We start from the raw sequence: 141,437 nt of genomic DNA, 5'->3' as shown, positions 1-141,437 counted from the left end.
CAAAACACACCCTGTTTGTTGGGGGACAACGCCACGTTCTCCAAGAACAATGGCTGGGTGCTTGGTCTATATTTAGAGACTAGCAGGGGTCCAAAACCTTTGAAGCCCACGTCAAAGATGAACCCACTTTTCAACATCCAAAATTCTCACGCTGCCACCTCCTCCAAGTGACAATTCTCCTGGTACACTAAAAGCCAACTCTGATAGGCTCCCACCCCTATGAAAAGCACCCCCGACATAGTGTCCAGCATAGAGTGGGCACATATAAAGTTCCCCTTCCTGCCCTTCCTTCTGCCTCTTCAGTTTTCTGCAATGTAACCCTACCGATGTCCTCTCTTCTACATGGAACGTGCAGGCCCATGGAACTTAATAGAGAAGGTAGCTCTTCAAATAGCTGGAAGAGGAGCTCCATGAAGGTTCTATTATAGACATTCCTTGATGAGGTTAGGTTGTCCTTCTGTGTATTCTCTCTACAGACATGATGGCTTAAGCAAGTGAATGTGGGGTGCTGGATGCCAAGGTCAGAGTTAAAGGGAAGATGTCCATGGGGCTCCTCCCTGCTCCTCAACTCTCAGTGCCCGGCCAGCAACAAAGCTGCATCCTTCAGACCAAGTAGTTGGATGACTAGCCCTGGATGTCTTCTCTGAAAATGGAAAGACTGTGTGGCCCCCAAAGCCCCTTGATTGATTCTGATCATGTGGTTGCCATGTTCTAGAGAAGACCGCCCATCTTAAGGTCATCAATGCTGTCAGTAGTGAGGACCAGATGGTGCCTAGGACCTTCTTGCCATGTAGACAACAGATTAGCCTTATATCACATCATCAGCATGGGGCTTGGTATCAAAAGACTCCTAGCTCCTGGACCCACCACTTACCAGCTGCAGGACTGCAGGCAAGTTCCTTAAACTTGCTGAACCTGAGAAGCGGGGGAGGGCAGTTGTTTGTTTATCTGTCTATAAATGGAAGTGTTAGTACTCCACCAAGGTTATTAAGAGAATATAATGAAGTAACATTCATGGCAGGATCCACTCATGAAAGCTACATAGCACACGTAAAGCATCTGATTCTCTAGGACTCGGGGATTGACTCCACCTTCTACCTCATTGTTGGACACTTCTCCCCCACCTCACGCACCCATATGCCAATGCTAATAAATATGCCAATAAAGCCTGATGTCCAAAGATCACCAGGACCACCTCTTCATCATCAAACACAGATAGGTTTATTAACTTGTGTCAGCACAGGAGAGCACACACCGTGGGGAACCGTGGGGTGCCTCAGTGAGAGGTCATCCCAGGGTTTGGGCCTCACTTTGTGTGATTTTAGAGAGGGCCGAGGGAGCAAGTGTTTGTCCTGGATGGCATGCGGTCTGGGAGCAGAAGCATGTTTTGGGCTGGATACCTTAATCATTTTTATCTAGGAGGCAAGAGGAATAAAGCGAGGCTAGAATTGTCATTGATGAAGAAAGAAGAATCCCTTACATCAGCTGGTAGAAAAAAGGATGTTCCTGCATTTTGGGGGGATTTCCTAATAGACTTGTGCTTATCATGTTCCATTATGGTCACAGAGAGACCTTGTCTGATGCTGATATGGTGTCAAATTATTTCTGTTCAACAAGAGCCACGGGGCCTAGCTAGCTAATAGTTGCCATGCTGGCTGTCTGGACTGTTTTTCTTTCTCTCTCTCAGTATACAACCAGAAGTACTGACTACTAGAGAACTCACTGCCCCCTGACTCAAGGGTGATTTGTTTGCATATCCTACACAGTGTCTACTCCCAGCTTTTTCCAGGGAATCTTACCTCCAGTCTTACCCAAGGAGCATAACAGGCCAGAGACGGAGGCCTCTTCATCATGGGTGAGGAGACAGGGCCTTGGGCCGGGAAGAGCTGGGGCTCAGGTGTCTGCATGGACAGAGGGCTCTGCAAGGCTTGTGTCTGGACAGGAGGAGGCTGGCCTCGGTCCCTGCCCTCCACGGCTGTGCTTGTCAGACCCAGACACTGGAGAACTGTCCCCTGCTGGATGACCTCACCTGCAGGAAGATGCCTTGCATCTCGCTGAGCCAGGAGAACCAGTATGAATGACCTGGGAAGGAGCATCAACTGGGGAAACAGGAAAAGTGAATCTGACACCTAAGTGCTGTGTGACCTTGAGCAAGTTCCTTCCTCTCTGGACCTCAGTGTCCTTGAAATGGTAAGAAGCAGGCTAGTCCCTAAGTTCCCTTTGTCTGGCATCCTGGGGGCACAGGAGGTGAACACATGATAAAGCAGGCACCTCCCCTATTGAGAATTTGGGCTGGTGCCAGAAAGCCAGAACCAAGAGAGCTGAACCAGGAAATATTGTCCAACTCACCATTGAAATTAACATCAGGCTCTTGGGTGTTGATGATAATGTTCCCTGGGCATGTGATAATAGGTGACATCTACCCAGTGTCCATGATGTGCTAGGCACAGCTCCAAGGGTTCTGCATGTTTAACCATGTAATTCTCACAACAAGCCTATCGGGTAGGCAATACCATTATTCCCATTTTATAGATGGAGGAAACGAGGGGTGGAGCTATCAAGTCACTTGCCCCAACCAGTAATTGGCCCAGATAGGGCTGGAACACAGGCAGTCTGGCTCCCAAGCCCAGGCTCATCCATCTCCAATACGCCCCTTTGAAGTGCAGATAGCCTCGGTCATCGTCATCTCCTTGGATTTGGAAGCCTAGAGCAGGTATCAGCAAGGTATGGCCTGAGAGCCCCAAAGACAAATCCAGCCAGCCAACTGTTTTTGTAAATAAAGTTGCACTGGCACACAGCCACACACATTTATTTATTGTCCGTCTTTCAGACAACACCGGCGGAGTTGAGTAGATGCAGCAGAGATCACGTGGCCTGCAAAGCATAAAGCATCAACTGTCGGTCCCTTTGCAGATCTAGGTTGCCAGCTCCCAGCCTAGGGTGTGCACTGCCTGGGTCCCAAGGCAGCTCTGTCGCCTGCTATGTGACCCCAGATAAGTTGCTTTTCAGAATCTCAGTTTCCTCATCTGCACAACGGGCTTGTGTGGGGAATTTGGGGAGCTCGTGCATGCATATGCAAAATGCCTGACCCAAAGCAGGTGCTTGACTGGAGGTAGCTGCTATCTTTGCTAACAGGGTGATGAACATGATGACTGATTCCTGTAACACCACAGAGGACAGGGCAGGGACTTTTATCCCCAACTCATGCATGGGGAAACCCAGGCACAGGGAGAAGAAACGGTCTGCACAAAGTTTCGTGAAGAGCAGGAGGCAGATCCCAAGTCTTCCCAGTTGAGGTCTCACCCTCTGTCACCGCCCCCCCCTTTCCCCGGCCCCTCCAATCTATAGTGCTGGTCCTCATTTGTGTTTGCTGGCATATGGAGCGGCCCGTCTGTGTTTGTGAGTTTTCAATGTCTGTAACTATCCACAGCCGTGCAGAGCTCACTGGCATAGACATTTGTCAAAAATGACACGCCAGTCATCCATGCCACGGAGACAGTGACAGATGCGCTCTCCAGCGCCGCTGTCCAAGCAGCCGAGGATGGATGGGTCCCTGGCTCCTGCTTGGCCCGGCCCTGCGCAAGGAGCCACAGACCAGGCAAGAGACAAATTGCAGCCTGGTCAGTGGGCATGGTGGCTCAGAGCACACGGAGTGCAGAGGAAACCAGGAGACCATGCTCCAGTGAGTCCCACCTCCGTGCACCCCCCCCAAAGCCCTTCCTGCACTCCTTGCTCCTTCCCACTGGGCCAAGCATGCCCAAACCTGATGTCCACTTAGGACTTCTGTGTGGTCACAGACAAGGAGGTGGGTGCTTTGGGGATTTGAGGTTTTTTCATAATTATAATAATAGCTGACACTTATGTATGCTACGCTGTCCTAAATCTGAGCACTTCTCCTTAGCCATCCCCTGGTGGAAATATAGGAAACTGAGGCCAGAGAGGTTAGAGGACTTTTCTGAGGTCACACAGCAAGCGGTAGAGAAAGGATTTGAATCCAGATGGTCTGTTTCCACCGCCCCTTGGGACTACTATTTGAGGGTGTTGAGTAGTGGGGATACCACTGTAGGTCCAGGACAGACAACAGGAAGAAGAAACCAAGGATGCAGCTTCCTGAGCAGAAACAGGTCTCCCTGTCTATTTCTCTACCTGCAAAAGGAGCAGCCACAGCCAGTCCACGGCCCGGGGGGGTCCCAGTGAGCTCCGGGGCTGGTCCATCTCTGCTCTTCCAGGAGCCCTCAGCATTTGCGCCTCTGCCTTCACGCATTCGCTGCCTCCACCCAGTGATCCCAGCCCAGATCCTCACCCCCCAGTACCATCTCATAGCTCATTAATCTGTCACCTCTGTGTCCCTGAGGCAAGCTTGCAGTCCTCAGAGATGGTGTAGGGATGTTTATGGATAGTGACAGCAAAGGGAACAGCCTGCATAAAACAAGAAGAAGAGACAGAACCAAGCTCTAAAAGTTTCCAAAGTCTTGCTCAAAAGCTCCCTATGGGGAATTCACACACACACACACACACACACACACACACACACACAGAGCTTACAGGATAAGCTGCTCCCTGCCTCTGGGATGGGGAGTAGGGGTCAGAAAATCTGGGGTCTTGTTCAGTCAATCACTCGCTGTGGGCTCCTGCAGAAGCAGCTTCCTTTCTCTGAGCCTTAGTTTCCTCATCTGTAAAATGGTGACAATGACAGCACCTATGCCACAAAATTATTGTGAAGATTAAAACACACACACACACACACACACACACACACACACACAAAAACCACTTAAAACAATGCCTGACACATGGGCAGAGCTTGGTAGATGCCCACTGTTGTTATTCTCTGGGTTTCAGTTTACTCGATGGGGAAAAGGAAGTGGGTTCCATGCTGTTATAGTCTGGGCTTCTGGCTTGAACCCTGTGTAATGTGGTGACACTCCTGTGGTGCGTCCTTATCTCCTCCCACTCCCCTTTCTTCCTTGTACTTTGAGCCCCGGCCAGCTGCTGTATTCACACGTGTGGGGAGGCGAGGCTGGAAACAGGAGGCATTACCACTTTTTTTCACAAGAACAAATTATTACAACTGCAACTTGCCCAATGAATGGATCCACCTGGGTTAATCCATGCAGCTGGGGAATCTGAGCTCTGGTGGCCAGGTCCCCATGGACCCCAGCCTCCAATGGTAGCCCTCGGACCTGTCCCAAAGCTTCAGTAGGAAGTGGTCCACACCATCCCACCTGCATAGACCCAGCCACATCACCCAATGTTGGTTGGAATAAATAATTACAGCTTCCCTGGGATTCAGGCAGAGGACACCCACGCTGGGAGAGAATTTCTCTTGCTGTTCAAGCTCTGTAAACATTTGAAAAGTCATTTTATTTTTCAATCTGTGGGCAGGATGCCACCAAACCAGGAAGCATCATTTAATAGAACTTGAGGGATTTTGTTTTTCAGCTTTTGGAGGGGGGACGGATATGGTGGGGCTTGGGGCTGGCATTTTTTCCCTACTGATGCTTTTTGGATAAACACATAAATCAGCATCATCTATATTCATTAGATAACGTGCCTTGTTCAATACAAAATTACCCCTGTTTTGCATGATTTTCCCCCCTTGTGATTAATATAAATGACTTCAGTTAATTATGTTTCTCTTCATGGAAAAATGTATTTGTCAAAATGCTGAAACATCAATAAAAAATAAACGCTGTCGTTTGAAGAAGGGCAGGATTGCAAACGAGCAGTCAGGGCACAGGGAAGGGAGCAGACTCACCCGTCTGGGGGTGGCATTCTGATTGAGTAGGCACGCTTTCTATTTACTAACAGAGACAAAAGCATTTTTCTTAGTTAAGCACTTGCGGGTCCTGATGAGGTAGATTGATGTCATCATTATTAACAATAATGACACCTCAAGCAGAGAGAAAACGGTCTTCTCCAGGATCCCAAAGAATGCTGCATGGATTAAGCCTCACCTATCTTTACCAGGGACAACTAAAGCTGGGTATTTTACCAGCCAGCCCCCCCCCCCTCAAAAACTGGACCTTGAGAGAGAGATAGGAAAATGCAGATGATTGGAACCAGCGTGAGAGGGAAAGAAAGAAAGAAAGAAAGAAAGAAAGAAAGAAAGAAAGAAAGAAAGAAAAGAAAAGAAGAAGAAGAAGAAGAAGAAGAAGAAGAAGAAGAAGAAGAAAAAGAAAGAAAGAAAGAAAGAAAGAAAGAAAGAAAGAAAGAAAGAAAGAAAGAAAAGCAAAACAGGAGGCTGTCATGGAGCCCCAGATCAAGAAGAAAGCTTAGAGGTTAGGCAGTCTATCCACATCATGGGGCAAGGTTCAAGACTGAAGTCCAGAGAGGGAAAGGGACTTGCTCAAGGGCACACAGCATGTTAGTGGCAAACTCTTGCTGCCTGGACCCTTGTCTTTTCCCTACATTGTGCTACTTCCTTGCCACCAGGAATCAAGAGCTCCCTTCTCTCTTGAGCAAGTGGGCAGTGGTGCCTGCAGGAGGTTTGATGGAGGTCCCTCAATTGCTGGGAAGTCAAAGCCACAGAAAAATCTGGGTTACTGACTTTTTCTACTATATCTGAAATGCCTCTACCCAACCCCTATCTTGGTTTGACTTTCCTGAAAGCAGACTCTGAGGCAAGATTTTTGGTGCTGGTGGTTTATTCCAGGACAACCAAGTTAGGTGGATGGGAAGTGAGACAGGAAAGGGGGAAAGCAAATGGGGGGGATGCTAATGAAGGGGTTACTGCTTACTCCCACCAGGAGAGGGGACCGTAGAACACATGGCTCCACGTTGTCCCAATGCTGAACAGAGAAGCAGTATTTATTCACTTACTCCCAGGGGATTTCATGTCTAGCGCCTCTGGGTCAGCCTGCACCCAAGCTGAGCAAGCTCCTGTGTTACCAGAAACAAAAAAAACCCAGAGAACTACGGACCTGAGCTCATGAGTATGCATGGTTACTATCATAGATGAAGGTGAATCAGGAAGAAAGTCAAGAAGATATGGGTGGGGCAGCCATAGTGTGGGCTACACCACCCTTGTCTAAATGCCCCCAGCCTTCCAAGATGCCCTCCCTCCAAGCAAACACTATCATCCTGTCTGCTGATCATCAGAAATGATTTATCTGGTTTTTACCATAGGCCACCTTTTATTCCTTTTATTTTAATGTCCTTAGATATCTTTTCTGTCTCCCCAGATATACTGTATATTGGTCAAGGGCAAAATTAAGGCCACAGTTATCCAGTCATTCAACAAATATTTCTTGAGCACATAATGTGTGCCAGACCCTCTTTAAGGTACTAGGAATATAGCACCAAAGATAGAGAAAATTGTTGCCCTTGGGGATCTTGCATTTTAGGGGTGGAGATAGAAGATAAGCAAGTAAATCTTACAATTTCAAGTGATAAGTGAGTGGCCCAAAGAAAAACAAAGCAGGAAAATGGAATAACTACAATGGGAGGTAGGGGTATTATTGGGGACATTTGAACAAAAGCCTGAATGAAATAAAATAATAAATCTTGCAAGAATCTGGTAGAAGAGTACTTAGAGAGAAGCAGGCCAAGCTTGACTTGTTTAAGGAATAACGAGACAGCTGCTATAATACTCAGCAGAGTAAAGGAGAAGGTGGTAGGAGATGAGACAAGGAAGAGCCAGATTGTGTAGAATCTTGTCTTTAAACAATGCCTAGTACAAAAACAGTACTCAAAGCTAGTTGGCTGGATGGATAGATGGGTTGGTGGATGGATGGATGGATGGATGGATGGATGGATGGATGATGGAGGGATGGGTGAATGGGTGAATGGGTGGATGGGCAAATATATGGATAATAATGATACACCAAAAGAGGTGCCTGGGTGGCTCAGTCAGTTAAGCATCATCCAATTCTTGATTTTGGCTCAGGTCATGATCTCAGGGTCATGGGATCAAGCTCCCTGTTGAGCTCCACACTGAGTCTGGAGGCTACTTAAGATTCTCTCTCTCTCCCCTCTCCCTCTATCCTCCTCCCCAACTCTCTGTCTGTCTGTCTGTCTCTCTCTCTCTCTTTCTCTCTCAAATAAAATAAATATTATACATCAATGGATAAAGAAAGAAGAAAATAGAACAAGTACAATGGGAAGAATCATTTGGTGCCAATTGTGCATTTAAAGCCAGACTTTGCAGAAAAAGTAAATTCTGGACCAAAAGTACCTAGTGAGGAAGCCATTAGGCCTCCTTTCTCTTTAAGGAGAAATAGCCCTCTTTGGGCCTCAGCCATTGAGAATCCTGGAAGGTTGAATGTTGTTATCTTTTTTTATATTTCCTGCAGGGAGCTGGCCTTCCCCCATGGTGGGTATCCAGTGGCACTAAATGGTATTACAGGAATGGTATTTATGGTATTACCCATTAAACTTTGGGGGCTGGAAGGTAGTAAATTATCCCCTCCATTATATATTACCATGGTTGCTCATCAGGGCTCCATTTTTAATCCCAATCTCTTAATTGAATCGTGTCACCACAGTCCATCAGTAAGGAATATGGAGGAGGAGAAGTGCACATGGGTGTGGGTATAATTTAATCCAATAGTTCTTTATTGAGCACATACTATGTACTCAGCAAGATGGCAAGAGGAGAAAGTGGTAGTGAAGGTCTTGAGGAAATTACACCATGAAACAAAGCTCATAATCACATAAACACCTAGGAACGATAACACATTACCAGTCACTCTCCAACTAATCAGAATACTTCATTAGTAACTTTGCCCACCAGGTTTTATTTGGGAAAACCAGGCCAATCGTAAGAAAATCTTTGGCACTTTTTAAAATCAGAATATACAAGATATGCTGTGGCCTAGATCGCAGTTCAGCTGGGTATCTTTGGGAAAGCCTCCTAAGCCTTCTGAACCTCATTATCAATCTCCTTGTGGATGAAAGGAGAGGTTGCTCTTATCCAAGCGGTCTCAAGATTCCAGCAGTAATGTTTTCTCATATGTGATCCTCCACATCCCTGGCCCCAGACCATAGGAATGGGCTTCCAGAACGATGGCTCAGTGTCACACTGAGATTCTTATTCACCAGAGGAAAATACCATTATGTTCCCGACCGTTTGTCAGGAGTCTTCAAAGGGGACTAACAAGATCTCCTTGCAAGCACACATAATTATAATGTAAAACACTATATCCATGCTGAGGCAAGGCAGAACAAACCAAACACTGCCAAAATTGAGAGAAAGGTGGGCTATATTCATGGGATAACTGAGTGGGAGGCATTTGATCTGGACCTCAAAGACTGGGCAATCTTTTGAGAGTAGGAGAAAGGGGGAAGGAAAGCTCTCTGAGGAAAAATCCTTCTCCCTTCCTACATGCTCAAGATGCTACCTTACAGGCATGTGATATAGTAGCCATATTGAGGCCATGAGGCATCACAAACACAAGCAGATTGGCAGAGCAGGAAAATGGAATAAACCACAAGCCTGGATGAACTGGATAGGAATGATGTGCTATGATGGCCTTCCTCCAGCCTTCTTGTTAAATTAAGCTTCTGGTTTATTCCACTCTTAGTTATTTGTAGCTGAAAGCATCCTGTTTCTTACCTACCCACTGTGGCACATCCCCATCACCGCACTCTCTTCTAGGCATATGTGATTGATCTGTGTCCTCTGTTCTTTCTCTCCTATGCTGAAGCCCCTTTATCTCTGTATCCCAGACTGTCCCACCTGAGCCTTTTCCTTCTAACTCATCTAGAACTTTTCCTTCCCCACATATAGGTGCTTAGATCATGACAGATCACAGAGTCAAAGAAAGGCCACCTAGAAATCTTGCCTAATGCCAATAAAAACCATCGCCCCTCAGGAACTGCTTTGCAAATACATTTTGTCGTTAAGCCAAATAACTCTGGCAGTGACCTAAAAACAAACATTTGAAACAGGCACAAGAGACTTCCAAAAATTTAAACACTTTGCACCGAGGAGGAAAAATGTATTTAACCGAAACAGCACCTGCAGGAGTTATTAACATTTTCAAATTAAGGGCACTTCGCGCTTTCAAGCATTCACACATAGCACACACCACTTAGACATCAGAAGGTTCAAAGTGAGCTTTTAAAAACTTGTTTGTTTTAAATAGATGAGCTGTGCAGGCACACGTGCACACACACACACGCACACACACACACATATACACACGAGAGCACTAGGCTTTCACACTGTCATCTGCTCCAGTGCCGACTCCTTGGCCACCAACAATCCTTCCTGGTGCTGGAAAGCCTCGGATGCTGTTGCTGGGGCAACACAGAAATCTTGGGTGCATTCTGCACTGCTAGCCTCACCCAGTGTCTCCTCATGATGAACCCCAGCTGGCAGAATATGCCTTTCCACATCCTTCCTTACTCACTGGATTCCAACGGCCTCTTCACTTTCTGGCTTACGTTCCTTACAGCCTGCCTTCAGCCGTTTTCCAAATATGAGAACTTACTCCTTGGGTGAACTCATTTCACGTGGGTCAAATCCTGCCTGTGTGATGACAGGCCCCACGTTTCCATCCTCACTAGTGCCTCTCTGCTGAGTTTTGTAATCACAGGGCCAGCCACCTGTTTGGTTCACCACGCACACCTTTCAAGACATCTCAGGCCTAATAATGCCCAAATGAGGCTCTGAACCCTCTGTGCTCTGCTGCATGCTTCAGATGTTAGCTAAGACATCACTTCCTCAGAATTGTGTATCCATTCTTTTTTTTTTTGATGTTTATTTACTTATTTTGAGAGAGACTGTGTGAGCAGGAAGGGGCAGAGAAAGAGAGAGAGAATCCCAAGCAGGCTCTGAGCTGTCAGCACAGAGCCCAGTGTGGGGCTCAAACCCATGAACCATGAGACCATGACCTGAGCTGAAATCAAGAGTTGGACGCTTAGCTGACTGAGCCACCCAGGCGCCCACGTATAGGCATTCTAAATACTATCTTTTATATGTATAAAGGAGGGATCCTTTTATGTATGTATCAAGGAGGGGCAGGAATTCTTTTGTCTCTGTGGATATTCCATGCCTGGCATCATGCCTAGTACATAGTAGGCCCTTAGCAAATACTTGCTAAGGGAAGGCATGGGTCCCCGACCCCTCCCCGTGTGCGACATCTGTCTCTGCATACCATTAACACATAACATGCTGCTCAATAGGCTACAAGATGATGAAAGCTTGAGCACTTTTCTTCATGGCAGGTTCTGACTTCAGCTCTCTTCTCACACGACCTCATATATTTCTTGCGACAATCCTGAGAGGTAGGTTTTATTGCTGTTCCCATTTTAGAAAGAGAAAAGTCACTTGTCTGAGAACATGCACGCATCCTGTAGGGGGGCAGAGCTGTAGCCGGCCCCTCATCTGCAAGCAACACCAGTGTGCTGATCGGGAGGGATTGGTGTCCAGAGCCCTGGGTTTGAGTCTCAGCTTTGGGCCTTCAACCAGCCTCTTGGTTTCCCTGAGCTTTGGTTCCCTCACCCTTGCCATTCTACCTCCATGAGCAAGTATGAGGCACGGCATGCAAAAGTCCTTTATACCATGTGACACCCACTTGACAAATGGGGAGATGCCTGCTTGGGCTAACAGAGGAGTTTTCTGGCCAAAGTTATAGCATGAGTCTACACTACTGAGAGTCACTGCCTCCTCCTTCTCAACTGACCTATTTCTTCAAGACCCTGCCCAATGGCACTGCCTGGTTCCCAAGACCCTGGAAGGGGTTAACAGGAGACATCAGACCAACGAACCGGACTCAAAATGTCCTGTATCCCTCAGTTTCTGAGCTACCTGATAATCCCGAGAGAAACCAGGGTTGACAACTAGTAATAGATAATAATTCTGCCACCCTCCTGAGTTGCACTTACTAGTTTGCAAAATACTCTTGGGGCACCTGATGTCATGATCTTGCAGTTCGGGGGTTTGAGCCCCACATCAGACTCTCTGCTATCAGCCCAGAACCCCTGCTTCGGATCCTCTGTCCCCTTCTTTCTCTGCCCCTCCCCTGCTAGCTCTCTCTCTCTCTCTCTCTCTCTCTCTCAAAAATAAACATTTAAAGAAAAACACTCTCATTCATTCAACATTTAGTCCACAAATATATGTGAGGCTCTATTACAAACCAGGCACTGTGGCCAGCACCATAGGCATGGTGTAACACCAGGTAGTCAAGACCCCTGCCCTCAGGAAGCTTCCAGGCTGGCAAGGAAACATGTTTGGAGCCAATATTCTATAGTCCTTTACCACAAACCAGTTGCTTTACATAGAGTAACTCATTTTCTCTTCACAGCAATTCTATAAGTACCACTATTATCTCTATTTCACAGGCGAAGAAACCTAGTCTACAGTGGTTAAGTGTCTTGTTCAAAGTTAGTGGTGGAGCCAGCTGTCTGACTCACAGCAGCATGTTGCTAGCAGGAGCCTTTTGTGACCATCGATTGGGAAGTTGAGATCCTCACCAGCAGAGATTCCCAAGACCAAGACCCCAGGGCCGCAACTTCCCACTATATGGAGCCCTTCTTTTCCACTCCAAAAATCAAAGACACCTCTTTATATGAGAAGAAACCAACATACTGGCTGCTCTGGTCTGAGAATGCCAAAGGTAACTTGCATCTCCTGTCGGAAATTTTCCTCATCAAAGCATTGGAAATCAATACGGTGAATACAGTTATAATGAACCACCCTGTTCACGATCCCTGCCTCTTCCTAAGGAAAAGGAATCATGAGAGACACATATTGGTTTCAGCTCCATCACATCCTTCCCCTGCACATGGTCCTCCCACGGGGAATCCTCCTTCCTCTTGTCAACAGCATTGGAGATGTTCAGGGGTTTTATTGGATGCTCTTTATCACTGTGACTGTGAGGATTCAGTGCAGCTAAGATTTAAGAGCCCAAAGTAGTTTAACTTCTTCCAAGCATCAGCCATGGCTGCTGTGCCTTCTATAGGACTGTTCATGGACTTTCAGGCCCGAAGGGAGCTAGTGAATACCAGGTGACCATCTCATTTCACAAATGTGGAAACTGAGGTGCAGAGAGGCAGAGGCCACGCAGCATAGGACCAGCATCAATGCATCCCACTTAGATACACAAGAATCTCTTCCACAGAAACGTGTTGAGTCCTGAGAAGCAGTGCTGCCCTGCCCGTAGCATTGGCATCAGACTGCCTGAGATTGAATATCTGGCCCTGTGTAAGACCTTGAGAAAGTTGATTGAACCTCTTAGTGACTCAGCTTTCCCAGGTATACAATGGGAATAATCATAAAAGTATCTGCTCCTTTGAGTTATCAGAAGCTTTAATAACACAGAAAAAAAACTAGAGGCACCTGGGTGGCTCAGTCAATTGGGCGTCCGACTCTTGATTTTGGCTCACATCATGATCTCGTGGTTCATGAAATCAAGCCCCTCGTTGGGACTGTGCTGACAGCACGGAGCCTTCTTGAGATTTTCTCCCTCTCTCTGCCTCTCCCAATCTGTCTCTCTCTCATTTCATCTCTCTAAATAAATAAATGAATATTAAGAAAAAAGAAAAAAAAACTATTAAAATTATACAAATAGTAAGTGCTCAATAAACGTTAGTGATGGGCATTATCTCAAGAAACAGTGTCCCTGGGGCTAAGAGTTGCTACTAGAAGAGCTGAGCTTCCCTGGCCTACAACTCTGATGCAGGATATGAGCTCATACTGCCCTGAGAACCAGCGTGTGTAAGACAGGAATGGCCTCTTTTTTTCCACCCAGCTGGCAGCCGTGTTTCCTAGACAGATGATAAGATTAAAAGTTCCTGAAGGCAGGAGACAGCCTTAGACATCTTTGTGTTGCCTGACACAGTGCTGAGCACAAATGGTGGCCTTGTTCCTGGGTCTTCCAGCCAGGCTCAACCACTTACACCCTGTGTCTGCCAGCTCATGAAATCCCGCAGTTGTCCAGGTGGGATTCTTTTTATTTATTTATTTTTTTGTTTTAAAAATTTTTTAACATTTATTTATTTTTGAGACAGAGAGAGACAGAGCATGAACAGGGGAGGGTCAGAAAGAGGGAGACACAGAATCTGAAACAGGCTCCGGGCTCTGAGCTGTCAGCACAGAGCCTGACGCGGGGCTCGAACTCACAGACTGCGAGATCATGACCTGAGCCGAAGTCGGCCACTTAACCGACTGAGCCACCCAGGCACCCCTTTATTTATTTAAAAATAATTTTTTTGAATGTTTATTTTTGAGACAGAGAGAGACAGAGCATGAGCAGGGGAGGAGTACAGAGAGAGGGAGACACAGAATCTGAAGCAGGCTCCAGGCTCTGAGCTGTCAGCACAGAGCCTGACTCAGAGCTCAAACTCATGATCCATGAGATCGTGACCTGAGCCGAAGTCGGACACTCAACTGACTGAGCCACCCAGGCGCCCCCCACCAGGTGGGATTCTAAGGAACTTCTCAAGCTGAGTCTCACCAGCTTTTGCTCAAATTTTAGTCCTGACTCTATTCTACCACTTCAATCCCTGCCCATGGACTTCCCAGATTTGGTGTTCTTTCTGAGTGTTCTTGCATGCCTTCTCACTTTGTACAACCTCTTCCCCATATATTTCCAGGCCTTTCCATCCCAAATGTGTATCATTGACTCAAGGGAGATCTGCTGGTTCCAGTTCTCAACCCCAGGGAATCTCTCCTATCCTGCCCTCCAACACACACACACACACACACACACCCCAACCCCTTCAACTCCTGCCAAGACTTCAACTCCTGCCATTTTCCCCTTGCCATCTTTGATTAATTTCTAAGAGTTAGGAATGCTTATATTCACTTGCCCAACCTTTCTGTGGTTAGGGGTAACTGTGTGAACCGATCTTGATCACATAGGGTGGAAGGCTGACCTCTTGGAAGATTTCCTCCTTAATAGAACAGAGGAATCTTCAAAAGAATACCATTCCTTCCTGCCTTGGGTACAATTATATGAGGCCCTGATGCTTAGACATGCAGCCACCCACTTGTATGACAAAAAGAACAGGAGAACTGCAGAAATACTGACCACAGGCTATCAACACTGAGCTACTAGGTGAACCAACTCTAGAGCCACCAGCCTCTGGATTCCTTATTATAAGAAACAAGGAATCATTCATATTTCTTAAGTCACCTTGAGTCAGAAGTTCTGATACTTGTAGACAAAGGCATTTCAAAGCTTTATCAGGTAAGCATCAGTCTCCCCACTGTGAACTCCATCAAAATGAGGTGGATTAAATGTTGTAGATAGATTGAAGAGCAAATTTTCTAACATTATCTGGTAGGAGTCTGTGCAGAAAATTCAAAAATCCTAGAATGTGGGAGGAAATTTAAATGTCACCCATGTCTGACATCTAGACCAATGGAATCAAATTGTGGGTTCAGAAATAAACCCTCATATGTCAATTGATTTTCAACAAGGGTTCTGAGAAAATTCAATGGGGAAATAATAGTCTTTTTACCAAACGATGCTGGGATAACTGTTTATACTCATGCGAAGTATGAATCTGGAATCCTGCGTCACACCATATGCAAAAATTAGCTCAAATGTAAGAGCTAAAATTACTAAACTCTTAGACAAAAACACAATCATGAATCTTCATGACATTGAACTAGGCAATGGTTTCTTAGGGATGGCACCAAAAGAAACAAAGAAAAAAATATGTAAATTGGACATCATCAAAAATAAACCTTTTTGTATTTCAAAGAAATTAAAATTAAAAGATAGCTCACAGAATGGGAGTAAATTTTTGCAAATCACACATCTGATGAGATTTATATCCAAGATATATATGAAGAACACTTATAATGCAACAATAAAAAAGCAAATGACTCAATTAAAAATGGGGCAAAGAATCTTAGTAGACATTTCTTCAAAAAAAAAGACATAGGGGTAGCTGGGTGGCTCAGTCAGTTAAGTGTCCAACTCTTAATCTTGACTCAGGTTATTATCTCATGATTCGTGAGATCAAGCCCCATGTCAGGTTCTGTGCTGACAGTGCAGAGACTGCTTAGGATTCTCACTCTCTCTTTGCTCCTCTCTCATTTGTACATGCTCTCTCTCTCTCTCTTTCTCTCAAAATACATAAACAAACTTAAAAAATAGATATACAAATGACCAATAAGATCATGAAAGGATGCTCAACGTCACTAGTCATCATGGAAATGCAAATCAAAACCACAATGAGATACTACTTTATGCCTACTAGGATAGCTATAATCAAAAAGACAATAAGAAGTGTTGGAGAGGATATGTAGAAAATGGAATGCTCACAAAATGCTGATGGAAATGTTAAATGATACAGCAACTTAGGATAACAGGCTGCTAGCTCTCCCCAAGGTTAAACACAGGATTATCTGCCCAGGAGAAATGAAAACATATTCCTGTACAAAAACTTGTAAGGAATGTTCATAACAGCATTATCTTTAAAAGCCAAAAAGTATAAACAACCCAAATGTCCACCACCCACTGATGAACAGATAAATAAAATGTGGTATATCCATACTGTGGAATATTATTCAGTCATAATAAGGATATATGCTACAACACGGCATGGATAAACCTTGAGCATTATGCCAGGTGAAAGAAGCTAGTCACAAGTACATATTGTATAATCCCATTTATATGAAACACCCCAAATAGACAAATCTATAGAAACAGAAAACAGATTTGTGTTCCTGGGGCTAGGGAGGGGGATGGTTTGAGAAGGGAGGGGTGACTGCTGATGGGTAAATGGCTTCTTTTTGGAGTGACAGAAATGTTATAAAATTGATTATGGTGAATATATTTTGACACCATTGAATTGTATGGTTTAAATAATGAGTTTTATGATATGACAGTTATATCTCAATAAAGCTGTTTTGTTTTAAAAAGAAATCCACAAATTTAAGAAATAAAACAGATGGACATAGGGAAAGAGAAGGAAAAATAAGATAAAAATAGAGAGGGAGCTGGGGCACCTGGGTGGCTCATTCAGTTAAGCGGCCAACTCTTGTCATGCTCAGGTCATGAACTCACGGTCTTGAGTTTGAGCTCCACATTGGGCTCCATGCTCAGCATGGAGGCTGCTTGGGATTCTCTCTTTCTCTCTCTCTCTCTCTCTCTCTCTCTGACCCTCCCCTGCTTGTGCTCTCTCTCTCTCTCTCTCTCTCAAAATAAATAAATAAACATTAAAAAAAGAGAGAGGGAGGCAAACCATAAGAGATTCTTTCTTTTAAATTTTTTAAAGTTTATTTATTTTTGAGGGAGACAGAGAGACAGAGCACACGCAGGGGAAGGGAAGAGAGAGACACACAGAATCTTGAAGCAGGCTCCAGGCTCTGAGCTGTCAGCACAGAGTCCAATGCGGGGCTCAAGCTCATGAACTGCCAGATTATGACCTGAGCCGAAGTCAGACACTTAACCAGAGCCGAAGTCGGACATTTAACCAAATGAGCCACCCAGGCACCCCAAGAGATTCTTAAATACTGAGAACAAACTGAGTGTTGCTGGAGGGAAGGTGGGTAGGGGGATGGCCCAAATGGGTGATGGGCATTAAGGAGGACACTTGCTGGGATGAGCACTGGGTGTTATATGGAAGTGATGAATCACTGGGTCCTACTCCTGAAACCAATACTACACTGTATGTTAATTAACTTGAATTTAGATAAATAAATTTTTTAAAAGAAGGAAAAAAAAAAGGAATCCATGTCCAAAACCCAATCCTGTGCAAGTTCTTCCCAGATGGGGCTCCCAGGAACTAGAGCTGGTCAGGAACCGAGAAAACAAGAGTGATTTTCAACTACCAAATATAACAGGTGAGGGAAGAATAAGAACTTGATTCATGATGGGAAATCTACAGGAACATCAAGATGAATGGGAGCAGGAGACAGGGGTGGATCGATTCCCTAAGACAAGGATGATGCAGACACTGACCTGCTCTGTTCCAGCACCTGTGGAAGTCATGATACTGCTCGTCACAGTATCCTGCCCTGCCGAACCCAGAGACAGCAGTATAATACTATTCAACTAGCCCTCTGGGCAGCCGCTACCAGCCCATAGGGACTGGCACATGGAAAGAAATGTGTGTGCCTTTTCTGACTTAGGACAATGATACCAAGAGAAAATTTTGGGTAATGTCTGAAGCCACATTCATGGGCAGACAGGAAACCTCTAGGGCAATGGAATAACCTATGACAGTTCCTGAGATGACAAAGTCCCTCTAAGACCAGGATGTCCCTACCTGGACATCTCACCACTGCTCGTTGTAGCTCATCCCATCTTTGAGCAACTGAGTCAATTAGAAAGACTATCTTGACTTGAAAACCACCTCACCAGAGTTTCTCCCTTCCATCCTAATCCTAATATGATTTCATCCCTGGGAACCACTTGAATGGACTCACTCCACAAGTATCTAAAGCATATCTGTACCTATTTGTATCTGTATATGATATATGTCAGGCAGGAGGCCATAGGAGGGCTGATGGGAAAAGGAGAGCCAAGACATCGCATGCATTCCAGTATGAATTGATCCAGTTCATAGTTCTTCCTCCACTAGTGGGCTGGAATCCCCCTTCTCAGCATGGTTTGCATGGTGGGGGAAGACTGCATGAACGCATGGGGTGTCTGGGGAGCATCAGGAATTAGGGGGGCATTTAACTGACATAAAGTCTTAAAAATATCAATAACGAAATTGGAAGTGCCATAGACTCCCTAACAAAGAGCACAAGAACAACAGGATTGGAAGAAATACAAACGGACAAGAAACAAAGGGGGAGAGCGCTGTCTTGTAAGCTATCAAAGAAATGTGAAACAAAACAACAGAACTTGGTTTTTCATCCATAAAATTATCAGTTAGTTTAAACTATAATATTCAATGCTGGCAATGGTGTGGTAAGACAGGCACAAATACATGCTTTTTGTTGGAAAAAAAAGCTGGTACATCTGTGGAGTGTGATTGAATGATAGGCCCTTTCACACAGCCACCCTTATGCTTCGAACACAGAAGTTCAGATATGCACGTATGGTAGAAAAGATGTTCACCAAAAATATTTTTGTGCAAGCCAAAAAATGGAAACAACTCCAGGTCCTGCAAGAGAAGAGTTACATAGATTACTATAATATCCCCACGTTAGAATCAATTTTGAAATAGTCGAATGGCATGGGGAAATGCACACAATATAATGTTACCCTCAAAAGTCAGGCTCAAACATCAAGATGTAGTTAGTTTTTAAATATACGAGGTCTTCACCAATCCATAGAAATAGGACCGGAAAGAAATACCACAAAGCGCTGACAGTAGCAGTTCCTGGAAAGTGGAGTGGCCAATAATGTGTATTTCCACCTTTATTTTTTCTTGATTTTTCAAATTTCTTCAAATGATCGTGTATTGCCTTTTTTTCTTTTTTTAAAGGAAAGACAGGAGTGATATGATTTAGGAAGGAAGGAAAAGAAAGAAAGAGAGGGGGGAGGGAGAAGGAGGCAGGGAGGGAGGAAGGAAGGAAAAGAAAGAGAGGGGAGGGAAGGAGGGAGGAAGAGAGGAAGGAAGGAAGGAAGGAAGGAAGCCAAGGATCTTAGTCACTCAGGCTCCTTCTACTACCGAGTCTTCAGCGGCCTTATTAAGAAAATAAGGGGGCGCCTGGGTGGCTCAGTCAGTTAAGCGGCCGACTTTGGCTCAGGTCACGATCTCACAGTCCGTGAGTTTGAGCCCCACGTCGGGCTCTGTGCTGACAGCTCAGAGCCTGGAGCCTGTTTCGGATTCTGTGTCTCCCTCTCTCTCTGCCCCTCCCCTGTTCATGCTCTGTCTCTCTCTGTCTCAAAAATAAATAAATGTTAAAAAAAAAAAAGAAAAGAAAAGAAGGACAATTGTACCCAAACTGTCTCACAGAATTGAAAATATATGTGACAATAAGAAAATGTATGTGACATGCTTTGTAAATTGTAAAGCACTCTACATATATTAGCCACTGTTAACATTATAACACAAAATTAACTCCAACAATCGGAGAGAAAAGGAAAGAAATCATAATAACATACCTCAGACTTTGACCAGGAACTAGGAAAATACATGATTGAGCTGAGAATAGAAAGAAGGAAAAAGGTCACAGGAATCCTGAAGAGTGTTCGCTAACATCTCTCAGGAAATCCAGGGAAAATGTTTAAGAAGCAAAAACAAACAAACAAGAAACCTTACAAGGCAACCAAATGTTAACAGCCCTGCTGCTTGGCCATATAAGATGTTCTGCCTTTGTTTAAGAAAATCTGCAAACTGAGAAATATTCATTCAAATCAGAGGGAAGAGGAAATTCACTCATTGTGACAGGCAGATGAAAATCAGAATTAACTAAGGTTAAAATGTATTGGAAAAGTGTCTTGCAGGATCTGACTTGGCTCCAAAAGTAAAAATAAGCACCCCAAGGGAGAAGACTGGTGAGTGGGAAAAGGTTCTTAATTATCATGAGGCCAGGACTAGAATTAGAAATGACAAGGACCCAGCAAAAGCACTCGAATTCTTTACCTTGCAAGGGAAGATGCTTGTGGCCTGCTACTGTGGCCCATTCCCTCCCATTTGAAACTCTCTCCTGTTCTAGTTTCCCAGAGCCTCACGTGTCCTGCTTGCCTGCAACTATTTCTCCAACTTCCCTCCTCCTTCCCGATCTCCCAGGGCCCTTTGTGTTTCCCTGCTCTTTCCTAATCCCACTTTCTCGTTGTTCCCAGCTAACCGCTACAAATTTGCATTTGTAGAACCCCACCAGGGTTCTTTTCTCAACTCCCACACCATCTTTCCAACTGCCTTCTGGACACAGCCCTTAGAAGCCCTGCTGCCTCCACACTAAGCTTGCCTAAAGGCAAATGCATCTTCTTTTTTTTTTTTTTTTTAATGTTTATTTATTTATTTTGAGAGAGAGAGTATGAGCAGAGGAGGGGCAGAAAGAGAGAGGGAGAGAGAATGCCAAGCAAGAGGAGCTGGACGTGGGGCTTGATCCCACGAACTGACTGAGAGATCATGACCTGAGCGGAAATCAAGAGTCAGACGCTCAAGTGACTGAGCCACCCAGGCACCCCTCAAATGCATCTTCTTAAAAACCAACCAAATAAACCAGAACTGGCTGAATGGATCCTCATCTGCTGTTTCTGATAATAGCTCCCATTAGAAACACTGGCTTCCTTTTGTGCTTCTTCCTCTCTTCCCAAACCAAAATCATCATGTCCCAAATCCTATTGACACATACACATCCTTTGGTATTTTTCTTATATCAGGGATGTCCCCTGCCCCTTCCCAGTCCAGATCTTTATAGGCAACTGAAGCAGCCTCCTGATGGGTCTGCTCATCGCTGGATCTTCTCTCCCAAGTCTCTTCTAAATGCCACTGTCTAGAAAGCTTCCTAAGACATCTTTTCCTGACTTGGATTCTCCCAACTAAGGCTTTCAATGACTGCCTTGTGCCTATTGGATAAGGAACAAATACTTGCCTGGCATTCAGAGCTGTCGAGCCCTAGCTAAGATCTGGATGAATGGCTTGATCAAGTCCAATTGTTGGGTTGGATCAAAGATGGTGGCCAAGATTAGATTTAAAGCATGAAGCCTGGGGTTACCAGCTGTCAAGAGCTGAATGAGTGTGAGCAGGATTGTTAATTGTCAAAAAAAAGTCAAGTGTGGTGAGGGAATATAATTGCCAACACGTGAGCACAAAGGACAACATCCCAAGGTGGATCAAGGCAATGGAATCATCCAGAGGTGCAAAGGAGTACCAAGATAAGAAGCAGAAGGGTGGGCCTCAGAAATAAGAACCTGCTGGACTTCCAGCTACTGCTGGAGTGAGGGTCAAAGAAGCTTTTTAGCATGAGCAGGTCAGAAGCATGCTTACTCAGAGCCCATGAGGCTGGTATCGGTAAACACAGCGTATCTGAAGCCAGCTTTGCTGGGAACCTGCTGCCCACAGAGAATTTACTCTTCTCCAAGCATGTAAGGCAAGCTACAGCTTCCGACAGAGGCAAGAGTGCAGCTTATGGAAAATTAACCAAAATCAGTCCTTGGGTGCATTTCTCCTCTGCATGAGCCCACATTCCATGCTCACTACCCTTCCAGACAGCCACCTGTCCCCTTCTCTAGTCCTTTCAATCATTTCCCTGGCCTACATTGTCCTTGACCTAATGATACCTAATTCTCATCCAGCCTTCCTGGCACAGCTCAAGTTCTATGGCTACTCCAGTTCGTAAGCGATTGTCTTCCTTCTGAATGCCCTGTGAAAAAAGAAGCCACAGAATAGACTGATTTTCTGGGTCTGAATCTGTGTTACTGCTTTGGCATTGAAACTGTCCTAGGCTGTCAGTGACATTTGCATGTTTAGGGCTTCCCCTCTAAGGCAGATGCTGTTGGCTAGCTAAACCAACACCCATTCCCAAACTTGTCTACCTCCACCAGAGTCTGGAAAGCCTAAACGCTCCTGTTACCAGCCTGTTTTACTGCTTGGGTGGCCACGTGACACAGTTGTAACCAATGATAAATGAACTCGAGTCTTGTGTGGTTGGTTGGGAGGAGTGGCTAGGGTGGGTTGGGTGGTGTTTCTAAAAAGAATTTTTCCCAATGAAAGAGACAGAAACAGTTGGTGTCCTACATTTCCTCTTTGTTCCTGCAAAGAACATCATGGGCATGATGCTTGGGGCTGCAGCAACTATTTTGTGACCATGAGGCAATTAGCACAAAGATGAGAAACTAGTTACTACAAATGGACCTATGGGGCCTAGCCCCTAAGGACAAACATCCATCTGCCTCCAGACTGCTTGTTATAAAAAAATAAATAAATAAAACACACTTATTTATTTAACCCACTTTTAGCTAATTTTTCTGTTACTTGTAGCTAAAAGAATTTCTAACTTAATCATCTTCCTTTCCCAGACTGTGAGCAATTTGATGGCAGGGACTGTATCTTTTACATCTTTGCTTCTTCTAGCATCGAATATAGGGCTACCCTGTAACCAACCTTGATAACCATCTGCTAGCAGATGGGAAAGCTCAGGAGAGAATTTTCTACCCCTCAAAGTGTCTACCGAAGCAGGCAAGACACGGGCATTAGATGAAATAGTGGTAAACAAATGAGATGCTCTAGACCTATTGAAAAATTAGATGTAAATAAATCCTGCTGACCAGATGGCATCCACCCAAGAGCTCTGAGGGATGAAATTGCAGAAACGTTGGCCAACATGTATGACTTATTATAAAAGGTGTTGGGGGGCAGGGTGGGGAACTGCAGAGGAGCTTAAGAACCAAAGGGCAATGGATGTGCCTTTTATTCCAAACATGTTGAGAGAATCTGTAAGAGAGATCACAGGACACCTGAAGATCATAAACTTGGTGGAAATCTGGCATGGCTCTTCCTAAAGGAGACTCGGAAAAAGCTGATTTCCAAATTCTCTTTCAAAGGGGAGCAAGTGGAGAGGCATGATGGGAAGGAGAGGGAGGAGACCAGTAGACAGCACATATTTAGAATTTCAAAAACTCCGTGGTGTGGCTTGAAAGCAAAAGCTCATAAACATTCATCTGCTCTGGGATTGGTGAGGCTGCGGCCTCGGATCCAGAAACAGAGAAATAGGACTAAATAAGTACATGTTTTAATAGAGACTTCTAATGGCAGACTCCCCCCCAGGAATCGTTATAAGACAGATAAGAAGTGAACAGTTTGTGAACTATCTGGAAGAGAGGGTGTTCACAACAGCAACTCTTCATCTACATGTGACCCGAACACAAAGCTCAAAAAACAGGTAGAGGGTTAAAGGTAAAATACAGAACTACCAGTTATATTTCAATTTGAAAGAGACAACAAAAAACTGTAGCACAAGTACATCCCAAACATAAGTATGTCCCTGGGACATACTTATACTACAAAATTATTCGCTGGTTTTCTTTTTATTTTTTTAATTTTTTTTTAACATTTATTTATTTTTGAGACAGAGAGAGACAGAGCATGAACTGGGGAGGGTCAGAGAAAGAGGGAGACATAGAATCTGAAACGGGCTCCAGGCTCTGAGCTGTCAGCACAGAGCCCGACGTGGGGCTCACGCGTCGCTTGAACTCACGGACCGCGAGATCATGACCTGAGCTGAAGTCGGCCGCTTAACCAACTGAGCCACCCAGGTGCCCCTCGCTGGTTTTCTAAAACACAATTGTAGCTAGGCATACGGAGCTTGGAGTCTCGTGGTTCTTCTTTGCTTGCTTTTTTGGTTGTGTGTGTGTGTGTGTGTGTGTGTGTTGTTTTGGTTTTTGCTAAATCTGGTGACCTTAGACGTGGAGAAATGGAGGGAATCAGAAGAGCTATGTCAGTAGACAGACCTAAGGTCTGTAGAATGGCGGCAGAGAGAGATGTTGGCCAAAACACTGGAGGAGGAGTAATCTCGGCCAAACCTAGGCAACAACGGGCTCTGGGTCCTTGGGACCTTGGACAACGGTGATTAAGAGACACAAACAAGGGGCGCCTGGGTGGCTCAGTCAGTTAAGCATCTGCCTTCAGCCCAGGTCATGATCTCACAGTTTGTGAGTTCCAGCCCCACATCAGGCTCTCTGCTGTCAGCAAGGATCCCACTTTGGATTCTCTGTCTCCCTCTCTCTCTGCATCTCTCTCTCTCTCTCTCTCTAAGTTAAATAAATAAACAAACAAACAAATTAATAAATAAACAAAAAAACTTAAAAAAAGAGAGAAAGAGCGACACAAACAATATAGTCCTAGTGGTTAAAAGTACACGCTCTGAAACCAGACTGTCTACATTGTAACCCTTGCTCTGGCATTCACCAGGTGGGGTTTTTTTTTGTGTTTTTTTTTTGTTTGTTTTGCAGCAGTTGTTTAATCATTCTGTGCCTCAGTTTTCTCCCCTGCAAACTAGCATTATAAGGGTACCCATTGCTTACTGAGGATTAAATGGATCAACACATGGAAAGTGCCTAGAATAGCGCCTGACACACGTGAATGTCAGTTATCATCATGTGCAGAGGTGAGCCAGCATGGGTCTGCAATCAGCACCAACCTCTATCTCGTGGCTTCCCAGGCCAGTGGGAATGACTAAGTTTGCCTCTTCTTTGCCAGTAAGTGCCTTGTTGGATAGCCGCACAGCACACCTGAAGACTGATTGGCTAAGGGTTGCAGGAATGCAGTGTGGGCCCTCTTGGGGGCCACCATCTTCCCCAAGAGTCACACTTCCTAGTCCCCAGCACCCCAGCTCCCCATCTCTGCCTCTTCCAGGAGCAGTAAGAGTCTTCCTTCCCAACATCTGCAATCACCTCTGCATCCTCAATGCAGCTCACAGCTTGGTGTTAGATCAAGCGGGGCTCCAGAGCCTCTATGATGCCCTCTGCTGGACGTGCACTGTGAACACTGGCCTGCATGCCTTCTCCCAGCATGGACCATGGTTTGATCTTCCTCTTTTTTCGCTCCAGGGCTCCTGGCTTGCTGCTAACCACAGGGAAATAATCACAAATGATTATAGCCCCTCCAGATACCATCAGGCCTCCAAATCTTCTTGGCTTAACCTTGGACAATTACAAGGTCCTTGACCTTCTGCTTGCCTGTCCCTGTCCTTGGCTCCCTAGTTTCCCTCTCCTGCCCACTGGACTCACCTAGAGCAGGCTCTGTGCTACCTTCAGTGGAGAAACCAGAGAAAGAAGCAATCAGTCACTGCCTTGGGGTCAAAAGGGAGCTTATACAGCTACTGTGTAGACCCCACCTCCTTTTCTCTGGCTCCCAAGATCTCCACTCTCCAGTTGTGAGTATGGGTGCGACGGCCTGTAGGTTTCACATTTAAAGTTTAAAGATAGGCACAATGTAGAAACTCTGTCCGTGTCAGCTACCAGATACTTTGGGGCTGAGGCCTGGGGTGACTTCAGGAGCTTTAAAAATCCACAGGCAGCAGAGTGGGTGATTCCAGAAGGAGAATCTAGGAGAAAAAATTCTAAAAGCAGGAAGGTGAGAAATTAGAACCTTCATGCGCTGCTGGTGGAGACATAAAATGGTGTGGCTGCCATGGAAAACAATTTGGTGATTCCTTAATAAGTTAAATATATAATCACTATATGACTAAGCAATCCCACACCCAGGTACATACCCAAAGGAATTAGAAAAAAGTTTTCAAACGAAAACTTGTACACAAATGATTATAGCAGCATTATTCACAATAGCCAAAACACAGAAACCACCCAAATGCCGTTGACGGATGAACGGATAAACAAAATGTGGTCTATCCACACAATGGATTATTATTCAGCCATAGACAGAAATGACGTTCTGATGCGTGATACAGCACGGATGAACCTTGAGAACATTACACTAAATGAAAGAAGCCAGACACGAAAGGCCACCTATTACATGATTCCGTGTAAATCTATTTAAATGTCCAAAATAAGAAAATATATAGAGATAAAGAGGACATTAGTGGCTGCCAAGGGCTGAGGGGTTGAGGAGACTATGGGTAACAACAAAGAGTTATGAGGTTTCCTTTTAGGGTAATGAAAATTGTTCTAAAATTGATGGCAGTGTTCATGCAAGACTCTATGAATCCACTAAAAGATATTGGATTGTACACTCTAAAAGGTAAATTTTGTGTTTTATGAACTATATCTCAATAAAGCTGTTTTTTTAAAGTTGGCAGATGGTCCAAAATAGACTTCGGTTCTATGTTAAGAAAAAGTTAAGAAAAAGAATCAAAAACTCATTCGTCAAGGAAGAAGTGAATTCTAGAACACCCCAATCCTGATGGCTTGTGGAAAGCCCAGAAGGCTTTCCTTTCGAAAAGGAAAGGTGGGTTACAGACATTCACATGTGTCAGGCGCTGTTCTAGGCACTTTCCATGTGTTGATCCAGTTAATCCTCAGTAACCTATGAAATGGGTACCCTTATAATGCTAGTTTGCAGGTGAGAAAACTGAGGCACAGTCTCCACTGTTGGCTTATTTTCCTCTCCCTGCCCCTTAATGCTACCTCTGCACCTCGCACATATCTCTGGTTCTCCTTTAATAGAATCAGCTCATAACTGTTGGCCAATCTGGCTGGTCCCCTGCTGCATCGTGGGATCTCGGGTAGCTGAGACCATTCCCTGTTGGTTTTCTCAGGCACCTGGCACCTCGTTTGTGCTCAACAAAGAAGTGTTGAATTGATAGAAATCATGTAAATCCTGGTCTCTTTTGTCTAGAGATCTGACAGCCTCACAAGAAACTGCTAGCACCAATTGCCTTGGGGAAGAGGAACCAGGTGGTTGGGGAGAGGAAGTGGGGGAGACACTGTTTGCTTATCCTTCAGTATCTTTTGACTTTTATGCGTGCCAACAGATCACTTGTTCCAGAAAGAAACTACTTTAATTTTTTAAATTGCTTAGAAGTGCAACCCCTATTAGCAAAGACACAGAGCCCATGTGTTTGACAAAACAGAAAAGTAGAATGTGACCGTGGTCTTCAGAGAGTAGATTCCAGTAGCAAAGCCCTGAGTGGGACGTTCTGGGGAATGGGACGAAAGCCTCTAGGGAGGAATAGTGGTGGCATTTGTGGCTCTCTTCCTGTACCTCTAAGGAGACAATCAGATCTCTTCATTCCTTCTTAGTAATGACGTCAGGTCTCCCTGGGCATTGCCAACCTTGGGCATCAGACCACTGTCAGTGCCGCCATCACACAGATTCATCAGGATCGTGTTGCTCTCACATCCTCACCTACACACCTACCTGTCTGCTTGCAGGCTCACCAGGGCTGCAGCGGTCATAAGCCAAGAGGAAGACCTCATCACTGAGCCTCTCATCAAATGACCAGTACAGCTGTGAGGGCCAGCTCCAAACACCCCAGAAGAGGCATGTCTGGAAGGCTGCAACAGATGCAAACTTCGACCCCCATGCCCTCTGGGCCTCTCCTTGTAGGCTTTGCTCCTCCCCCAGACCACTCCCAGGTAAGGTTCCTGGACCCACATGTTGCACCTTCCTGGCTCTGGGCAGTGACCCCTGTGGCAGTGAAAAAATAGAAAGCAATGAGACTCAAATGTCATCTGAGGACACCAGCCCTCATAGTGAGCCACCAGCTGGTAGGGGCATGCTTTGAAATGACCTGTTCATGTCCCTGACTCCCATTCTTCCTGTAAGTGACCTGGAGGCAGGTTTGTGTCTCTCAATCATCTATGACCAGCCCCCAGCACAGACCTGGCACATGACCAGTGTTTAGGATTAGTCACTTAGCTAACACTAAGTACTAACCAGTGCCAGGTGCTACTTTGATTTATTTCATGCTGATATCGGCCTTAAGAGGCAAGTGCTGCTATTCCCATTTTACAAATGAGTCACCAAGAATTTCAAGTAACTTGCCCAAGAGCCCACAGCTACTCAATGACAGAACCAGGACTCAAGCCCTGTAGGATTCAGAATCCCTTAGCTCAACCAAACACGCGATGCTGTGATTCACACCAGAAACATAGAGAGAGACAGAGATAGAGACAGAGACAGAGACAGAGTGGAGTTGGATGAGGCAGAAGGAGAAAAGAGAAAGGATAGAAGGGAGGAGAAGGTGGGGGAGAGAAAGCAGGAAGAGAGAAGGACAGGAGGTCGCCAGGTCCCAGGGACTTGTTCTCCACTTTGAGAGGAAGCAGCTCTCTTTAGTCGGTGCCTGAGAGGTCAGGGACTCACCCAGGCTGTGTAAACTCTCAAGAGACTGATGAACAGGCCAGAATATCATCTCATTAGTTCCAGAGAGAGCTATAACTTCCGAGAAAACCAGAACCTCAAGTCCATTGGTGGGCAGCCAACGTGCATGGGAAATGAATGATTCCCATCCCCAGACTGCGTAGTAAGCAAGGACTCTGCCAGAGAATGGCGGGATGATCTTAATGACCCGTGTCGGTGAGTTATGATTGCCTGATGCTCCGGCTTCTCTCGGGCCTGCCTGTCAAGCAGAGCGGATGTTTCTGTCAGCCACATGCGCCCCCTTGCTCTGGACAGCGCAGGAAAAACACTGACAAATCACTGCTCCTTGAAGTCCCTTTCCTCTGGACGATGCACAGACCACCCCCCACCCTTTAGTTAAACATTTGTTTCCTGGACAAGGCACGTTGTGATCGATTACATTTCACGATTGATTGGGTATCACAATCGCAGGTGCTTAACTCCATTATGCATGGACTCTTCTTACTAGTTTTTCTTTCCTAAGACAACCAAGTTATGAAAAAAAGGGAAAAAAGTGAAATACTCCTTAGACCTGTGGGCTGATGGTACCTTATTCTCAGGTCCGTAGCCGCGTTCAGCCTCCAGGTCGGCTGTGGCTCTCCATCCCAGGAAAGGGTGTGGTTTTTGTCCTCATGGTGTGATATGACGATGTGGGGGGAAGTGGCATGTGATGGGATGGGGTGGGAACCAAGCCTGGGGCGGGTGGGCACATGCCGACTCCGGGGCGAAGGAATGAATGTAATTTTAAAAATACAATTATGACTCCACATAAGCAAGTCTAATTTCATCCTGGCTGTTCATTAAAGCTGTGGATAGGCTGCCTAGCTTAGAATTTCTGTGGTAGGGGACAAAACCCCCTTACTGAGAGGCAACTTCTCTACTACCACTATTAAGAGTGATATTTAAAGTGATATGAGTACCTTCTATATTCTAGATGCTATGTCAGACTGCTTCATGCATGCATTAGTTATCTATTACTGTGTAACAAATTACCCCAAGACTTAGCAACTTAAAACAATCCACATGTATTGCCTGGCAGTTTCTGTGGCTCCAGGCACAATTTAGCTGGGTCCTCTGGCTCCCAGGAGACTTCAGTCTTATCTCAAAGCTCAACAGGAAGGTTCCATTTCCAAGCTCACTCACGTGGTTGTGGAAACTTACTTCCCCTTGAGCTGTTGGAGTCCATTCCTCATGGAGCTCTTTCCAGCTTATGGCTCAAGACCTCCACTATCCCTTTCCATTTGCACCTCCCCATGGAGCATCTCGTAACATGGCAGCTTGCTTCCTCAGAGAGCAGAGAGTACCAGCAAGCAGGGTGCTAGCAAGATGGAAGTCAGAGCCTTTGGAATCTACTCATGGAGGTGCCATTCCAACACTTTGCCATACTCTGCTGGTTAGAAACAAGCCACCAAGACCCACATACACCCAAAGGGAGGGGATACCCAGGGAGTGAATACCAGGAGGTGAGGATAATCAGAAGCCATGTCAGAAGCACATGGTCTTGGCAAGGCAACTCTATGATACAGATGTTACTATTACCCTCTGCATTTCACAGATGGCAGAAACTAAAACTCAGGTGAAGTAAGTAGTCCATGATCACGCATCTCATTGATGGTGGAACTCAGACCTCAAACACAAGTCTGTGTTAATAACCATTCCCTGGAACTCAGCCTAGTCAGGGAGGTTTCTGGAGTCAAGTGATTTTCCTGTCGTGGTCTCAAGATCCCACACCAAAAAAAAAAGGCCACCCATTCTGTCATTGGGTAAGGCTGGTTGCCTGTCATTTAGCATGAGACTAATTTGAAAGGAACCCAAGCATCAGTGGCCATAGCATCAAGACCAACACCTAGACCTTTCCCCTTCTGGGTTTTTAACCTCAGACCTTCAGCAGAGATGGCCCACGCTCCTCCACTCTGGCTCTGCCTCACTTTCAGTCACTGGCTGGTTTCCCCAGCCTGTCATTATAGCTTGTGATTTTTTTTATCAATTATTGTCCTTGGCAAGCTGCCCAATGATATGACTGTAACTACCTGACTTAGCTCAATAATATCTCATAGACATGTATTAAACACGACCCTGTGAGAAGCATTGAGTGACGCAGAGGAAAATCAGATACTGTGCGTATCCTCGTGAAATTCACAGAAATTTCCTGAATCTGGCACCATGCTGTCCAGGATAGTAGCTGCAGGCCACGTACGACTATTGAGCACGTGAAACATGGCTAGTCTGAAATGAGATGTGTTAGTACTGTAAAATAACAGCTTTTGAAGACTTATAATATAAAAATAAACAGTTTCAAAGACATATGAAAATCTGGCTCATTAATAATTTTTATATTGATGAAATGTTCAGGGGTAATATTTGGGTATATTGAGTTGAGATAAAATATACTACTGAGATTGATTTCAATTCTTTTTACTTTGCTAATGTGTATATGTGGCTCACTTTGGTGTTTGTTATATTTCTGTTGGGCAGCACTGGTCCAGAGGTAGAGGGCTTGCTCTGTACAAGGCCCTGTACACACGCCCTACACTGGACACAAATCGTTTCATTTAATCCTCATAAGAAACTCACGCAGTAGGCCTCATTATCTCTTTTATAGCTAAGGTGGTGACCAGCAAGTCTAAAGCAAAGTGCCCCAAGTCCCACAGTAAGTGGGTGAGCGAAGTTCAGCGAAAAGATGAAAAACATCTGTGCCATTTAGTGTTGGGCACTGAAATGGATGAACAGGACCAGGTGGGGGCACTGGAGAAAAAGCAGTCACTACCTTGGAAGGCCGAGGAAGCCCTCCAGATGGAGATGATGCTTAGGCTGAGTGAGCCTGGAATAAAGATGTGCATGTAGCCAACAAGCAGAAAGGGCTTTCTGAGCAGAGGAAGAGCAGGTGTGAAGTCATAGAAGCATGAAAGTGCATGGTGTGTTCAGGGAATGGGAGGGGGCAGGAGGGCTTGAGCTCAAGGAATAAGCAGAGGGAGATCAATCAGGCGAGATAAGCAGAAGGTTGTTGGGAGAGTCCTGGACACCATGCCCAGGAGTTTGGACTTTATCCTGAGGGTCAGTAGTCTCAATGCTGGCCACACATTGGAGTCTTCAGAAGAGCATTTTAAAAATAACAATGCCCAGGGGCACCTGGGTGGCTCAGTCAGTTGAGCATCCGACCAGCTCAGGTCATGATCTCACAGTTTGTGAGTTCGAGCCCCACATTGGGCTTCCTGCTGTCAGGTCAGAGCCCACTTTGGATCCTCTGTCTCCCCCTCTCTCTCTCTCTGCCCCTTCCCCACCCATGCTTTCTCTCTATCAAAATGAGTAAACATTTTTTTAAAAGTACCGGGGCTCCTGGGTGGCTCAGTCGGTTAAACATCCAACTTCGCCTCAGGCCATGATCTCACAGATCATAAAGTTAAGCTCCACATCGGGCTCTGTGCTGTCAGCGCAGACCCCATTTCAGATCCTCTGTCCACCTCTCTCTCTCTCTCTCTCGCTTGCAAAAATAGATAAACACTTTTTTTTTAATGTAGTAAAAATAACAATGCCCAGGGGCAATCCCAGAGCAGTTAAATCAGAAAGTCAGAGGAGGTGGTGTCAGGGTGGCCCAGAGCCCAGAGTTCGTTAAGCACTCCTACAAGTTATCTAATGTGTGGCCAAGGCTGAGAACCTCTTCGCTCAGGTAGCAGGAGTCTGGAAAAGAGCTTTATGAGTCCAAAGATCACAGTTCTGTGTTAGGAAGATCATTCAGAAGGTTGTGTGGGAAATGGATTATTGGACGTGAGAGACTGGAAGCAGGAGGTCCGGGCGGGGTTCTACTGAATGGGCCCAGGTCAGGGATGACTCTGGGGGTGGGTGGGATACTCCCGGGAGAGAGACCCCTGCTGCGTGTGGCCATCTTCAGCCATCACTTCTCAGCCATGTGTCTCCAGCCTCCATCCCACTCACCTGCCTGTACATCTGTCCCACAAGATCTGTCCCATGGGCATCTCCAGCTCCACACGTCCGACTGAAACTGTCACATCCTCACAGAGGCCACCCCTCCGGGTTCCCTATTCTCCCCAGGGCTCTCTGGAAACCCCATCCGACATCATCTCCTCACTCGCCCTCTCTTTCCACATCCCATCAGTCTCCAAGGATGGCCACTTCCACCTGCAAAGGCCTTCACAGGTGCTCCTCCTGTCATCCCCCAGCCCCACTCCCCTCGGGCTCCTTCCTTTACTGCTCTGAGTACTGTGATACTCCTGGTGGCGACCACCGTGGGCTGGCCTTTCCCCCTGTTTCCTGTTCAGAGAACACTGACATTATTGAGGTGTTAGGGAGTGATATGTCCACCTCTAGGGAGATCCCATTTTGATTCGAGCCAGCATGTGTGACCCCGACTGCACATTAGAATCACTTGAAGGTGATTTTTAATCCCAATTGACAGGTCCCGCTGCTTGGAATTTTGATTCAATAGGTTGGGTGTAGGGCCCATATGTATATACATGTACACATTACATATGTGATAGTTTCCCTCGGAATACATTTGAACACCATTGCTGCTTTTTTCCTGGCAAACCAGCCAATCCAGCTGTGACTGCATCACCACCCAGCTCTTCCATTTTGCTGCTGCCTTAGATACCAGAAGGGGGATGAGGCCTTCATGTCCCTGGAACTGATATCGTCTGGTGAGTCAGCCAAAGGGCAAACAGGCAACATACAAGTCTACAGGGACAGTGCATTGTGATGGGAGTGTGCAGAATCCTACAGTCCTTTGTGGAGCCTCCAAAACCATGTAGTGAGAACGGATCTCAGCTTTTGCCTACTCACCTCAGCCCCCGGGCTGGGCTGGAGTCCTCCATCCCAGTGCGCTGTACAAATATCATTGCATAATCACGAAAAGAAAGAGATCAAAATGCCCTGCTTTACGGGTGTCAAATTCCCACACCCCTAAGGTCTAGTGTCTTGGGCATTTAATCCTACAGAGGCTTAGGCTGTCGTAGCATCAAAGAAAGGGATCTGTAAATGAAATGCAAGGGGGTAAAAATGCAGGCAGAGATGAGAATGGGCAGGTGGACGACAGTCATGACAAGTTGTGTTGAATTGGGATGAGGATGGGATGGGTCAGAAGGGCGAGGGTGGCGGACCTAGCTGCACAATAGCAGGAGGTGAGGGATTGGGGAGGGTATGGATGGGGTGGGGAGCCAGGTTCCTGCCAGAAAGCACAGTGGTTTTCCTCCTCATTGTTTTGTTTCTCCAAACCCCCAGTATCCCGACTGGTGGCTGAGCACAGATGAGCCTTGTTCCCAATCAGTCCCCAAACAACGCGACAAAAACAGCCCTGCCGGGCTAACTTTACTGAAGGCCATGTTTCTGATGGAGCCTCCTCTGGAAAAGCCCATTTATCATGAAGATACAATGTTCCATAACCTACTATCTACTTTTTTTGCTTTACTCCCTCCCAACACTAAATGTGACTTCAGGATCCCCCACTTTTTAAATACCTCACGTCTTGTTTATATTTCTTTTTTTTTTAATTAGAGAGGGGGGAAGGACAGAGGGAGAGAGAGGGACAATTTCAAGCAGGTTCCATGCTCACACAGGGTTTAAGCCCACACCCCTAGGATCATGACCTGAGCAGAAGTCAAGAGTTGGACACTCAACTGACTGAGCCACGCAGGAGCCCCTGTTTATATTTCCACACTGAGTCTCTCTCTCTATCTCTCCCTCTCTCTCCCCCCACCACCCCTCCCCCCCGCCTTCCTGGGGCTGTAACAAGCCACATGGCTCTTTTCACCAGTTCTTGTTCTGTTCCTGTTACCACGGGGCCCTCCTGCCCTCCCGTCTTTCCCTTAGCAGCTCAAGGTCCTTTGCAATTTAAGCTGAAATCCTTCTCTAGTGCTTTGCTTTCCCACCTGCTGTGGCCTCTCTTGTCATTTATCATTTAACTCAATCACCCTATTATATATGCGCAGGAGCCATTTCCGAATATGGCTAGTATGAAAAAAAATTAAGACCCAAACGGGAAGTAAACTCACCCCTTCTCAGCCCCCCTCCCAGGTCCATTGTCATTCTGCTCTGACCTGGCAAGGCCCCCAGAGGGGTCAGCCAGTGAGCACAGATCTGCCCAATTAACAGCTTCTCAGGTTGGACCCAGTGGAAAATTTCCATACAGCCACTTATAGATATCCTTAAGTTTATTAAGAGATGTCTTCCTGAAGGCGGATGTTCGAATGAAATCCCATACGTAATTCCAAGTGCAATAAGGTGTGTAGAAAACACACAGGGTGATGGGTTCAGGGACCCAGGTTCTATTCTTTAGTTAATGTCCATCATTAACTTACTCCTGAACCTTTACATTCTCTAGACTTTAGTTTTCTCCTCTGTAGAACAAGGGAGCTAGACCGTGGTTCCTCAAATCCATTCCAGCAGTTAATTCTAAAAATCATACCTACTCAGTGAGCCACATGATTCAACTGGTGATCCATTCCTATTGTCAAAATTTGGCAATCAATGGGTAATAACTGCTCCTTGTAATTTTAGATTAACCAGGTGAACCCCTCATTGTATAGACAAAGAGACTGGATCCCAGAGAGATGAAGTAGCTAACCCAAAGTCACACAGCAAAGGAAGGGTCAGAGTCAGACTAAACCTCACTAGCTCCAGCTCCTTGTGTGGTGTGCCTTAAGCACACTTGAAAATATTTTGACCCTCCTTCCAGTGAGAGGTAGGTCTATGTCCCCTGCCTTCATCTGGTTGGCCTTGGCTTCCACATGGAAGTAATGCTATATGACTGCCAAGACAAGGGCCAAAAGGCCATGCAGCTCCCACTCTGCCTTCAGGGAATACTTGCTCTCAGAGCCTTGAGCCTCCATGTAAGAAGTCCCATGATCCTGAAACCTCCCTGTTGGAGAGGGCACATGGAGACAATCCAGATGCTGGTCTTGGCCAAGTCCCTACATCAGCCAGCCCAGCCCAGCTGCCAGACCCAAGTGTAGAAACTATACTGGAAATGGCCCCCAACATGCCGCAGTCAAAGGTGCCCCCCCGCCATTCAAGTCCTCCCCTGGTGTCCCAGTCTCCAGACACCAAGAAGCAAAGAAGAGCCATCCCCTATGTCCTTTTCTCACTCCTGACCCACAGAATCCAAAAGCACAATAAAAGAGTGGCTGGTTTATATCCCTAAGTTTTGGGGTGATTTTTAGCCATAGATAACCCCAAGAATTAGTAAACTCTCACACTAGCTAATACCTGAACTTGGGGCTCCCCGCCGGAAGTATGTGATTCAGCATACTAAAGGTGGAGAGAGGTATTCCCTGCTTCCTCCCTCAATTACCACCCTGAGCCCCCATTCTGCCTCCAGTGCAGTCATTCGCATGGGCTCCCACTGCACTCCCCAGGCTGAATTCTCTCTCCTCTCCCCCTCCTTTGTGTGTATCATAGATGTCAGGCTTATCACACTGGATAGCAACTGATTGATTTATGTCTGTCTTCGCTAGACTGTGAGCTTTACAGGGCTATGTTCCATGCATTTCCCTAGGCCCATTTTCAGCACATAGTGGGCACAAAAATGTGTGTGGAATAATGCATGTTTCCGGAATGAGACTGGCAGAGACCATGTGGCCAGCTGCTTGCCTCACCCTGGATAACAAGAGCAGACTCAGGACCTCCTCATCCTCCTCCTCTAGGCAGGGTACTGGGGTTTTCTCTCCAGGCAGGCTCCACCTGCTTCACATCAGCCCAAGAGCGAGGGAGGGGAAGTGCCTTGTGCTGTAGAGGGCCACAAAGAAAGAGGGAGAACTCAGCCAGCTGGGACTGGACCAGGAGACAATCGAACCATTCTGGAGAGTCAGATGTGTGTTTTGTTAGCTGTTGCCTTTATGAATGTACATGTTCTGAAACCCTGGTTGATTTCCTTGTTCAAACATTGGTTTAAAATTATTGGCTCTGGGAGAGGTGCTGTCCTTCAGTAGGTTCTGTCATAAACTTTGCAACTCCAAGGTCTGATTCCTGGGTGAGCTGGAAAAGTTCCTGGTTGCTAAGAGACCAGAGAGCAAATTACCAACTCACAAAAGACCCGGCTAAGGCCAGTAAAGAAACAAAACAAGGCATGGTAGGAAATGAGCCTCCTCAAAATCCAAATCAAGTAAATAAACTGGCTAGGAAAATGTCTGATTGGAAAAGACAATTCTAAATATTCCTCAGTGCTGAAATGTAACAAGGCTCACTATAGGCAGCCACCCTCTAGCTTTGCATTTTTGTCACTTGAAGGAAACAGCAGGGAAGTCCCTTTCCAGTCCTGAAATTCTGAATCCCTGAGTCAGAGGGAGAAAACAAACTGTCCCAGTTGATAAGGAGGCAGAAAAACATGAAATGAGGCTGCCTCTTTCATGAGCTCTCCCCACCCGGAGAGGGAATGGGCTGCCTATGGCTGTGGCCCAGAAACATCCCTGGAGGCAGAATGAAACCTCCTTCCAGGAAAGGTGTCTCATCGCTGTGTGAGGGGCCTCAGAGACAGAGAGAGCACCGGCCCCCACAGGAGCAGGACAGACACGTTAGGATCCAACCTGGGCGTGAATCAAGGGTGAACATCAGCTGAGCTCATAAACGGAAGGGGTGATGGGAAAAAAAAATAGGTCCCGGGTATTTATTTTATTAAGGTGCTTTCATAGCAATGGTTTTTAGTCATTTCTTTTCTAGCCAGATGATTTAATAAAATATTAAAATTCTTCCGAATGATAAAAAGAAAAAAGCATGCCAACCTCTCTCAGCGAATCACATTTATGGTAGAAAATCGGCTCCTCAGACAGAAAGACCTCCTAAGACCCCATGGCTCCGCTGGGGGAGGATGGGGCATCAGGGAGACGGAAATTGGGGGAAAAAACCTCAGCCAGCCGGTAGGTGTGTGTCAGGGACTTATGCGGCAATGTGGCTCATAGCCATGTGCTTGGACAGCTTCCCTTATCGATACTTGCTGGACAGCCAAAGAATTTCATAAGATGGCGATCGAACAAGATGAAGTCATCTTTCGGGGAAAAATGCAATTCCCCACGTGGCAGCTTCCTTCACAACTCCTCTGACGATCTTGTTTGTCAGACTTCAGACAGCATGCAACGGCTGTATCTAAGCCTCCCATGAAAGACTGTAGCACTGTCCCCAGGATCCAGCGTTACACACTGCCATCCTGGCGTCCATGTGGCCACTGCCATATGACTCGATTTGGCCCATGAAATGTGAGCGGAAGTCACCCACGTCGCTTTCAGGCATAAGTTTTAAGAGCTAGTAGCGGTTTTCTGGCTTTCCTTCCCCCTGCTGTCATGAAGACCAGGAACGTTTTAGTGCCTTATCCCATAGCTGCGGTCCCCAAGAGAAGAAAACATGGAGCAGAGCTACAACTGGACCTCAGCGGACACACAACAAGGGTGAGAAACAAAACGTTGTGGGCGCCACGGAGCAAAGCCTATCGGACGAATTAATGGGCCTCTCATGAAACTAAAACGTGGCTGGAGTTGTCCTTACCCAACCTTTCTCACTACCTGGCCACAGGCTCACCACTAGAGAAAAGTCATTACTCTCTCTAGGTGGCCCACTCAGAATTCAGACATGTCGCCCTGTGGATTCCCTTTTCTGGGAAATGGGGGCTGGAAGCTTGGAGGCTCTGCTGCCCGGTGTGGTTCAGAAGCCACAGAGTCTCAGGGCACTGGGTGCTCGGTCTGCTGAGCATCTGACTCTTGATTTTGGCTCAGGTCATGATCTCATGGTTCATGGGATCGAGCCCCACATCAAGCTCTATGCCGGTGGTGTGGAGCCTGATTGGGATTCTGTCCACCTCTCTCTGCCCTTCACCCTTCTCTCTCTCTCTCTCAATCTCTTTCTCAAAAATAAATAAATAAATAAATAAATAAATAAATAAATAAATAAATAAATAAAAAAAACCACAGAACCTAAAAACAAGCACAGACCATGTCTCTCCTTCCTCCAAGCTCCAACCCACACCTCTTACCGCCCCCCACCTGCTTCCCCACCTCCTTTCTCCCCACTTCTCCTTCATGAGCCCCAGATTCAGCTCCTTCCCATTCTCCTTCTCACTCATCATCCCAACCAGAAGAGGTCAACTGAGCTGCTGGGCCAACCTCAGGAGGGTGCAGGAGAAGTAAGCCTCTGAATTCTCCCCTGTTTTGTTCCTAACAAAAGGAACAAGCTTGGAGTGCACAGCAAAATGGGGGAGGTGCTATGAAATTAACCTTACCAGCAGCAGAGAGGAAGTGAGGAGAGATACTTTCCGGGAAATTGTGGAAAGGCAGGGTCTGGAGCAATCCCTGAGCCAGGAGGGGCTGTGGCCACAGCCTGTGACCACTGGAAGGGGTTTCCCTGAGCTAGAGGTTAAACAAGCTTGGCAAGCAGGTCCTAGGAAGGGGTCCTGGCCAATGAGGAAGTTTGAACACTCAGTGGGGTATTGGATGGGACTTTTCCAGTCTCAGAATTTCTGCCACTGCCTCCAAAAGGGAGGACAGTAGCAAAAGTGTCCCCCACACTCTAAAGAGGAAGGCATCAGAACATACCTGCAGGATTTATTCAAAGGTGAATGATTCAGGCCTGTCATCCCACCTCCAGCACCACAAGAGAACATGAGAAGTTCAGAGAGCATCCATTAAAGTAGGGGCATTTCTTTTTTTTAAGCTTATTTATTTATTTTTGAGAGAGAGAGAGCATGAGCACAAGTGGGGGAGGAACAGAGAGAGAGGGAGAGAGAGAGAATCCCAAGTAGGCTCCGCACTCACAGCACAGAGCCCGATGTGGGGCTCGAACTCAAGAACCATGAGATCACGACCTGAGCCAAAATTAAGAGTTGGATGCTCAACCAACTGAGCCACCCAGGTACCCAAAGTAGGGGCATTGCTAGGAGTAGAGAGTTGTTAGTCTAGTAAAAAAGGCTGGGATATTTCCCCAGCCCTCCCTTTGCCATGAAGGAAGGGAGGGAGACGCTTCTTCCAGCCCTCAAGCAAAGCACAGGGGTCTAGGGGAGGCACCTGGAGGGTGGCAGGCCTTCAAAAGGGGAGAGTGAGCTCAATGCCCAGCTGGACACTGGTTGAACCAGAGAAACCAGTAGGCCAACATGCTCTGCCCACTGGACAGAAGCTTGAGGAGCATCCTTGTCCTTGCTCCCAGGCTCTGGAACAGGGAGGCTAAGGCCTGCTTCTTTCCCAGGGAACTATAAAGGAGTGTAGGAAGCTGTTTGGAGAGGCCAGCAGTGGCAGAGGAACAGAGAGGACATGGGGGTGGCTTCCCTCTCATCATTGGGTGTGACAACCCAGCAGCAAGTCCTCTGCAGAATGTGCCCCTCCTCCAGGGGAGTGCTCCACACAAAAGGGAGGCCCAGAAGGACAGGCGAGATGGGAGAGAAAGTGGTAAAAAGCAAACAATGTCCCCTCCCATAGGCAGGTCCCTAGCTCAGGCAGGATGGGAGGCACGGGGCGGGAGAAGCCTGGGGTTTGGTGTGAGATTGAAGTTTTGATTTAGCCTGAGCTCAACCTTTTGAAGCCTGAAGGAGAGCTGAAGCAGCCAAAATAAGGCTAGTTATTATACCTGATGGGGGCCCAAAGCTACAGAGGCTCTGCCTGAGACAGTGTCAAAGGGTGAGGAAGAGAACTCCAACAGAGAGCTTGAAAACGAGAGATGGAGAAAAATAAAGCCACTTCCCAGTTGTGCAACAGTGAGTCAAATTGGTTAAACAACAACAACAAAACCTACACCAGGAGGGGCAGTGCACCAAATCCAGAAACTTTCTAGAGAGTATGCACCTTGAGCAAGTTGAGTGTTGAGAAGGATTGTGAAGGACAAGTAGTCCTCCACCTTAGTAGAACGTGCATTCTCAGGGTCAGAAGGGGCCCAAGAGGGTGGAAATCAGGTGTTAGGGAGGGTAGCAAAAATCCTTAGATATTTCAAAGCTTTATGATCCTAAGTTCAACTCTACCCAGTAAATGTTACTCCTTAGCATTTAATTTATGTAGGGGAGGGAGAAATGAAATGAGATGAAGTGAGATTGCGCCTTCCCCCCACCCCGCCTCCCCCCGCCCCCCGCAACCTCCCTGGGAAGTGATAATGAGGACGAGTTCAGAAACACTGAGTTAGAGAGGTAGACACCGTTCTAGGTCTGTTGCTGAGACATTTTCCTGGCTCCATGGAGAATTGCTTTCACTGAATTCGCTTTGATATCCTGCCTTTTGAGGACTCCATCCCCTGCTTCACAAGGTGCTCTTTTTATAAGGACCCAGAAGAGATCTTTCTCTCAGGTCTGACTATATAGAAAAAGCAGTGCTTCTACTGAATAAATGGTTTGTTTGTCTTTTATGTGTGCTAGAAAATCTCAAACAAATCAAGTTTTCCCTCTTTGCCTCAGCCACAAGGGAGCTCGACGCATGACTTGTCACATCTACAGGATGGGGTGATGTGCACATCTGGGGATCGGTCTGAACTGTGCTTTTACTATTTTGCTACTTTTAACTCCTACTGCAATTCTCTCAACTATGTTTTAGCTCTTTTCTACTTCGTGTAGTTTTGCAAGTTCCCTAAGATCCTTTGTGGAATAAGTGGGGTGTAAATATGTAAAGAGGAATACTTCCTCCTTCTCCCTCTGAAGTTTTTTTCTCCACCCACCATTTTCAAGTATCATTATGCAATTGCCTTTTTTTTTTTTTTTTTGGTCTTAACTCAGTATAGAACTAATGCATATTCGATTAAGTTTTATTTTCATTCCTAGTTTTCTAGGATATCAAGATCATCTTGAAAACTTATTCTGGGACCTGATGCTTCTTCCAGTTCTCTTAGCTTTGTGTTACCTGTAGTGTCGTTATCCAAGGTGTTGATAACAATGTCGAATGGACGGGACTAACAGAGATCCCTGTGGTATGTCACTAGAGACCTCTTTCCAGCCAGTATTGACATATTAGCTACCTTTTCCCTTTGCTGTGATTGAACTAGTGATTCGTTCCTCATTTTTCCACCATCTGTCCACTGGGATGGCCAGGACACTTGGTCGAATGCCTCTCTGGACTCCTAGGAGCCAATGCCCACAACATTCCTCAGTCTGTCACATTTAATGCGTCCCCCCTAAAAAAGAAATAGCTTGGCACTGGATACCAGGAACTCCACCCTTCTGAAACTGTGCTGCTCCCACCTCTATGTCAGGAATTTGACATAATATCTCCAAAATGAGAAGCCTGGGCTGTCAGCAGAACCAGTAAAATACAGACACCATGCAGAGTTTTGTGTTTGCTCCCAAACAGAAGTACCATATAGGTTCTCCCAACTGGTGCAGCCTGAGTCCCATGCCCGGTCCCAGCTACAAAGGATGCTCAAATTTTTAGCTCTCTGGTTCTGCCTCGGGCCAGCAGCTCCCATACATCAAGACCTCCAGCGAGTTTTAGAACGGTATTCAAAGGATGGGGAGAAGTCGGACTCCAGGACAAATGTCCCGGGAGCCCAAATGGAGGAACACGGCTGCCGCACAAAGCCCAGACTCCACCTGCAGATCTTGGGCCCTGCTCCAGGCTCTCAGGAGAGGGAATCTGATTGGCTAACCTTAGGGAATCTGATTGGCTCAACTAGCTGGGCCAGGGCTGTGGGTCTGGGCAGTGTGTGAAGGCAGTCAGCACCCACCCGCATACCCTCTGAGCCCCAACCAGCTCCTAGTAGTCACCCTCCTGAGTCAGCCAGCACCGGAGTCTCTTTGTCAGAGAGCTATTGTAGGCTACCACGTCCCTGGAAATTCACATCCCCCTAGGGCATCCCGTAAACAATCAGTGACAATATAGGAGTAAAGAAACTTCAGTCCCCTTTAGGATCAAGACAAGGAAGTGATACCTGCATTATTTATTGAATTCCCCTGTGGGGCTGACCCAAAGTTACCCCAGGCCTTCACTTTTTTTTTTTTAATTTAAATTCAAGTTACTTAACCGTAGGCCTTCTCCCCTTGTCCCACTTCCCCACACCCCTACTGATATCTCCTGGGAACACTTTCTAATACCTTTACCCACTCCCTCATCTCAGGGTCTGCTTCTGGGAAAACCAATGTGAGACAGACAGACATGGTTGCTGGAGGTGCACAGTGGTAAATCATGTATCACTATCCAAGGAGCCATGAGAACATCCCCAAACTGTCCTTCTTCTCCCTGATTTGACCCTTTGTGGGCAACCCGGGTCCTGAAAATGAGGAGCTAACCTCCAAATTTCTGCCTTGGTCCCATCCTAGTCCAGGATTGGAGCTGGGACTCAAAACCAACTTTCCTGAAGATGCACACACCTTCCTGTAACCATACTGGTGAGAACAGCCCAGCACACTTCACTGTAACTTCCAGAACATACTCTTTTCCTTTTTTTGAATGTCAAGAGCACATGTGCCCATCTCTTGTCTCTGAGCACAAATCCCCTCCTCTATAATTTATCAAAGATTAATGACAGCAGCTCTGAAATCACATGTCCAATCCCTCCAGGACTGCAGGACGTAATTCATCAGGTTTAGGTCTCCAAGTTCATTACAGCTGCTTGGGCTGACTTTCCTGCTTCCTCACCTGTCCTTGACTTCAATCTCCTCCTTGCAATGTTTACCTTACCCTTTCCAAGTGGAAGACCATTTTCCTCACTGGAGAAGAAGGAGGTAAAATAGTCATTAGGCAAGCACTGCCCTCAGGGTGACTTCAGCCCTGAACAGCAGATCATTTTTCTCTAAGCAATGTTTGCCTTAATCTTTGCATATGCTCAACAGAGATAAATAGGATTCCTCTTAGTGTTCAAAACCCATGGCTCATTCAACACACTGGACCCCTCCACCTTTGTTCTTACAAACAGGGACACACTGCTGGATTCAGCCCTTGCCCCACGTCATATAGGGGACCCGGAGAGGTGGGGGGGGGGGCGGTCATTTTACACAAACCTAACCTCCATAGCCGCTTCTGAATCCCAGGTCAGCTCTTTTGGGATCCAGCCTGCTGTTTCTCTTGTTGACAGCTGTCCCGCCTTTATCCCTTGTCACCTCTCTCCCTAAGAGCCCGAGTGAAGTCATAATCCTTGGCTCATGCTTCCAATCCCCTTTGCTTTATTCCTGAGGGCAGGGCCTATGAAATCACCTGCTTCCATCACTTTGAGGGGAGGTATCCCTGATTCAGAAAGTACTCACTTCCTACAAGATTAGCCCCCAGGCAATTGTCTTTAGGGTCGTCTATCTGAGACTCTCTAGCCTGAAGGACTCCCTGCTTCCATGGCTTCTGTCTTGTATGCCCCCCCAGTCTCCCCACTCCCATTTCCAACTAGAACTTTATCTGCCATTTTGTACTATCCTCTTTTAATCCAGACCATAAGGGAGATTCACCTGGTTTCTTTAGCTAAAATCCCCTTTTCCTCTGCAGCTGGATCAATGCTATTTTAAAACAGCAACAACAATGTCAGGAAGCGGAAATAGAACCTAATGAAAGCAGTTATCTGCAGGAGGTGGTGGGAATGCAGTGGAAGATGTTAAGGATGAGACTTCTCCACGTATATGCCTTTTAATATACTTTTTGTTTTTCAATCATTTAAATATTTTACATGTTTCGAAAATAAAATTAAATCAACAGCTAACTCTATATAAAATCATGTAGGAAAAAAAACATTCAAGTAACTTGGGCCATAGTACCCTGACTCTATACCCTTAATGGATATATTCTAGAGAGAAAAAAGAACTACACAGAAGGCTCATATCTGACTTAGTAGACTTGTTTAGTGTTATTTCTGATGCAGTAATTTTTTTTAATGTTTATTTTTGAGAGAGAGAGAGAGAGAGGGAGTGAGCAGGGGAGGGGCAGAGAGAGAGGGGGACAGAGGATCCAAGTGGGCTCTGTGCTGACAACAGCAAGCCCGATGAGGGGTTCAAACTCACAAACCATGAGATCATGACCTGAGCCTTGAGATCATGACCTGAGCCAAAGTCAGACGATTAACCAACTGAACCACCCAGGCAATAACCACCCCTCTGGAGTAGTAATTCTAAAACTACTTTGTGTACATTGCAGGATAGAGATAATTAGTAAGTACAGTGACATTATTGAGAAGCACGTTCTTGCTGTGTGAGAAAGGAAATGTCAAGATGAAATGTGGGAAGGAGAGGAAGGAAGACCCTGTGGTGTTCGATTTGAATTGAAGTACCAAAGTGAATTCAAGATTTGTTTTTTTAGGGGCTCCTGGGTGGCTCAGTCAGTTAAGCATCTGACTCTTTATTTCAGCTCAGGTCATGATCTCACAGTTCATGAGTTGAAGCCCTGCGTCGGGTTCTGAGCTGAACAGCGTGGAGCCTGCTTGACAGTCTCTCTCTCTCTCTCTCTCTCTCTCTCTCTCTCTCTCCCCCCCCCCCCCACCTCTCAGAAATAAACACTTAAAAAAAAGATTTTTTTAAGTACATTTAGGGGCGCCTGTTAACCATCCAACTCTCGATTTTGGCTCAGGTCATAATCTCAGCGTTCATGGGATTGAGCCCCACGTTGGGCTATGCACTGACAGTGTGGAGCCTGCTTGGGATTCTCTCTCTCTCTCTCTCTCTGCCCCTCCCCCCTCAAAATAAATAAATACTTTTTTTAAAAAATAAAAATAAAGGGGCACCTGGGTGGCACAAGAGTGTCTGACTTCAACTCAGGTCATGATCTCGAGGTTCATGAGTTCCAACCTCGCGTCGGGCTCTGTGCTAACAGCTCAGAGCCTAGAGCCTGCTTCAGATTCTGTGTCTCCCTCTCTCTCTCTGCCCCTCCCTACTTGTGCTCTGTCTCTCTGTCAAAACTAAATAAACATTTTTTTTAAAAAACTTTAAAAAAATAAAAATAAAGAAAAGCATTTCCACACTCAGTCCACTGAAAAGGCCTAGAAATAACAATATCCCAACAATAATGAGTACACTGAGTCCCCAGATCTTGGTTTTTAAAAACCATTCTCTTTTAAAAGGAACCAGGTAGGGCTCCTGGAAGAAATGCCTGATTCAGTGCTACAGCAGAGAAAGTACAAGGTGAGCTTACAACCTCAGGATATACTGAAAATTCAGAAAGTGCTTAAACTCTAATGAAGACATGTCAAAGGAACCCAGGAGCCAACTAGAAGGGGCTCCCACTGGCCAAATTTGGAACAATTTGAGCTTCAATATTTGTCATGAATTATAAGATAGTCAATCAAAAAAAATCTTTGAACTCATGATGACACTCAAACGGTGGAGACACTTTACAAAACAAAGTCTGCCCATGAAGTATATGGAAAAATAGAATTCGAAAATAATCATTCACCATATTACAGTGTTATCATCTGCTTGACCAAGGATCATCGGTGTACTGTGTTAACATTGGGTAAGAGGTTGATAAGATATTCATACAACCAAAATATAATCCCCTCAGATTACTTATTAATTACAATTACAATTATAATTACAATTAATTACAATTACAAATTACTTACAATGGAGAAATATGGCAGACACCAGTTAAACAAATGATGAACTTAGCATGACTCACAGCAGGACCAACTGACATGAAATGGTTCCCAATGGGAAGCACACCCCGCCCATGCAGTGTTCTTACCACGGTGTATAACCTGAATTCATTCCGAGGAAGTGATCAAAGAGATTGTGGAATATAGAATGTGCCACAACAGAAATGGCATAGACTCGTCAAAAATGTCAATGTCAAGAAAGACAAAGAAAATTGGAGAGAACTATTCCAGATTCAGGGACAACAAAGAGACTAGAAATGAATGATCCTTGAATGAGGGGTGGGGGGAGCTAAAAAGAACTTTCTGGAGACAACAGGGTAAATTGAATATGGTCAGTATGTATATTACACATTATTATCTCACTACTACATTTCTCAAGTATAATATGATATTACAGTTATGTAAGAAAATATCTTTGCGGAAGTATTGCGCAAGTGTGGAAGTATTTAAGGGGAAGTATTATGATGTCGACAACTTACACTCCAATGATCCAGATATTTTTAAAGTACACTTATGTATATATGCATATGTATAATATGTGTATATATATATAACATATATGTATAAATATTATATATGTATATATATAATACATATATGTGTATATATATATATACACACACACACACATACACACATATATACCTATGTATATACACACATATAAGGAAAGAGAGAGATTGGTACGTGTGGCAAATATAAGTGAAAGGCACTAGATGTTCTTTGTACTCTTCTTTAACTTACCTGTAGATGCGAATTTTTTCTACGTTAAAAGCTGAAGTAGGAAATGTTTAGGCCCCACTTAAAACCATTTAAATAAAAATCTGTAGTTCTCCGGAAACATTTACTGTGCCGCCAGGATTGAGAACTACTGACCCGCGTTATTCATGATGGCATCTTTCACCCCTATCATCTGCCCTTGGCCTCTGGAAATAAGTTCCTCAAAGGCCTCAGAAGCTCAGGCAGAGGAGGAGAGCGTGAACGCCCTTGTAGAAGTTTCTACCTAGCACAGGAACCCTGGCCACTTTCAAGTCTTTCTGGCTTCCTGTAGGTGAAGGTCTCTCCTTTCAGGGAGCGCCCTCCCAGCACCTCTGTCCTCTGAGGCCCCTTAAGGGGCCAATCAAGGCTGCATTTGAGAACCCCGAAGCCAGAGGCTATGTCTTCCTCTCCCTGTGCTTCCGTGGCCTCCAGCAAGGGCCTTGCCTGGCACACCTTCAGTAAACACGTGCTAGGAAGGCCCACTCCCACTGCATCCCCAACTGTCACCTTTGTTGGGGGGCAGTGAGAAGGCACATAAAAGGATTTTGCCTTGTCCAGAAAAACCCAGAGGGTCAAAGGAGGAAAGAGGGGAGGGAGAGTGGGAAGGAAGGAATAAGGTCTTCCAAAGAGCAGTCACACTCGCTTACTTTGGGCCCTTTTTAGATGCAGACGCCGCAATAAAGCTGTTCCCAGGGTGTCTCATGAAATCCATCCAACAGCCCAGCCTCGTGAAGTATGTACTACCGTCATCCTCATTTTATGCCACCGACTATGAGGCCCAGGAAGGTTGATTACCTTGCACAGCATCACACAGCTCGAACTCTAGCAATCGACAAAAGCTCAGTCTTCACCACTGTGCTGTGCCTACATAAGGAGTTTTAAAGGAAGAGCTTGTGCTTATCAAGCACCTGCTAACACGTTATCTTGTTGAATTCTCTCTGCAGCTCCATGAAGTAGGTCTTATCTTCTTTTGATGAAGCTGAGGAAACGGACTCTGAGATAAAGCGGTTCAGATCAGTCACGTTGCACAAGCTGAAAGGCCCCACCATTTGCACTGCGCTCTGTGCAAATGGCACTCAGATTCTGTTGAGGACCAGACACCTCCTAGAGGTGTGCAGGACCCAGAGCGACCTGTCCAGGGTCCCACTGCCAGGATGTGATGGTCCCAGGATTGGAGACCAGGGTGTTTCCAACCTCAGCCACTTTCCACTGCACGGCACTGCCTCCCCCAGCCCGTCAGACATTTCTCTGCAGGGATCAGAGCCTCTCTTTGTGCAAGGAGAGTTGTGTGTGCCTCCCCAGGGTGGCATCAGAGCCCAGGGCTTTTTACACGGACCTCAGCTATTGAAAGTGTGAGAACTTTGCCTTCCTGGGGGCGAGGAGGTATGGGGGGAGGAGGCAGAGGAAGGAGAGGCAGAAAAATCTGAGACACACCAGCACTTGGGTGGTGGTGGGCAAAGCTAGGGTGGCCAAGCTGCCCCGGCCTTCCCAGGACTTGCCCAGTATCAGCACCAAAAGTCCCACCTCCCAGGAAACCCTTAGTCCCAGCAGAGATAGTTGAAGTCTCAGCTAGTGCAGAAGAAGTCCAGGGAGAGGGTGCCAGACAAGTCCAGACTGTAGAAGATGCAACAGGAAGGAGGAAAGGGAGGAAAGGAGAGAGTGACCAGAGGTGGCTCCCAGTGCTGGGGTCTTTTACCTCAGCGAAGAACCCCAGCGCCAGTGAGAAGCCCCAACTGGCATGTCTGTGTTCCTTTCATCTCTGGATCTCCCCAGCATACAACTTTTTCTCAGACAAAATCCACTGGCTTGAAATCAGTCAAAACACCCATCTGTTCGTGGCCAGGACAAGGGCTGGGGATTTCCTGGTTCCTCAGGTCCTGGCTCAGGGCTCCAGAGACTCCAACGACAGCAAGCCTACCATCCCGAGTCCTTCTCTCTCACAGTGTCAGTGTCCAGCGAGGCTTCTGATGGCCTCACTGGACTGGAGGGTCAGCTGGGCATTTCTGGATCCCCCATTAACCAAAGGAAAGGAAAGAAGACATAAATGTTCTGGAGCAGGAGAAGGATGTGGCTCTAACAGGGGAAGGAATTGAAGTCATTGAACCATAACAAAATAACAACAAATACAACAGCCACAGCGATCATGACACTTACTGAGCCCTTGTCCTGGGCCAGGCACTGAGCCATGTGCTGACATCATCTCTTGGCTCAGCGCAGCTCAGTCCACCCTCTGCCATCTTGCGAGGACGGCACTGCAGACCCCACTTTACAACGAGCGCTCCGTCTGCCGGATGCCATACGGTAAGTTCCATGGCTGGCCTTTCTCAGCCACCACGCGAAGCTTTATCATTGAAGGGAGGACAGGCATGGGGCTGTTAGAGGCATCCCAGCACCACCTTCTCCTTCCATGTCTCCCACTCCTCTGCCACGAGGCTGACCTGGGCCTCCCCTCCGCCCTTCCTGGATCACCTTTGCCAGTTGCTGGGATGCTCAGGCCAGCAGGTGGAGGGCTGTGGCCAGCAACCAGAGCACTCTCTTCCTTAGCCCGTGCTGCCACAGAGGCAGAAGCTTCCTGAGCTAACTCCTGACCCTGTCAGCAGCCTCTCAGCCAACCTTCTCCCAGAGGCTGCTCGCACAATGTGATGTTCAAATACAGAAGGCACACACGTGTGTGGACATGGACATGTGTCCATATGCACACACACATACATGCCCACACGCATACACATACATACACACACAAGCCCATATGCACACACACACATGCCCATATGCACACACAAACACACATACACACATGCCCATATGCACATACACACGCGCACACACACACACACACACACACATATTCATCCCATCTCTAAAAGATCTCCCCCACTGACTCACCTCAGCACCTGAAATTCTGCCAAGTTAAGGTCCGGTGGAGACCTGTGTAGTTGTTACTGTTTATTAATATAAACACTGCACTGGTGGGAAGCTGGTTTCTAAAAGCTGGGAGACTGGGGCAATGGAGGGATCAAATGTGCTGGTGGAGGGAGAAGAGACTGGGACAAGCTGAGTCTTTCCAGAGAAAACACAACCCAGAGACGGGGCCAGGGAAAGGTGGAGGATCTCTTGAAAGGGTAGAAGCCAAGCATGGGAGAGGGAAGGAGTCAGGAAGATTGTTCTCTGCTCTCCTAAGAGCTGTGGTTTAGTGTAGTGATTCAGTGTGAAATCAAACAGTGAGGGCTCAAATCCCAACGGTGCCATTTGCTAATTATATGGTCTTACAAAACTTACTCAATCCCATTAGCTCTATTTCTGTATCCTTATAACGGATAGAATGATAGTATGCATGTTGGATGCTGTTGTCTGGAAGCTTCAACAAGGTAATCCAAGTAAGGTGCTTAGCACAGTTCCCAGCACTGAAAAAAATGCACAGTAAATGTTTAATATTATTAATATTTAACTGAAGAAGCCTGCCACCTGCCTCCACCACCAACACCATCTATGAGCTTCCCATGGAGTCTGCCAAGCATCTTAGGGTTCGTTGATGCTCTCTAGGCATGAGTCACTTGTAAACAGATACACTTGTGTCTTCGGTTCGAAGGAAATATCTCCCCTTCTCGCAGGGGTAACATCGAGTGACCCTCTGGGAGAGGAAAGGGTGAAGCACAAGAAGACCCAAAGCCTAGCTATGCCTGCGGCATGCAAGGCAGAACAAATGTGTCCCAGCAGCACACCCTGCTTTCCAAGTTTCGCACCTGTTCTGAGATGGTGTCATGAAGAGGAAGAATCACAGGGGAAATGTAAATCAGTGCAACCATTACGGAGAGCCACATGCTCTAATAACTCTCAAATTTTAAATGCGTATCCCCTTTGACCCAAAAACTTGGCTTCAGTGATTTTTATTTTTACAGATACGCTCACATATGTACGAAATGACATAGCTCAAGGCTATTCACCATACAACAGAAACATCTCAATATCCATTCATCTGTTCAAGAAATTATGGAATATTAGGCAACTATAGAAAAAGATGAAGACGTTTCTATAAACTAATTATGGAAACATCTCAAGATCCACTGTTAAGTGAAGGAAGCAGAGTACAGAACACTGTGGGGAAAGTGAGAAAAAGTCATATACTCCCATATCTAGTTGATATGCTTAGAATAACTGTGGAAGAACACTGAAGAAATGATACTATTGCCTCTGAGAAAGAGAACCAAGGAGCCAAAAGACAAGACAGTCACTGACTTCCTTTCTATATATTTTGAATCTTAAAATGTTGAAAATATACAGGCTTTTGTTTAACAGCTCTGGACCTGGAGCCAGACCTGGGTTCAAAACCCAAACCTACAAGTTGTGTGATGTTAGGCAGGTAATTTTACTCTCTTTGAGCCTTGGTTTTTCCATACGGGAAATAAGTGTGAGAATAATAATAATAATAATGTGAGCATTCACTGAGACTGTGTTTAAAATTAAATGCCCCCCCAAAAAATAAATAAATAAATAAAAATAAATAAAATTAAATGCCCCATGTAGAAGTAGCTGCAACTAAGAGAGCTTTCGACAAGATAAATATGAATGTATTTCCTCCTATTTGCCTAGGACAGCACTGCAGGGTGGGCTTAGGGACTGACAGCACATGGGATAAAAGAGAAGTAAAAGTCAAAAGTGTCTGTCTCACAAGGAGTGAAGGGTGGCAGGTCCCTTCGCTCACGTGTGCTGTTTACAGTGAGATGGTTGGCAGTGGGCAGTCCCCATCAGCGGATCATTGGATCCTCAGTTAGGATCCTGTGACATAAACAAGACCAAGGTGCATAACACTATTTCACACTATCCCAGGGGGCAGGATAAGGGGCTTCATGTTTTTAATCAAGCAGACATGAGTGGAGAGGCAACATGTCAAAGTTGACAGTGCATGGTTCTGGGGAGAACACAGAACCGGTTCTGGTCAGTCATTTAATCATGTGGAGCCCCACTTTCTGCATCCACGAAGTGGGGATCATCCTAACACTTACTGGGCAGGATGTTAAATGAATTAGGGCTTCAGGCACTGTCACAAGGACACGGGAGATGCTCAGTCAATGGAAGGTGCCATTATTTGTGTGGGATTATTACTTGGGAGCTGAGCATGGGTGGGTGCCCAAAATGTGCCTCAACAACTCAAATAAAGAATCTTTGCCTTCAAAGAACTCACAGTCTGATAAGACAGACCAATAGAGACAGAGAAATAGATATCCATATGGGTACAGTTACCTCTCTCCAACCAAGTTCCTCTTAAATAAAATCCTGGTTTGCACATATGTACTTCCATATATTATGGTCTCATTATACACGCAACATGAGTTGCATCCACTGAGTATAATTAAAAAATAAGGATGTGGGGGTAAGTAGTGGTGAAAGGTGGTAAGGCTGATATACAAAGCAGGGGAGAGTTTTTGCAAAGATCCTTGGAAAGATTAGGGAGTTTGAGGAAGAGTTGGAAGTTGCCTCTGGGGAGCTCCCCTTCCATGGCATCTCTGAGGGGCACAGTGAAACAGAGTCAGCGAGGCTGAAGGCAGGGACATCGATATGCAGCTATCACAGGCAAATGTCCTAGGGAGGGGAGCTGAGAAGTGTAGCCTCCCTGTGCTGAGTATCTCACATGCAGGCTCCCCTACTTTTTTTTTACTTCTTATTAATTATCCCAGAAGCTGAATCAACAACGCTGAGTTATAAAGTCAGAAGGCACCAACACCAGGGCACTGATCATAGCAGAACATAGTGCACATACTCTGCTGGGAACGAGTTCATCTAATCTTCAAGACAACCCAGGGAGCAGGTACTATTTTTATCAGCCCCATTCTACAGATGGGGAAACTGGCTCAGAAAGATAAAGATATCATTCCTGCCTGGGGTCACGTAACTACCCAGTGCAGAAGCCAGGATTTGCAAACCAGGTCTGTCCCATGACAGGGCTCACACTCTTCCTCACTGCATGGTAGGTTTTAAACATTCTCATGCCTACTATGAAACAAAAGATATTTAGATGAGGTGGTGGTGGGATAGGAATCTATACATGTGATAAAATATCATTGAATTATAGTTTGTTCAAAATGAAAAACTGAAAATGCATGCACGCATTCATACATACATACATATGTACGTACACACATATGTATAGAAATATCCTCTTGAGGGGCACCTAGGTTAAGTGACTGACTCTAGATTTCAGCTCAGGTCATGATCTCACAGTTCGTGAGTTTGAGCCCCACATGGGGCTCTGTGCTGACAGTGCAGAGCCTGCTTGGGATTCTCTCTCTCTGCCCCTCCCCCACTCATGCCCACTCTTGCTCTCTTGCTCCCTCTCAAAACAAATAAATAAACTTTAAAAAAAAAGAAATACCCTGTTGAAAATATAGGGCCAAGGTGGGTGTGAGGAGACTCTAGATAGTTCCAAGCCAGTAAAGAACAGCACAAGAACATTAATAGCACAGTAGTAGCCTTCCTCCCAAACCTAAGAAGGGTGAAATACCATAGCTGACCCTTTAACTTTGGGGTAATTTTGTTTTAAGGAAACCCAAGTTTTTCAGCCTCACCTGTCTATAGAGGGACTTCCAACTACAAGTGTCATCCATATTTCACCAGTGTTTGCCCTCACTGGCTATTACAGAACTTCTACCCAACCCCAAGTCCTACTGAGTGATTGCTGGGGACTTCTGGAGGCTTCCCGCACAAGCCTGCTTGTGTTGTCCACTGTGTCCTGCTCACTGCCTCCCGTCTGCCTCACAGGGGCCCCTCCACCAGGTGTGAAGTCTCCAGGGCGTGGACCCAAGAAGCCACCTCCTGATATTGGCAAACCCAACCAACTCCTCCAGACTTCCCTGGCCTGAAGGCTCTCAGCATTTCATGAAGTAGGAGGGCAGATGCCTCTCCCGGCCACACTTGGTCACCAGAACAGGGCAGCCCATGCCCAGCAGAGCCCTTCTCTCCACTGAGAGAGTCAGAGAAGAATACAGGGTTCTGAGACACAAATACAGTCCTAGTAGGAACTACCATTTACTGAGCATTTACTGTGTGCCAGGACCTGTGCCGAGCAGTTCCTGTGGGCAGACTCATTTAATTCTAACAGCTAGGTTGGCTGCTGTAACAAAGAGACCCGACAGTAACCCAGTGGCTTAAAGAAGTTCCAAGTCTCTTTCTTTCTCATATAACACAGGAGAGAGGCACTTTGGTCGGGAGGCAGCTCTGCTTCAGGCAGAGAGTCAGTGACCCGGGCTCCCTCCATTCCCCAAGACGTGGTCCTGATCCTTATGGGGCCAGCCACTGCTGTCTGTTTGCAGCCAGGAAAAAGGAGAATGGGAACATGGAGGTGGCATGCTTATTGCCCTCAGGCGCTGGGCCTGTCAGCCCCCTACATCGCTCCACCCACATTCTGCGGGTGGGAACTTCATCACCCGGCCTCAGCTAACTCCAGGGATCCTGGGAAACAAATGGGTGCCCAACACAACTCTTTTAGAGTAAAAAGAAGGAAATATGTTCTGGTGGACAGCTGTCAGCCTGCTCTACTCTCTCTCACACTTACGCCCAAAGATGCTCAGATGGATAAATGCTCACCCTTAGGTAATAGCTATCTGATCTGAAAAACTAATTTTAGCCATTAATGTAGAGCTGAATCCCTTTCAGATAAAATGTGTGTTTCACATGTTTTATTAACAAGGATCTAATGGAGAAGCAAGACTTAACCCAGAGATATAGCTCTAACAAGGGTGGGGATTGGGACAGACCTTTTCAAGTGGCAGCACAGTGTATGTTTTAGAACAAAGAGACTTGGATGTGAGTCTGTCCAGGGCCTTCACTTAGGAAGAAGATTACTGAACCTCCCAGCCTTCAGTTCTCTGCAGAAGAGGATCCAAGAAGATAATGAATTATCTTGGCCAACTGAGCTGAGAGGGGCTGTCATGCCTAGGATTATTTTAGTCTGAGGGGACCCGCACATCTTACCACCAAAGCTGCTTTTTGGGAAGGCCAGAGGTGTCCCTTCTCAAAGTCTGGGCTTGGGATGAACAGGTCTCCAAAGGTGAGCCTGAAAGAGCTTGGCAGTATCTCTCCCTTGTGTGTGCATGTGTGGCTGCTTCAGCCAGCTGGGCGGCTAGTCATTTATTCACATGGATGGCTTGATTTTTGATTGAGTTAACAAGTACTTATTGGACACAATTTCCTGAAGGCCTGCAGTAAATTGGATGCTATATAGGTATATGGGAACCCTATAAATTTTTATAACCCCGCATTCTTCAAATATTGGGATAGTATAAGATAGCTGAGGAAGAAGGGGAGGGAAGAGCAAACACTAGAGATGGAAGGGCCGTGGGGAGGCAGGCGGGAGGAGAGGGAAGGTTGGTCCGTTCTTCCTGTTTCCAAGCACCAATGAGTGTGTTTGCCAATGAGAATGAACCGGCCCATTGTGCAAACTACTAAGATATGAAATCTGGCCTCATCTGAGTGCTTCTTAAGTGCCAGGCACTATGCTAAGTGTTTTCTCTACACTATTTCGTTTAATCCTAACAACGCTGAAGACTGGCACTATTATTGTGGCACTATTGCTAGCCCATTTTAGGGATGCAGAAACAGAGGCAGACAGATGTTAAGCAACCCACTCAAGGTCACACAGCTAGTAAATGGCAGGTTCAGGTTTGCAACCCAGGCCTGTCTGATTCCCAATACTGTACCCTAACCACTGTGGCTGACTTCCACTTGTTAGCTATAGGCCTCAGTCTTCTCATTTGTCAAATAGGACCACTACATCCAGCTCTGTTTGCCTTACGGTGTTGTTGTAAGGATCCACTGAAAAGGATTACCAAAGAGTTCTGTAAATTTACAGAGCCTTATGAAAAAGGATTAACCAGCATTGCTCCAAGTTTTGCTAAGATTATTTTACTTTAGAGAACAAAACAGTCAGGAGTAGCAAGATTAAAATAAGCCTCCTGTACTCATAAACAATTTTGGAGGAAGGATGTTGACTCTCCTGGCAGAGAACAGTTCCAAGCCCTAAGAGCTCAGAGTTGTTTTTACCCCTGACCACCTCATCAGAACATCTAGGAATCAATGACACAGCCATCATGTTATGACAACTCTCAACAAGACGTGTAAAGAGCCCCTTGTGGAAAGGAAGTGAGACCCTGGCCAATAACCAGCCCTGACTAGTCAGCCACATGAATGGGTTCACTGTGGAAGTGGATCCTCCACCCCCGGTCAAACCTTCAGATGACGCAGCCTCAAGAGAGACCCTGAACCAAAAGCTGCTCCTGAATCCCTGACTGATAGAAACTGTGAGAGATAATAAATAATTATTGTGTTAAGCCACTAAGTTTGGGGGTAATTTCTTACACAGCAATGGATAGCTGATAAATAGTCTATGCTATTTCATGGCTTAAGTATAAAGTTAAGGGATAGTAATCCAAGTTCTTGATTCCAAGAAAGAAAAACCAATTCTGGAAAATGTTAGCCAGGAGGGAATTTTCTGGGAGGGTCTATTGGTAACCTGGGTTCGGAAAAAGGAAGAGCCAGGTAGCCACAGTTCCATGGCTCTGAAAAGCCATTAACCATCCCACACATCCTGTCTTAGTTCAGACTGCAGACAGAATACCAGAATATAACAGAATAACACAGATTAGGGGGATTAAACAACAAGTATTTGACTCTCACAGTTCCAGAGGCTGAAAGCCCAAAATCAAGGTGCTGACAATTTGGTGTCTGCTGAGAGTTCTCTTCCTGGTTTCAGATGGCCATCTTCTTGTGGTATCCTCACATGGTGGATAGCAGAGAGAGGGGAAGCAAGATCTCTTGTGTCTTTTAAGGGCACTAAATCCATTCATGAGAGCTCCACCATCATAACCTAGTTACCCCCTAAATCCCACCTCCTAATACCATCACATTGGGAGTTCAGATTTCAACATATGAATTTCAGGGGGACACAAGCACTCAGTTCATAGCACATCCTCAGTCTACTCTCTTGGGCTTCAATGTCTGGAGTGATAGTGGCATGGATCATGTCCCAGAGAATGGAACCATGTTCTGCTTTGATGACATCAAATAAGTTGAAAAGAGTTCATTAAAGGAAAGAAACAAAGGCTGAATTGGGGGGGGGGGGGGTCACCTGATCTGTTCTCAAAGGGGACTATCCTTTTTTTTTTTTTTGCTGTGATTGAATTTGTTTATTTTTTTAATATAATTTATTGTCAAGTTGGCAAACATACAGTGTATACAGTGTGCTCTTGGTTTTGGGGGTAGATTCCCGTGATTTATCACTTACATACAACACCCAGTACTCATCCCAACAAGTAGCCTACTCAATGCCCATCGCCCATTTTTCCCTCTCCCCCACTGCCCCCCATCAACCCTCAGTTTGTTCTCTGTATTTAAGAGTCTCTTATGGTTTGCCTCCCTCCCTTTCTGTTTGTAACTACTTTTTTCCCCCTTCCCTTCTCCCATGGTCTTTGGGTAAGTTTCTCAAGTTCCACATATGAGTGAAAACATATGCTGTCTCTCTGACTGACTTATTTCACTTAGCATAATACCCTCCAGTTTCATCCATGTTGCTGCAAATGGCAGGATTTCATTCTTTCTCATTGCCAAGCAGTATTCCATTGTATATATAAACCACATCTTCTTTATCCATTCATCAGTTGATGGACCTTTAGGCTCTTTCCACAACTGGACTATTGTTGAAAGCACTGCTATAAAGTTTGGGGTACATGTACTCCTATGAATCGGCACCCCGTATCCTTTGGATAAATTCCTAGTAGTGCTATTGCTGGGTCACAGGGTAGTTCTATTTTCAATTTTTTGAGGAAACTCCACACTGTTTTCCAGAGTGACTGCACCAGTTTGCCTTCTCAAGGGGGAATATACCTGACTCATATCTGAGAAGCTTAGCCCAGAAAGAAGGGGGTAATCATAGGCAGAAAGGACAGTACAGACACAAAAAAAAAGATCTTCCAGAAATTGAAGCTTCTAAGAGCTCAGGTCGTGTGGCTGAAAGTGGTCCACTTCTTCCACCTACCCACAGATGGCTCCTTCAGCCAGAGCTCAAAAATCCCAACTTTGGGGAAGCCCCATGGGTAGGTACATGATGGGCACAAGCAAAATGTAGATGTTTTCCTGACAGATTTCCAAAATAACCAATGCCACCACTGGGTCGGTCCCTTTCTCCGTCACACACTCCCCTCGTGTTTTGTGGGATTCCCAGGGACAGAATGGCTGGCCCGTCCCTGGATCAGGTGTTAGGCCCTTCTCTATCTCCATCCTTACTTTCTATCCCACTAAGGAACTTTTCTACAATCCTATATTTACCCACTTAGCATTTCCTAAATATTTTTCTCAATTTTATGATTGCATCTTTCCTGGTTTGTTAGGAAAACAAGTCTATTCCCACCTGGCCAATAGCTAATTTAAAGCATAATCCTGTCCTCAGGCTAATGTCTTTATGACACTATGACACTAACTGGCTGGTATTGATGTTAGCTTTTTTGGGGCCAAGAGCCATACATTTCTACCAACAAGAACTTAGCATAGGCTAGAATAAGGCCAGTATAAGGAAGATTAACTACAAATAGGAAAATAAATGAGGGACCACCATGATTCAAAGCACATAATAACTAGTCAAATACGTATTAAGTAGATGAATAAATGTACCTGTGTAAGGCTCTAAAAAGGATGAATAAGGATGACAGTTCTCATAAAAGAGTATTACAAAGCTTTTGTATTTCAAAGACCAATAATTTTTTTTGTTTTGTTTTTTAAATAGGGAAAGGAAAAATCAACAAAGGATTGCTACCTTTTTATTTTTCCAAGTAAGGACATTTTCAGAAAACTATCATCTCTATTACTACTCTCTCATGAGATAATAGACTCTTTGACATCAGCAAAGAAGGAAGGGTGTAATCACCGAATGAAGGACAGTCTTTCCAGAGACAGGATCATCGGCACGTTAGATAGGGGTCTTAACTGTACATTATAGAGTCTCCCTCTAGCTAGTTTAAGCACAAAATGATGTATTACAGAGTCTAGATAGTCCACAGAATCATTGGAAGAGCTGAATGACTTCCAGTATTGATGCCCCACACCACACCAGAGAACCAGGCCACTGAGGAATCTACCAAATCTACCAGCAGCTGCCACAACAGGTGGGTCCTGGAGCCCCTCGGTGCCTCAGTATAACCACCATCCCCATGTTCTATTCAACTCCCAACATTATCCAATGGCAAATCAAAGCCCTGCATGAGTTCAGCTAATTGGCAAAACCTAAACGTACCACATCCCTGGATCTCCATCTGCCAAGGTGTCTGGGAAACATGTGTTCAATTTTCAGCCTCTGCAGTTACAGGACGGCATGTGGGGATATAGAAGGTATGGAATAAATCAATTTGCCACTGTTGGTGAGCTTTGATGGCATACTCATGAAACGCGTCAAGGTCTGATGCTAGACCACAGAATCAAATTTGGGCATGAAAGCCATCTTGAGGGATGTGTGCAGTCATGCTTTATTGAGAAGACCCTTAAGGTCAACAGACTCACACTGGCACTGTGACTCTTCTCATAAAGAGAGTTTGCTGCCTGGAACCACAGCATTAACCACACCATAGTGGATATCTGTTGTATTCATGGCTGCCCATCACCTTTTGGGTAGCTTTCTTCCACATTTGGGAATATTTGCTTGTAATGAATCCCATCTCTCCAATAGGAAAGTCAGAATTCAAATTTCCAGACTCCTTTGCAGCTAGGATTCAGCAAATGATCTGAGCTCTGCCAGTCTTGATGTCCCCACTTGAGATCTGATGTGGAAAAGGGTAGTGCAAAGAAGCGAGGAGCATGTGGAGCTTCCACATGTACTGACATGAACAGCAGCAGAAGCTCAGCCTTCAGGGGTGGTGATAAGGTCTGACTCCCAGCTCAGAAGCGGCGGTGGTGCTTGTAGAAGTGGCTGCTACCTAGTGCTCAGTCGTAGCAGCCACAGCAATGCCAGTCTCCCCCCGTGGGATGGTCCTACAGCACGGTTTAGGGGATCATTCCTAGAAACCTTACCTCAGTCCTATTTCTCGGCCCTGCAATGACTTTATCCTTCAGAATAAAATCCCGCGTCTATAATCCCCTGCCAGAGTGGATGCTGCTGTAAGCAACTGTGGAGCGACCTGTTGTGCTGGGTGAGCCACGAACACCCAACTCTGAATCCATGGCCTCTCTACCTTTCCTGCAGCAGACGGTGTCTACCTAGGCCTCGTCCCCCATCTTCTTCTTGAGTCACGTGCAGAGAGGGTCGGGGGAAAAGTGTCCTTTCTCTCTGACTCCCCCCATCCCAGGGGCTCCTACCGCCCAAGCATGCTCTTTTTCATCGAATTTTGATAAACAACACTTTGTGCGGGCAGGTATTCAGTAAATGTTTGAGGAATGATTTAACGACCGGTTAAGCACACTATAAAGTTATGCCCAGGTGGTTCCACAATCCGGACCTGTGCTATTCATGACAGTATCCACTAGCTGCACATAGCTACTGAGCACTTGAAATGTGGCTAGTACAACTCAGGAACTGAACTTTTATTTTATTTTATTTCAGTTGACTTAAATTTTAAAATTTATATCCAATTCCATTTTTGGAAAACTTTTAGCTTGTTGAACGTGTTATGTAAAAGTACTTTTTCAGCACTAGATTTTATGAAGGCTAAATATAGATCAAATGTTTCCAGCAAAAATTTAGCACGTGTTCAATACATATCGAGATGCGCTGTGATTGTAAACTACCTACCAGATTCCAAATACTTTATGAAAAAAAGGATGCAAAATATGCCATTAATAGTTTCATATTGATTACATGTGGAAATTATAATATTCTGGACACGTTAGGTTAAACAAAATATATTATTAACACTGATTTCACCTGTTTCTTTTTACATTTTTTCATGTGTGACTATTAGAAAACACAGAATTAAATATGTGGCTTTCTATTAGTTTTCTGTCAGACAGCACAAATCTGTACATTGGTGTCAGTGTCACTCAGCAGGCAGATGGGGTGTCGAGGACACAGTTTACCTCCGAGCACTGGGGCCTCTAACCCTGCAGACCTGGCCAATCCTTGCAGCTCATTCCCCTGCCAGCTGTAAACCCAAAAGAAGGAAGTTTAGGCACGGGCCCTACAACATGCGTGAGAGCACAAGTCACAAGTTTGGTGTTTTAGGAACCAGGCAGGTGGCCTACTAGGAAAAGGGCCAGAGGTAAGGCCACAAGCAGTGACCAGCTGCGCTATTTATAGGCCATACACAAAGAAAAATTCCCCAAGTGGATATCCCTCGGTCACCAGTGAGCCATCCCTGCACAGGCCCTCGGAATCAAAAGGAGGCCCTGAGCCTCAAACATGGTCGCTTCATCCATGGGTGAAGAGTCTGAAGCCAGAGCGGAGAGAGCTGTGCTAAATGGCACTCAAGCATGGACTGAGCGCTAAGTCTCCTAACGCCCCCGGAACACGCCAGCTCTCAGCTTTGGGTGCTGGCAAAAACACACCAAGCAGGTCCGATTTAAGAAAGGAAGAATCCACCCTCCAGGGATGGGGCCGCCTGCCACCCACCTGTAGATTTCCAAGCTCCTTTTTCCAGGCACTGCAAGTACCAGCCCATTCTGAGGAATTAGAGCGGGGGCCAGAGGCATCCTGTCCCAGCACAGAAACCCCCGTGACTTTGATGCACCAGAAGACTTGAAACTCTTAAAATTATTTGTTCCAGGGTAGGGAGGAACACAAGATAAAGATGCCTTGGGCTGACGTGGAGAGTAAGGAAGAGACATGGGAGAAAAGGAGGAAGCCCTACCCGGATTCCAGGACAGACAGTTGCTTCTGAGCCAAGAAGTGGGGAAGGCCGAGGCACCAACCAAAATGGTGGAACACCAAGCTAGAGGGAAGAGGTGAAAGGGCCCCACCCTGCAGGCTCACTTCTAACAGAAAGGGAAGTGACCCTCCCTGATTGACCATGCTGAACCCAGACGATATGCCTACCAGAAGCACAATCTACCAAATGCTTGCCTCTAAGCAGCCCCGACTGCTATAATCTGACCAAATAAAACCATTCATACCCACATCCAAATTTATCAATCTGAGCAAAATACAGTTAGTAACAAAGAAACGAAATTTTCGTATTTTATTATTATACAATATTGTTTATCATAGAAAAAGCTTTAATATCTTTTCATTAAATACAAAAGCAAATTGCTAGTAGAGAGATTGCTTGCCTGCCCTTAAAAAAAAAATTTAACAATACCTGTTTGCAAACAAAAACATTGCTAGAATGCAGTCAAATCCTTTGTTCTCTTTTCAGGATCCAGCCCACTGATCTCTTTTCTGTACAGTGTCTAACACATCATAGGCACGGAATAAATATTTGTTGACTGAATGGCGTGTTCTTTAATCCCTATTGTTTATTTCCTGACCCTAAATTGGATCTTGATTCACAGGGTAAAATCCACACCCCCACCCTCATTCCTAGGGTAGCCCAGTGTCCTTTCATTGCCTTTGATACATGACATTGGCCCAGAGACACTTGCCTGAGGGGAATGACTGAGGGTTTCCGAGGGTGAAGGAAACCCTCAAAGGCAGGCCCAGTGACTCGGTAGAGGCAAAGAGATGCTAAGACAGAGACTAACACACAGATTCAGGGATGCAGAGACTGCAGAAAATGGTGACAGCAAAATGGAACCAGAGACACTGAAAACTCACACAGTTCCAGATAAAGAAGTAAAAAGGTTGGGCACAAATGTTAATCTTGTAGTTTCTTGTCAGCATCGATGTTTTATGACAGAGATAATGGCAGATAGAAAGAAAGAAAGAAAGAAAGAAAGAAAGAAAGAAAGAAAGAAAGAAAGAAAGAAAGAAAGACAAGGCAAGGATGGGAAGAGAGAGAGACAAAGGAAGACAAAGGAGACAGGTGGACAGCCGGGCATGACTGACCTTGAACCCTCCCCACACACCCATGCTCACTCTTGGCTCCTACTGTAAGTCCAGCCACCATCATCCTCTATCCCCACCCAAAGACGGCTGAACCACTCTATGCTCGTCCCAACCCTTTCTCCAGCATCCTCCATGAAGCCTTCTCCTGCTCCAGCCCACGCCCCGCTGCCTCCCGTCTCAGCTCCTAAAGCACGCCCACATCCCCTCACCCCAGGGCACTGCTGTTTTGGAAATAGCCTCTCGTCCATGAGGGCATCTTGACTCCCACAAGAGAACTGCGGGTTTGTCAAGCTCCAAGCCCCATTTCCTCCATGCCAGGATTCCCCGTGATACCCAGTCCGATGCGGAGTATCACTAAGTGCGCAGCGAATCCTTGTGAACTGGCCAGCCCCCCAGGAGTGCCGACAGGGTAGCCTAACAGTCCACTGGGTCTATGCAACAGCTTCCTGGAGGCTGGCCATGCCAGGGCCATCTCCTGGGTTCCTGCGCCCCCTGCCGACCAGGATGGGACCCGTTCGCAGCACGAAGCTGGTCTCTAGGATCGCGCCAGGGAAGCTGACAGTGCCCCCCCTCCCGCCACCCCTTGGTCTCACGGTGGCCACAGCCACCGTCTGAGGGTTCTGATGAGGACGGTGGGCGCGGCCAGAAGCAGCTGCCGCGCTCTCCCTCGGTGTCGGGGCCCCCAGGTGCCCCGAGTGCTGCGAGGAGGTCCCCACCCTGCCCCCTGGGGGCGCTCAGAGCTTCTCGTCCAGTTCCAAGCCCTGGTTCTCCTGGGCGCCCCCGCCGCCGTGCGTCCCGCTCAGGTAGTTCTGGATGGCCGAGGCGCAGTCCAGCCGCTCCATGACGGTCATGAGGTAGTGCAGCTCCTGCAGGCTGCCGTTCTGCTCCTCAAACAGCTCCAGGATGGCTGCGGCTGGGCTGCGCTGGCAGGACAGGAACCTGGCGGGATGGGGGATGGGCGATGCACTGGAGCCAGATCCACCCCTCCCCCCCCCCACCCCGCCCTCCAGCTCTGGCCCTCATCCTGCTCTTGCCTGCCTTCCAGGGCACCTGGGTGGTGGGAGGGCCCCGGACCTTGAGATCCGAGCTTGTCCTGGCTCAAAGGCTACTTCTCTCTAGGCCCCAGTCTCCTCCTCCTTCACCGAGGGCTCGGACAAGAGAATTGCCTCCAGCTCACATGCTCTGTAATTGCCTTCTCCATTTCCCCTCCCCCTCCCCCTCTCCCAGGCCACCACATCCTGCCCACCACTCAGGAAACAGCTGCTCGAAACCACGGCTTCACCATGACCCTCCCCTGCTCAAAAACCTTTTGGGGGTCTCTTTCCAGTACCAACCAAACCCATACTCCAGACCCCGGGCTCATCCATAGCTTGGCATTGCCCTTTTCTTCTGACCTTTTCTCCCAGCCCCCATCCTTCTGTGCGCCCATCCCCTTCCCACCTTGCACACAGCACACTCACAAACAGTTGTGCTCTTCCCTCCACACAGATGGGTACTTGATAAACATTTAATAGGTAGGTGATTTTTAAATCCACTTTGCTTTCAGCTGGGTCCAGTCCTAGTCCCATCTCCTGGGTGAAGTCCTTCCTGACCACCACACTCACAGTCTGGGTTCTGGAGCTTAGCTCAGAATTGTTCTCCTACTGATTGCTGTTGACAGAGACCATGGTTGCATTGCCCCTGCCCCCATTACTACTAACATGTATTGAATTAACATGTGCCAGGCACTCAACTACATGCTTTATACACATTACCTTACGGTGTGCGTTCTACGGGCACAGCATGTCAAGCACTCAGTATGTACCCAATGACTTAGGCGTTAATTGATTCATTTTTAAATATTTATTGGGCACCTACTTATGGGCCAAGGCATCATTCTAGGTACTGAGAATACAGTAATAAATAGAGCTGCTCTATCATGGGGAACGAGGTAGGGAGTAGCCATTCTCGGACTTTTAAGTTGCTTCCTTATCTGTGCTGCAGTCCTCAAGGTGTCCTGAGAGCCCCCGACCCCAGTTCACCCTCCTCTCCCATGTGCAGACACCACTCCTCTTACCGGATTTTCATGCCGCAGAGCCCCAAGTGGGAGGCCAGTCGACGCCAGTCATTGCCCGTGATGCTGTTTGGCTCCAACAACATTTGCAGCTGCTCAAAGAGCTCTGGAGGCAGCCTGGGGCAGAGGGGTTCCTCAGAGAGGGGGATCAGAGAAACCCAGTCCGTTCCACACACACCCTGAATTGTGTATGCGCCCTCTGTGGGCACTGGGGCAGGAATCTCAAAAGTCCCCCAGCCAGCAGCCCAGGCCACCCCACCTCACCTGTTGCATGGGGGTGGCTGAGAGACAGGGGGTGGCACTGCCCAGGATTCTTCCTCTGATGCCTGGAATCTGAGGATTTCCATGTACTTGGTCTCCATGCCCTGATCCAACAGAGGGTCAGGGAACCCATTTAGGCATCATGAGACATCCCGTGAATGAAACTAGGGAACCTGCCTCCATTCCCCATGTCCAGAGCTACTTTACCAGGAGACATCAGGACCCCCTACCCTCTGTTTCCCTGGCCCCAGAACTTTCACCTTTAAGTTTCCCTACTGAGCTCTTTGGGAGCTGAGACATGAAGACCAAACATGGTGCATCCTAACATACCAGGAGAAGTCTGGGTGAGGTCATAGGGCAGGGGAAAGTCTTCCAAAAATAGGGACCCTGAACTCAGGCACATGTGTCTCCTTCCCCCCAGCCCTTGGTTCCTCCTTGCAGGGGACAACCTGAGAGCTATCCGCTTACTCTCCACCAAGATACCACCATGGTTCCCCAAAGATTCTCAACCCTGATTTCTTCAAACCTTCCCCCTTCAGAGAGTCAGATATTTAACTCCCATCCCACCTACTCGAGATCCTCTCCCTGGTCGCTCTTCTCACTGAAGATACACAACATCATCTCTCAGATGCATATAGTCAGCCTAGAAAGAAACCACTTCTCCTGGATGCCCAAGTCCCTCTGGGCCAAGAGAAGAGGTTCATCCAGGGTTTGGTTCTTTTACCCTCCTACTGGATTCATCCATGGATAGACAAGAGAGAGTCAGGGAATAGAGGGTAGCTTGGAGGCCAGGTGGTCTAAGCCCCTGGAAGAATGCCAACCACCTGCTGAATTATGTGATTGGGGCCATACTTACTGGGCACCAGACCCCTCGCCCACTTTGCCCAGGACTCATCCAGGCCCTGCCCTTCCCCTCTGCCCCTCAGCTCCAACTCACGTCCTGGAAGGTATGCATGGTGACAATGATCTCATTGGTAAGCGCTGAGCAGTCCTCATTCTCATTGGCTACAAAGAGGAGAGGACATGGCAGGCATGAGAGGGAAAGGCCCAGTGCAAGACAGCAGGGGAAGTGAAAGGGACTCCACAGTAAGGCTTTGGAAATCTGAAGACATTGGGCAGGACCTTCCATCTTTCTCTCCGCAAAGATCAGTTGTGGCTCCTCGCCTTTTAGAGAAGGTCTGCACGCAGGCCTGACCAAATGGGGAGCCACAGAGGGGTGAGGGGAAGGGGCGGGGAGGGGACAGGGCCCCTGAACTACCTGCTTTCCTCCGGAAGCAGAAGGAACGGAAGGGGCACTTTCCATGCCAGATGTGGAGATGGGGAACCAGCTGGCAACTGCTCTCATCCACGTTCTCCCAACCTGGGGAGGAGGCAGAGCGGAGGGCCTCAGAAAGTGGGGTCTTCCACAAGTGTTTGGAGGAGTCCTATTCTGTGCAGGGTGCTGTGGGGAGGGATGAGGAGGGAGCGAAAGCAGGAGGGGGTCTCAAGTGGATGGGAGTCCTCAGAGCCTGGCCAGGACCCTACGAGCAGCCTTCCCTAGCACCACATACCTCCCACACGCACACAGTGCACAGGCCTCCCGCCTCCCACTGAGCAGCCACACATCTGTCCACAAACCACACAGACATCCCAGGCCCCGTGAGCAAGTGCACCAGCAGGTGCCACAGAGGAAGGAGGGCAGAGAAGACTAGGACTCCTCCTTAGATACCGGGCCCCCAGCCAGGTGGGGCAATAAAAGCCTCCCCTCCCCTTCCCCCACCCCTGCATCATCCTATCCTCCCACGGAGGGGCCAGGGCTGAATGGGCCACAGAGGGTGGGAGTGGGCAAAGCCTGGGGCTCCTGGAGGCAGCCACAGAAACCAGGGGTCCCCTGGAAGCTGTTGCCTGCCCAGGAGTCTCCAAAAGAACCTTGAGGGTCCCAGATTTCTACCCAGGGGGAGGTCCAGACCCCTCCCTCTAGTGCCCCCCCCCGAAGCCCCCTCCCTCACCCTCAGAGATGTACTTGAGCTTCAGGCACTGATCCCCTCGGGCCCCCGTGAAATCAAAGAGCTGGCAGGGCCCGCGCAGGCGACCACCGTGGGGCTGCTCGTTGGCCATGGCCCACTGAAGGGCGCAGGGCGTGTTGTTGAGAAAGTAGATGCGCAGCTGCAGGTGGGACTGTCCCGGCACCAGCGGCGAGCAGAACACAGCCAGCTGCAGCCATTTGCGGGCTTCCCGGCCCGCGGGCGCCTCCAGCACACAGGTGTAGAGGCTGCAGAGAAAGACGGTGACAGGAGAGGCTGGGACCCCGGTGCACCTGCCGCCAGGCTCCTCCTGTGCGAGGATCCAAGGAGAGCAGTGCAGGGCGTGGATAGGGAGGAAGTGGCAGGGAGTCAGGCAGGTGGGGGGACGAAAAGTGATTCAGGTCACTTTTAATGGGGAGCATCACCGAATGGGGAGAAGAGCCATCAAGCGTCCTCCAGCACGAGAGAGAGGAGAGGTGGGCTCCAGGGCCACTATGCTTCCCAGGGGACCCACACACACAGCTGGCCCTGCTCTGCACAGGGGTGGGAAGGAGCGGCAGAAGGGCCGGTGGTTCTAGAAAGACAGAGCTGAGGACAGACATGCGATGGGAGGGGGTCTTCGAAAACTGGAGAGGACAGGCGGCCCTGGACAGTTCAGGGACAGTCTTGAACAGGGGCACAGGGTAGAAACAGTTTTAAAGAGACAAAGGTGGGGATGGGTCAGGCCCCTTCCAGACGGAGGGCTGGGGTTGTGGTTGCAGGCAGGCAGAGAGACTACAGCAGGTTGCTAATCCTGGACAGGGTTTGAGTGAGACAAGCTGCCCTACCCACTAGGACAGAGGGACCAGGAAGGGACACTGGGCGATAAGGGATTTGTGGGGCATCTGGAACAGATCAAGGGGCAATTCCATACAGAGAGATGGGGGTGAGGCAGACAGAGAACACAGGCAGGAAGACTGGGCCGACAGGCCTACCTGAAGTGAGAGAGGCAGATGCGGCACTCATCCCTGGACGTGTGGGCCCCTGGCTGCCCTAGGGGCCTCCAGACCTTGGCATCGAGCAGGGTCGTGTTGCTGCTGTAGGTGCGTGCATGGCGGGGCTGCTGGGCACAGTGCTTGAACGTGAGGGTGCAGGGCTGCAGGAAGGAGGCCCCGTGGGGGCCACATGCCACCACAGGGCTCACCAGCCCCTGGGCTCGGGACAACGACGGGGCATCCAACAAGTCCCACACCAGGATCAGCGATACCCGCTCCTGGCGGCCCACAGCCACAGCACCTGGGGAGAACAAGCGTTGAGACGGTCCTGGCAGGCAGGCACCCCACCACCCCAGAATGGGCCAGGCCACAGCGGGAGGGGAGGTGGGACAGGAGCCAAAGAGAGAGGGTGCCTCGCAGGGCACTGGGCGAGGCAGTGTGGAAGGAGAGAAAGACTGTGAGCCGGCTTGCGGTGTAAGCCTCAGCAAGCCACCCTCCTTCCTTCCAGGGATGCCGCCAGCCCAGTGGGGGCTTGTGGGAGTTTGCAAATTTGCAAAAGGTGCTCTTGCTCCAGACACTCTCCTTGATGGAGAATTGTCATAACACACCGTTCGTTACTACCAGGCACTCTACTTCCACCTGTCAGGAAGCTGTCATAAAAATATGTAATCTATCCATCTTTGGAGTCAATAAAGCCATACTAAAAATATAAACAATTTTCAAAATTATGGCGATGTCTACAAATGATGCTCCCTTAGGCGCGATGCCCTTGTACAACACGCAACGAACAACTATATGCTGAGAAGGGAGAGGGTGCTGTTACCTGGCGGGATGAGCAGAGAGATGCCCATATCCCGGAGCATCAGGCAGCCACCGCGGTGATCCACCTCTCGGGCCGAAAACACCAACAGCTTGTGCATCAGCTGACGGACGACGGTCTGGCCTTGAGTGGGTGTATGCAGTTCCTGGTAGAAGGCAGCCATCTCCGGCAGTGTGGCTGGCGGGCACTGCCTTGGGGACTCATTTTCTGGTAGAGGAGTGGGATGGGACACTGGCTCCTCTTGGTTATCCAGCTTCCAGCAGGCCCCCAGCAGCCAACGAGGACAGTGCCATCGGAGGCACTGGACCAGAAGGAGGACACTCGCCACCGGGACCCCCACCAGCAGTAGGAACTGGGCAGGTTGGAAGGAGCACTCATGGGAGCACATCCACCTGGTCATTTGATGCTGCCAGCCCCTGTGCACCCCTGTGCCAGCCAAGGCCAAGAACCTGGAGGACAAAAGAGGTCAGTGCCAGGTAAACCTTTGTAACATCATGGAGGCCAAGACTTGGCCCCCAAGTGGCTGCGATGAGGGAGCAAATTGTCTTCAATGTAGTGACTCCTCCATCAATTCCTTTAACGGGACCTCACCTATCTGCGTCTTACTCAAGAGCCTACCGTCGCTCCCCATGGCCTATTATGTCAAATTAGACTCCTCTGAGGCAGAAAGAGCTTGGGTTTGGAGTTACATGATGTAAATTCAAATGCCGCCTTGGTCACTGGCTGAGAGATTTTGCCATATTGCTTAATGTGCCGTAGTTTCTGCATATGTCAGAATATCCATCTTGATCTTTACAGAAAAATCTTTAAGGGGGAAAGCAAGTTACGGAGAAGTAGACATCCTCCGATCTCGTTAATGTAGGTAACAGAACTATATACAAGTATAGATACATATTTATGGGTGTATACATGTCAATTACGGAGAAAGGTCTGGGGCAGTGCTATGCAGTAAAAACGATGTAAGCCACAAATGTAATTTTAAACTTTCTAGGGACGTTAAAAAGGCCAAAAAGAAAAAACCAGGAGGAATTAAATTTTAATAATATATTTTATGTAACCCAATATATTCAAAACATCATCATTTTGAGAGGAAATCAATACAAAATTATTGCATTAGTTTACATCCTGTTTTCATACTAGGTCTCTGAAATCCCTGTGTATTTTACACTTCCAGCACATCGCAGTTGGGACGTACTCTAGTTCATGTGCTCAGCAGCCACACATGCTGGTGACTCCTGTCTTGGGCAACGCGGGGCTGAGAGGATACACCCCCAAACTATTCCCGCCCATCACTACCGAAAGAGACAGGAAATTGAGAGGGTGGAAGGTGGAAAGTAGGACCCTCCGTTTTCTCGAACTCTTTTCTTCTGTATTTGAATTTTCCACCCCAAGCCTTTTATATTAACTTTGTCGTTCTTTTTAAGAGCTATCCAAAGCAAAAACATAATTACCTCTGAGAGCAGAGCGATTGTGAGGATAGCACGAGGTCACGTGAAAAGCATTTGTAGATGACAAAGCACTGGCCCAAATAGGTTTCTTTCTTCATGCCTCCACCCTCCCCCCCGCCCCCACCTGCTACCAGAAAGGTCTGAAGGCGGCTCACAGGGATATGTGAAATATGATAGGGGTAACAAAGTCAAAAGTGGAAGCAAAAAGAGAAAGAAAAACACAAGTGGGAGCCTCCAGTGAGGCTGGACTGAGGCCAGGCCAAAGCACACACTGCCTGCTCACCTGGTTACCAGTGGGGGGGCCTCAGACTGGAACCTGGCCCTTCCAGCAGCCTCCCCCACAAGGATGCCACACCTTCCTTCGGGGAGCCCTCCAGGGTCTACCACCTCTCGCTCATACTTTCCCGCTTCCTCCCTTGATTTCCAGCACCCTGCACTCCTGCCAGGCTGTGTGCCTCCCACCTGTCTAGTTCCAACCTCTTGGCCCTTGCTCCCTCCCGCTCTTCTCCCCACCTGCCTCTTCCACCCACCTGGACCTCCCTCCTGCTCCACAGCACCTCCCCCCGGCTCACCCACCCTTGACAGTCTCACCCCTCGGAATTTTCTCCCTGCTGTCATCCCACCTTATTGAGCAACCCTTGACTATATGCTATCACGCGTGGTTTTCCCACCCCCTCCGGGCTGGTGCTCAGAACACGTGGAGCACACACTGCGGGAAGTTCAGTCGTGACAAAGATGACGTCTTACGCAGAGCTTCTGAGGGAATGTGACTCATTCACTCTGTCGCTGAGTTCTGTGAGATATATGGCCTCTTTCAAAGTCCTCGGGATCCCCGGGGTTGATTCACTAGGGTCTGCGCTAGAAAGCCTTCTGGCATCCATTCATCTCCAGCCCCTTCACTCACACCCGGACCCGGCGCTGAGGCCTTGCCCCAAGACACCACCAGCTCCTCCCTTGCCCTCCTTCTTCCTTCCTTCCTCAGGGCCCACGAAACCCAAGCCCCTTTCCTTAGGTTCTCCCAGACAGGGGAAGAAATTCATCTGTGTCCTCAGGCTTAAGGACTGGGGTGGGATCTATTCCCCGCCGCCCCACACCCGTGTCCTCATTGAAAACGTAGCCAGGGAGGAAGGTGTGACGTTGTTCCTTTTGCCTTAAAACTCAACCCTGCAGAAAAAGTGCCCCAGCCAAGCCTCTTGCAGGGCACACAAGTCAAGTGGACGAGCTGGCAGGACCCCCCCCCCCCCATCTGGTGGGAAAGGGGGGTTGGAGCAGTCAGCCTCCCTTTATGGTGCATCCGTTCCTTTTGGTTCTTTGACATTAAAGATAATTGGAATTATAACTGCGCTAGTAACAGCTAACTTTTATGGAGCTTTGCTCTACGCCACCGTGTTAGAGCGCTCTGTGGGGCCTAACTCATTTGATCCTCACAGTGGTCTGTGAGCTAGGTGTTATTTTTATCTCCATGTCATAGATAAGGAAGCCAAGTTTTCTCCCCACGGTGAGGATGTATGAGGGGTTATTAAGCTACAAGCGAAGGCAGAGGGAAGGATGAACAGGGATGACAGCGGTGTTCCAGAAACACTACCTCTCTCTCCAGGCCCCTTCTTTTTCCCCAGGGTCTCTCTTCCTTTGCACTTCAAGATGACAGGAAGTTGCAAGAGCAAGAAACACAAATAAAGTAAAAATAAATAAAAACACCGAACAGTATAACCTCGGCTCCATAGGGAGTGATATCCCTACCGCCCCCTGCCCACAAAGGCACCCGTGGCAGGTGATGGGCTAGCTAGTAGGAAAGAAAAGAGGGACTCTGCTTTGTTTCTGTAGCAACAACCTTCCCGGGGCCTCCAAGGACCAGAGTCCAAACCCCCTCCACCCCATTGGGTGACGCAGCAGAATCTCCTCGTCCAGCCTGCCAACCTGGAAGAGTTGGCATATTCCTCCCTAAAGCCTAGAGGGGCCTCTCATGGGAAGCCCACTCATTGACTCTCCCCCAGCTCAGCCACCTTTCCCCCAGGCTCATAGCTCTCCAAGCTGCTAGGCCCTCACTCCATCGGCCCCCTAACCCCAAGAGGAGGTAGGCCTGAATCTACAGCAGGATAACCAGCTAGATGTAGCCTGGACCTTCCCGATGCCCTGACTCCTTAGTACCCGTGTCTCCAGTTTGTCTTGCTCCTGCCCCCAGCTCATCCCAGGTAGCAGGTCCCCAAGATAAGGGTCCTTTAGAATGCTGCCCTCACCTGTCTCTAGGGAGTTGCCTCCTCCAGCACGAAGATCTGGGCTCCTGCTGCAAAGCTTTTCTCACGTCCTTCGAGGAAATTCTCAACCCTTCTCCCACATCACTGGCTTCTACCATGCCCACTCAAGCCCTGATAGATCTCGTTATTGAAGCATGTAAAAAGTACCAGTATGGATGAGTCCAAACCTGTCATGGGCAACATTCTTTCAGCGTAGTATACATTTCCATAGTGCATACAACTACCTCTCGGGTCCTCACGCCCACTGGACACTTGCCCTCTCCCCTCTCCTCCTCCAGTGGAGGTTCTCCACACTCTGGCAAGGCTGGCTCAGCTGGCCTGACTCCTCCCCCGTACCCCAGATGGCTCCATTGCAATGCCCACCCCATGTCTATCTGCCCCAGGGGGTGCTCACCTTACTGTGTGGGTGCTCCCAGAGGCCCCCCTGCTCATCCAGGAATAGCAGTTCCTTGTCTGGAAACAGAGCAGTCAGTCAGAATCTGTCACCGGGCCAGCAGACAAGTGGAGGTGGGCGGGGAATCCAGACAGGAGTGGCCCAGAGCTTCCCAGCAAAGTCCTCCCTCCCAGTGACCTAAAGAGGGGTGGGGGAATCTGTCCTTGTCTATTGGCAAAGTCCAGCCAAGACAGGGGAGTGGAGTAGCTGAGGATCCCGGAAGTCAGAGGTCTTAATAGTCTGGGTCTGGGAGGGAGGAGACAGAGAAAGAGAAAACCTGGGGACCGGTGAACCCCTCCCTACAATGCCCTCTGCTGGTGAGTGGCTGCCCCAGCCAGAGGCTATTGAACCGACAGCCGGCAGAAGGTAAGAGGAGGGACCCCTAACAGGAGCTTCTCAAACTATAGTGTGCACACAAACCACATGAGGCATTGGGTTAAAACGTGGGTCCCAATCCCATAGGTCTGAGCCAGAGCCCGAGATGCTGCATCTCTAAAAAGCTCCCGGGTGATGCCAGTGCTGGTGGTCCAGGAGCTTAGACCTTGTCTAGTTCCACCCTTTCCTGCACAGAGATGACAGAGGAGGCACTGAGAGGGTTAACGACTCACAAGGTGCTGGCAGCACTGGGTGTTCCCCTATCTGCTCCCTGCCCACACTCAGAGTTGGCAGGGACACTGCACTTGGGGGAGAGCTGTCTTTGGGCTATTTGCCAACCTGAGTCCTTTCATAGAAATTCTGCCTGGGAAAGATAGTGCCACTGGAATGAAGGATCCCTGTGAAGATGGATAGATTTTTGTTATTGTTGTTGTTGTTGTTGTTGTTGTTTTCAGCTGTTTGCTCTTGTACTCTTAGCTCCTGGTACAGCCTGGTCCATAGCAGGTATTTAAGAAAGACTTGTTGAGGGGCTCCTGGGTGGCTCAGTTAAGCCTCTGGCTCTTGACTTCAGCTCAGCTCATGATCTCATGGTTCATGAGTTCGAGCCCTGTATCGGGCTCTGTGCTGGTAAGTGCGGCCCCTGCTTGGGATTCTCTCTCTGCCCCTCCCCTGCTCGTGTGCTCTGTCTCTCTCTCAATCTCTCTCAAAATAAATAAATGAACTAGAAAGAAAGAAAGAAAGAAAGAAAGAAAGAAAGAAAGAAAGAAAAGGCAGACTTGTGGAATGAATGTGTAGACCAGCTCAAAGAGAATGTGTTTTGAGGCCAGTCTACTGACACTGAACACAGGTGACTCACTTGTCCACTGTATAATCTTAGGCAAGTTCCCAACCCCTCTGAGCCTCCCTTCCCTTGTTTGTCAAATGCAGGCAATATCTACCTCGTGAGGGATAAGCATGGTCATTATTGAGCTAATAACTGTAAAATGCTCACCCCAAAATGGGTGCTCCATGAGCGGCAACTCTCGTCACCGAGGGCTGGCCTCCTGCAGTTGGGGACCATGGTGAGCTCCCCAGCACACCCCCGCCCCAATTATCTCATAGAAAATAAGTAACCGCCACTGATTTCATCTCAGTTAATGATTCTCCAGCCTCCTGTCCCCTACTGCAACCCCCTCCCCTCCACCACCTTCCCCAAGGTAGAAGAGGGAGGATGGGGTAAACTCCTCCCAGGGGTGCCCAGGTCCCCAGAGTGGAGAGATGGGGCAAAGGAGCAATGGCGAGCAGCCAATCTGGGAAGGGGACCTCATGAGTAAAGGACTAGCAAAGGAGAGGTGCTTGGAATTTTATAGGTATGAAATGGGTAGGTGTTAGTCTTTGCTGGACAAAGCTCTGTCTGAGTCACACAGGAGGCTGCTTTCTCCTCTGAGTCATGAAGTTGTAGGGATTTGTGAAAATCCATCAAGCTCGAGTTCTGAGAGGGGAAGGCCCATGCCAACTAGGCTATAACCTGTGTCCATATATCATGAACTCCTTTCCAAAGCTGATGCTTGCCCCCCTTGGGGATAATCCCAGTTACAGGAAAGTCCTGGGGAAATCTGAGGGTCTGCACCACCCATGGACACAAAGCCAGCTCATGGAATGTGCACACCACAGGTTTCAGAAGTCTTGTAGCCTGAGGCTGAGCCCGCCCAGAAGTCTGGGTGTCACAGAACCAAAGCCTCAACCCTTCTATCAAGGGGCCCACTCCAGAGGCCAAGTCTAGTAGACCGGAGGCGGGGGGGGGGGGGGCTCTGCTAAATGAAGCCCTTCAGGACCATGCAGGCAGCCAGCCTTCCATACACCCCAGCCAATGCCACCACCCTGTCATTGGAGAAAGGCAGACCAGATGGGAGCCTCACTCCGCCCTTCTCCCATCCCCCACCCTCCTCTGCCTTGCACACAACATATAGCATCGAGCACTTGGCCTGAGAAGTGTGCTGCCTGAGGTAAGGGGAACACAGGCCTGGGAATGAGGAGGCATCGGGAGGGTGGAGAACAGGATTTCTCCTGATGGGGGAGGGTGCGGGAGGCACCTCCAGCGCTGAACAGAAAAACAGAAAGAGGGAGACAGCAAGAGACAGGAAGGCAGAAGATGAACAAATGGACAGTGAGGACCAGAAGAATATAAATAGAGATGCACAGGTGGGCGGGCTAGTCAGCCCTGTGTCCGGAACTTCCAGGACATGGACAGGGGCCCTTGACAGGAAAAGATGGAGTAGGCAGTCACTCCAGGACACTGAGAATGATATGGATGGGGGTCTTGGCTGGAGGAGGGTCTGTGCACAACTCCACATTCAAATGAGTATGGCAGCTTTTCAATCAAAGACCAGGCCATTGCTTCCTTGAGATGTCAGGCCACAGGAAAGCTGGGCGCTTATGTTTGTGGCTCCCGTCCCTCCGGAAGGGGAGAGGTGGAGGAGGGACCGTCCCAGCCCCTGAAGGGCAGGCGAGACGGAAACCTTCAGAGAAAGGAGCCCGGTGTCACTCGGCTGAGTGTGAATTCGGGCAGCAGCTCAGGCTGGGTGGGCCTCCCCAAGTCTGCCAGTCTGGTATATCGAGATAAGCCTGGGGGCGGATGGGCTGGCCGGTTCTTGACTAGTAAAGACCCCCAGGGATCCCTGGCTCCTGCCTTTCTGAACATAGTTGGTTATATCAGCTTGACTGAGTTCAGTATTAAGGCACCATCCCTGTCAAGGGCCTGCTATGTACCTGATCGAGTGCCACCCACTATGGGAGGCAGGAGGGACGGTCATACATGGACCTGAACTCTAGGAGTCAGATACGTGCTGGGGGAAGGGAGCCTTTCACTCAGAAGCGGTTATCAATACGGGACGGTATCCTCTGTGTGCCAGATGAGTGGTGTGGAAAAAACAAGTCCACTGAAGCCAGAGAAAGGACCCGGTGTGGGCTAACAGGAGCCGATGGGAGCTGGCCCAAGGTGGGGAGAATGGCCTCTGTGACTAGACGTCCTGTGAGGGGGCTCTGGCCAGGAAATAGCATGGGGTAGGAGGTGTAGACAGGCAAGCAGACACAGGGAAAGGACTGAGGGGGAGGCCCATCACCAGTGTGTCATCTGCCGTCCTAGATTTGGTCTCCGTGAGGAGAATGCGGCCTCAAGGAACCATCTTTGTGGCTCTTCCCCACCTGGGGCCCATCCTGGTCTGGTTGCTCACCCGTCGAACGTCTGGTTGGTACGACAGCCCAAAGAAGCCACCCTGGTGCCCACCTCACAAGGTCTTGATGGCAGGGTGGATAACCATCTACTTCGTCATAGGGTGAGCACCCATTTCGCATACTATGGGCCCTGTACCCGAGCTACTGCTGTATCCTGGTCTCCAAAGGGATAGCACGCGCCATCTTAACGCTTAAGTGGGGTGGGGGGAGGGTGTCCCCTCTGCACCTGCCTAGGATTCCAGCCAGCCTTCTTCTTCCCCCTCTCCAAGTTTCCCCATTGCCTCCCCCACCTCACCATGCCCGGCTCCCCCCACCATCTCCTCGCTGGCCCTCAAGTGATGCATTGACACTCTTGTACCCATAGCAGCCCACAGGGTTTCCTTTGGGAAACCAAGAGACCTTATGCCCGAGGGCTCCCTTCCTTTGCCATGGAACACCCTCCCTCTGAGTGTCCTGCCACCATCTCTCTGCAGCTATGCCTCCTACCTGGTGTGGAAGGACCTGGGAGGGGGCTTTGGGAGGCCCCTGGTCCTGCCTCTCGGCCTCTATGCTGTGCAGCTTGCCATCAGCTGGACTGTCCTGATTCTCTTTTTCGTAGCCCGCACCCATGGTCTGGTAAGGCACACCGTGTTTGTCAGTGGAAGTAGCATAGGAGCGGGTGAGACTACTGGGGCCCCCAGAGCAGACAGCCCAAGAGACCAATGCAGGACAGGCAGGTAATGGGTGGGCACACTTCTCTGAGCTCCGGCCGAGTGCCCAGACCTCAGGAACTTGGCTCACTGGGTCTGGGGTGCAGAAAGGTTGAGGGCTCAGTTCTCAGGGCAGCCTGCCTGACTTCCCTGACCCCACTGCTCACTCCCACCCACCCTCCAGGCCCTGCTGCACCTGCTGCTGCTCTATGGGCTGGTGGTGAGCACAGCGTTGATCTGGCATCCCGTCAACAAGCTGGCTGCCGTGCTCCTGCTGCCTTACCTGGCCTGGCTCACCGTGACTGCTTCCATCGCCTACCGCCTGTGGAGGGACAGCCTCTGTCCAAGCCAGCAGGCTCAGCCCAGTGGGGAGAAGAGCGACTGAGGCACCAGGGACAGGAGAGGAGGGAGGATGGCCAGGGTAGGGGTAGAAGAGAATGGCAAGGAGGGCTGTGGAGCTATTCTGGAGAAAGGGAAGGTGGGGGGCCAGGGAGCGATGAATCCCTAGAGACGACTCGGCCCAGGGTGGTCACCGTCCCAGGTCCCCTGGTGCCAATTTTCATTCCGATTTCAGAAATGGGAAGAAAGGGAAGAAACTTATTTTACACTTAATATGAATTAATTAATCCTGCACTAATAAATTAATTTAGTGATATCAATTAATAAGATCCTTTACTAACTTTGAGGGTATGATGTGAAGTGCATATCTGGGTACACGATGTCTAGGGTCGTAGGGCAGGGGTCGCATCATCCGCACCTCTCCGGGAATGAACGCAGGAGTGTGCGCACGGGGAGGGAAAAGTGGGTACCCAGTCACGGCTCCGCTCACACACCCTCCTGCATCAAGCTGAGTCTTTTAGGACTTAGATTTTCAGCTGCTGGGAACACAAAATCTTTATGATAAGTTCTATAAAAGCAAAACAGAAAAGTAAATAAAGTCGAAAAAAGAATACCAATTGTAAGTGCCAGGTTTATATAATACATCTTATTATAGAATAGTTTAATTTTATTTTATTTTATTTTATTTTTTTAATCTTTCTTTATTTTTGAGAGAGAGAGAGTGCCAGCAGGGTAGGGACAGAAAGAGAGACAAAGAATCTAAAGCAGGCTCCAGGCTCTGAGGTGTCAGCACAGAGCCCGACGCAGGGCTCGAACTCACAAACCGCCAGATCATGACCTGAGCCGAAGTCAGTGGCTTAACTGACTGAGCCACCCAGGCGCACCTATTTCATTGTATTTTAATTAATATATATTAATAATAATATTATAGTATGTATAACATATACCATATTACATTATGGTTATTATAATATTATATAATATATTATATTATACATTCTATATGTCATATTAAGACCTTATGTGATCATCTCTGTTCAGATGGATTATAGATCATTTTTCACTTTTGTTTTCATATACTTTTACCGTTAATTTTCAAAATCAATTAATGACTATTGTAATAAGAAAAAACATTAAGAAAAAGAGATGAATGCCTCAGAGTTAATGAGTGATTTCAGCAGGGACTTCTTGTCCAGACTTCTCTCGTCCCACATCTTCTCATTGGCTTCTTTATTTTCATCTATTCCTTTTTTATTTTTCGTCTCTTCCCTCCTATTGTTTTCTTCTCCTCTTGTTTCTTTTTTTTTAATTGATGAAGACCTTTGAACTTTATTTTTTTAATGTTTATTTATTTATTTTGAGAGAGAGAGAGCGATAGAGAGTGAGCAGGGGAGGGGCAGGGAGAGGGAGACAGAGAATCCCAAAGCAGGCTCTGCACTGTCAGCACGGAGCCCAATGCAGGGCTCGAACTCACAAACCATGAGATCATGACCTGTGCTGAAATCAAGAGTCAGGCTCTTAACCAACTGAACCACCCAGGTGCCCTTTCTCCTCTTATTTCAAGGCCCTGGTGGCAGCAAGGAGTGAGTGTCCCTGGGGTTGTCTCTCCAAATTCCAAACAAGGTCAGCTGGAAGGCCCAGATGCCTTGCATAGGAACTTCTGAAAGTATTGACCAGTCTCTCCAGGGATGGACCTGGGCATCAGTGTTTTTCAAGCTCTCCAGGGTCTCCTGCCTGCTGTCTGCTCCCTCTAAAATGTGAGAGCTCCACATATAGGTGGTCTCTCAGGGCTGTGTTTCTGGAAGCTGAGTTCTGGGTGGAGAACCAGCCGTGACCTGTCAGGCGAGGGCGAAGGACCACATCGGGGAGAAGCCAGAAGGACTTCACATTCGAGGAGACTGGCTCTTTCTGGAGCTCACCAGAGGAGAACAAGCAAGAAGGAAGCTGCATCCTTCCTCCTCCCCCCAGAAAGGGCATGCTGTGCCCCACCAGAAGTGTCAGGCACCTGTGCTCCTGGAAGGCACACACAGTGTCCCACCCCCCTTTGTGTCCCCAGCCCCCGTGCAGCACAGGGCACGGAGCAGGTCTTCATATGTGTTATTGGTTGGATAAATATACACTCTGTCCCCTTAAAAGAAAATGCTGACCAGAACGTCACCCACACCTGCGAGGCGACTCTGGACCCATTGAAAAAGCCTGTGTTTGGGGAAGGGAACGGCATTCATAGTTTCTGAAGTTTCTCAGGTGGCTCTAATGTTCAGCCTGACTGAAACGGAAGCCAGAGTGGTTCTCAAAGTGTGGCCCAGTGACCTCCGGAGGCGGTTGTAGAAGGCCGGCTCCAGACCCACCGGAATCAGATCATCTTGGGGAACGAAGGCAGAGGGTGACGTGGTTTGCAGTTCTGGCCGCGGAGACAGGTCAGCCTGGGTGTGGATACTGACCGTCATTTATGAACCGGTAACCTGCGCAACTTACCTCACTGTCTGTGCTTCGTTTTTCTCAGCTGTGCGATGGGGCCCTCATAGAACCCTCGGGAAGAAGAGAGGCGATAATGCGTACAAAGTCGTCTGACACAGAGGAAGTGCTTCAGAAATGTTAGCTTTTTAGGTGGGGACCCCAGGGGTCACATGTTTACCAAGCACACATGGTTCTGATTTCCACCACAGTTGGAGACCTATCTTGCTCCTAAACCCTGGCAATATTTCCCAAACTTCCCCAGAGCCAGGAGAGCGAGTGACCTCCTCCTTGGGCCTGTGGGCTAGCCTGACCAGTGTCACACGCACAAAATGACTGCCTTTTTAGGTCACACATTCAGGTGGATTTTACCTTCACCTCCGTCAAATTTCCTAAAGCTGCTTTTAGTTGAACGTATAACTTCATTTATACGTGGAACTGTTGGAGACATAGAAACATAACCTATAAATACCGATTGAGAACACCGCCTGGGTTCTCATCCCCGCTCTGTTATCGCCGTGTGACCTTAGACGAGTGAACGCCCCAGAATTATTTCTCATTGTCATCATCTCATATAGACAGTACAAATATCAGCTAGGAATTTTATTTGTGTTGCCAGCTACTTCTAGAAGTTTAACTGATCCTCCAAGAAGAGGAGAGTCCATCCAAGCCGACTGCATGACCTTCCCCTCCCCAGTGCAAGTCGACCCACAAACCCAGGCGTCCAGATACCTCCAGTTTTGGACACTCCGCTCTAGAAGAAAGCTGGATTTGGGTGGCGTCCCAAGCCCTGGAGTAACAAGACTGCCCGATAGAATGAGCCAGTCTCAGAGGCTTCCTGGCTTTGAGCAGAAACAGCCAGAAAGGGCAGGACTCCAACATCAAACTCTCATCCTCTGTCCTCGATGTCACCCTTAAAATTCCCTTCTGCACTGCTCCTTGGCTCCTGGGTGGGTGCATTTAATCCCTCACTCTCCTAATCTGTCTGGACCCCTCGACCTCACCCTACCCACCTCCCGGTTCTGAGCACACACTGCCCTTGGCCCCTCCTAGACCACCAGAGTTACCTAGAGTTGTGCCTGAACAGGGTCAGAGTTTCCTCATGTCTCTGCTAGACGTGTCCTGGGATCCCACCATCCCAAACATGTGTGTGTGCATCTCTGTCCCTGAGTGGTGTTTTTCCATTTGCCTCTGAGTGGGCACATGGTATGTGAGTATGAGTGGCGGGGTGGGGGGCGGGGGGGGAGGGGGAGATGAGCTCCTCCAGGGCTGTGCAGATCCCGCCCTTCCCCCCAGTATCTGGAGAGGTGGGGAGCTGCACCAGGTAAAACAGCAACCCCAGGAGGAGGTACGTCTCTTTCTACTCTATCTCCATCCCTCCTTCGCTCCCCGGAATGCCACGTTCTTCCTCCCTTTGCCAAGTCTGCAGAATGGAGACACCCAGAGGCGAGGTGAGGCAGGGAGACCAATAGGTGTATGTCTGTCCAGTGGACAAAAGTTTGGTCAGCCTGGTTTGGAAGGAGCGGAGTGCAGGAAGTGTTTGCTCTGTGCGTCTCTGGCCCCTCTTACCTATGGGCAGGCAAAGGCGATGCCCTGGTGGCAGCGTAAGGCCCCCTGAGTGTTGTCAGGCTTGGGCAAGGGCTCCAAAGTCTTCCTTTGTGGTGGCCACATCAATCCTATCCCCTGCACCCCAAGCCGAGCTTCAGAGGCCTCTTTCTTGTAGTTCTGGAAAACAGGCACAAGACCCTGATTGTTTTAAGTACTTATTGTTGATCAATAAGTACAGGGCCAGGAGAAGCCCTCTTTGTCCCACCAGGCGCCTCGTTCATCCCTCCACTGTCTTTCTTTCCAAGATCCCCCAGCGCACCCAGAAATTATCTGCCCACAGGACAACCAAAAACTCCCCTGTCCCCTTAAGCTGCACCTGCTTCACCCGTTGAGCATTGGAAGCGCTGAAATTCTCCTCTCAAACACTGATTAAGTTTATTGCTTCCCCCTAGTAGGTTCTTTGGCCCTGCAAACACCCCTTCAAAGAGGAACACTATTAGTCACCTTAATATGCGTGGTTGTTATCAGATCACTTTCCTCAAAGACTCAAAGCGCCGGCTGCAGGAGCCGGGCGGTGCCGGGAGTGGCTGCTGGAATGGAGGACCACGGTGACCAGGACTAAAGTCCCCAGGAGCAGCGTGTTCTGCAAGGCGAGCCAAGCGTTGTGTCCTGCAACAGGAGGATACTGAAACCCCTGCCCTGCCCGGTGATTCTAGTGTCTTCTCTGCTCTCAGCCTTAGACCTCTGGGAGACACTTGGGCCCCCTCCCCCCACCTGGCCGGAGCTCCAGACACCCCGTGTTTATGTCAACAGAGCGGTTGCTGGAGGATGCAGGCTTCTGCCCGCCAGGGGGGTGTCTGGTGCCGGCAGCCCGTTGTTTGTGTACCTCGTCTCGGTAGTGACCGAGAGACGGGCACGCCCAGGCTGGGTCTCTGGGGCAACGCGCTGTTGGGGTCCCAGCTGTCCCTGCACATAAAGCACCCACTCCATCAATGAGCTCCCAAGGTGTCTTCTTTCACAAAGTGAGAATTTAAACCTTCCCCTGGTGAGGCTTCTATTTTCCACTAGCCCCCTCCTGGCCTCTACTCCCTTCCCAGCGAGGGCAGCGAGGCAGCAGACTGAGACCCAAGGAAGAGCTGTGCCTGGTCCTGTCCCCTACTCCTCAGCCACCTCCAGAGACCCTGAATTTTTTTTCTGAAATGACCCTGGGAAAAGGGACAGGGAGAGACAGCCTGCGGCTCACCTTGGGCCAAATCCGGCTCCTTCCAGTCACTGCCACCCGGAGTGAAGGGGGCTGAGGCCTGCAGGGACAGATCACAAGAATTCCTTTTTTGGTTTCCATCCCCATTCACCAGCTGCTTTGTCTCTGCACCTATACCCCCTACACACACACACACACACACACGCACACACAGACACACCCCCCACATAGACACACACGTGCACGTGTATCCCTCCTATACCAACTGCTTCCAGAGCCCAATCTCCCTGAAGAACACTTTCTTCCACTCTAGTCCGCTTCTTGCCCCGCCTTCCTCAGAGCCTGACCTCAGGGGTCCTGGTATCAGTAGGGACTGAATGTCTAAGGAGCAACAATGTGACTCTGGCAGCACGTAGCTCAGCTACCACTAGCTGCGTGACCTTGGCCAAGTCACTTAAGCTCTCTGTTCTCAATTTCCTCACCCGTAAAATGAAGATAACAGTAGCACCTATCCCAACATCCTGGTGAGGAATAAATGGGGTAATGACATGACCTACTTAGACCGGTGTCAGGCCCCCAGGAAAGGGCCATGCTAGTGTGAGCTCTCACTGTTACTGAATCCCAGGCAGCATAACACACTGGGAAAAGCCTAGAACTTGGAGGCTGGGTTCAAATTCCAGCACCCCACACACAGGCCTCTACTGTGATCTTGAACTAAATAACCTATTTCCCAGTCTCCTCCCCTGCAGGAGGGGCAAATGGATAGAAACCTACTGAATTGAAGAGTGTTAACAGGGGGGTTGGGGACTGCCTGCCCTAAAGAATATCCTGGCAGCTGCAGGACGTGGAGCCAAGCTCCTGGCACCTGATCTCCAGATTAGTGGCTGCCTTCTGGGGCCTTCAGGGGAAACTGGTCCGACTTGGAAAGGAGAGCCAGGGACCAGCCAGGAACCAGGCCCCCAGGAGGTGCCATATATAGCCAGACTAGCTCAGAGGGCTTCTAAGGATGGTGGGTGGGGCAGGGGCCAGAATGGAGCAGTGGAAAAGGAAGCTGTCAGTTATCAGTCCAGGGGAAGGCCCAGGGTGCTCTACCAAGTGTCAAAGGAAAAACTGTATGTGGGTGTGGTGGGAGCAAGGGGTCCCCTCTTCAGAAAGGGACCAGCCTGGGTCCACCCCTGCATCAGCTCTACCATCACTCAGTCAGGGAATTTGCACCACACTGTTATTTTCTCCCCACAGGTCTTTGGGAGCCAGCCCTGTCTCTTCTCATTTGCATCTGTTTGACCCTCCTGGAATAGAGAACAGTAACTTAGCTGGCATCACTGAGGCCCAGAGATGCTTAGTGGCTTGGCCAAGATCACACAGTGAATCAAAGCTGAGATGGGGGCATGGATATGAACTTTGTACCCTCTCCCAATCCTGATACACGACAGCCAAAGTAGGAGACCCTGTCCTCAAGGGGGAAGTCTTCCCCACAGGGGGAATAAGGCGCTGGAAAAAAAATCCCTCCTCCTCGCTTCCCTCCCCCCAGACCTTTGACCTCTCCTTGGTTACTCCAAGCCCCTTGCTGTAGCCGTGACCTGGAAGTGGAGAGGGACACACGCAGATGTTGATTAAGACATGTATTCATCAGAGGGGCGCCTGGGTGGCTCAGTCGGTTGAGCGTCTGACTTCGGCTCAGGTCATGATCTCACAGTTCGTGAGTTTGAGCCCCGCATTGGGCTCTGTGCTCAGGGCCTGAGGCCTGCTTCGGATTCTGTGTCTCCCTCTCTCTGCCCCTTTCACACTCATGCTCTGTCTCTCAGAAAATGAATAAAATGTTAAAAAAAAAAAAAGACATATATTCATCAGAGCTGGCTGGGTGCAGTCCTGGGGATAAGAAGTATGCTCAGAGGACCCAGACTTAAATCCCTGTGTGATCTTGTGCAAATCACTTCACCTCCCGGAGCGGCAGGTCCCTACTTGCAAAACGAGGCCGGTATTACCCGCCTGTGTGAGACTGGCGTGAGAACGGAATGAAATGATGCATGCTTGAGTGCCCCCCTTGCAACAAGTCCTGTGAGCTCCCGGTGAGGCTGTACCTCCTGCGTCTCTGTGTTCTTGGTATTTCCTACAGTGCGTGGCACGCAGGAGCCCTTTATAAGTGTTGGTCAAATAAGCGAAGGAAGTGAACCCTTCGCATTTAAATGGTATGTGTATGTGTGTGTGTGTGTGTGATGACCAGAATCGTAATAACGTGTGTTTGCCTTGTACCCGCGATCACTGCCTTTTCTTTGTGGACTCGGGCACTACCACTACCACCCTGTTTTACACCCCCAGAAAAACGCCTGAGAAAAATAATCTCTGCACAAGTGCCTTCAGTAATCAGCCAATCAGGTCGGGTGACCATAGGGTTGATTGTCAATACCAGAGCGCTATGGGGAGTGGATGGGGCATGAGTAGTAACTATACCTGGACAGCAGGTAGAAATTATGACCATCCAAGCAAACCACAATGCTTGGGCATCATACAGGGCACTGTGCTGCTCAGGATTCTCTGGGAAGAGAACCCCCAATACTCCAAACTGACCTGACTCCTATTGTCTAGTCAGACTGTGGAAAGGTATGCTCCCTTTCCACCACCACCACCCAGTCCCACTTGGAGCATGGTTCTGACCAGTGCCCAGTGTTCTCAGTTTCCTCACTTTCAACCTCTAGTGACCGTGACCCCACCCTTCCACTGCCCTGAGAATGTCCTAGAGTATTTGCAGTGCCCCAAACATGAATGCCTGTGGCCCCTGCTAAGCATCCATGATATGAATCTGCAAAAAGGTATCTGTCCATCTTCCAATGCTATTTCAGCTCAGGGATTTTTCTAGGGGCCCCAGGTCTCTCATTACTTTCAGTAGGCTTAGAACTGGTCCCTCTGCTTCTGCTCTTTGGTCTATCTTCAACCAAGCAGCCTGGCTGATCCTGTAAAAATATAAGTCAGACCATGTTCTCATGTGTTCAAAGACGGGCTTCCCATATCACTCAGAGAAAAAGTCAAGGCCCTTAGAGTAGCCCATAAGGTCGCACCTATCTCACCCACACTTATCTCTCTGGCCTCATCTCCCAGGACTCTCCAGTCGCCCAGGTGTCCTTGCTTGTTCCGCAAACACACAAGGAACGCTGCCTCCCCAAGGCCTTTACACCGGGTCTTCCTCCCCTTGGAACACTTTCCCCTTAGATATCCATATGATTATTCCCCTCACAACCTTCAGCTCTTAGTTGTTTCCTTTTCAAAGTGCTTGCCTGGCCACTCTATAAAAATATAACATCACCTCTTGTCACTTCCGTCCCCCTCACCTTACCTGCCTTTTCTCCCTGGCACTTCGCACCTGCAAATAGCCTATAAGTATATCACTTATCTTACTGATTGTCCAGCCCCCTCAAGCTCTGTGGGGGCAAGGGTTTTCATCTGTTTTGTTCTGTGCCATAGTCCCAATACCAGAACTGGCACCTGGCATATAGTAGGTACTCAACAAATATTTGTTAAAGGAATAAAGGACTGACCGAGAGGGAACATACCATGGAGGTCAAATGTTTGGCCTCTGGGATACAAAGGCCTGGGTTGGAATTCTGACTTGCCACTTTCGGGGCTGCACGGCCTTAGGCAAGGCCCTTAACCAGCCCTTCTGGGAGTCCAAGTTTCCCTATGTGAAACACAGGATGATACAGATTGCCTCCCACGGCTGTTGACAGTCTGATTTCACACATAAACCACGAAACTCACTGCCTCTCTTCTTTCAAAACCCTTGGAGCTCGTAAACAGCAATATCGCTAACTACTGGAGGCTCCCAAACCGACACTGCATTATGGGTTCATAACAGGCAAATCGGCGTCTGTTCCCTTTAAGTAACAGCTCACAGTTTCTTTCCAAATTGGCAGCTCTTATCCCACCCCGTCTCAGGATGCTCCTTTCCTGAACCCGCCAGTGGGGGAGGGGGTGGGTCTCTACAAGCACCCCGTTCAACACAAGCCTCATCCTGCTTACACTTCTGAGAGCATCTCCCCCAAATCTCAGGATGCTCACCTGTAGGCCCCTTTTTCCACGCCACCCACCCCCGCCAGTGAAGCTGGAAAGGTTGCATGGGAAACAGAGGGAAGGATGTAAGGCGGAGGGGAAGAGGATGAATACATGTGTGAGCTAGTGGGGGAAGGGAGAGCAGGCCTCGCCATCCCCACCTGCCAGCTTCCTGTCTTTGCCTCCTGATAAATAGGGGATACTAATGGCCAGAGTTTCCATTCCCCCCATCCCTTCACCCGCTGTCACTCAATTAAAAAAAGATAGAGGGCGAGGGCCTGGGGGAGGGGCAGAGGGCTCTGGTTATAAAGCCTGTGGCCAGGAGGTGAGAACACTAAGCCTGGCCTGCCCAGTGCTCCCCAGGCAGATTTAGCTGCTGACAGCTGCTTGGGCCTCTGCCGCCAGGCCCTGGCCAGGGAAACTCACCACCTCTCCCCTTTCTCAGTGACTGCGGAGCCACAGTCCCTCCATGGCCCAGAAAGAAGAGGCCGCTGCGGCTGCTGCGGCCGCTGCGGCTGCTGCGCCCGCCGCACCCGCTGCACCCGCCTCCCAGAACGGTGAGGATCTGGAAGATCTGGACGACCCTGAGAAGCTGAAGGAGCTGATTGAACTGCCTCCCTTTGAGATCGTCACAGGGTGAGACCTGGGTGTGGGCCGGGTCCCTCTCCCTAGAAGAGTGTGGGCTGGGGCAGGCTGGGGGAATTTAGGATGGGAATAGTAGGGGTCAGGGTCACAGACCTGCAGCCACGAGCCTACCATGCATGGTAGGGGCTGCGGGGGACACAGCTGCAAATTTCGCTTGGCCTCTCGGGGTGACACTTTGGACCCTCTAACCAGGGGGAGGGAGGGCAGCTCCTTAGAGGCAAGGGCCCAGAGAATGAAACCACCGCTTGGGCCTCCTGGTACCAGGATGCCTCCTGCCTCTCCAGATACAGGCTGTCGAGTCCTAGGGAGTGTGGTAAGGACAGGGGATGACACAGGCATATTTAAAGATGGCCCCAAAGTACCTCCTCCCTCGACTTCTCTCTGTTGCTGAGAGGGCCTCTCCTCTATCTGTATAGCTCTCACTCTTTCTTTAGAGCTTCTCTCTGGAGTGAAAGATCCTGAGACAGGGAAAACAGACCCACCCTTTCCCAAGCCTGAGTGAGAAGCATTTTTCTTTCCCCCTTATAGAATTGAATCTGCCCACGGGTTCTTCACATCCACCCCCAGGGAAACAATAGTTACAGCACAGGTAACAGTCCAGGGCCAGAAGCTTCTGGGCAGAAGAGGCATTCCACCCTCAGCCACAGCCCAGAGGAACAAGGACCCTGAGCAAACGGTCTCCAGGCCCCAAAGAGAGGCCTACATACAGGGTCCCTCTGTTTTGTCCAGATTATGACATCTCCAGGAATAGCACCAAGTGGTCCTTCCTCCTCTTTCCTCTCTGTTCCTTTTGCAGAAGACCCTGCAAAGATCATAGGCAAAGAAAAAGGGGATACATAGAGCCATATTCCCTCCCTCAGCTCCCGGGCTTCCTTCATGGGAGTCCCAACAATGACCACAAACAGAGGAGGGTCCACACTAGGAGAAATTTCAGGAAAAATGGAGGCATGATGTCCTCAGGGGGCAGAGGAGCCTGGGTGGCCATTTGGACTTGCTGTTTGAAGCTTGGCAAGTGATTTTCCAGTCCTGGCCTTAGTTTTTTCATTTGTGACATGAGGAAGTTACACTAAGTTGATCCCTAAGGTCCCTTCCAGCTCAGATATTTTCTGATCTCTACGAGAACCTGAGGGGAAAATGCATCCTAGTTCCTAAAGGAAGAATTCAGGCGAGAGCCTGGAACTTGCATTCACCCGTGCCCAACCGACCAATGTCACCCTCCCCCTAGGATTAAAGGAACAGAGGAGCACAGACTAATATAGACCTAGGGAGGGCCTAGGGTTACCAGGCCAGGAGGCCGCAATCCAGTGGCTCCCTATGGAGGAGATCCATTTTCTAACCTCTAAGGCTGCTGGTCTGTGCTGCCCTTGGTCACACACCAGCACATGCACACCCACTCTATGCAGTGTTATGATCTCCCCAGCGCAGGGGCAGGATAGGTCCAGAACAGAATTAGACCATGTGTGTTCAGTTGAACATGCTTTGCGGCCCCAGGGTGGTTGGTCCTAAGGGTTAAATCCTCTGGTGCAGTTTACGTTCATCCAGTTTACATTCATCCAGTTTACATATACTCGCACTGGCATGAGCCCATTCAACCCTCAGCACAGGGCTGGGAGAGGGGGTTATATTGTTGCCACTCTACAGATAGGGAAACTGAGTCAGGGAGCCTCAGTAATTTGTTCAAGACCACAGAACCAGTACGTAGCAGTCTTCTTCTGACCCCAGCCAAGTGTTCTTTCCAAGGCCTCTTATTCATTCTGAGTCCCAGATTTCCCAAACAGGGCTCCACCTGCCTCCATCTGTGAGGTCTACTCAGAACCTTCTCTGACCCAAGGCGCAGAAAAAGAGGTGCAGCAAGGTAGTCTTCTGGGTGCTCTGAAAGCAGTTCAGGACGGAGGTGGAGCCCTGAGAGTTTCCTGGCCATAAGTAACAGCTGTGGAGATCTGTCTCCTGGGCCCCTCTGGGTAAACAGATGGCTTAAAATAGCCCAGAGGTGCGGGTCTGTCTGTGCATGGACAGGATGAGGGAACAACTTTCCCCTCTTTTCCTCTCCAGATACCCTGGCATCAAGGAGGTCAGCAAAGCCGCTCCTGTCCTAGCCTAGACTCCCAGAGGGGATGGGTCTGTCTACACGGCTCCTTAGATTTGGGCCACAAACTAGCAGAAGAGGGAGCAGACAGAGGTGAGGTGAGGTGAGGAAGGCGTACCAGGTAGGAATAAGGAGATATGCCCCATTTGTCACGATTCTGGCTTGAATACGGCACTCAAGATAGAAAGCAGACCTAAGAACATTAACAAAATAACATGGTAGGAAGTGCTAGAAAAAGGTCAAAAACTGTCGTGGTGTGCCAAAGCCAACTCACGATGAGAACGGCCTGTATGCATCTCTTTCCAATTTTGCATTCAGTGACTTCATGTTGGTTTCTTGAAATCTCTATAGTGGGAGTATTTGCAGAAATCAACAAATGTTAGAAATCACGACTGACTTCCTTCCTTTCTTTCTCTCTTCCTTCCTTTCTTTTTTTCTCTCTTCCTTTTCTTCTTCTTTCTCTTTCTTTCTTTCTTTCTTTCTCTTTCCTTTCCTTTCCTTTTCTTTTCCTTTCCCTCTTCCCCCCTTTCTCTCTTTCTTTCTCTCATAGAACTGGGTGTTGAACCAGCACACCAAGGAAAGAAAGAACCCTCTAAACACAAAAGGAAGAGTAGAAAGGGCTCAGATTTGGTTATGCTTAAGATTGAGCTCTGAAGGGTAAGATTTGAGGCCCAGGGAAGGCACCATCCATCAGTACCAGGTTTAATTTCTTGCGTGTTGACCATTGTCCAAACTCTAAGAGGGTGGATCACTCGACCTATCTTTCAGATGGGAAAACCAAGCCTCAAAGGGATGAGTAATTTGCCCAAAGTTAATGGATGGAGTAGGGTGTAACCCCAGGGGTGTCTGACTCCAAATCACCACACTGCATCTTAAAAAGCCATAATGGGAGGCTTTTTATATTCAACAAATATTTACTGAATAGGAATCATTTATTTACTGCCCATTTCCCCCACTAGTATTTAACTTCCATGAGGCCAGGGACTTTGCCTTTTAACTGCTTTATCCCCAGCACAAAAAACAGTGCCTACCTCCTCATAGACACTCAATAGGTATTTGTTGAGTAAGTAAATAACTGAACTGATGAACAAGCACCTATTGTATGTTCGGCTCCCTGCGAGGCATCGGGATAAGGCACTAATTGTAGGGAGGGCTTCTGAGAGGAGAGAAGTTCAGGATACATGAAGACCCAGCAGCGCTCGGTGTAGAGGAGAATTCCACGGGTTCGTGCCTCTCTCTGAACTCGGCATGCTTGAGGGAAGCTCTGGGGCATCAGAGCTAGTTGTCCCCTCATCTCTCCATCCCCGTGATGAGCAACTGTGGCTCTACCTAGCAGGCCCCCTGGCTGTGTGTTTGTCTTTGTTGGTCTCTAGTTGTGTTGTATATGATTTTGCATAAAGCTGAACCTGCTATCAAAGGGATTTGCATGGAACAGACATAAATGGCACAGACAGTGACTCCTTTCAACCACTTCTTTAGCTACCAGAGGTTGGCTCTGGCCACATGGGGAACACAGAGAGGACATGCAGGGTTCAGAGGAGAAGGGAGGGCAAGGAGTGAGGGCCTTCGACTCCGCTGTGAATGCCACAAGCCTCTCACGCCTTGCCCTGGTTTCCAGAGCATGTTGGGAAGGCTTGTCCCAGAAAGAATAGAAGACAGCCACTGATTCTGGCCTCCCTGGCTTCCACCGAGGCTGGGGGAAGGTCAAAGCTCCAGCATGAAGACAGTGCCTCCCAGGAAAAAGGCAGTGAGCTGCTCAGGGCTCACCAAGGGCAGAATCCCATCCAGAATTGCAAATCAGGAGCCAGCAGCCCAGCAAACCCCATCTGGGCTCTAGGAAGTCAGGCTGTTAGAACTCTCTGCTTCTAGTCTCCTTCTGACCGTGCCCACTCCTCAGCATCCACTTTGAAAGTGGTCTGGAAAAGGGAGAAGGAAACTGAAACCAGCAACTCTTGCCTCTTTTGAGCAGGGCACAAAAGGTCTGGCGAGGAAAGCTGAGACAAGTCAACACTCAATGACCTGTGAGTAGATTTTCCACTCCATGGATTATTTTGGAGCAAATGTTTAATCTCAGACCAGTCTCTGCTGCCTTCCGGGTTGCTTCCTTTCACCGTATAGATTTCTGCTTAGGGAACGCAAATATTTTTAAACATGAACGTGAGAAAAATACGGTATAAATATATTGCATGTGTTCACATCCTTGCTCCCTCCATCAAGTCGACCATGCTCCAAATGTTCTCTCCCAGATATTAGGATTCTTGGTTTCCTGCCTAGAGAACTGCAATGCCCAGTAGCCTGGGTCTCTGCAAATGAAGTGTGATTGACTTGTGTGCAGGAAGTATGAGGACGTGGTGCTTAAAGAAGGGGGAATGGGGGGGAAGGAATAACACTGTTGGTTTCTGTGCCTGAAGCAGTGACTGAGCCCAGGTGAAGAAATCTGCTACCCACATGTTTCTCCTGACCACCATGCCAATAAATCCGTGCGCGCGCGCGCGCGCGCGCGCGCGCACACACACACACACACACACACACACACACACACACACCACTTCAGCAGTTAAACACCCGCTGGGGGGCGACAGCAAGGGCTATAAGTAAATATGCTACTCAGGCATCATGCTACTAGGAAAAAAAAGATGTTTATGATTATCTAAGAAATTAGTGTCACTATTTCCTTCCTTCCACTAGCAGGCATAACAGTGTTGACTTATTTTGTGATTCTATAAAATCACCCAAGATGACCATATTGTCTAGCTCCCTGGAGAGCTTTCAGCCCTCTCCCACCTCTGTTCCCCTTCAGGGCCTGCTGTTTCAGCCTGTGGGAGGCCCAAAGGACCTCATTTGCCCCTTATGGTCCTTCTGGAAAACCAAGAAGCCCACTGAGAAGCCAAGCAAGCCCAGTTTTTGAACAAGCTGAAAGGAAAGACTGGGAACCAAGACTTTCCCTGACTTTCCTTTTTTTTTTTTTTTTAATGTTTATTTTTGAGAGAGAGAGAGTGCAAGCAGGGGAGGAGCAGAGAGAGAGAGAGGGAGACACAGAATCCAAAGCAGGTACCAGGCTCTGAGCTGTCAGCACAGAGCCCAACACAAAGCTTCAACCCATGAACTGTGAGATCATGACCCGAGCTGAAGCTGGACGCTTAACCTATGAGCCACCCAGGAGCTCCCCCCGCACACTCCCACTTTTATTTCAATATTGACTTTCCTTTGCCCCTTGAAAGCATTTCCCTTCCTTAGGCACCTAGTCCAGAAGGCCCTGCTGAAGCACAGAGTAGGCTATTGGGCTGCTGGCCAGAGGGGTGGGAAACTGATATTTATAGAGAGGTGAACTTTCTTCCTCTCCCTTGGGTTTCAGGTTTCTCTGGGTCTTCTCCTCCTGTGGAGGGAAGAGGAGGAGGGGAAAGCATCAGAGCTTAAGAGAGGCTGGGAGAAATAGCAGCCTCACACTAGCCAGCCAACTCGTAACTATATGCTGGGCCAAGTTCATACTCTCACTGCGCTGCATTTGGCCAAGTTGGAGCAACACTTTTGGGGGCTCCAGAAGGAAACCCAAGGGGCCACACAGGCAGCTATTGGTGAAGCCCCCAACCAGCCACACAGTTGTGAATACTTCCAAGGGTTTTGAGAATCCACCATACGGTTGGCTCTGGATAGATTTGGGGGCAGGAGAGTGTCTGGCAAATGGCCTTGAAGAGCATCAAGTGTTTGGACAAGGAAGGTAGGCTCTGTGCTTCTCAGGAGAAAAAAAAAAAAATCCACTCTGGAAAGTGAAGGTACCATTTAGCAGCCAGTAAAATCTAGGCGTGGTCTTGAAGGGTGACTTTCATTGGGGAGAGCTCATTATAAATGAATTCCCAACAGGGATTGAAATAGGAGAGGAGAACCATTAGGCCATCCATTCTCCCCAAATGTTAAGTAAATAATAAACACATTTGACTGGGGACAGAGGGGTTTAGAGAGCTAAGTATAGTACCCAAAAGAATCCTGGGGCCAGGTCCTCAAACACATCCATCTCCACAGTGGAAACTGAACTTGACAGTAAGAGATATGGGAACTTGGGTGGAGCAAATTTTGCGATGGGGGTGGGGAATACAGCAGGGAAACAGCTCATGTTTTTTCAGCTCTTTGGCACCTGGCTGCTTAGCCCTAAGAAGACAAGGCCCTGGGACATCCGGGATTTCCCTGTAGCCCTGGGAGTTAGAAAGGGAAGACATGTAGGGCAGTAACAGCAGAGTTCATGGTTGCCACAGGGTGTCTTTTGGGGCAACTGCAGAGATTACTTAAGAAAAAAAAAAAGAAAACATTCAGCCTCTCCAAGCCAGTACTCAATCCCCTCCTCTCGTCACTTTTATTACGTCCTTCTTTACTCAAGAGGCTGTAACAATTTTCTGCTGCCGCCTAAATCAGGGCTAAACATTCAAGAACCTTGGTGCCTTGTCCTCCATGGCTCCCTGTGCATTTAAAATTAAAATGCTCTCAGCTGTCTTAGCCAGAGTGGAGCTGCTAGCTTATAAGCATCTGGAGGGTAGAGGCCAAGTCTTTATTTATTTATTTATTTATTTATTTATTTATTTATTTATTTATTTATTTTGACATTTATTCCTTTTTTGAGAAACAGTGTGAGTGGGGGAAGGACAGAGAGAGAGGGAGACACAGAATCCGAAGCAGGCTCCAGGCTCTGAGCTGTCAGCACAGAGCCTGACACAGGGCTTGAACTCACCAACCATGGTATCATGACCTGAGCTGAAGTCGGACGCCTCACCGACTGAGCCACCCAGGCACCCCCCAAGTCTTTTTTGACTTTGACACGACTCAATACTACATGTAACCTAAACTCTATCAAGGTACTCTTGGATAGCTTGACCTCAAAGATAAAAGCTTCTTGGACACTTATTGTGTGACAACCCTCCTTCACCTGAGGGAAAAAACAGACTTGAGAAAGTCACCTGGAGAGGCGGGCACTGTGCATTGTGGGCCAGCCCAGGCCCAAGATGAAACAGCCATGAGCGACAAGGAGGAGAAATGGAAGCAGGAAATGTTCCGCAAAATCTTCCAGAAATGGAAGCAGGAAATGTTCCGCAAAATCTTCCTCTTGCTCTATCATGAGAAATTTTACATGCTTGCTACTTTGTAAGATTGCTATTTTAACACTGCTCTTCCAACGTTGCCACCTATTAGAATCATCTGGAGGGTGTGTTTGTTTGTTTTTTTAATGCTGGTGCCTGGGTTCCCTCCAGACCTTCTGATTTCATTGCCTTGGCATGGGGCCCAGGCACTGACATTTGTAGAGTCCTCTGGGTGATTCGGCTATGTAGCCCCCCGCGAGAGAGTGACTGCTTTAGAAATGCAGGCGCGTGCTGTGTGTTGGAGGGATGGTGGGGCGTTTGGAGACCCTCACTATTGGGGTGACCTGAATGCACACCTCCAAATTCTCTCCCCTGCTCCAGATAACACCTTTCTGAATTCTTTCACGCCGTGTGGTCGCTGATGCTAGCCAGGGCAAGGCCGGCTTTGCCCGGGAGAGCCGACGTGTCTCTGAGGCACCGAGGCTGGAGAGCCACCTGCTCTTAGACATAAGCGCTCATCCTTCTTTCTTCTCCCCTGTCCCCTCTGCCCTCTCGCCCCACAGGGAGCGGCTGCCCGTCAACTTCTTTAAGTTTCAGTTCCGGAACGTGGAGTACAGCTCCGGGCGGAACAAGACCTTCCTCTGCTACGTGGTGGAAGCGCAGGGCAAGGGGGGTCAGGTGCAGGCCTCCCGCGGGTACCTGGAGGACGAGCACGCCGCCGCCCACGCCGAGGAGGCGTTCTTCAACACCATCCTGCCGGCCTGCGACCCGGCCGTGCGCTACAACGTCACCTGGTACGTGTCGTCCAGCCCCTGCGCCGCCTGCGCCGACCGCATCGTGCGGACCCTCGGCAAGACCAAGAACCTACGCCTGCTCATCCTGGTTGGGCGCCTCTTCATGTGGGAGGAGCCCGACGTCCAGGCCGCGCTGCGGAGGCTGAAGGAGGCCGGCTGCCGGCTGCGCATCATGAAGCCCCAGGACTTCGAGTACGTCTGGCAGAATTTTGTGGAGCAGGAAGAGGGCGAGTCCAAGGCCTTTGAGCCCTGGGAGGACATTCAGGAAAACTTCCTGTACTACGAAGAGAAGCTGGCGGACATCCTGAAGTAGGCCCACCGGGCCCAGCCTTGCGTGAGTCACGGCGCCCCTGTGGTCTTGTTAGCCTTGAACTTGGGTCGAAGGCTGGCGGGCAGGTGGCAGAGTGCGGGAGGTTTGGCCCGGCCAGGAACGAATTTCCCTTCTCTGCTCTGGGGTGGTTGTAAACACATTTTACATCTATTGATTTTTGAGAGACAGAGTTAGTGCCCGAGTGGTGGAGGGGCAGAGAGAGGAGGAGACCCAGAATCCGAAGCAGGCTCCAGGCTCTGAGCTGTCAGCACAGAGCCCGATGCGGGGCTCGAACCCACAAATCGTGAGATCATGGCCTGAGCTGAAGTCGGACACTCAACCGACCGAGCCACCCAGGCGCCCCGTAAACACATTTTAGAAGATCCCAAGTTTTCCTTTTCTCTTAACTGCAAATTCGTCTCCCTAAACCCTTTTCGTTCCTACCCTGTTGTATCAAACGAACTTTCCCCAGAACTTTGTAATACTCAAAGGTTGACAGGAATCTTCAAGCTTTGGTGAGACCGAATGACCTGCCATGGTCCGACTGTCCCTCAAGAAGCATGCCCCCACTGGCGTTGAGTCCAGACTTACTGACTCTGGACATCTTCTGGAGGCCCTGTTCCCACCCCCAATTGCAATCTTACCATTCCATTGTCCTGTAATGTAGGCTTTTCATTCCTTCAAATGTAATTTTTTCATTTGGGGTACTTTTGAAAGTCCCCAAACGGATTTGTATTCAACTTATTATTAATTTTGCCAGAGAGGCTTTCATGTTTTCAAATAAGTGGTTTGGCCTTGAAGGAGACCAATAATTTCGGTGTGAATATACAACACAAGAACATTTTTCTTACTTTGAGAAGACCTCAGCGGAACTCATAGAAAAATGCTGTATTCAGGAATGGGGATACCACAGCAACAAGTTCCTCTATGCAGGAATATAGAAAGGGTTAAAAAGATGTTTGTAAATGAGACAGCAGCTCAGAAGTAGCCTCCTACAGACATCAAGATGTGATAGAACTGGAAGTAAAGATTAGCTATTTAGGCAAATAATTAGGACACAATTAAGGCCAACTTGGCCTCTTGCTGAGGGTAAATTAGACTCTCACAGAAACAGGCCGATTACCCTCAGGAAAGAGGGTAAAAGATCCTTTGCTAACTTTTTTTGAGTTCGGTCTGATCTAGTTTGCTCCCGCAGAAATGCTATAACCAAGTCCCTTCGCAAGGCCTGAGTTACTGATCAAGATCCTCCAGAAACGAAGAAAGGGTCTTTACCACCCTCTTCTCCAACTTAAATTCTGGAACAATTCACATATTAACAAAATGTGAATGCAGCATGCTTCTATGAAGCTTCTATGAAGCTATGAAGCTTCTATGAAGCTATTCAATTCACTCTTGGTGTCTCTCACCCTTAATATTCTTAAGAGAACATGTGGCTTTCACAGACACGTTTTTGGAAATATCAATGTACTGGAGCTCGATGTTGCCAGACGTCTGCTACTAGACATACACACAGGGTGCCTGATAATTCTCCAGCTGAGCATTTGCCAATCCGAGAGGACATGATTTTTGGCCATTTTTTACAAAAAGCAGGGCCCATTGAATTCAGTGAGAATATGGTCACATAATGCCACATGGTATTCTGTTCACATAAAATATGACACCGCTCTAGTGGTGGCGAGTGATAAAAATAGATTTCTAAGGGTGACTTCTGAAAATACCAAACTTTTAAATACCTTGAGGATTATATTAGTGTAGGTGCTATCACTGTAATTATAAACCCTACTCAGACTCCAGAATGATGAGTGGTAGCTTAATTTTAACTATAGTATACTTTCTTCTTAAATGCCTTTCTGAGTCACAGGCCACTTCTTCCAGCTGCCTAACCAGCAAGTCTTCAGAGATGCGTGTGTGTGTGCGTGCACGCGCGCGCACCTGTGCGCGCATGTTGTTTTTTCCATTAAGTTAAATAATTAGATAGCTAAATCTGCTATAAAAAGTAAGCATTTCAAGGAGGATTAAAAGGAGCTTTTAATTTTGGATAATTGAGGGTTGTATCTTACGCTAATCTAAACGGAAGTAAAATAGATAAATCAGTTTGAGGGGAAAGTCCATTTCCAAGTCAAATTATTTTAAAATAAAATATTATTGGACATGTTCCACATTATAAGCCTCTTTCCATTAGTGTACATGACCGTATTATCTGGACCCATTAACATGCTTCTCTGTACTGTATTTGAGTTATTCATGTTCATGAAGGGAAAGGTTAAAATGTACCCAGTTAAACAAACAAACAAACAAAAAAAAAAAAAAGGCATGAAATCCAGTTGTAATCTAAAAGCCCTAAAGAACAACTCCGCTTAATTAGAATACTAAGAAATGGGCATTTGTTAAAGAAAATTTGCCCTACGTTTCTTATTCCATCTTTTAAAAAAAAATGACAGAATAGAACTTAACCATGTATCTAACTCAAGAGAATAGAATTAAAGTAGAGATCTTCTGGGGTTTTCCCTGTGTGAACCACACCAAAACATGAATAGAGCAAACCTAACACTGGGAACAGTGGAAATCACAGGCAACTGGGGGAGAAATTCAGATTGCTGGGGAGGGCACACAGAGACCTCAGCTCAAAAGAAACTCTTCATTGGGGCCAGCAGAGCTCTCAGTAACATGCTTTCTTGTTTTCTCACTAAGGTCTGCCTGCTGCCACCAGGAGACAGCAGTGACATGTATGGCCATCTGGGACATGTCTGACTTCCTAATACCACTTGAGCTGGACAACATTGGACACCAACCAATCCTTCTGCACAGGCCCTCCAAGGACTCTAAATATACTGCTCATGCTGTAAATCATTTAAGCCATGGCTCTCTCTAAGGCTGCTCTAAGGCTGCTCTTGGGAAAAGTGAGTTGCAAGGAAAATGACAACTGTATATGGGCCGCAGGCATCTGTGGGGCTGAGGGGCCTAATTATTCCCCCAAATGGGTTGCTCTGAGGCAAAGAGGCTCAGACCCAAGGTTTGTGCAGATCTTTGAAATATGTCCGGATGTGTATTTGTTTTTTTTTTTTTTTAAAGAAAGATAGCAACATTAATAAAAGAAGTGGTGTGGTTTTTCTGTGACCAGGTTTTTTAGGGAACTTGGACATTTAGAAGTTACTATGTACAGTGAACAAGTCCTAGGAATAGGGACGTTCCCAGGCTATGAGCCAAGCCAGGATATTAGAAAGTGGAAGGGAGGCTTAATCCAGGGCTTGTCCAGGCAACACAGGATACTAACTCTCCTAGGCGGACTTCCCACCCCAGTCTTGACCTTTATCCAGTATTTTCTTCTGTGATTACTTGTAATTGAGTGCCTTTTCCCTTCTCTGAAGACAAGGAATATGGCAGAGGGTGAAACAAAGGCAGGGGAAATCTGTTTACAAGATATCCATGTTCCGACTGCCAACTAATAAGCAATTAGCGTCTTAAGGAGAGGATAAGTAGGATTTCAATGTTCAGACACACATACTGTAGGACTAGTTGGTATGTGGTACTCGATGGTGATGGCAGGATGGTGTCAAGTCTCGTTTCTTAAAAGGCTTGAGTCTTATGGAGAAGCAAAATTTCACATGTGAATTTCTGGGTGTTTGCCAAACTCTAACTAGGTTTCCAGGAATAATGTGCTCATTCTATCAGACCATGCCTCTTCTTCCCAAGCTTCAAGTGTGATAAATCATCAGAATTTGACCCCAAGACTATATGCAAATGACAAAGCACTTTATCGTATCCCTGCTGAGTCCCAGAATTCCACTTACAGCCAGTCCTCCACAAGACTAGTCTTTGTTCAAAGAATCATCAAGGCTCATACTCCATGAAAAAAATTAACCCTAATTCCTTTAAATGTAGAAGCCTACAAAATCAATGTTTTGAGCCAAAAGCAAAGATTTATTTGCATAAACAAAATACTTTCATTCTAAGTTTGCTCTTACCATCCCACTCTCATTCTCTGTGTTGTGTATTTAGACATTTCTTTTTCCCCCTTCGGTTTTACCATATGTGGACAGAAGTGAAGCTTCAAGAAAGCCTAACAATGAACTTGGCCCTGCACTACCCCTACCCAACAACATGAACTTGTCTGTTCCAGAGATACAAAAGTGAAGTACTTTTTGAAACTGCTGCCTCCTATCAGGCTGCAGTGTGATAAGAACACGAGTCTAAAGTACAAAGATTATATTTAACTGGTGTTTCCATAGTGTTTCAGCAACTCCCTTCTGAAAACCAGTTCTTTTATCTTGAGTAAGCAGCAAGTCCCAGGACAGACCCAGAATTCACTCTAGGGAGAAAATCAATAGTTGGTCTCGCTATTTTAACTTTTTAAAAAAAGCTGATTTATTTTGAGAGAGCGAGAGAGCCAGCATGCAAGCGGGGGAGGGGCAGAGAGAGAGGGAACGAGAGAATCCCAAGCGGACTCCGTGGTGATATGGGGCTCAGACCCAAGAACCATGAGATCATGACCTGAGCCAAAACCAAGAGTCGGGACATTCTACTGACTGAGTCACCCTGGGACCCCTAACTTTAATTTTTTTTATTTCAAGTAGGCTGTATGCCCAATGTGGGGCTTGAATGCAAGGCCCTGCCATTAAGAGCTGCATGCTCTACTGACTGAACCAGCCAGGTGCCCTTTTTTTAATACCATAGTAACGGTAAAACAGAAAATTCCACGAGTTTTCCCAACATCTTTGATACTGAATCCGGGGACATACTCTTTCACCATGAGCACAGGAGTGGATAAAGTGGTGCTCTCTTAGCTTAGAAAGAAAAGGGGACTAATATTTACTATTCTCCATCCCAGCTGGCTGCACACCATAACCTTCTGCTGCTTAAAAGCACAAAGAAATATAGCCAGCCCTCCACCCCACCCCAAACTACCAAACTAGAATTTCTGAAGGAAGTGGGCCTTTTTCTTAAAAAGATTCATAAGGATTTTGTTGAGAGCCGCTGATTTGTTGAGTCATTACTCTGCCCTGAGCAATTCAGCAGGCATTTACTATATGTTACCTCATTTGTTTCATGGCTGAATTCATACACGTTCAGTCACAGAAGCTTTGTGGTGGAAGAAGAAAGAGTTCACCAGGAAGGGATTCTAAACCCTCCTTTCCAGAAATACTGACCCACAGTTCTTGTCCATTCTGATTTCTTCTCACCTTGCTGCTCTTCCCCCTGGACCCTTTGTCTGATTTCTCCCAATTAATTTTCAGGCAAATCTTCCATTACCCAGGTCCAGAACAACAGATGTGTGTACAGAACCTCACTAGACCCCAAAAGAAAAGATATTTATTCTTCCATTTCTGTCACCACAAATATCTTGTTAACAACATAACACTCATCTTTGTAATTTAAACAAAACAAAACCCATCACTCTCTCCTAGGATGAACATGACATTAGATTAACACTAAGCAAACTCACAAATGACAAAAGATGGAAAATTAACTGAAATGTTCATCCTTCCTGAAATTTCTCTTAAACAGCAGAGAAGTATAATCAATGCTGCCACCCAGTGGCAAGCCAAACAAGTCAGGAAGCATCCCGGAGAAAACGGGTCAGAGGCCCAACATCCGGTTTCCTTGCCTCCTATCAGGCCATCTACTCCTTACCTTCTTGCAAAAAACATCACAGCAACATTTCCCAAGCAATCCCTCCTCCACAGTTCCAGTCCAATCATGAGAATACAGCAACCCAAGTCTGGCCTGTGACACAGACTACTTCACATGAAACTTCCCCTGACCGAGGACTTAAATAGGCCAGTTCACCCAGTGCTATGGTCCAGTAGGGGTTAAAACAGGAGAATGTGGACACATCCAAAGCGCCCGTCTGTTCAGAGTGTGTACACAGTAATTCTGATGTCTGTTGCTTCAAACACCTCCTCAATCATTGCAGATACGTTTTCCCATTGCAGACGATCAAGACCACATCCAATCCTGAAAAAGACAAAACATCTCCGCTGGTTGTGGTGAAGCTATCTGAGAAGTCACTTCTTTCCACTTCCCTTAGGCTGTACCCACTGAAAGCAAAAAGACAAATGATCTGGCCTCACACCTAGGCAGCTATGGCAGGAGTCCGCAAGTTAATTCCTGTTGTGAGTCACCTAAGGCTGTTCCTAGACAGCCCCAACATCCAATAGCTGTCACTTCTCTTTTGCCTAATAAGGTACCACTTCTCAATTGTTTGAGGCTACATTTAGAAAATGTATAACTGCGGTGATATGGGAACCTCACTATCGTTCTAGATCTATTGATAAAAACTAGCTGGTATTTTTAAAATACGCTTATGATAAAGGAATGGAAGGTGAAGGAAGGTAAAAAGAAGGACAAAGGACAGGATCTCTGCAAAAAGGAAATCAAAACAAAATGTCGGGAAGTCCTGAGCTGATTGCATTTCAGTCTTTGCAACACCCTGGTGAAACATCAATCAGCCCATAAAACTCTACTACTACCTGGCACCTTTCTTCTAAGATGTTACCTTATTGATCCTCAATATCCCTACAGGAAAAAAAAAGAAGACTTAACATTGCTAATTTCACATAATTAAATCCCTGAAAAAACTGTGATAAAAACACCCAACAATTTCTGATACATAAGACATGAATACATTAAAGCCCAAGGTAAGATGAGGGACCTTGTAGCCACATTTATAGTTAACGTGGAGCTTGGAACAAACCTGCATGCATGGTCAGCACTGACTAAAAACTAGACTGACAGGAAGAGAAATGACCCCAAGCCTATTTCCTAAAATGAAAGTAAAGAGCATGTTGAACCCCCAATGTCATTCCCTTAAGTTCCCAATAGCTAGGGTCTAAGACATTACATAAGTGACGTATCCTCTGGCTACTACCCACATGGACTACAAAACAAGCATGCAGATTAGAAGGCAGTGATAATTTACAACTTTTTCTGTACCAGATTAACGGGCTTGGGATACCTGAAGTGGCCCAGAAGAAAATCACAATTGCTCAGATTTGGCTCTTAAGCTTTTACTCCTTCAAGAACAGAGTCTCAGCCTTAGATAGAAGATGTCCAGATTCAACAGAGAGGACTCAACAACATGTCCTCCCGACTAAGCAGGCTGTGTGTTTTAATTATTCTGATTCATTCAACACAGGCTAAGAAATGGGTAAAACGTGGCCTGAGGTCTGACAACTGGTTCACTGGTGATGTTAAAAAGCTTTTAAATTTGTCCACTTTTAAGCCTGTATTTTGAGTTAGGGTTTCAAGTCATTTGTCTCCCGGTAAGACAGCAAATGTCACCACTCGATTACAAGTATTCATTCGGGGCCCTGGATTTCCTTGCCTGGGCATAGAGAGGTCGGTGACTCCATTCTTCAGACAGTGGGACTTCATGGCCTCTAAACTCTTCTGTAAGTTTTCATAAGTTGGCTTATGTGAAGCCCTTTTCTTTGTAATCTGAGTACAAAGAATGAATTTAAAACTTCCATTAGTCCAAAATGATAGCCAAAGAAAAGCTATCACATTCTCACAACATCCTGATCATTAAAAAACTATATACTTTCATAATTCATTAGAGCAGGACAAATCTCATATTGTCCCTTCCAGTTATGGGAGGCCCTCAGGAAAATCCACTAAACAGGGCCTGAGAAACCCAGAGAGCACCATGTAATAACTTTTCCTTTTCCCAAGAAGCCCAGGAGATTAGCAGGCCGTGCCTATTGTCTATTGTTTTTAAACAAGGTAGGTCAAAGTCTCTGTGCCACTTCCAAAAGATAAGCAATGTATCTGTAACAAGAAAGAACCCATACCACCTAAAAACTTCCTGTTAAGTCTATTTATTTAGAAACCACAGTTGTTTGCTTTTCATTTCTCTATAAAGAACAAAAAGAAACTGGTAGTGTTCCAAACAAGACTGGAAGTCACATCGACCTTAAGGACAGCATCCCAAGGGCTTAAGGCATGTCCCTGTTCAGTGTGCTATCCAGATCAGACTTGTAGTGGGTTGGCTGCTCTAAGTCGCTCAGCACCATCACCAAGCAGCCACACTCCTTCCAGGGCCTAAAGGACATATGGACAGTGGAAGAATCCCACATTGAGGCAGAAGGCAGGAAAAGAGCTAAGTAATACTAGGCACTGCATTTGAGAGGGAAGAACAAAAGAAAAACTCCTTTGGGATATCCATCTTTTGAGATATGTTTCTATCTCACCATAATTAGGAAAGAATTAAGGCACGGGGGACATCCCTAATTTTTCCAAGTCTTAGAACACAGGCTTTTGGTAGTTGTCACAGTGGAGCTGGGAGGCAGCCTTGTGCTCCTTTCTAACGCAGTGCTCCCAATAGCCACCACCACTGGATCTGAGCTGGCATGGATCAGAAGTTGTGGCCATCTTTGTCTGTCTAGAACGGAACATCACGAGCAACACAAATGCAGCAGCCCACATCCAGTCCTTAGAACACCGTAAGAACTGACCCTCATCTTACCAAGTAATATATATATCGCCCATCTCTCTTCAGAACAGCCACTTCTCCAGATTTCTTTTCTACAAAAAAGTTATTTAATAGTAGAAAGGTATTTAAAAAAACAACACCGATTTGCATTCTTCAATTTAAAATAAAATCTTTACAGATTTGAGTTGACTTTAGTACTAAACAATAATTTCAACTCTGAAGAAACCTAGGGTCTCTGTTAACACTTTGTTTCTTATCAGCCTTCCTTAACTTCCAGCTTTCTTATCCATTTTCTCAGTCTTGTTTTCCTCTTATCCCGTCCTGTCCATATTTTCAAATAAACCCTTACTTATTCACTTAAAAAACTTTTAATAACTTTTTCTTTTACATATAAAGAGTTACTGTGTTAAGCATTATGGAGCACAGAGATGTGTAAAAGTTCCTAATTGGTGAAGAGCTTTCAATGAAGGGAAGGTGTCCCGTTTACAAAGAACTACAATAAAAAGCAGTATAAACTTTTAATGGAATCACCAGTGGAGTCTCTGACCCGATAAGCCTGGACCGTGATCTGAGCAACTATTGCCAAAGCTCTGCATGTGATTCTAACTCCTGTCTCTGGTTTAAAATCACTGGTAAAGTGATGGGAACGATCCGTAAGGAAGAGGTTTTAAACTCCTCTTTGAGGAGTAAGTAAAATATGGGTAGACAGAATCTTGAATGCCTAGTTAACACCTATGGACTTTGTTAAGCACTTCCGTTATTAAAAGTTTCAGAAAACTGAAGTAATATCAACAAAGTTTTATGACAGAGGAAGAGATTAGAAACGTTTATGAGAATTCAAGTTTGGTGTGATGAAGACCCAAACTGTAGGCCATTTTTGTAGAGGAAAACCTTAATCTGAAGAGTTCAAGTTCTCAGTGGTTGGGAACCACTGCATGTATATCCTGTCTAATAATTAAAATGTAACAGGTGATCAAGACCATCTAGCCAAGGCGGACGAGTAAAGCTGTTTTTCAAAACTCACGTTGATTTAACAGCTCCTGCACCCCTCCAAATTTCTTCTTGAAGAGGACAGCTATCCCAGCACCCATTCGACAATCCTCACTGATACAGTGGGCTAAAGAGTCTGTTTTGGGGCATGCAAAAAGGTCTCCTTTCACATAAGTGATCTAAAATGTGAAGAAGGGGAAAGAAAGGTTTTATTTGATACAGAAAAACACTAAGATATTTCTTTCATTTTCCTTTATTGTGTTTCCCACCACTGCCCCTCCTTGATTTAAAACCAAATCTGCTGCGGCACCTGGGTGGCTCAGTCAGTTGAGAGACCGACTCCTGATTTCGGCTCAGGTCATGACCTCATGATTTGACACTGAGCCCCGCTCTGCAAAAACAGCGTGGAGCCTGCTTGGGATGCGCACCCGTGCGCACGCGCTCTCTCTCAAAACAAATAAATAAACATTAAAAAATAAATAAAACCAAAGCTGCAGAATTTAAGGAGTTAACTACAACAAATTAAAGCATGTGTAAGAGAAAAGTGATCATGATCTCTGCCTCGTACTGTATCAGCCTTTCTGAAGCAAATCAGCTGGGGAGGGAGGAAGACAATTCAATTATGGCTTTAATTAAAGTGTTTATGCTTTTGACCTTAATTATTCTGAATTTCAGTTCACCAATAAGTTAATAGTTGTTACGCACTCTGCTTCCTTCTGGATCTTCATTAGGGCTGCCGGCCATGATACTGAGTCGCTATTTCCAGAACTTAGGTGTTTCTTCAGCTACGAGAAGGGAAAAGGAAAAACGCTTAGGCAGCCTGAACATATTATATTCAAATTCCCTGACCACCCACTTGGTAGTCTTCTTCCCCCACCATTTATCGCTGAATGGGAGTTCGTTCAGGCTCTAGAAAGTAATACAAAATTCTTCCGGGGCAAGAATGAGGAAGGATGGCTAGGTCTGGAGGCGGCCGGGCCCCGCTCGCATTTCGCGCTTTCCTTGGGGGCGCCCCGCTCGGCCAGGGGAAGTAAAGGCGGTCCCTACGACTCGTCTCCTCCTTTTTCCGCGCCCGGGCAAGGCGGATTCAGGACTGTCTCTTCTCTGCAAAACCAAAAGTACTTCCCCAGTGGGTCTGGCACACGAGACAAAAGGAGGGACTTGGCCACAGTCCCGCTGAGCAACCGAGGAGTGTCTGGACCAGGGGAGTTGTACCGCCGAACCGCAGGCGTGGAGAGGGAAGGAGGCCTCTCAAGGAAGGCTCGCCCCCATCTGCTCGTGGGGGGGGACGGGGAAGGAGTCTAGAGAGGCCTCCTGTTCTGTCTCCCACCCTAGGGCAGGTCAGCGAAGGAACAGGGCCTGTCCTAGGGTCCCGTGGGAAGGAGAGAGAAGGCTCCCTCAAAGCCCCAACATACCGGGGTTACCCTTCCACCTGGAAAGAAGTCGGCCGTTGCGAAGTCCCGCCCCGCGGGGAAGGGCTCCGGATCCAGCCCTGGTAGGTGGGAAGCAGCGGACGAACCCAGACACAGAACCAATCCAGCCACAGCCCTTAATTGCACGCACCTAAAATGGCCGCCCACCACCCGGGAGCGGGGCGGAAACAAGCCTCTCTAGCAAGCCAGCCGAACTCGCACTCTTTGGTAATGGCCGCCGAACTTCCGGCGGTAAAATCCGTGGAAAGTCCCGCCGCCGCCCGGGCATGCGTAACGAGATAGCCCGCCGCGAGTGGGGAAGAACGGCGCTTGCGCCTTAGCCCCAGGGGTGTGTCTCCAGCCACCGCAGAGAAGGGGGTGGGCAGTTGGCAAAGAAGATAGTTAGCGCCTGCGTAGTACTATGTTTAAGGGCGGTGTTTGAGTTCAAGGATCTGGCGCGTCCAGAAGGCGCCTGCGTATTCCTTCTGCTGGAGATGGTGTCGAATCAGGAAAGTGGGCGTGGCTCCAGGGAACGCCTGCGCGATGCTCCCTCAACTGGGGGTGGGGCGAACCAGATGCTGGGGTTAGGGGGCGTGGTCTCAGGGGCGCCTGCGCGGAGGCGGTTGGAGGGAGGCCCGATTCCCCTTTGTTCGGGTTCGCCATTTTGCGAGGCAGCGGCAGTGGCGGCGGCAGCGGCGGCTGGAGCCTCTGATTGGGTTTCGGGGTCCGGTACTGGAGCCAATCAGCGCGGGCAGCGAACCGGGGGAGCGAGGCACGGTGAGTGTGAGGAGCCAATATCCAGCGGCCCAGAGCCGGCCCCAGCGCCCCGATTGGCGGGTCTCGCTGACCACTCAGGAGAGGCCCAGGCGCCCGTCGAGCCCCGGGAGTCTAGCTGAGCCTAGCCGAGCGGGGCGGCCGGCGGCCCCGGCCGAGGGCCTGTGAGCGCCCCGGGCCACTCCCGGCCGAGGCCTGCAGGGGGCCGCCCCGCGCGGGGATGGCGCTCTCGGGAGCGAGCACCTCTGGGTCCAGACCCTTGCTGGGTGGCTGTGCCAGTTGGGGATGCGTCCGCATTCTCCCGGCCCTTAGGCCCAATTTGTTAGGCCACAGGCTCGGGGTTGGCGGGCCTGCCTGCCACGAACGCCCATACACGCAGGTGCACACACGCTCGGGGCCTTGGCGATCTCCTTCAGGTCGTTCGGGCTTCATACTGAAGCCCTCCCTTGCACCCTCCACGCTGCGGCCCTCGGGACAGGAAATCTCCCGCTAGGGCCCGCGATCCCCAGCCTTCCGAGAGCTGGGTCTGCCTGTCTGCAGCCCACCTGGGTCGCGATTGAGGCCTGGGGAAGGTACGCGCCGCGGCCACGGGGCCCGGAGAGCGGCGGGGAGAGGGAGCCGGCCCGCCCCCGCCTCGGCGCCTTGCAGGCCCGCCCCCGCCGTCTCCCGGGTCGGGGGAGGGGGTCGGTTACTGCGCCCACCCTCCTGCCCCGACGCGCCCCTCCTCTGTGCACGCTCGGCCTGGGTCTCCGGCCCGCCGCCGTTACCACCCCCTTTTGGCTCGTCATTTCCTCTCCTCCCCGCCCCGCTCGCCGGGGCAGAACCGCACACCTCCGTCTTGGAGTCCGACCAAGCGGTCTCCCTTTCTTGTCCTGGCTGTACAGCTGGCCAGCCCCTTCGGTGCCTGGAGCGTCACTCTTAGAAGATTGCCAGCCCTGCTCATTCCTTTTCCCGGAGCAACTCTTGTTTCTCACATCAGTAGTCTTCTCCATTGCTCATCCTGTGAACTCTCTTTTCTTCGGGAATGTAGAATTCTTTTGTTGTTGTTGTTTTCCTTTCACCTTTTTGTGACCCTTTGAATGTGTCAGGCTTGACCCATTAGCTCAGTCCATGGGCATCTTTTGATTTATTTACTTTTGTATACTTTCTAACTTCACGTTAACGTTTTGTAAGCGGATATTTGTAGAAACTTCACAGTGTTGTGGGATTTTCGTTAGGGTGAGAAGAAGAATGCTGACAGCCATGTCACTAGCAGTTAATTTGTACCAAGCAGCGATCTGTGTGCTGGGGAGGAATTAGGTAGAGGTAAATAGTAAATAACCTTACTTCCCTGCTGGAGATTGACAAGCGAACGACTAATTAATCCTAACGGTACAATGAGGCCAAGTTCAATTCTGTAAAGTACTGATGTGTGAGCTACCCACAGCCTCAGTGGAAGACTCAGTGTTACCACACTTTTCATTGGCCTTGGAGGACAATGGGATTTCTGCAGACAGGAAGGAATGGAAGAGCACTACTCACAGAAAAGAACATGTGCGGAGGCACCAAACTGTGCTATTGGAAGTGGGGGACCCGGTGGGATGGGCTAGGACACTGGGCAGTTCTGATGAGAATTTAGGCTGGAAAGCCCAGTTGGTAAAAGTGCCTGTATATCTTGATAAGAATTTTCAGAAGCAGTTAATTTTTTGGAGGTTCAGATGGAAGAAATCTGAAAGTATGTGTTTTTTTTTTTCCCAGGGTTGGAAAAACAAGTTTCTGACCTGTGAGCTTCTGCTCCATAACAGCAGCTGAGTTTTGGGGCAGAAAGGGAGATTTTTCTCCTAGGACTTTAGAAATTTTTACTCAAGCACCTACTACAGTCCCTGGCACATAGAGGAGGTCTTAAGTATATGGTGCCCATTTTTATAATCATATTTAAGGCCATACAACTGGTAGGTTTCAGAAAACTCCTGATCCAGCGCTCTCTCCACTATGAAAACTTCAGAGACAGGTTTTTTTGTTTTCATTTTTTAAAATCATCTTTAAAGATGATGATAAGTAGTAAATAAGGTTATTTACTATTTACCTCTACCATGAAAGATGTTTAAGTCATCTTAACTTCATTTAATCCTTGGACATTGTCCACATTACTAGGTGGGCACCATGTCTAAGGCATTTTTTAAAACATTTATGTTTGCTTTTTGAATATTGTTTTAACCTTGGCATGTAAAAACAGATACGTCTAGTCACTTCAAAACCACCAAGCACTTTCACTAGACTTCTTTCCAAAAGGCAGTTTATAGAGTCTGGTCTCTGTTGTGTTACGCATCTCTAGAGCCTCCACCGTCTGCAGAAGAACTTCTTTGCCTGGAATTTTAAGAGACTATATTCTAGCATCTAGCTTTCTTCTCTTGACATGGGGCTTTTAGTCCACTGTTCATATCCTGCAGTTACTCTGTCCTTGCTTTTATGCTGTCTCTTCATTTAGAGTACTCCACCCCTTCCCACATCATCACATTTATAAATCCTTCTCACACTTCGGACCAGATCAGATGCCACATTTTCCTAGGGACTTCCTTGACTTAACTGTCCCCAAGTGGAAGAAATGTCTGTTCTCCATATTACCTGTTTCTCTCTTAGGGTTCCAGTAAAGATTTTTACTTTACCAAACTTAAAGATTCTTTGAAGTTAGGATCTTCGTCGGGGTTTTCTTTTTATTTCTGAAACCTTGAGGGTGGTGTCTCGCAGGTGGTGCGTCATTAGTAGAGACAAGGAGCGAGTTAGGAACTCCAATCCAGAAATCTCTTGGACAGTAGGGAAGGGACGGTTATTTTTTTCTCCGGCCTTTTCACAAACAGATCAGGACTCATTTGCTGAGTTGTGAAGTCAATTTGCTGAGTAGTGCTGCTAATTTTTTATAATGCAATAGGAAATATTAATGTGCACCTTAGGTTACACAAATCTAAGTATTCACAGAACTTGTTTCAGTTACTTTTTTTCCTCTGTATGCGGTGATATATGTGGTGATTCGTGATAGAAAATGTGTTTCTTCCTGTGAATTGTGGTCAAAAAAGTTTGGAAGCACTGTTACAGCCTTTACCTGGTAGTGATTATTAAGTATGGTAATTTTGAGGGGCTTTTCACATGCTTATGGTTGAGTTTTGGGAAATTTTCATTTTAAAATGTGTATAGAGCCACATAGAATGGATTCCTAGTAGTTAGCTACATTTAGAGTTCTGCACCTTGAATTGGGAAAGAAGGGGATTTTCGTGCTCGCCAAAATAGAGACACACTCGCTCTTTTGAGGGAGAAACTGTTAGGATCAAGAGCTGGACCGAGTAGATCTGGCTGACTTAATTTTGTTCAAAGCTTGGGCAGAAAAGCACTCCAGGAAAGACAGTGTCACATTATATTGCAGTTTTGCTAACTGAAGCTTGTGGTGATAGGAGCACATGGCTTCAGTGAAGCCAGTTGGGTACGTTCTCCCCATTAGCAGTCTCAGTATCATGCGGCAATCTGAATCTCTCATTAATGTGAGACAGAATTAGACTGAGAACTGCTTCCTTTTTCACCCGTCAAGGCATAATGGATTGAAAAGTCTTTAAATTAGAGTGTTTGTATTGCCAGGATAAACTAGGTAAGAAGGAAATCTGTACAACGTTCTATTTATTGCTCATGTACTTGATAAATTTCTGGAAATTAGTGATCAAGGAAAAAAATCTACGGGAATGGGATTTGGGTGGGAGAGGTATTGAAATAGGACATTCCTTCATGATCCTAAATTTTTAAATCAACTATTAAGGTATAGTTTAGACACAAAGCGTAATCTTTTTAAGTGTACATTTTGATGAACTTCGACAAGTTTATACACCTATGCAACCGCCACAACAATAAAAATATATAAAACATTTTCATCACCCCAAAAAGTTCAGATGCTATATCCCAATCAACTTCCCACCCTCACCGCTTCCCCCCTTTCCAATCCCAGGAAACCACTGACCTGTTTTCTGTCTCTAGGCTATTGTGGTCTTTTTAGGGTTTCATATAAGTGGAATCCTTTGCTCTTTTGTATCATGACCTAAGGGTCATTAGTTTACAAACATAAATCTATTGTACTGCAGTTAAAGACAAGATAGTTCAGGGAAGACCATTAACTTCCCTGGCAGGGGCACTTACTTAGTCTTGCTGAAAACCCAATTTTCTGTACTGTTCCCAGAATCTCTCAGGAGCTGACTTCGTCAACTAGCTCAGGGAGTGAACCGGTATAAAAATCAGAAAGTCAGTTTGTTCGTATGCAGTGAGAAATAACCATCAAGTTTACTTGTGTTGCTGATCACATTTGCTCTCTGTTGCTATATCTGTATGTAAATCCAAATTAGATAGTTGCTTGGTGAGCATTCTATCAGAGCAAGGGGAGTGAGTTGGCTCCCATATGGCTACAGAACATCATGCTGTGGCAGCATAGTCATCCTGTCCTTATTTATGGCTCTCTTACTCTGCCTACCCTTTTGGTTATGAGTAATAGGCTATGCACACATTTTAGTACAAACGTTTTCCAAACATATAGTGAAGTTGAAAGAATTTTACAATGAACACCAGCATACCCATTCCCTAGAGTCAGCTGTTCACGTCGTACCATACTTGACTTACCGGGTATTTCTATCCATTCATCTATCAATCCATCCTATTTTTTGATGCATTTCAAAGTGAACGTTAGACCTCAGTATACTTCTTCCTAAATACTTGCACATGCACTTGAATATATTTTATTTCTTTCACACCATATTGAGACATTTTGCAAGTAATTAATCTCATCTAGCATGTGTGGATTTATGGATAGTAGTGCATCACTTTGCTTATGTAACCTGCAGTTCATTTTGGCTGACATAAGTTTATCATTCAAATTTTGGAACATATGAAGGCCTAGAGAAAAATTGGGGCAAAGATTTATCTACATTTTGCTTATATATATATATGCCTGTACCTTCCCCATACTTCCAAGGTGAATTAGTCTTTGGCAGTTGGTATAATTTTAAATTTCGAATCAAGTCTATCCAAGGTTCTCAAATATTTCCATTTATCTAATCATGTCCTTATTTCAGAAGAGTCTGTGATAAGGGTTGTGAAAAGGATAAATTTGAGCAAGGCCTGGATATTCAATAATATTAAAGACTTAGTAATTTTGTAATGTTTGAAATCATACTGTAGAGACAATATTGTGATAACCTGGTAAAGACAAAAGAAGAGCCTTTACTCTTTAGAGATAGATGCTGAAGTGTTCACAGAATTTTGGAATAATACAGCGTCTGGGATTTATTTCAAAGTAACTCAGGGGTGAGTGGAAAGTGGACGAGTTGTGTGAGACAGGATTGAGCATGGGTAAGAGTTGGAGATGGCTGTGTGGGGTTCATTAATGATCTCGCTACTCTTGTATAGGTTTGGAAACTGCCATAAAGAGAATTAAAATTATATAATAAAGGGTAGGCTATTACTAGGCATTCAAATGCAAGAGTGAAGGAAACTTAAGTTCTTTTTAGAGGAACTCATAGCCTCAATATGTTGTATAAAACTTTCCTTCTATTTAATCTGTAAACATCATTTTTGCCATTACTATAACTTCTTATTCCTTCCTCTGAATTAAAATGCAAAACGCTAAGCCTTTGTTCGAGCTATCTACTTAATGAAGATTTTGATAAGCAAAATGGTTGATTTCAGGTCTGGGTAATTGACTTACTAAGCAATAAACCCTGAAGTTTTAAATTGCAGACCATATGTAGAGAACTGGAGTAACCCCTTTGGTATAGTATTGGCAGGCAGCAAATGTATGTTATAAATTGAAGAAACTGTTTCTCCTCTGAAGTCATGTGCAGACCTGGGAACTAGTGTTAAATGGGTCTTGCAACAAAGTGACACTGTAGTTTAAGGAGTATTTTTCTAAGATGGAAGTGTTGCACTACTGGTAGTATTGAAAGGTAAGGCTGCCAGTAAGAAATGACTAAAAGCACTTTTAAGGCATGTGAAATGGCATTATGATGTTGTTGGCGTGAGTGTGCCGTGTAATCGTAGATACAAATGATATCAAAATGAACATTTCCTATTCTCTTCCCCAGTTTTCTTACAAATGAAGCACAGCAGTAAGTTATCAATGTTAATCGTCTGGCGAGGCTTTTGTTAACAATCTCACTTAGTTTCTTTCCCAACCTTTCTAATAGGAGTGCGTTTTGCAGTCTTCTAGGACCTCCAGAGTGAAACTCACTGTGGCCAGGATTCTAACTTGGAGGGATCATGGAGCAGTATACAGCAAACAGCAATAGTTCGACAGAGCAGATTGTTGTGCAGGCTGGACAGATTCAGCAGCAGGTATGGACGTAAAACTGCTTTAAACAGCACAGCGATGGGGCCGATACTGGCACTGCTTAAGTGGGGATTTAGAGGTACCAGATCTTAGGAATAATAGGTCTGGTGACTTGTGCTGAAGTGCTTTTTGAAGATTGGATTTGTTGCGCTTTCTCTCATCATGTGTTCAGAGCTCTGTAGTCTGTAGTCAGTCTGTAACCACATAGAACTTGCTCTTTACAGGAACCTGGTTTAATATGAAATTGCCCATTTTATTTTACGAAAAGTCAAAATAGTCTGTTCTCAGATGGAAATTTGGAACTTTGCGTTTTTTCTGGATTCAGTTTTGTTGTTTCTTTTCTTGATGAAGCTAGCCTGTGATCTTGTAAGGCTTTGGCCACAGTAGATAAACCAAGATAGCCCACTTCCAAGAAATCCACTGGTTTTCGATTCGATCCGCCACGATGCTTATTTTGAAAAGCTCTAGATCAACATGAGGTTAATATTTAGACAACCACTCTTATGGGTAAGCTCATATTAGAAAGGAATTCCCTGCCGGTTTATTCCTGATTAAGATAGATTCCTTTCTTGAATTTATACAGAGATGACATTTTCTGACGCTCTATTCCTGGCTTCCTTTTAGTAAAAAGTTTACTTGTTTTTCTCCCTCGAAGAAAAGAAATTTGTCATTCATTGACTGGACCTGAGGCCAAGATTGGGAATGTTTTGTTTCCAAAAGGGAACTTGGAGAATAGAGAAAAGTAGATGGTAGGACATCTACCATCTAATGATCAAAGGAAAGAACTGACTCTTGATTAAAAGAGTAATTATTTAAATTCCTTCACTGGCTTTCCTTCCACACAGCTGCTGTGGCTCTGGCAGCTTCCTTCAACCGCCTTCTTAGGAAAGGGGATTCCACAAAGGGCCCTCTATTCACACCAGTGCCCTGATGGACAAATTCTTATTCTGTTAGAACTTAACCATTAGAGGTTATAAATATTAGGTTAAATCACTGAAAACAGTGTTTCCCAGGTAATCCAGCTAAGTAGAAGTAATCTTAGTTTGGGGACATGAGAGCATTGACCAGCATGAAGATGATTTTGGTTCACAGTGATTGCTTCATTCTTTCTATCTGGTGATTGTATTTAAGTCCCAGAAATTCTTCATTGTAGCTTCAAAGCTGTAGAAACCTGATAACTTCGTGGTTGTGAACTCATTTGAGGAAATAGAAGGAGCATTAAAATCACGATAAGCAGAAGGATCAAATGCTTATTTCTGGGGGGAAGGGTTGCATTAAAAATTTTTGTGTTAATGATGACAACTATTTTGATGATTGAGTCATGGAAGTGTGTTTTGAGTTTCACTCGGGGGACAAGGGCTAATATCTTTAATCCTGCTTGCTACCCACAACAAAAGAGCTTCAGTATAGGGAGTCTGTGCAGTTTGAAAGTCCTCCGCTGGGTGGGACTGTTCAAAGAAGACTCCCTCCCTGTCCCGTAAGAGGTAAGGTGTGTTCTCATGTCTTGACCTATACATTTCCTTCCTGATACATTTCAAGCTCTTCCTGTTCCTGTTCTCAGCAGCAGGGTGGTGTCACTGCTGTCCAGTTGCAGACTGAGGCCCAGGTGGCATCCGCCTCAGGCCAGCAAGTCCAGACCCTCCAGGTAGTGGTGCCCTCTCTGATTCTCTGTAAGCACTGCATGAACTTCTCCTGTCCTCACGTCTGGTGCTATTTGTGGTAGGGTCTCAAGCAGGAATGGCAAAGTCAATTGCATGTCTTTGATGCTGTTAACTTGTCTTTGAGGCTTATAAGATTCCAGTTTCCTCATGTTTCATGCCTAGTCATGTAGTGACCTCAGTGTCCATTTCCTGAAAATTGAATTTGGCTGCTGTGTGTCTTTGGGGATACCTGGCAAGGAAATGGTGTAAGTGACACGAAGAAATTCTTACAAGTGGCATTAGAATCTGTTTGGAGCTCAAGCTCTGTAATCAGATTGCATAGTAAACTTTTGTGAATTTGTGTGATAGTGGAACAGAAAATACCTAGAGTTAGAGGGCGTTTTATTTTCATTAAAAGGGCAACTCAGCTCAAAATAATCATTGTACTTGGCAAGGTTTATCTAATCAGTGAATCTTGTTAATCTCTTAACTGTTGCCTTTTCACTACCTTTCCTGGGGAAACCATGACCTATTTTATTATTAGATTTGCAAAGACTATCCTATACCTCTTGGTTGGACAGAGGTGGCATATGCTTTCTAGAAGTCTCAAGTCTTATAGCCACTATAAGAACTCTTACTTAACCAGTGCAGTTCCCCTAACGTTATATATATATGGCCAAGTTAAATGTCCGAAATTGGAGGTATGTTTTGGCCAGTTCCTATGTAAAAACGAGAGTAGAAGCATAAGTCTTCTCTGTGTCTGCCCGTTACTTTGATTAAAATGACTGTATTTTTGAGAAATTGGCAAAATTTGAGTGCCCTGCCTTTTTTCCTCCAGTGAATGGAAATGATTCAAAGTAGGACCTAGAATGCAGAACTGGCATCTCATTAGTGCTGCTCAACGTCCTGCAGTTACATGCCCCTTGCTGCGATCCTTTTACGTTAACCTTTCAGCCCCAGCCCCACACCTGCCACCGTGTCTGATGATGCCCTGCAGTCCATTCGGAACATAAATTAGGCCACAAAAGGCTAAGCTTGTAGGTGCTCCCAAACTATGTTCGAACCTCTGACTTCAACAGCTTGTTGTTCGTGCTTCTCATGCTTGCTTCATCTTTTTGATATATAAAACAGTATTGTCATTAACCACTTGTGGAATGGGAATGTAACATGCTCTTAACTGTATGGCTTCTTGTCTGATGCATGTGTCGTTGTAATCACTCATATGTCGTAAACACAGTGGGCTCCTTGGAGTCTTCCAACAGTTTATCAGTTACACGTTTAGCATGTCAGTAAGGGGAGAAGTTTAAGATGATGGGTAGTCAGAAAATTATGAACAGTTGTGCCTTAAAACGTGGGTTTCTCACTTAGTAGATTTTCTTAGAAATGGCGACACCTTATGGAGATGATGAAGACCTTTCCTCTAGGGGTCTCATTATTTTGAAGAACTTTAAATACTTCTCTCAGTTATTCATGTAATAAATATTCAGAACAGTCCTTTCTGATGGAGTATATGCAAGCATGACTGTGGCAAAGGGAATTTAATTTGGTAAGGAAAGGAGAAAACATGAGAGAATCGGATTGTAAAGTCCTTTAAAAAGTAAAGTGGAATTTCTCTGAACAGTTTATAAAACTTAGGATTTCAGCGTTCCTGAAGCTTCTGACGCATTTGGTGTTGGCGGTGGTGGTGAGGAGGGGGCCTTAATATCTAATTGGTTCGTCTAGGGCAGATTAATCGTTTCACCAATTACTGTTATTTAAACATACTTGCAATGGCATTAAGAATGAATCTTTTAGTCATGTGAAAAGTCTTGTGTTCTGCTACGAATAATTCCTCAAAACAAAGATAGCATCTGTAAATGAAAGTTTTGGACTTCTAGCTGTTCTTTTGAACATTCCATTTTACTTCTAACATGGCTTGTTTTTTGGTTTCCAGAATGCATTCAGTTAGGTATTTTTATATTGGGACTCAGGATGTTACAGAGCATGTATAATGCCTTGACTTCTAGAGTAGTCCATTTACTCGAAGAGCTTGAAAGTTGGGAGATTTTTGGTACACTTGAGTGTGTAATTCCCATATTTATCACTGCTTCTGTTAAAACTGAAACAGCTATGCAGATATCACAGAGTCCAGTGTGAGGAATTCTCCCACAGAGATTGAAAACTGACCAGAAGCTATTTCTGGGCCTTTTCCTAGTGGGCTCTTGAAACAACCATAGGACTAGAAGTCCCAGAGTGAGATGAAGAGGGTAGAAGTTGTATATTTCATTTATGCCTGAGAGACTGTGGAGAAAAAGGGTCTTCTCCATAAGCTTCCAGAGCTGCTTGCTACCCAGCCTCCTGCAGTCTCTGCTGGGTAGTTTGATTTATTCCTTCCAGGTCATTTAGAATTTACACTCAGCCACCGTCACCACCATCAACTCCCCCCGCCCCCCGCCCCCCCCCCCCCCCCCCCCCGTCATTGCTTCCTCTCCAGCCTTCCCTAGAAACTATTCCTGAATATTGGTCTCAAGAGATACATAGTCTGAATATTTTGATAAGTAGTTTGTGTGGATTTAGCCTGTACTTGCTGATAAATGTCTTATATCTGTGGAGACTTCCTGACGACCCTGAATATACTTCATTATATCTGACCTTAAAGTCTTCAACTTGGCGTTTAGTCAAAGACAGAGTATTTTTGAAGAAGATAACTTAAGGACAAGGACTTGAGACTTACTTCCTTGGTGTCTCTCCTACCTTTTCCCCCTCCACCAAGGCCACAGAATAATTCCAGTGATTATCTTTTGGTGAAAACCATTTTGTGTCTCATGTTACTTCATTGTTTCTTATTTTATTTCATTCTAGGTCCAGGGGCAGCCATTAATGGTACAGGTCAGTGGAGGCCAGTTAATCACATCAACTGGCCAACCCATCATGGTCCAAGCTGTCCCTGGTGGACAAGGTCAAACCATCATGCAAGTACCTGTGTCTGGGACACAGGGTTTGCAGCAGGTGAGTGATGCAAAAAATGTTTGAACAGAGTATCAGAATAGAGGTCTTAAAGAAGAGGTTGTTAGAAACTGTTAGACAATTGATGTTACGTTTAAGTGTTTGCCAGCCTACATTCACAGTCACTTTTCTACTTTTGTGGTATCCGTGATATAAAGCAGAGCTGTATAGAAATTGGGCATTTCTGGGAAGGACTAACATATGAGACATGATCTTGAGCCCATTAAGAATACAAAAGGATGAGAGTCTAGTTTAATAGAAGTAATTCATTGGTTTGATCTTTGTCAGAGCTTCTGGGAACTGAGGGAGGGAATTCACAGTGTGCTTTGGAAATTGTAGTTTTTGGTCAGGGATGTCATCCTTTCATTTCGTTCCAAGTAATTTATAGTTTGAATTACCTAGTAGGTGATGAAAAAGAATTTCAGTCCAATCCCATTGCACACCCGTAAAGCTATAGTTAGAGCAAAATTTATAACCCTTAAATACTTTTATTTTAAAAGAACTGAAAGCTGGGATTTCTTTCATAAAGTTAGGAAAAGAATAAAATGAGCAAGACAGTAGATTAAAATTAAAGAAGAAAAATACCAAAAATGTCGGAAGGGTAAATAGAAGCGGATTCTTTAAACAGATCAGTAAAGTAGTTAGGTAAAGCCACAGGAGAGACTGATTCCAAAACCGAAAACAGGTAAAAAACAAGACATGCACCTCTGTGGCATCAAGTTTTTAAAAACTAGAGTAATTTTTATCAAGTAGGTAAAAATTAAAAACAGTTTATATCCATGTTAGAATGTATGCAGGGAAAAGGAAACACTCATCATTATAGATAATTTAAAATTCTGAAGGCATCTCGCTGTTAAGTACATAAGCATAAACTGTTGCTCTTTCTGCCCCACTTCTGAGAATCTTTTGTGTAAGAAGAAGAGCATCTGTGTATGGGGAAATGTACAAAGACATTTATTGCAACACTGTACTAGCAAAAAAAAAAAAAAAAAAAATTTGTGACCTGAATGTTCATTTCATCAATAAGGATAAAGAAATGGCTGAATACATCATACTCCATATATGGAATATTTTGTCCTTATTGAAAAGGATGAATTGTTGGCTGGGGAGGTAGTCAATATTGAAGTATTTTTAGTAAAAAATAATTTGCAGAGAAATACATACTAAGTGATTTCTGTAATGAATAGCCAAACACCCGTGGGTGTATAGGTTTGTGTATATCTGTTTCATTTTAACAGTTAAAATGATCGCATTAATAATTTAGTTTTTCTTACCGCCTTTAATCCCTTTATGATGATTGGTCAATTTGATGAATCAGAATTTATAATTTGCAAAGTGTATTCAGAGAATTTTTTTTCTTTTGCTTTATTTTTGGTTTTTTGCTTTTATGAGTAAGGTTACTGTAAATGTGTTTGAATGCGATTGCTTCATTTTTCAGTTGAATTCTTAAGGTAATTTCTTTGGAGTGGGAGGATTGCTTGAGCAAAGGGTAAGATCATTTTTAAGGCTATTGGCATATTTTTGCCAAGATAGAGTTGTAGTTAGGATTAAAAATAGTTTCCACATTGCTACATGCATGAATGTATGAGGCTTTAAATGTGTTTTGTGAGTGTGCTTGCCGCAGCTTCATACTGCTGTTTCATTTCTGTCCTTCCTCTCATGGCCTCCTCTTAGCCCTCTTTGTCACACCTTCCTCTCCACTGTCAAATAGAAACAGTGTGATAGAACACCAGGAATAGTGTACTGTGAGTGCAGTGACCTGACTTTCATTCCCAAGTCTGCCATTAAACAGGATTTCTGATCTTGGCCAAGTCATTTGATTGTCCTTACTCTCATCCAAAAATGGAGTTTATATCAGGTGATTCTTAGGGTTCATTCCAGCTCTAAATTCTGTGATTTTATGAGGGGGTTTTTTGGCCTTTAAGTGACTTTGAGAGGTTATTTATTTCATTGCCTTCCCTCCCAAGTAGGACTATAGTCACACCATCCTGGAGAAATTCTTTTCTGTTAACCTGTATAAAGCTCTAGGTACAATTCTATAGAAGAGTATTTTTTAGCCTTTGTTTGTTTTGTTGTGTGTTTTTTTTTAACCTTTTTTTTTTAACCTTTTTTTTTTTTTGACTATATGCTGTATTTTAGAATTCCAGTGAAACCTATATCCCCTTAGAAAAGGTGCAGATGTCCAGATACATGCTAACTTTGAGTGTAATTTTGGGTTAAGATCCTTGGCTTGATAAAGACAGTAGAACCAAAGTAGAAAGAGGAAAAAAAAAAGGCAAGAATATTGGATGTTGATATCTAACAAAAATAGTATAAAATATCAGTGAAGAAGTAGTTTAAGAATGACATAGAAAAAGAGAATCGATGTCTACTTCATACTATATACTTGGTAGATTCACAGGTCTAAATGTAAAAAAGCATACTTGGAAACTATTAGACTTTATTTCCTGGAGAATTTTCTTTATATTGGGGGGGTAGAGAAGAATTTTTTTAAAGACATAAAAACCAAATTGATTTGCCTACTTTAAAAACGTATATACATCAAAATGTAAATAAAAGGGTGCAGGTGTGCAGAAGATATTAACACATAAAGCTGGGTTTGTACCCAAAATACATAAAGAATGTTTATGTATTGATACGAAAATAACAGTCCAGTAGGAAAATGGGCATAGAATATGAATAGATGGAAAAAGAAACCTAATGACTAAAATAAGTATTCCTTGCTATTTGAAACTCAGGAAATAGATTCAGATAACTAAATTGTTTACTTATTTATTTGCTACTACTTCCTAAGTACTAACTATGAGCTGAGTATTTGGGAAAAGTAGTTAAGAAGACCTAGGTAGCAGATTCTGGGAAGATGGCAGAGCAGGACATACCAGGAATCTGTGTCCCCACCTATACAACAATTGCATTGGCAGAATTTGATATAAACTATTTTGGAACTCTGGAGTTTATTGAAAACTTTTTTACTTCCAGGGGAAGGCATAGACTTCTATTGAAGTTAATTTCAGTAAGTTTCTGCTTTTAGCCCAGTACCAGCTACCCAGTACCCTAGCAGGCAGCTGCACATGTGTCTTAGAGGAGCTTATGAGCAGTTTATAGGAGCCAAGGTGAGCAAAGTGGACCTTGTCCTCTAAAATCAGAGATCACTGATTGCTGTTTCTGATCACAGAGGTGCAAAGACCAGCAAGATACATGGAGCAGAAACTGACAGATTTGAGGGGAGAAATAGACAATTCTACAATAATAGTTGGAGACATCAGTACCCTCCTCCTCTTAACAATAGGCAGAACAACCAGATAGAAGATAAGTAAAGGAATAAACTACATAAAACAATAGGCCGACTAGATAAGACAAGCATATACAGAATAATCAACAATAGCATAAACATTTTCCTCAAGTGCATCTGGGACACTTTCCAGGAAAGACCGTATGTCAGGTCACAAATTAAGTCTTAGATAGATTGCATATAAAGTATCTTCTCTGACCACAGTGGGATGAAGTTAGAAATTAACAACAGAAATAAAAGTGGAAAAGTCACAAATTGTGGAAATCAAACAGTATACTCTTAAATAAACAATGGATCAAAGGAGAAATTACATGAGAAATTAGAAAGTACAGGTGAATGAAAACAAAGGCACAACATACTAAAATTCACAGGACATGGCAAAAACAGTGTTCAGGGGGAAATTTATGGCTATAAATGCCTACATTAAAAAATAAGAAAGATTGGGGCGCCTGGGTGGCTCAGTCGGTTAAGCGTCCGACTTCGGCTCAGGTCACGATCTCGCGGTCCGTGAGTTCGAGCCCCGCGTCGGGCTCTGGGCGGATGGCTCAGAGTCTGGAGCCTGCTTCCGATTCTGTGTCTCCCTCTCTCTCTGCCCCTCCCCCATTCATGCTATGTCTCTGTCTCAAAAATAAAACATTAAAAAAAAGTTTTTTTTTTTTTTAATTAAAAAAAAATAAGAAAGATTGACAATCCACAACCTAACCTTATAACTTAAGGAATGAGAAAAAGAATGAATTAAACCTAAGGCTGGCCAAAAGAAAGAAAGAACAGAGATAAATGAAATAGAAAAACAATAGAGAAAACAAATGAGACCAAAAGTTGGTTCTTTGAAAATAATCAACAAACTTGGCAAAATCTTTAGCTAGATAGACTAAAGAAAAAGTCTCAGTAACTAAAATCAGAAATGAAAGTGGTGGAGGCAGGGGTGCCTGGGTGGCTCTGTCGGTTAAGTGTCTGGCTCTTGATCTCAGCTCAAGTCATGATCTCACAGGATGTGAGTTCGAGCCCCATGATGGGCTCTGTGCTGTCAGCACAGAGCCTGCTTGGGATTCTGTCTCTCCTTCTCTATGCCCTTCCCCAGCTTGTGTTTTCTCTTTCTTTCAAAATAAATAAACTTAAAAAAATTAATAAAAAAAAAGAAATGAAAGTGAGGATGTTACTACCAATTCTACAGAAATGAAAAGATCATAGGAATATTATGAGTGAGGGAGGAGTTAAGATGGCAGAGTAGTAGGGGCACCCTGTGCTTGCATCCTCCCTCAAAAACAGCCAGATAAATATCAAACCATTCTGAACACTTAAGAAATCTTGAGGCCTGAGAGAACTGCACATGCAAAGGGAGAAAAATGGCCACATAGTGGAAGGTAGAAACTGCAGAGAGTTGATTTGGGGGAAAAAAGAACTGTGGGTGCTGCAGAGGAGAGGGAGCACTGATCATGGAGAGAGAGAGCAAGAGAGCAGCGTGCAGGGGAATGCACAAGAAAAGCTCTTCCCCAAAACCATTGACTGGGAAAGGAAGAAGGGCTGGTTATTGCAAGTTTTTGCAAGCAGTGGAGCTAAGAGTCTAAAGTTTTGAAAGTCCACACCATTGTTAGAATCCTGCCTGGCTGGCTTAGTGGTTCTCCCGTGGGGGAAGAGGGCAGAGGCCTGTGAGCAGACAGCATGCTCTGAAGATCTCCTGGGTTGCACAGGGAGCAACAGTTCCGCTTTTTGGAGTGCATTTAGGAGAGGTGGCACTGCTTCTTGGGACAGAAGAGAAGGTGGGTGCCACTGAGCGGCCGCATTAATTAGCATAGCAGCAGAGGCTCCTGCTGAAAGCAGCTAACCTGGAAGCCAGCTTTTAGCTGCGCTTTACCATAAACTCCTAGCATCATGTAATCCTGTGTAGAACAAACCAGCACCAGCTACCACACGGTGAGACCCTCCCCCAGAGGATCAGCATGGGTCTGCACTGTGCCCCTAAAGTTTGGAGTTTTGAAATCCAGCTACACACCTGAGGTAAAAATTGAGAACACCCAAAAATATATATATGTGTGTGTGTGTGTGTGTGTGTGTGTGTGTGTGTGTGTGTGTATGTATATATATATATATATACATATATATATGTATACGTATATACATATATATATGTATATATATATATATATAATCAATTAACAAATGTAAACTCATTGATAATAACAGTAGAGGACTTTAACACCCCCCCCCTTTTACAGCAATGGACAGATCATTTTTTTTTTTTAATTTTTTTTAACGTTTATTTATTTTTAAGACAGAGAGAGACAGAGCATGAGCGGGGAAGGGGCAGAGAGAGAGGGAGACGCAGAATCCGAAACAGGCTCCAGGCTCTGAGCCATCAGCACAGAGCCCGACGCGGGGCTCGAACTCATGAACCGCGAGATCATGACCTGAGCCGAAGTCGGACGCTTAACCGACTGAGCCACCCAGGCGCCCCATACAGCAATGGACCATTTAAGCAGAAAATCAACAAGGAAACAATGGCTTTGAATGACATCTGGACCAGATGGACTTAACAGATACCTACAGAACATTTCATCCTAAAGCAGCAGAATACACGTTTTTCCCAGTGCACTCAGAACGTTCTCCAGAATAGATCACATACTGGGTCACAAGTCAGACCTCAAGAAGTACAAAAAGATTAAGATCATACCATGCATATTTTCAGACCACAATGCTACGGAGCTTGAAAGTCAACCACAAAAAATTTTGGAAAGACCATAAATATTTACAGGTTAAAGAACATCTTACTAAAGAATAAATGAGTTAACCAGGAAGTTAAAGAAGAAATTAAAAAAAAAAAAAAAAAAAAGACATGGAAGCAAATGGAAATGAAAACACGACAGTCCAAAACCTTTGGGATGCAGCAAAGGCAGTTATAACAGGGAAGTATGTAGCAATACAGGCCTACCTCAAGAAGCAAGAAAAGTCTCATGTATATATCAGCCTAACCTTACACCTAAGGAACAGCAAATAAAGCCTAAAGCCAGCAGAAGAAGGGAAATAAAAATTAGAGCAGAAGTGAATGCTATAGAAACAAACAAGCCCAGTAGAACAGATCAGTGAAACTAAGAGCTGGTTCTTTGAGAACAATTAATGAAATTGATAAACCCCTGCCAGACTTCTCAAAAAAGAAAAGACAAAGTACCCAAATAAATTAAATCATGAAGGAAAGAGGAGAGATCATAGCCAACACAACAGAAATATAAACAGTTATAAGAATATTATGAAAAATTATGCCAACAAACTGGGTGAACTGGAAGAAATGGATAAAGTCCTGGAAACATAAAACTAGCAAAACTGAAACAAGAAGAAATAGAAAACTTGGACACACCCATAACCAGCGAAGAAATTGAATCAATAATCAAAAATCTCCTAACAAACCAAAGTCCAGGGCCAGGTAGCTTCCTAGAGGAATTCTACCAGACATTTAAAGAAGAGTCAATAGGGGCGCCTGGGTGGCTCGGTCGGTTAAGCATCCGACTTCGGCTCAGGTCATGATCTCACAGTCCGTGGGTTCGAGCCCCGCGTCGGGCTCTGTGCTGACAGCTCAGAGCCTGGAGCCTGTTTCAGATTCTGTGTCTCCCTCTCTCTCTGTCTCAAAAATAAATAAACGTTAAAAAAAAAAAAATAAATAAAATTAATAAATAAAATAAAGAAGAGTCAATACCTATTCTTCTGAAATTGTTCCAGAAAATAGAAATGGAAGGAAAACTTCCAAACCCTTACAAGGCCAGTATTACCTTGATTCCAAAACCAGACAAAGACCCCATTAAAAAGGAGAATTGCAGGTCAATATCATTGATGAACATGGACACTAAAATTCTCAACCAAGATACTAGCAAATTGAATCCAACAGTACATTAAAATAATTATTGACCACGATCAAGTGAGATTTATTCACAGGCTGCAGGGTGGTTCAATATTCGCAAATCAATCAACGTGATACACCATATTAATAAAAGAAGGGATAAGAACCATATGATTCTTTCAATAGATGCAAAAAAAGCATTTAACAGTATACAGCATCCTTTCTCGATTAGAAACCGTCAACAAAGTAGGAATAGAGGGAAGGTAGCTCAACATCATAAAGGCCACATACAAAAGACCCACAGCTAATATCCTCTATATGGAAAAACTAGGAACTTTTCTTCTATGGTCAAGAGCAAGACAGGGATGTCCACTCTCACCATTGTTATTTAATAGTAGTGGAAGTCCTAGCCTCAGCCATCAGACAACAAAAAGAAATAAAAGGCATCCAGATCATCAAGGAAGAAGTCCATCTTCCACTATTCACAGATGACATGGTACTCTATGTAGAAAATTCAAAAGACTCCATCAAAAAAATGCTAGAACTCAGCAATTACAAACTCAGCAAGATACAAAATCAATGTAGAGAAATCAAGAAATTGACTCCATTTACAATTGCACCGAAAACCATAAGACACCGAGGAATAAACCTAACCAAAGTGGTAAAAGACCTGTACTCTGAAAACTATAGAACACTTATGAAAGAAATTGAAGAGGACACAAAGAAATGGAAAAACATTTCATGCTCATGGATTGGAAGAACAGATCTTGTAGAAATTTGTATACTACCCAAAGCAATCTACACATGTAATACAACCCCTATCAAAATACCACCACCATTTTTCACAGAGCTAGAACAAACAATCCTAAAATTTGTGTGGAACCACACACACAAACAAGAAAACCAGGTAGCCAAAGCAATTTTGAAAAATAAAAGCAAAGCTGAAAGCATCACAATTTCGGACTTTTAAGCTATATCACAAGGCTGTAGCCATCAAGACAGTGCGGAACTGGCACAAAAACAGAGATCAATGGAACAGAAAAGAAAACCCAGAAATGGACCCACAACAATATGGTCACCTGCCATCTTTGACAAAGCAGGGAAGACTATCCAGTGGAAAAGGGACAGTCTTTTCAACAAATGGTATTGGAAAAACTGGACAGCAACATGCAGAAGAATGAAACTGGACCACTTTCTCACATGATACACAAAAACAAATTAAAAATGGATGAAAGATCTAATTGTAAGAAAACCATCAAAATCCTACAGGAGAACACAGGCAGCAATCTCTGACCTCAGCCATAAGAACTTTTTTTTTTTTTTTTAACGTTTATTTATTATTGAGAGACAGACACACAGTGTGAGGAGGGGGAGACACAGAATCTGAAGTAGGCTCCAGGCTCTGAGCTGTCAGCATAGAGCACTACGCGGGGCTCAAACTCACAAACTGTAAGATCATGACCTAAGCGGAAGTCAGTCGTTTAACCAACTGAGCCACACAGTTGCCCCAGCCATAGAGCTTTTTAAGACATCTCTGAAGGAAAGGGAAACAAAAGCAAAAATGATCAGAACTTCATGAAGATAAAAAGCTTCTGCACAGCTAAGGAAACCAACAAAACTGAACGGCAGCTGACAGAATGGGAGAAGATATTTGCAAATGATGTATGAGATAAAGGGTTAGTATCCAAAATCTATAAAGAACTTGACACCCCAAAAATAGATAATCAAGTTAAGAAATGGGCAGAAGACATGAATAGATATTTTTCCAAAGAATACATCCAGATGGCAAAGACACATAAAAAGATGCTCAACATCACTCATCATCAGGGAAATGCAAAACTACAATGAGATAACCTGTCAGAGTGGCTAAAATCAAAAACAACAGGTGTTGGCAAGGATGTGGAGAAAAAAGAACCCTCTTGCACTGTTGATGGGAATGAATGCAAACTGGTGCCGCCACTCTGGAAAACAGTATCGAGGTTCCTCAGAACGTTAAAAATAGAACTACCCTGCATCCCAGCAATTACACTATTAGGTATACACCCAAAGGATACAAAAATACAGATTTGAAGGGGCACATGCACCCCAATGTTTATAGCAGCAGCATTATCAACTATAGCCAAACTTTGGAAAGAGCCCAAATGTCCATCAACTGATGAATGGATAAAGATGTGGTATGTATACACAATGGAATGCTGTTACTCAGCCATCAAAAAGAATGAAATCTTGGGGTCCCTGGGTGGCTCAGTTGGTTGAGCCTGACTCTTGGTTTTGGCTCATGTCATGATCCCAAAATTAATGGGATTGAGCCCTGCTGTTAGCTCAGAGTCTGCTTGGGATTCATTCATTCTTTCTCTTTCTCTTTCTCTTTCTCTTTCTCTTTCTCTTTCTCTTTCTCTTTCTCTTTCTCTTTCTCTCTCTGCCCCTCCCTCACTTGTGCTCTCTCAAAATAAATAAACTTTAAAAAAAGAACGAAATCTTGCATTTGCAAAAATGTGGATGGAGCTAGAGTGCAAATCCTATGTGATTTCATTCATGTGGAATTTAAGGAAACATGAACGTAGGGAAAAGAAAAAAAGGAAGCAAACCGTAAGAGACTCTTAATTACAGAGAACTGAGAGTCGATAGAAGGAGATGGGTAGGGGGATGGGCTAAATGGGTGATGGGGATTAAGGAGGGCACTTGGGATGAGCACTGAGTGAGTGTTACATGTAAATGACAAATCACTAAATTCTACACCTGAAACTAATTTTACCATTATGTTAACTAACTAGAATTGAAATAAAATCTTGAAAAAAAGTATTATGAGCAACCAAATGCAACAAATTGAATAACTGAAAGAATAGACAAATTCCTAGAATCAAAACCTACTCTACCAAGACTCAATTACAAAGAAATAGGAAACCTGAAAAGATCTAAATGGACCCACAGTTAGTAAAAGGTGAAAGATTTTTGCGATCTGAAGAGAAACCAGAATATAGAGCTATAATTACTAAGGAGCTTGAATCAGTACTCAAAAATCTCTCAATAAATAAAAGCACTAATGGCTTCCCTGGTGTATTTTACCAAAAATTTGAAAAACAAATACAGTTTCTCAGACTTTTTCCTGAAGTTAGAAAAGAGCACTTGTAATTCATTCTATGAGGCCAGCATTTATTCTGATTCTAAAACCAAACAAAGACATTACCAAAAAATATTCATTGTGAACATTGATCAAACATCTTCTCAAAATACTAACAGACCAAATCCAGAGCATATTAAAAGTTACACACCATGACCAAGTGGGATTTATTCCTAGAGATAAGAGTGCTTCAACATAGAAAATTGATCAGTGTGATATATACTAGTAACAGAATGAAGGGGAAAAATCCCTATTCTGTTGAAATAACACCCAGATCAAAAATGTCTGGTGATGGAATGAATGAATTAATGAGAAGGGAGATGAAGGAGTTGTTAGGAGAAACTTTTGCTCTATACCCTTGGCTGTTGCTTAGGTGTGAATTTGTATATAAAATGCTGGAAATTTTGAGTTGTGGGGCCTTCCTAAATGCATTCTCTTGTTCTTAAAGAAATGTGTACATTTGCTGTTACATGAAAACAGGATTCTGTGCACCCAACAGTCAAAATGTTACTAGTTTTTTTAATTATAAAAAACTTAAATATTTTTCAGATTTCTTGTCACATTTATGATGACACTTCTAATAAATTAACCATAGCCATTAAAAAGAGAAATGAAAGAAAACAGATTTGAAAAGCACAGGTTCCCTCTCTGTCCAAAATCATTAGCTGAGGTTTAGCTGTCCAAACCCAGGAATCAAATTAGAAATGCAAATTAAATCAAAACTAGCGAACACTAGACAGTACTGGGTGTTAGGGTGTTGGAAAATAGATGTAGGAGGAATATAATCGGACACGTGTATTAATTATCTTTGGCTGCAGATAAATTATCCTAAATGTTAGTGATTTAAAACAAATTATCATCTCACAGTTTCTGTGGGTCACAAATTCTGGCACAGCTTGTCTGGGTCCTCTGACTCAGTGTCTCTCTTGATGCACTGTGGGCTGCAGTCCGAGGGAGATTCAACCGGGGATGAATCCACTTTAAAACTCCACTTCCGTGGCTCTTTGTGGGTATCAGGTCCTTCCCAGCTTTGGCCACTGACACCGGTTCCTGCCATGTGAGCCTCTCCGTAGGGTAGCATGTGACACAACAGCTATCATCCCTCTGAGTGAGGGAGAGCAAGAAACAGCAAGATGGAAGTCACCGTCTTTGTAACCTAATCTCGAAAGTGATGTCCCACTACTTTTGCCATGTTCTGTTTGTTAGAAGTGAGTCAGTAGGTGCAGCACACTCATGGGGAAGATCACATAAAGAAGTGATTACCAGAAGGCAGCTGGAAACCCATTTTAGAGGCTGCCTACCACACACCTGTCTCCTTCAACACAGGAATCCTACTTTTAATACTTCAGAAACTCAATATTTGCACAAGGATATGCATTTATTGATTTTTTTTCGTAAGATACAATTTATAAATTAAGATTGTTGGAGAAAATCCCAAATTAAGGGGAACGTATGAATAGATTACAGCATAATCATTTATTGTGATATTTGACAATTAAAATGAGTGAACTAGTTCTGGGGCGCCTGACTGGCGCAGTCAGAAGAGCATGTGACCCTTGATCTCAGTCGTGAGTTCGAGCCCCATGGTGGGTGTAGAGATTACTTAAAAATACATACATACTTTAAACAATGAGTGAACTAGTTGTTAACTGGCTAAATTTTGAAAATGATGACTGATCAAAGCAAATTGTAGAGAGATACAGTATGTTACTATTTATGTGAAACTTAACAAGCGCAGAAGAGTACCATGTGTTTTTATGGATATACGTGTGTGAAATGTTCTATAAGGATGACCACATTTTAATGCGGTGAATAACTTTTAGATGGGAAGGGAATGTTAAATGAAGCAACTTGTTAAATCTGAGTGATGTCTGCATGGGTTTCTAAGATGATAGTCTTGATTCCTCTGTGTGTTTAAAGCTTTTGTATATACATATTCATAGACCCCCACTTGAAAAATTGGGAATAACTTGATTGTTTTTTAACATTCTATTATAGAAGGCATTAAACAGACAAAACCAAAGAGAACCATGTGCTAAATCCCTATTTTGCAGCTTCAACAGTCATCAACACATAATCAGTCTTCTGGTTGCATCTGTATCCCTTACTCTCTCAAGGATTCTTTTGAACATATATATATTATTTCATCTTTAAAAAATACTTCAGAATGTATTTTTAAATGAACATGCTTTAACAGTACATATAACCATGCCGGCATGGTTCTATATCCTCTTTTTTACAACTGGCTCTGATTCCTTAAAAATAATCCTGTATCTAGACAGCAGCCAAAATTCCTCCATTGTTTCATCAATGGCAAACAACTTATGTCTAATTTATAACAGAGAGCAGAACAAGATTCTTTTACCTTCTTCCAAGCCTTTCTTGCTTTCTGGAGGAATTTGGATAACTAATACTCCAGGACAAAAAGAGACCAACGCCAGCAGGGTACTAACCTTTCTTTGTGTTCTCTTGCACAGATACAGTTGGTGCCACCTGGACAGATCCAGATCCAGGGTGGGCAGGCTGTGCAGGTGCAGGGCCAGCAGGGCCAGACCCAGCAGATCATCATCCAGCAGCCCCAGACGGCAGTCACTGCTGGCCAGACCCAGGTAATTCCATTCTCTCTGTCAACAGAAGAGCACAGCTGATTTGAAAGGGTCAGACAGCTGAGGCAAATATTTCATAAGTAGTAAGTAAAAATGGGGAAGAAAACCATCACAAATGTTGTATTTTCTCTTTTTTTTTTTTTTTTTTTTAAAGAAGGGGTCCTTTGTTAAATTGTCCTGATTTATTTCCTTCAGACCCAGCAGCAGATTGCAGTCCAGGGCCAGCAAGTGGCTCAGACTGCTGAAGGGCAGACCATTGTCTATCAGCCAGTTAATGCAGATGGCACCATTCTGCAGCAAGGTAAGTGTGCATCTGCATTTCCAGAGGACTTGGGAGAGCGTGTCTTTTTCATCCTTGGGGCAAATGACTACCTCAGAAATTTTGTGGTGACCTCTGCCCAACATATTTGTGAACAACAACAAAAATTTTTTCTAAGTCTCCATTGGTTGTTGTTTTCTTGTCATTAATATGTGACCGGTGATAGTAACATTTGTAGGAGTTCCTACTGTGGTTGTTTAAAGACTGGTCCTGGGGATGATATAAGCTTTTGAGCCTTTCTGGGAAAAAATGTTTCTAAATGGAAGATTGGAAATAGGGAGTTTCATAGTTGGTAGTGGAAGAAGTAGATCAGAAGTCAAGTTGGCATTTAGTGTTTTTGCTGCTTATGGTCTTTTTCTTTTCTCTCCGGTCAACTTGATTATTAGTTTCTGTCCAAAAGACTTACATGCCCACTATGCTTACTTTACTAAGAAACAAATTTTCTTCCCGAAGAGCTTCTAAATCTATCATGGGAGACATACATGTGACCAAATAAACGCAGCGCGGAGCTTTTATAGAGGTAGGTTCTAGGACTAGATAATGCATAAATACAGAGCCATGAAATCTGTGTGGCTTGGGAGGAGAATGGACTTCAGACAAGAGGAGATGGCTCAAACTGAACTTGAGAGCTTTGGGAAGCATCTGTCAGATCATTAAATCTGGAAGGGACATCCCAGAGTCTAGGACTAAACGTTTGACTTGTAATTAAAATGTAGCAGTATACAAGATCCAGTGAGGGCAGGAAGTGTGCTCTCCTGTGACTCAGGAGAAGACCTGAGATTGAAGAAATGGACTGAGCCCAGGCAGGAGCTCGAATAGAAAATGCTGAGCCAAATCCTTAAGTGGTGCTGGTGATAGTTGGGGAGCCTGGAGTGCTTGGTTTAATTTTAAGTTTTAGTTCTGCGACAGGTTGAGCTATTGTCAGTTGAGGATAAACAAATTACAACTTTAAAGAATCTCTGTCCTGAGGCAGATCATTCATATATACAAAAATAGTGTAGCACAAGGCAGACCGACTCGCAGAAGGGGAGGCCTCCAGACTTTCTCACCAGCTGTTGAAAACTATTACTGGAATACCCAGGGAGGTATCCATTTCAAGGATAAGTTTTATCAGAACTGGAATCCAGACACTTAATAGAATATGAAGGATCATGATTACTTGGGTTACATGCAGCAAACCAGGCAGAGTAGGAGAGTGCTGCTTCTCCCCTTGTGCTGTGTAGTATATTTTTCCAGGGTAAGGAAGTGTGTGCCAGGTAGAAGAGGGACTAACTGTGTTCCCTTCTTTCTGTGTACCTGTTTTTTGTTTGTTTTGTGTTTTATTTTCTTAAAGTCACAGTCCCTGTTTCAGGCATGATCACCATCCCAGCAGCCAGTTTGGCAGGAGCACAGATTGTTCAGACAGGAGCCAACACCAACACCACCAGCAGTGGACAGGGGACTGTCACTGTGACACTACCGGTGGCAGGCAATGTGGTCAATTCAGGAGGGATGGTCATGGTAAGGAAACTGATTCTTCACCTCACTGTTCTTTTGTCATTTATCTTTCCATATGTCTCTTTTGTCATTGAAGATTTTTTTGACCTTGCACTTTGATGTCTCTCATAAAGCTTGTTGATGCTGCTGACCGCTTAGGATTGAATTGATCCTTAAGGCACTTAAAGAGATCTACTTTTACAAGAAACATTACAATGAACTATAATTCATCCTGAGCACCTTCTAGGTGCTGGAGATACAGCAGAGGATAAACAGAAATACCTGCTTTTGTGTAATCTTCAGAATTCAAATAATGAAGGCATAGACTACTGACCTTTGGAAAGTGGAAAATACATTGCCCCCAGTGAGGGAAACAAGAAGTAAACTCAAAATTAGATTGTAACTCTTAAAGAAACCAAGAAATGTGTGCTACAAATACATGAGGAAGATAGGGAAGGGGAAAGATGAGTAGTACACGGTCCCTAAAATGGGTAAATTAAGAACAAGTAGTAGAATCCTGCAGAGAGGTGGAGGAAGCTACCAGAAGAATCAACACACCCATCCAAAGTTGTTAAAGGTTGAGAAGGGATTGGGGCATGGGAACCTGTTCCTGGTTTCCTCAGACGTTTATACAGTGTTTTTAGTTTTAATTTGCTTAGAAAAATTAGAATTTAATTATATACTAAGCTAAGTTGTTAATTAAATTGTTTCTGTAACTGTAGGCATTTGGTAGCACTTGGTCAACCTCTGCCTGCCAACCTACCTACCTTTGTACTGTTTCATTCTCTGTGATTACTGTTCCTGACCATTAGATGGCAGCAGACATTTCTAGAAAATGGAGTCATAGGTGGACAAGAATTTGGACGTGCTGGTGTCCTTGTCAGTGTGGCTTCTGGGCTCCCTATGATGGAATCATCTGGAATGTTTGTTTAAAATGAAGACCTTTTAGTGTAAATGTTTTCCAGGAATCTGCATTTAAGTGCTGTATGAAAGCTACTTTTTATAGCATTTAGAAAAAAAAGTTTAACAGAGACCAAGAAAATGTTTCCTGTGTCACTATTTAATAAGCTGTGGTTTTCTCTTCACACAGATGGTGCCTGGTGCTGGCTCTGTGCCTGCTATCCAAAGAATCCCTCTCCCTGGGGCAGAGATGCTGGAAGAAGAGCCTCTCTATGTGAATGCCAAACAGTACCACCGTATACTGAAGAGGAGGCAAGCCCGGGCTAAACTAGAGGCCGAAGGGAAAATTCCAAAGGAAAGAAGGGTGTGTATACCATTGGGAAGGAGAAGGAAGAGAAAGGGCAGGGTTCTACTTTTGAAATTCCCTTTCATATGGTTTGTTTCCTTGAGTACTTTCCAAATAATTGAAAGTAAAGAGCTGTGATCTTTTGTAAAAAGTTAGCATTTGATATTGCTCTCTGTGGCTGCAACTAGAATAACAAAACAGTAACAGTGGGTTAAATAAGAGTTAATTATTTTCTTACATAAATTCAGTCCAGAGAGAAATTATCCTGAGCCTATAGCAAATTTCCAGAGTCCGTCCTCATGATGCTCTCTCTTCCTGTCCCACTGTTCTGATAAACTTAGTGTGCTAGTCCTAGTCTAAGATGACTGCTTGGGCTCCCGCCTAGGAACAAGGGGAACAAGAAAGGTACTCTCTTTTTTTTTTTTTTAAGTTTATTTATGTTGAGAAAAAGAAGGAGAGGGGGGATCTTAAGCAGGTTCCACACCTAGCATGGAACCTGATGCAGGGCTCGATCCCATGACCATGAGATCATGACTTGGGCTGAAACCAAGAGTCAGACGCTCAACTGACTGAGCCACCCCGAAGTCCTGTGGAAAGGCACTCTTTTTAAAGGAAATTTTGAAGAAGTTCCTTACGTCTCATTAACCAAAACTTAATTACGTGGCCACACTTAACTGCGAATAAGGTCAGGAAATGCAGTCTTTCTACTGAACAGCCATTTGGTCTATTACTGAAGTGTATATGGGGAGGTGTAGGTAGTGATCGTTGCTTTACCTTTGGGGAATCGTTTTTATTTGTCATTCATTAGCATTCACATTTTTATGATAGTTAATATATAGTTAGCTGCTGCCTAGTGTTTCCTCCAAAGCTTCCTCCATAATTCAAGGTCATGATTACCCCTGGTGGCTCTGATGGCAGCCCTCCTGAACTTCAGAGCATAGAATTTGGGCATTAGGTAACCATGCTCTTTCCAACTAGTACCTTTATTTCTTTCGTTTTAGAAATACCTGCATGAGTCTCGGCACCGTCACGCCATGGCTCGGAAGCGGGGTGAAGGTGGACGGTTTTTCTCTCCAAAGGAAAAGGATAGTCCCCATATGCAGGTAAGTAGAGTATACATTTCATTCTTCTCTTTTTACCTTGTATTTTCTCAGGAGGACCATTCAGTGTCCTCTTGTAACTTTCACACCAGGGACTAATTACCTGTTCTATGTTGAATGCAACATTGTATCTCTTAGATTCTCTTTTGCCCTAAAGCACTGAAGGTATTTAATCCAGTGGCCTTTTTCCTCACGATCTTTGCAGATTATTACTATTAATTCCTTCTTGAAATTCTCATCTTTGTTGATTTTAAAAGAATAAGTTTTATTGTCTCTTAGTGTAGTAGCACAGCCACCAGTAGCCAACACTTAACTGCTATGTGCCTGCCATTACATTAAGCACTTTTATAAGCATTTTTTATTTCATTGAATCTTTGGAGCAACCTCAAGCCCCATGAGGTGAGAATTCTTATTTCCATTTTACAGTTAAATCTGAGGCTTAGAGAGGTTAAGTCGTTTGCCCAAGGTAAAATGCTTAATAAAATGATGCACCTGAAATTCAAAGGCAGTATAACTCCAGAATTTAATTTGCAACTGTTGTATTGCATCTGATTCCACTGATTGTATCTTACCGGCATTTCTGAATCAGTATATGTGAAATAGAACTCTTGATTTTTATTTTTTTATCCCTAAAGCAGTTACTCAATCCCTGTGACATGTCCATGCACCCAGTTGCTAAAGCTTGAATTGTCCAATTCTTCAAAAAGTCTTCTTGGTTTTACCTCTAAAATATTACCTGAATCAGTTACCTTTTTTTTTCCCCTTCCAACTGCTGTCAGTTTTGAGAAATCCTTTCTTCTTTTGCTTCAGTTAATGTAACAGTAGCCTGCTGGTCTCCTCCCTTCTTCCATCCTTGTGCCCCTCTGGTCCATTCTTTACATCTTTGTGTGGTCTTCTTAAAATGGGTGTCATCTCCCATCACTGCCCTGCTTAAACCCGTTCCACCCTCTGCCATTTCCCGTTTGCACTTAGACTAAAATCCAAAGTGCTTATTACCACGGCCAAAAAGGCGCTTGTGTGATCCAGCTCCTCCCTACCTCCAGCTTCATTCTTTCTACTCTTCATCTTTATGCTCTCGCTATACTGTTCATTGGTCTGTCTTCTGCTGTTGGACCTTTGTCTTGGAAATAGCTAATCTGTAAAGCTTTTCATTCCCATCTTTTTTGTTGTTGTTTTTTAATGTTTATTTATTTTTCAGAGAGGGAAGTAGAGAGCAAGCAGGGGTGGGGCAGAGAGAAAATGAGACAGAATCCCAAGCAGGGTCCATGCCATCAACACAGAGCCCAATGCAGGGCTCAGCCTCACAAACTGTGAGATCGTGACCTGGGCCAAAACCCAAGAGTCAGCCACCTAACCAAGTGAGCCACCCAGGCACCCCTTCACTGCCGTCTTCTTGTGTGACCATCTCTTTCTTACCTTTTAGGTCTTGATTTAAATCTGAGACTGGAGCCAGAGTAGGTTTCTTCTACCCCATTATTTTTTCACATCTTCCTTTTCTTTTGAGCATCATAATAACCGACTTGTTTTATTTTTGTAATTGTCTCCTTCACTAGACTGTAAGCCACGTAGAGACTCAAGGTGAGGCTTGTCCTCCATTGTATTGATTGGACTTAGTATAATGCCCAGTCCAGAACAAACACTTGGTAAATGTTTGTTGAATAAATGGATTTCCTCCCCCCACCCCCCACCCCGCCCCGCCCCATTTCCAGATACTTTATTCTGTGTGACCATTACAGCCTACCTGCAGTATTGCCAAATCAGTCTTCCTAAATTAGTGCTTTGTTAATTAATCATGTTCGTCCCCTGCTCAAGGATGCATGCTGGCTTTCATTTTTTACTGCATCAGATCCCAAACTGTTTCTGTATATCTTCCAAGCAACCCCTTTCAGTGTCAGACTAGGAGTCCTCAGTATATCCACACATGAGCACAGACTCTTCCTTCAGTGCTGTTAATTCCTACCTGTAGTCTGAGAGCTCTTCCTTCTTCCTCTTTGGTTCATGCGGTGTACAGATGTAGAGTGCCATCTATGGGCATTATGCCAGGGACTCTCCCAATTCTGTGTACTAGCGATGGGACCTTGGTCAAGTTCCTTACTTAGCCACTTTTGGCCTGAGTTCCTTCACCTGTAAAGTAGGATGCTGTTGATACTTAACAGGGCTGTGGTGGAGAGTCCAGGCAGTAAGCTATATTGGGTGCCTACTTAGCACGTTATGTAGTGCATGGTGAGGGCTCCGTAAATGCTGGTTATTGTTCTTACTCATTGTTCAAGACCCCGCTTGCAGTCCTACTACCTCCAGAAATCTTTCAGGTTTTTCTTTGATTGTGGCAGTTGAAGCTTCAGAGCCTTGGTGTGCAAGAACTGAAAGTGGTTATTGTGGAGTGTTGCAGAAAGCTTCCAAGGACTGACCCTTGTCTTAACACTGGAGGTTTTAAGTGGGAGACGGCAGGCAGAATTTAGTGGAAAAAGGGTTAAATGGGAGCCAATAGATTGGGGTATCAGTTGTAGCTGGGCAGCTGACTTTCTCACTCTAGTCCAGGCAAATCACTATCCATCCAGCTTCAGGTTTAGCTACAAAATGAGTGTGCTAAAATAAATAAATTCCAGTGTCCTTTCCAGCCCTGCTAAGTGCTCAGTCTCTAAATACAGTGATCAGAAAATCAAGGCATAAAAATACAGCATGACATGGTTTCCTCTTGACCACATAAGGACCCTTAAACCTGAAGGGTAAGTACAACATACATTCTCTTAAGAAAGAGATACACTGTCAACTCTGGAGTGCTTGGAAATAGATTGCCAGGCCACACTTAACAGTCCTTTCACACAAATGTTTATTGTCTCTTCTTTCCTAACGGTGCTGCATTTTAATCCATATATGTAGACTTAGATGCATTAGAGGCCTTTGGTTTACTTAGCAAAGTTGTATGTATTCCCATGATGGTCGGGAGTGAGAGCCATGAGTTCCCTGCTGCTTTCACAAAGGACTTTAATCACTATTATGTTTTGTCTCTAGGATCCAAACCAAGCAGATGAAGAAGCAATGACACAGATCATCCGAGTGTCCTAACCCCAGGCCACGTGAGGGAGCAGATCAAGGTTATGTTCCTCGCCACTGTTTCCCACTGTTCCAGGAAATTGATCACCTCTTCCGATGGGACACTGACGATTACGTTCTGCCCTTTTCTACAGGACAGAAACCACTTAATTTTTAATAAGTGGCTCAGTATTATAATTGCAGCGATGTCTGGCAAATTGAAGTTGCAGGCCTTTGTCTCGCCCTTTCAGTCAGGGCCTATTTCAGACTGTTGATGACATTGACATTTCATGGATTAGGATGATGCAAGGGACCCATGCACATAAGTGCACACACACAGCACTTATGTTGGCTAGTGAAGCCAGCCAGCCATCTTAGCAGAGAACAACCTTCTCCACCAGGACTGCAATCAGGGAAGCCAAAGCCTGCTCCTTCCATGGAATCTAAGCAGCATCCATCCCTCTGACGGGGGATCGCAGGCTGACTAACTGAACGGACACTCTGTATTCAGAGGTGGCCTCCAGGCAAGGAAGTTCCATCTCGTGATATGGAAACAATAAATTCTCTGAGATACATTCATCTAATCTGTGGTAATAATAGGAATCTCTTTCTACCCAGATGGTAGGTTGGTATTTTTGGACTCCAGCCAAGAAAAAGCTAACTCTTGGGATAGAATGACAAGACTCAAGCACTAAATCTATAAATTGCTGAATCTCTCTTTTTTTTAAAGCCTTGACTTTAAAGTTGTGGTCTGTTGACAGATCATCTGGACTGTATTTCTTGCTTCCGCTGCTTTTAAGACAACGTAGAGGGCATTGGACCTTGAAACTGCCTTTCCTAAGTAGAGAACAAAACCATAAAACAACTTCTGTGCTGAGTGCTGAGGACATTTGTAGTAACTCCTAAACAGAGAGCCAAACTAGAGATTTTCAATCATAGGCTTTGTGACGGCATTTGGGGAATAGAAGGGTTCATATGTGTTTCAGTCTAGCGAAGAAGAGAGGGTAGTATATATACCCATGTGTTGTCACATAGCATGATTCTCCAGTGGATGGATGCATGGGATGGATTATGAAAAGAATAACTTACAGTTCAACTATAACGCATGGAAAGGGAGAAGTCCAAGAACTGGTCTTTGACAATTTCTGTCTGGAAAGCACTGTTCAGTCACATTCTCCTGGACATACTCCAGGTTACCTGCTCGAGTTTAAGGTGAATGTTGGCTTCACTCCTGCAGCACTTTGTTTTGTGCTGGCCCCAGAGAGCAAACATTCTCTTTATTCCCCTGGCAGCTGATTCTTTGGTGCCAGTTTCCATGTTTCCCTTTTTCTACATAGGCTTGTCCAGCAGAAAGGTTTTTACATTGCATCCACCTTCTGGGGATAAGCTACAGACTGGTGGTAGTGATGGCCCGCAGGGTCAGGAATAGGGCCACAGTTCCCAGAATGGACTGTGCCTCAGAAATCGATTTTCTTTACTAGATGCTGAACCTTGGGGAACTCTGATAGGATTTCAGAAAAAAAGTCGCTGCTTTCTCTATAACAAGGAAGACCGAATTCTTTTGAAGAACATTTGGGCTTGGTTTAAATAACCAAGAACAAAGATTGGCACTTTCTTTGATTTCACCCTAATTGTATTAAGAAGGAAAAGAAGTTAAACCTCTGAAGAAAATATCACAAAGGGAAATAATTGTAATGGTAGAAATAGAGGTACAGAGCTATGCAAAGAAAGAAAGAATCTCTCTAGTCCCTGGAATCTAAGTCATCTGCCCTGGCTTCCAGAGATAAGGAGAGGCCCACCCTTTGGTAGGCTCACTAGAAACTTCTGGCTCTTGACTTAGGTTTCAGACATTGACTTCATTCAGTAAGCCCCAAGTTTTTCAGATGCTAGTTTACTAAAAGCAATGAGGAATTTCAATCCCTTGTTTTGTTCAGGAGTCTTTAAGATGCAGAGTTCAGAAAGAAAGTCATCAGACCTAAGCCAACAGCAGTTCTAAAATGCTATTTATTTGTGTCTGTAAGTTTGTACATAGTAATATCAACCTCATATTGTTGCAGTTTTTTTTTTTTTTCCATGAGTTTGAGTTTTGCTTTCTTTGAAACAAAATGCTTCAGTTGTCATTTTGTCACTGCTCAGATAGCTCATGGCCCTTTTATTGTGGCCATTTTAGCACACCATAATAACCCGCAAAGTGGTGGGTTGAGGTTTGGATTTTTTTCTTTGTTACTAAAAGTTCATTTACTTGTCCTTGTAACTGTAGTGATGACTTCATAGATGCAGAAAGAGTGAATGGATGAGTGAATAATTGGTTTAATGCATAGTTATTTCACTTCTTGAGTGCTTTTTTTTTTTGGCAAGATAATTGTAAATGTATATATTTTAATTGCACTGGTACATTGAACATGTCAGTGTCTATACCACTGGACCAACAGAACTTTTTCTGGCTGTTGGGTGCCTGATAATAATGTCTTGATTTTCCTTTGGGACTCAACTATAAAGGTTTTTCTCCCAGCAGTAGGGGGGAGTACAGATGATCAATCATTGATGTCATTGCAATTGTTATTTTTTAAAATAAATTTGTAAAAATACTAAAAACTGATTTGAATTTTGACATTCCTTGGGTTCTGGTCTGTGTTTGTAATGTTGAAATTGTGCTTTTTGTAGACAGACACAGGAGCTCTGTGAACAGTGTTAAACTTCTGGTGTGCAGGCCTCTTAGTTGTGTGTCTCCCCTTAATCCCTTTTTCTTCCCTTTTGGCCCTCCACCCTGCTAAGGAGGTATTTTCCTGTCACCTGTGTGCAGATCTATACTTGGCTTTACTACTGAAAGTGTTAACCAGAATTTGATGAAGTAATTACAGGCACAAAATGAACCCTTTTAAGTTATCACCGAAACAGTGATAGGTGTTGATTAGGTATTGTAGAACTAAAGATAATGAAGATGCATTTTTAGATTTTGCTTTTATTTCTGCAGAAAAACAAGGATGCTTTCCTGTTAAAAATTCACAACACACTCACCCTATTAGTAATGTGAGTTCTCCCAAGAATCTGAGCAA

General features: G+C 46.0%; 5 protein-coding genes and 1 long non-coding RNA gene across 20 annotated transcripts; 3 read left to right on the top strand and 3 right to left on the bottom strand.

Moving 5' to 3' along the window:
- Positions 1–62,686: 62,686 nt before the first annotated feature.
- Positions 62,687–73,209, bottom strand: UNC5CL (unc-5 family C-terminal like). Of its 2 annotated transcripts, XM_019457034.2 has the most exons (10): positions 72,991–73,167; positions 72,579–72,763; positions 68,897–69,342; positions 68,074–68,374; positions 67,085–67,347; positions 66,355–66,456; positions 66,034–66,101; positions 65,100–65,200; positions 64,839–64,952; positions 62,687–63,721 (listed from the first exon to the last, which is right to left on the bottom strand). In XM_019457034.2, the coding sequence occupies exons 2-10, from the start codon at positions 72,692–72,694 to the stop codon at positions 63,517–63,519; spliced, it is 1,716 nt and encodes a 571-aa protein (XP_019312579.2). In that variant the 5' UTR covers positions 72,695–72,763; positions 72,991–73,167; the 3' UTR covers positions 62,687–63,516. The 2 variants fall into 2 exon arrangements, with proteins under 2 accessions (XP_019312579.2, XP_019312580.2); XM_019457035.2 differs by lacking the exon at positions 72,579–72,763 and having other exon boundaries at positions 72,991–73,209.
- Positions 73,210–73,251: 42 nt separating this feature from the next.
- Positions 73,252–78,654, top strand: TSPO2 (translocator protein 2). 2 transcript variants are annotated; one of them, XM_019457038.2, is made up of 4 exons: positions 73,252–73,395; positions 76,529–76,718; positions 77,091–77,232; positions 77,491–78,654. In XM_019457038.2, the coding sequence occupies exons 2-4, from the start codon at positions 76,549–76,551 to the stop codon at positions 77,689–77,691; spliced, it is 513 nt and encodes a 170-aa protein (XP_019312583.1). In that variant the 5' UTR covers positions 73,252–73,395; positions 76,529–76,548; the 3' UTR covers positions 77,692–78,654. The 2 variants fall into 2 exon arrangements, with proteins under 2 accessions (XP_019312583.1, XP_019312581.1); XM_019457036.2 differs by lacking the exon at positions 73,252–73,395 and adding an exon at positions 74,739–75,389.
- A 735-nt stretch (positions 78,655–79,389) lies between these two features.
- On the bottom strand, positions 79,390–82,438 carry LOC109271803 (uncharacterized). The gene is made up of 3 exons (XR_002082122.2): positions 82,152–82,438; positions 81,669–81,824; positions 79,390–80,174 (listed from the first exon to the last, which is right to left on the bottom strand). It is a non-coding gene; the product is annotated as an uncharacterized LOC109271803 (long non-coding RNA).
- A 4,791-nt stretch (positions 82,439–87,229) lies between these two features.
- APOBEC2 (apolipoprotein B mRNA editing enzyme catalytic subunit 2) lies at positions 87,230–98,901 on the top strand. Of its 2 annotated transcripts, none has more exons than XM_053905055.1 (3): positions 87,230–87,528; positions 95,253–95,812; positions 98,481–98,901. In XM_053905055.1, the coding sequence occupies exons 1-2, from the start codon at positions 87,362–87,364 to the stop codon at positions 95,794–95,796; spliced, it is 711 nt and encodes a 236-aa protein (XP_053761030.1). In that variant the 5' UTR covers positions 87,230–87,361; the 3' UTR covers positions 95,797–95,812; positions 98,481–98,901. The 2 variants fall into 2 exon arrangements, with proteins under 2 accessions (XP_053761030.1, XP_019312584.1); XM_019457039.2 differs by having other exon boundaries at positions 95,253–95,817; positions 98,485–98,901.
- A 2,185-nt stretch (positions 98,902–101,086) lies between these two features.
- On the bottom strand, positions 101,087–106,952 carry OARD1 (O-acyl-ADP-ribose deacylase 1). 4 transcript variants are annotated; one of them, XM_019457062.2, is made up of 6 exons: positions 106,778–106,952; positions 105,920–105,999; positions 105,249–105,393; positions 104,258–104,316; positions 103,118–103,230; positions 101,087–101,748 (listed from the first exon to the last, which is right to left on the bottom strand). In XM_019457062.2, exons 2-6 carry the CDS (start codon positions 105,956–105,958, stop codon positions 101,646–101,648), a joined length of 459 nt encoding a protein of 152 aa, XP_019312607.2. In that variant the 5' UTR covers positions 105,959–105,999; positions 106,778–106,952; the 3' UTR covers positions 101,087–101,645. The 4 variants fall into 4 exon arrangements, with proteins under 4 accessions (XP_019312607.2, XP_019312606.2, XP_019312608.2 ...); XM_019457061.2 differs by lacking the exon at positions 106,778–106,952 and adding an exon at positions 106,630–106,771; XM_019457063.2 differs by lacking the exon at positions 106,778–106,952 and adding an exon at positions 106,092–106,300.
- A 317-nt stretch (positions 106,953–107,269) lies between these two features.
- On the top strand, positions 107,270–140,980 carry NFYA (nuclear transcription factor Y subunit alpha). 9 transcript variants are annotated; one of them, XM_053905052.1, is made up of 10 exons: positions 107,270–107,403; positions 113,607–113,739; positions 115,296–115,382; positions 118,216–118,362; positions 131,079–131,210; positions 131,403–131,508; positions 132,878–133,026; positions 134,093–134,266; positions 135,250–135,351; positions 138,361–140,980. In XM_053905052.1, the coding sequence occupies exons 2-10, from the start codon at positions 113,665–113,667 to the stop codon at positions 138,412–138,414; spliced, it is 1,026 nt and encodes a 341-aa protein (XP_053761027.1). In that variant the 5' UTR covers positions 107,270–107,403; positions 113,607–113,664; the 3' UTR covers positions 138,415–140,980. The 9 variants fall into 9 exon arrangements, with proteins under 9 accessions (XP_053761027.1, XP_053761026.1, XP_053761024.1 ...); XM_053905051.1 differs by having other exon boundaries at positions 107,271–107,403; positions 115,299–115,379; positions 132,860–133,026; XM_053905049.1 differs by having other exon boundaries at positions 107,271–107,403; positions 115,299–115,382; positions 132,860–133,026.
- The last annotated feature ends 457 nt before the right edge of the window (positions 140,981–141,437 follow it).

Source organism: Panthera pardus, unplaced genomic scaffold (assembly GCF_024362965.1).
Source record: "Panthera pardus isolate Hobbes unplaced genomic scaffold, ASM2436296v1 HiC_scaffold_17, whole genome shotgun sequence".
NCBI lineage: Eukaryota > Metazoa > Chordata > Mammalia > Carnivora > Felidae > Panthera > Panthera pardus.
This window is presented reverse-complemented; position numbering and strand designations above follow the sequence as displayed.

What these genes read in the sequence shown, in the direction of transcription:
- OARD1 (XM_019457062.2), bottom strand. Translation starts at nt 105,958, where the DNA reads ATGGCCGGCAGCCCTAATGAAGATCCAGAAGGAAGCAGA. An exon ending in AAGATCCAGAAGGAAGCAGA is followed by an intron (nt 105,394 to 105,919) that starts GTGCGTAACAAC and finishes TTCACATTTTAG; the next exon opens with ATCACTTATGTGAAAGGAGA. An exon ending in ACCGACCTCTCTATGCCCAG is followed by an intron (nt 101,749 to 103,117) that starts GCAAGGAAATCC and finishes TGTCTTTTTCAG; the next exon opens with GATTGGATGTGGTCTTGATC.
- NFYA (XM_053905046.1), top strand. Translation starts at nt 113,665, where the DNA reads ATGGAGCAGTATACAGCAAACAGCAATAGTTCGACAGAGCAGATTGTT. An exon ending in GGACACAGGGTTTGCAGCAG is followed by an intron (nt 118,363 to 131,078) that starts GTGAGTGATGCA and finishes TCTCTTGCACAG; the next exon opens with ATACAGTTGGTGCCACCTGG. An exon ending in ATTCAGGAGGGATGGTCATG is followed by an intron (nt 133,027 to 134,092) that starts GTAAGGAAACTG and finishes CTCTTCACACAG; the next exon opens with ATGGTGCCTGGTGCTGGCTC.
- APOBEC2 (XM_053905055.1), top strand. Translation starts at nt 87,362, where the DNA reads ATGGCCCAGAAAGAAGAGGCCGCTGCGGCTGCTGCGGCCGCTGCGGCT. An exon ending in CCCTTTGAGATCGTCACAGG is followed by an intron (nt 87,529 to 95,252) that starts GTGAGACCTGGG and finishes CTCGCCCCACAG; the next exon opens with GGAGCGGCTGCCCGTCAACT.
- TSPO2 (XM_019457038.2), top strand. Translation starts at nt 76,549, where the DNA reads ATGCGGCCTCAAGGAACCATCTTTGTGGCTCTTCCCCACCTGGGGCCC. An exon ending in ACCATCTACTTCGTCATAGG is followed by an intron (nt 76,719 to 77,090) that starts GTGAGCACCCAT and finishes ATCTCTCTGCAG; the next exon opens with CTATGCCTCCTACCTGGTGT. An exon ending in TAGCCCGCACCCATGGTCTG is followed by an intron (nt 77,233 to 77,490) that starts GTAAGGCACACC and finishes CCCACCCTCCAG; the next exon opens with GCCCTGCTGCACCTGCTGCT.
- UNC5CL (XM_019457034.2), bottom strand. Translation starts at nt 72,694, where the DNA reads ATGGTAGAAGCCAGTGATGTGGGAGAAGGGTTGAGAATTTCCTCGAAG. An exon ending in CTGCTTCCGGAGGAAAGCAG is followed by an intron (nt 66,102 to 66,354) that starts GTAGTTCAGGGG and finishes TCCTCTTTGTAG; the next exon opens with CCAATGAGAATGAGGACTGC. An exon ending in CAGCCACCCCCATGCAACAG is followed by an intron (nt 64,953 to 65,099) that starts GTGAGGTGGGGT and finishes CCTCTGCCCCAG; the next exon opens with GCTGCCTCCAGAGCTCTTTG.